Source organism: Bombyx mori, chromosome W, assembly GCF_030269925.1.
Source record: "Bombyx mori chromosome W, ASM3026992v2".
In the NCBI taxonomy this organism is placed as follows: Eukaryota; Metazoa; Arthropoda; class Insecta; order Lepidoptera; family Bombycidae; genus Bombyx; species Bombyx mori.
In genome coordinates, this window is record NC_085135.1 from 3,515,320 (window position 1) to 3,659,498 (window position 144,179).

At 44.7% G+C, this 144,179-nt stretch overlaps 3 protein-coding genes across 3 annotated transcripts; all 3 read left to right on the forward strand.

Moving 5' to 3' along the window:
* The first annotated feature begins 37,960 nt into the window (after nt 1-37,960).
* On the forward strand, nt 37,961-93,604 carry LOC134201661 (uncharacterized). The gene is made up of 4 exons (XM_062676904.1): nt 37,961-39,397; nt 39,535-39,754; nt 39,842-39,948; nt 91,813-93,604. The coding sequence occupies exons 1-4, from the start codon at nt 37,961-37,963 to the stop codon at nt 93,592-93,594; spliced, it is 3,546 nt and encodes a 1,181-aa protein (XP_062532888.1). The 3' UTR covers nt 93,595-93,604.
* A 15,979-nt stretch (nt 93,605-109,583) lies between these two features.
* On the forward strand, nt 109,584-111,594 carry LOC134201662 (uncharacterized). The gene is made up of 2 exons (XM_062676905.1): nt 109,584-110,826; nt 111,086-111,594. The coding sequence occupies exons 1-2, from the start codon at nt 109,584-109,586 to the stop codon at nt 111,592-111,594; spliced, it is 1,752 nt and encodes a 583-aa protein (XP_062532889.1).
* A 1,099-nt stretch (nt 111,595-112,693) lies between these two features.
* Nucleotides 112,694-116,534, forward strand: LOC134201663 (uncharacterized). The gene is made up of 3 exons (XM_062676906.1): nt 112,694-113,720; nt 114,460-115,652; nt 116,454-116,534. Exons 1-3 carry the CDS (start codon nt 112,694-112,696, stop codon nt 116,532-116,534), a joined length of 2,301 nt encoding a protein of 766 aa, XP_062532890.1.
* Nucleotides 116,535-144,179: the final 27,645 nt, after the last annotated feature.

Sequence of the window (144,179 nt, forward strand, 5' to 3'; positions counted from 1 at the left end):
GGCTCGACAATAGCCGCGGCGGGAACTGACTCGCCGGCTGCCCTTGTTGCAGCCGGCCTCTCCTTCTTCTTTTTCTTTCCGCCCCTCCTCGTTTTGGTAGAGGAGGGGGCGGATTTACACGCCGGGCCCCCGGCCCGGTGGTCGGCCTTCCTTTTGGCCGCGTCGCACAAGACGCAGTGCGGCGCGGCTGTGGTGCAGGAGGCTGCCTTGTGCCCCGGTTGGCCGCAGCGGAAACACAAGCCGCTGCGGTCCACGGTCGAGGGGCACTTGGCGAGGCCGTGGCCGGTGCCGAAGCACCGAAGACAGCGCCACGGCCTGGCATCCTGCAGCTGCACGTGGGCCATTACCCAGCCCACGCGCAGCCTTCCTGGGCTGTCGGAAGGCCGCCCCTGTGGAGGGGTGGCCAGGAGGGTCGCCGTTGCAATCGGGCAACGCGCCCACGCCGTCCGGGTACCAGAGTAGGTTGCCCGAAGCTTCCCGACTTTGACGTCAGCGAGGGCGCAGTTGCCCTGCGACGCGATGGCCGAGGCGACCTCCTCCTTCGTGGCACACTCGTCGAGGCCCGTAATTTTCACCTCCGCCATTTTTACGGGCCGCGCGATGCGCACCACCTCGGGGTCCGGCAGAATCTCCCTCAGCCGGGCCGCCAATTTTTCGGCCGCGGCGTTGGTGTTCGGGCCGGGGCACTCTATGAGACGGGCCCCGTTGGCCGTCTGCCGGACCTTGATGCCCCCCTCCACGCCGAGGGCGTCCACATTCACGCCGCCGCGCGCCTGGGTCATCACCTCGTGGTAGGTGATGCCCTTTTCTTTGCCGGCCGGCAGCAGCTCCACCGTAGGGGCAGGCTTGGGGCGCGGCGCAACAGGCGCTGCTACCTTTTTGGGCCCTCGCCGCACCACCGTCGTCCAGGCCTCGTCCATGTTGGCCGGGGCCGGGGGCAGCGGGCGGGGCTGGGGGGTTGGTGCCAGTTTGGCAGCGTTGACGCCCCCCTTCTTCTTGGTCCGGCTCCTGCCGGGCCCCGCCTTCGCAGGCTGGGACGGGGCAGGAGCAGACTTCTGCGTCTTATGCTGGCCGGTGACCTGTGCTCCTGAGGGGGCGGGTTTTGATGCCCCCGTATCTTGTTTGGTCCCCGAAGCGGCCGGACGTGCCGCGGGTGTCGCGCCCTTTTTAGGGCCGCTATACGTTTTAGCGGCCACAGTCCTGCGGGGTGCCGGTGTAGGAGCTCCATTTTTCACCTCATGAGCGAGGGGCGGTCTTGCGCGCTCAACGGTCGAACTCCTTGCCTCCTGTATGAGGAACTGCCGCCTCAGCTCCTCGACTTCATTGAGGCCTTCTGCTTCGGGCGGAGGAGGGACAGGGGCCGAGCTGCGTTGCCGCTCGATGAAATCGGCAACCATTGTTCGCAGCTCGGCCATGTCGACGCGGAGCTGACCGTTCTCCGCCCGAAGCAGGCCATTCTCGGCCGATACTTGCTCGAGGCGGGTGTGCAGCAGAGCCACTTCCTGCCGCAAGCCCGCCGTCTCCGTCGTCGTGGTGCGGTCCACGACGTCCTGCAGCCTTTCCTCAAGTGTGGCGGCCGCAGATTTCATGGCCGACACTTCTGAGCCCTTGAGGCCTGCAGTCGACTTGGCCGCGATGGTCTCAACTATTTTTCCAACGATTTTACACGATCGGAGGGGGTCAGAGGGACCCACCAGCGTTAGGGATCGCTGTAGGCGCTCGATCTCTTCCAGTTTTCTATTTTTATTTTTTGCCTCACGGCAGGCGGCCCTGGACTGCGCCGAAGAGGCAGCGTCCAGTCCGCGAGACGACGGCTTGTCAAAGTCAATGGCGGGCGGCGCCGAAGCAGCCGCCGGGCCTTCCGCCAACGCCATGTACTTGGCGCTGGCAGGCTCTCCTTCCGACGAGTCGGACGGCGCGGAGGACGCCGGCTGTCGAGCCGACTTCCGCTTCCGCCGTGTCCGCTGTCGGGTGCTGTCCATAAACAGCGCTGGCGTCTCCCGCCCACTAGACGCGTCGCCCCTCGCGGAGCTCCGCGCCGAGTAGAGCGAGATAAGGCTCTCGCAGCGCTCGAGGCGCACGGTGGGGACCCTGTCCCTTACGCGACCCGTGCTGTCGCCCCCTTCGTCGTGGCAATGTTTGCCCCCCCCAGAAACGGTGGGGCAGCGTGCGGCCGATCGCTTGACCGCACGGAGGGATTCTCCCCCCGCGGAGCGGGAGGTACCCTCCTGGGGTAATAACTTTTCTACATGTGCCATTATTCATTATTTTCCTTTTTTATTAACCAGGGGTCGGTCCCCTGGGGTCTGGTTGGTACCCTTGGGACTGGACTCCCTCCAGCCATTCATCCCATCGCCGGGCACCAGAGCTTAGGATTGGGGCATTTTTTAAAGAGGTTTACGTCCTCGCGGCCCCGTGCCTCGCGGCAGCGGCCCCCGTCCCCCACGCGGTGAGGATTACGGGTTGGCCGGCGGCCCGCCGAGTGCAACGAGCAACACGACAGACCACCGCCCGACGCTCAAACGAGCAACGACGACGAAGCCACGCCGGTATACCGGTACCCCCCTCTGGAGGGCGTGCCCCTGTAGCCGAAGCCGGGGACATGGCGACCAGCGGCCGGAAGATGCGTAAGCAACGCCGGCTCACTTCTCCATCAAAGGGCAGGCCAAAAGTGGCCCACCACCACCCGTGGGTTACGTCCGAAACGGGTCGGACGTGACCCGAAGAAAAAACAAAAAAAGGGGGAAGAAAGGGGACAAGAGAGGGAGCCCGAGCGTCTCCAGGAGGAGCACCCTTCAGCGAGTGAAGGGGGTGGAGAGCCCGCAACTCCCCCTGATGGTTTTGGTCCGCGTCGTCCGATCTCTTTCGCTGCAAAGCCTAACTAGGCTACCCTACCCCTACACCTAACCTACCTACCTAACACCTAGGAATCCTTGCAACGAAAAAGACCGGACGATACCTCTGGGAGTGGGACTGTTCCCAGAGGATCCCGTTATCCGCCACCTACGGACGCGCCCGGTGGAAGTCCAGCAAAACTCCCCCACAGACGGAGCCCCCGGCCACGCAGAGTGCGCGCCGGGGGGCCCGCCCAGGTCCCTCGGGAGGGGGAGGTACCCTCCTGGGGTAATAAACTTTTAACATGTGCCATTTTTCATTTTTCCTTTTTGATTAACCAGGGGTCAGTCCCCTGGGGTCTGGTTGGTACCCTCGGGACTGGACTCCTTCCAGCCATTCATCCCATCGCCGGGCACCAGAGCTTAGGATTGGGGCATTTTTTAAAGAGGTTTACGTCCTCGCGGCCCCGTGCCTCGCGGCAGCGGCCCCCGTCCCCCACACGGTGAGGATTACGGGTTGGCCGGCAGCCCGCCGAGTGCAACGAGCAACACGACAAACCACCGCCCGACGCTCAAAAGAGCAACAACCACGAAGCCACGCCGGTATACCGGTACCCCCCTCTGGAGGGCGTGCCCCTGTAGCCGAAGCCGGGGACATGGCGACCAGCGGCCGGAAGATGCGTAAGCAACGCCGGCTCACTTCTCCATCGAAAGGCAGGCCAAAAGTGGCCCACCATCTCCCATGGGTTACGTCCGAAACGGGTCGGACGTGACCCGAAGAAAAACAAAAAGGGGGAAGAAAGGGGAAAAGAGAGGGAGCCCGAGCGTCTCCAGGAGGAACACCCTTCAGCGAGTGAAGGGCGTGGAGAGCCCGCAACTCCCCCTGCTGGTTTTGGTCCGCGTCATCCGATCTCTTTCGTTGCAAAGCCTAACTAGGCTACCCTACTCCTACACCTAACCTACCTCCCTAACACCTAAGAATCCTTGCAACGAAAAAGATCGGACGATACCCCTGGGAGTGGGACTGTTCCCAGAGGATCCCGTTATCCGCCACCTACGGACGCGCCCGGTGGAAGTCCAGCAAAACTCCCCCACAGACGGAGCCCCCGGCCACGCAGAGTACGCGCCGGGGGGCCCGCCCAGGTCCCTCGGGATGGGTAATTATACCTATGCTTAGTGCGAGTTTTTTTAATTACTCAGTCGATGTTAATGTGATGTTTAATTTGTGTGAGTTTTTATCAGTGCCACCTAGTGGTAAGCTTATGAATCTCATTTTGTGGGAGAGAGAAGGTTTGTTTATGTTGCTGTCTCATGTATCGAATAGCTTTACCGAAGTGAGCCTTTCGATTATTGTATGTGCGAGTGCGAGTTGCAAATTAATGGATTTTGAGAGTATTTCTTCACTTTCAAACAAGTTAAGTAGTCACTAAAAATTTAGCCGTGAAACCAATACAATATCAAGATTTTTTTCTTTCTTTTTAATAATAATGTTGTTTTTTAAGGTTTTATCTATTCTAATGGTTTATACACATATATTTTTTCGGTTAGAAAATTTTATAGACGTCTAGCTAGTTGTAAATACATATTAATTATTTGCTTTTTCATTTAATTCTTATTAAATCATTGTTTTTTTAAAGAGTTGTTTGATGAGAGAGAGAGAGAGAGAGTGAGATAGAGTATTCTTTATTGTACACAAAATGAATAAATATTGCGAAACAATATTAATAAAAAAAAAGAGTACAATTCATGGTCTTATCGCTAAGCGTGATCTCTTCCAGACAACCATTAGATGGGCAAGAATAATTTCGTAATGAATTGCACACTGTGTACCTATCTATTGAAATATATACACACACACAACACACACACACACACATACACACGCACATACACACACACACACACACATATATATATATATATACATATTTACACATACGTACGTACAGATATATATGTATTTATAATTATATAGAAATTTGAATAATGTAATAATAATTTTGCTTCTTTACACATTTATAAATAAGGATGGATGCTCGTAATAATTTTAGTATATTTGGGCCACCTAATGAAGATCATCAACACTATTACCGTAAATACAATCATTTTATAAACGTTCAACGGGTAAATGATTAAACCTATATAAAACATAATTTCTTTAATTAAAAAAAGCTGAAATAATTACCTATTCCAAGATTAATTATGTTAAGTACCTATGTCTAAATATGTAATTACAATTAAATAAATCTATACTAATATTATAAAGAGGAAAGATTTGTTTGTTTGTTTGTTTCGAATAGGCTCCGAAACTACTGGACCGATTTGAAAAATTCTTTTTCCATTAGAAGCCGACATTGTCCCTGATGAACATAGGCTACTTTTTAAAAAAAACAAAAAAAAAAAAAAAAATTATTTTTTTGGTTTCATGTGTGTTTTAATGTTTCCGAAGCGAAGCGAGGGCGGGTCGCTAGTTCTATAATAAACTTCTAATTCTAATACTATTCTATTAAAGTTACTAAAAAATTATGTTTATGCTGGGCAGTTTTCGTGTATTTTAAAGGTTACGCCATTACGGCAAAGTTTGTATACGAAATAGCACCCTTAGAAGGGAAGTGGTATAACTAAAAAAATTAAGATTAGCTTTATATTTCAAAACACTTATGTATTATTATTAAGAACCTACATTTTAAGTAATACGTGAAGCAAAAATGTTGTACCCCTTTTTACGAAAATTGCGCGGACGGAGAAGTATGAAATTTCCCACACTTATAGAGAAGTAGTGCAGATTGCTAATATTTTTTTTAATTGTGCATAAACAATAAAAAAATAAACTAAATCAATAAAAAAGCCTTACACACAATACCATGTATTTGACACACACACACATGCATTTATACTTTTCTTGTTTATTGATTTATCAATCTATGGTCAAATTGAGAATAGATTAATATTTTTTGTCTTTAATATTATTTTTATATAATGTAGCCTTAGCGACATAGAGCAGTGATCATTATAGAAATGATGATAATAGAAAGGTGACAATAGAACTATAATAATGTTCAAACTTAAAATTTAAATAAATTATGGTCTAATTTCGACCACTGGACTACCATTAGTAGATAATAATAAAATCATTGCCTTTCACAGAGATTTAGATTATTACAGACAGCCTACATGGAAACAACAAAAAAACAAAGCAATATTACATCATTTCTGGCAAGCAGCTCAACATTTGCACTTGTATATTATTAATAGGAATTTTATTAAAAATATTGACAATTTATGAGGATTTTGACAAGTACGGATTAGTTATAGATATAGTTACATATTGTAAATTAAATTAGTTTTATAAGTGCAACAAAAAATAATTTAAATAATAAAATGATAAAGCCAAACCTTTTTCCAATGTGACGATTAGAGGGTATCCTATTATTCTTTTCTATATTATTCTATCAGCTTATAAAATTAAACAGTCTCTTTTAGTCTAGAAAAGGACAAAGTACTCTTTCTGCCTTTTTCAAATAAAATGGCATGCCTTAAAGTGTTTAAACCGATAAACTAAAAAAATACAATTATTGTATTACAATATTGAAGTTTACCAAAAAATAAGAATTTTGGGTTGAGCCACTTTAATTCTAAAGGTACAAAATAGTATTGAACACGTGACATTACCCGAATAATTTTGAAAGTAGTTGGTTTCCATTAAAATACTGTTAAAATGCGTTGTATTTCATTTAGACGGTCTAATGCCAAAACATCACGTGCTACCAATATACGAGAAATAATATGATTGCTGCTCTCGGTGAATAAACGCCCTGCGAATCGAGTAGCATATCTCAACTCACACTCACAATTCTTCATTTTTCACCGTATAGAACGTAAACTCGATTTGATTTTGATTTATTCATTTACAATTGAACAACTATGAAAAAAGATGAAAAGACATTTTGGAGGGACCGCGAGGAGCTAAATTGTGTGAATTGTTTTATTTTGTCTATTTAATGTTTCTTGGTTAATGCGTATTTAGTATTTCTTCGTGTATAAGTGTAATTTTGAGATCGTCCTGGCCTAAAGGTTAAGGCGTCCGGTGTATTCGTATCTTGCGATGCACCGGTGTTCTAGTCCCGCCGGCGGGTATCAATTTTTCTAATGAAATACGTACTTATCAAATGTTTACGATTGACGTTCACTGTAAAGGAATAGCATCATGTAATAAAAATCAAACCCGCAAAATTAATTTGCGTAATTACTGGTGGTAGGACGTCTTGTGAGTCCGCACGGGTAGGTATCACCACCCTTTTTTTTTTTTTTTTTAACGCTGGGGAATCCATTTACGGATACCCGGTTCGGGGGGGTAACGAACCGGGTTATGTCGGACTCCGGCGCCTCCTGAGAGGAAGAGGGGGACGAGGAGGGCCAAGGTCCTCCACCTCCCCGAATTCCTCGCAAGAGACTACGCCTTGAAAAAGGCGCGCGAAGCACTTGCCCCGCAGAACGACTACCGACTAAACCCCATCGAGCTCCATCACACCGGCTACACCAGACCTACGGTACCGCAGTGCGCGCCGAAAGCCCGCATTCGCTGGTACCCGTCCTGATGATAAGACGGGATTTCATCTCCGGGAAAATCCCGAAGGACGTCATTTCGGGAGGTATCACCACCCTGCCTATTTTTGCCGTGAAGCAGTAATGCGTTTCGGTTTGAAGGGTGAGACAACCGTTATAACTATACTGAGACCTTAGAACTAATATCACAAGGTGGGAGGCGGCATTTTCGTTGTAGATGTCTATGGGCTCCGGTAACCACTTAAGATTAGGTGGGCCGGGAGCTCGTTCACCCATCTATGCAATAACAAAATAACGTTGGTTTATTAACTGTTTAGTATCTGTGAAAGTGCGAAAATGTAAAAAAAAAATTAAACAAAACCGCTGGACGTAGCTTCTCGAAGTCTTCGAAAAAGTCCACTGAAATAAATCTCAGTAAATAATCAGCATTTTACAGAGATTATATTTTATCCCATATTATCTGATTTCATTCCATGCCAATCGATTAATGCTTCAAATTAATCAAATCCATTTCACTCCATATTATCATTTTTCATAAAAAAAAGATTAGGCTCTATGGCCGGCGTGGTAAGCCGCGTTCCCCCGACCGCTCCGGGGGAAGGTGTAGCGCGGCGCCATCAATGCGGGCTCTTGGCCCGTCGACCGAGGGAACCGGCGGTCGTGTCGCTGGCGGCCGCCGGTCCGGCGTCTGGGGGACGGCGGGATGGATGTAATATGCTCTGCGTAAACCCTGTCCCGCCGTCTCAATAGCTCCGACTGGGTTCCCACCCGGTCCGGGGTAGGGCGCCGGCTGTGAGCGGCAGGAGTTTTTAGTGAGGTTCAACTCCCACGGATCCGGCGATTTTCTCCTGTGGAAAAAAAAAAGGCTCTATGGCATGACACTTTTGCCTCTGTAGTTGGAAATATAGAACTACTAAAGAAATACTCGATCGAAACGTTAAAATCCACTAATTTGTAACACGCACTCGCACAAATGTCATTCGTGGTACTCATTTCGGTAAAATTACTCGGTTACGAGATCACAACGTTAATATGAACTCGCACTCACAAAATAACACCGGGTACGTTTGCCGCTAGGGGCGCTGTTCCAATTGCATACAAATTTGAGCAAACTGGCTCGCTATCGAGAGCGTTACAAAACTCGCACTAAGCACACAGACTGCCCATCGTATTATATATAAGTATATATAGATGTAAATTGCCGCCGAACACGCAGCGAACAGCGTACCTATCCCCAAGTCCTCCTTGCATTATTTCACCCCTGCCCTACGTGACAGGGAGTTTCAGCCCGGGTAGTGGGGTTTGCCCCGAGGCCCGTTCCGTGCCCCCGAAAGGGGGTACAACGACCCTTCTTCTTCTGCAAATTCAGTTCGAGACAGCGAGCCGACGAGTCAAGACCTCTCCGGAAGAAGAGGAGAGAACCGACTAACAAGAAGAGACTCGCTCCTACGCCCTGCGCCGGTCAAGCCACGAGGACCGTGTGAACGCCATACTGAAGCCTTCGTTATTTTCCTCGAACCAATCCCAGCACCCGTTCCGCGACAGCCACTGGGGCAATACTCGAGCCGCCACGTTTCAACACGTAAGAAGTCTAAAAATCACACGTGGTGGCCGAAACCTGAGCGGTGGCCGTCCGGAATATTGGTCCTTCGAGAGCCGGATTCATTTGAGGAAGACCGAAGAAAATTGAAGATAGAAGAAATGGTGCTCACACGGTCCAAGATGAGGTCGTCGCGCCTTGACCGGCCCGGCAATGAAGCTGTCTCGGGCTCAACTTCGCAAGACGCACAGCAACGAGCTGTGTCGGCCGCGCCGCGTTCGGGAGTGACGCAGGGACCGCCACCGATGGCGGCACCCTCCTCCCAAGTGGAAAAGTGTCCGGGAGTGCCGCGGGGCTCACAAGCGATGCCCCCCTCCCGCCAAATATTGCTTACGCAATACTCGCCGGCGTCGCCGAGTGATCAGACCTCCCAGCACCGCGACACCGGCAACAACTTCAGGCGACGCAGCAACGGAGAGCGTCGTATCCGCGAGCCAGAACAAGAAGCAGTCAGCGCTCACGGCCGATTCCATTGTACACGGGTCCCACATCAAGGACGCCGCTGCCAAAATCTCGACGACAGAAGAAGGCTCCACACTCCGCGACGGGATGGCGCCACCAGTACGAGGATCTTCGAGAAAGTCGAGTCAACAGTCACAACGGCTGTCACAACGGTTTTGGTCGATAAACCAAAACCAAAAAACCAAAATGGTATAAGTATAAGTATAAGTATAGACATCGCGTGCCCTGCGAAAACTGTTGATGAAAGAATAAAGTAATCTATACTTCTATACTATATATATATAATATTATAAAGAGGAAAGATTTATTTGTTTGTTTGTTTCGAATAGGCTTCCAAACTACTGAACCGATTGAAAAATTCTTTCACTGTTTAGGAGCTCCAGTATTTCCGAGTGACATAGGCTGTCTTATTTTCTGAAAAAAGTTAGGGATCCTTACTAAAATTCCAATAATGTAACCCAAGGTGTAAAAAAATCACCTAAAATATTCTTTACATCGCATGCCTTGCGAAAACTACTTACGATAGAATAAAGTTATCGATACTTCGATACTATAATAATCACATTCCGATAGAGGCACCCGTCACGTGCGGACGTGCTCATCGACCACTCGATCGCCCGGTCTTTGTTCGCCCGGCTTTTGTTAGCCCGGCCATTGTTCGCGCGGCCTGTGTTCGTGATACATCTGCCGACCAAGTGTTTTTCCTGGAAGCTTTTATTTGTTTTGTTGTAGTTATTTTTGTGTTCGTGGAACATTTGCCGACAAAGTGTTTTCCTGCAAGTATTTATTTGTTTTGTTTCTTTTTGTAATTTCTGTTTTGTTGTGCTTTTTCTTTGTCCTGTAGTAATTGCGCCGCATTGCCACCTGTGTTCAATAGAACCGCTCAGGTCCGAGAAGTTGGGGCCTCGCCGCAAGGCGAGTGTTTTCAAGACCCGGGGCCGCCCCACCTGGGTACTCAGCGATCATGGACGCTGTATTCGCGGAATTCCTCCGACTTCGCCACCCACAGCTCGCCTCAGAGTTTCTGGCCTTCAAGGCCAATCACACTGCGAGCCCTCTCGAGGACTCCGCCGCGCTCGCTGCTCCTGCGTCGCCTGTACCTGCGTGCAAAGCTTCTGCATTGAGCACCGCAGCCTGTGTCGTGCCTGCCACTCCCGTGTCGCCTATACTGGCGAGTAAAGCTGCTGCGTCGTCCGCTGTGACCATCGTTTCAGCTGAGCGATCATCCGCGGCCTCCGTCGCGCCCTCTAAAACACCTACACTTGCTCGTAGGTCGCCTGCACCCGCCTCCTCGTGCTCCGACTCTGACTCGGACATGGAGGTCGACCTCGCCCCCGCCTCATCGACCGATGGATTCACCCTGGTACAGAAGGGTAAGAAGCGTGCCGCGGAGTCCCGAGCTCCCGCGGCCGCTAAAATTAGCAAAGCCGCGACCGCGTCGCGCCCCCGCTCTCAGACTCCCGTTGCGCCCCCAGCCCGTGCCACTCCGTCGCCGCGTCCGGTGGCACAAAATAAAACCCAGACCCCTCCCCCGGTTATCCTTCAGGAGAAGGCAGCTTGGGATCGAGTTTGCCTGGCCCTTAAGGCCAAAAATATAAATTTCACGAATGCCCGTAACCTCGCGAACGGCATTCAAATTGAGGTTCAAACACCCGACGACCATAGGGACCTCTCTTCTTACCTCCGTAAGGAACGTATAAGTTTCCATACTTATACGCTCCAGGAGGAGCGCGAACTCCGCGTTGTAATACGCGGAATCCCTAAAGAGTTAGATGTAGAGCTCGTCAAGGCCGATCTGTTAGAGCAGGGCTTTCCAGTGAATTCTGTGCACCGTATGCACACCGGTCGCGGTAGGGAGCCATATAATATGGTTCTAGTCACCCTCCAGCCTACCCCCGAGGGTAAGAAAATCTTCAACACACAGACCGTCTGTAGGCTCTCCGGTATCGCCGTCGAAGCCCCCCATAAAAACCGCCTAGCTGCGTCCTGTGTCGAACACAGGGTCACCCCGCGAATTACCGTGGTTGCCCCCGAGCCCCTAAAATAAATCGCCGCGTCGCCCGCCAAAACCGCCTCCGAGCTTCCGTCCCAGACATCAAAGCCTCGGCACCCTCTGTGTCGCAGGCTAAGCCAGCGTTCGTTCCGGCGCCGGTGCCCAGTGTCTCGGCCTGGGCGAAACCGCTGCCGTACATGAACACGGCTACAACCCCCTCCTCCGCGATTCGTCCCGCCCCCGCGACTCGTCCCTCTCCCGCGACTTGCCCTCCGACCGCCTCCGACAATCTCGCTTTAGCGATCGACTTCTTTCAGTCGATCAACTTTGAGCGCGTTAACGCTTTGGGCGACGCCATTCGCGCTGCCTCCACCGCACAACACTTTATCGCCGTTGTGCAAGAATACGCCGACGTATACGCGTCATTAAATACGTACGTCCTCCCCTCACTCCGCCGGTAATCAATGGCGTATATAAGTAGAGTAAAGCCCCTATCCGTAACGATAGGATTTTTTAACGCTTACGGTCTCGCAAATCAACGTGATCAGGTTTCTAACTTTTTGCGTGACCATCAAATTGATAGTGCAGGAGACTACTTACGCCCTACTTAAGCCCGCGCGCCGTGACCCTAAAATCGCGAACTATAACATGGTCAGGAACGACAGGCTCTCTACTCGTGGTGGTGGTACCGTCATTTACTATAGAAGAGCCCTGCATTGCGTCCCGCTCGATCCTCCCGCGCTCGCTAATATCGAAGCATCAGTGTGCCGAATCTCACTGACGGGACACGCGCCGATCGTTATCGCGTCCGTTTATCTTCCACCGGATAAGATCGTTCTAAGCAGTGATATCGAGGCGCTGCTCGGCATCGGGAGCTCTGTCATTCTGGCGGGCGACCTAAATTGTAAACACATCAGGTGGAACTCACACACCACAACCCCGAATGGCAGGCGGCTTGACGCGTTAGTCGATGATCTCACCTTCGATATCGTCGCTCCGCTAACCCCGACTCACTACCCGCTAAATATCGCACATCGCCCGGATATACTCCACATAGCGTTATTAAAAAACGTAACTCTGCGCTTACACTCGATCGAAGTAGTTTCAGAGTTAGATTCAGACCACCGTCCCGTCGTTATGAAGCTCGGTCGCGCTCCCGATTCCGTTCCTGTCGCGAGGACTGTGGTGGATTGGCACACACTGGGCATTAGCCTGGCTGAATCTGATCCACCATCGCTCCCGTTTAGCTCGGACTCTACCCCGTCTCCTCAGGATACCGCTGAAGCCATAGACATCTTAACGTCACACGTCACCTCGACATTAGATAGGTCATCGAAACAAGTTGTAGCGGAGGACTTCCTTTACCGCTTCGGGTTGCCCGACGATATTAGGGAGCTCCTTAGAGCTAAGAACGCCTCGATACGCGCCTACGACAGGTATCCTACCGCGGAAAATCGTATTCGAATGCGTGCCCTACAACGCGACGTAAAGTCTCGCATCGCCGAAGTCCGAGATGCCAGATGGTCTGATTTCTTAGAAGGACTCGCAAAAGCGTTCGACAAAGTTTGGCACAACGGTTTGATTTTCAAACTATTCAACATGGGCGTGCCGGATAGTCTCGTGCTCATCATACGGGACTTCTTGTCGAACCGCTCTTTTCGATATCGAGTCGAGGGAACCCGCTCCTCCCCACGATCTCTCACAGCTGGAGTCCCGCAAGGCTGTGTCCTCTCACCCCTCCTATTTAGCTTATTCGTTAACGATATTCCCCGGTCACCGCCGACCCATTTAGCTTTATTCGCCGACGACACGACTGTTTACTATTCCAGTAGAAACAAGTCCCTAATCGCAAAGAAGCTTCAGAGCGCAGCCCTAGCCCTAGGACAGTGGTTCCGAAAATGGCGCATAGACATCAACCCCGCGAAAAGTACTGCGGTGCTATTTCAGAGGGGAAGCTCCACACGGATTTCCTCCCGGATTAGGAGGAGGAATCTCACACCCCCGATTACTCTCTTTAGTCAATCCATACCCTGGGCCAGGAAGGTCAAGTACCTGGGCGTTACCCTGGATGCATCGATGACATTCCGCCCGCATATAAAATCAGTCCGTGACCGTGCCGCGTTTATTCTCGGTAGACTCCCCCCATGATCTGTAAGCGTAGTAAAATGTCCCTTCGGAACAAGGTGACACTTTACAAAACTTGCATAAGGCCCGTCATGACTTACGCGAGTGTGGTGTTCGCTCACGCGGCCCGCACACACATAGACACCCTCCAATCTCTACAATCCCGCTTTTGCAGGTTAGCCGTCGGAGCTCCGTGGTTCGTGAGGAACGTTGACCTACACGACGACCTGGGCCTCGAATCTATCCAGAAATACATGGAGTCAGCGTCGGAACGGTACTTCGATAAGGCTATGCGTCATGATAATCGCCTTATCGTTGCCGCCGCTGACTACTCCCCGAATCCTGATCACGCCGGAGCCAGTCACCGTCGACGCCCTAGACACGTCCTTACGGATCCATCAGATCCAATAACCTTTGCATTAGACGCCTTCAGCTCTAACACTAGGAGCAGGCTTAGGGACCCCGGTAACCGTACTCGTCGAACTCGACAAAGAGTTCGCCGTGCAACCTAACCCATGAATCAGCTCGCTGAGTTTCTCGCCGGATCTTCTCAGCGGGTCGCGATTCCGATCCGGTAGTAGATTCATTCGCGAAGCAGCTGCTCTTGAGCTGTTAGGTCTCCTTCGGAGGCGCTCGGGTAGCTGTTAGCAAATCCCACCCCTCCTGGCTGAGCCTTTGCTCGCCCACCTGTCCTGGTGAAACTGGAAAGGCCTCCGGGCCACCAGTAATTCTTCAATCATAAAAAAAAAAAAAAGAGAGCTTCGACTTCTCTGTGATCTGTAGGGTGCATGAAAAAGGAGTCAGCTGCCGTACGGGAGATTTTTACAGCACTCGCCAATTCGCATTCAGACTTTGACAAATCCTGTAGTATTTTATCTGCCAGTGTTTGTCCAACGGTTGAGAAGTGGGTATTACACATTTCAATGGATTCCGATATATCATGACTACCTTCCAATGACAACAGTTCAGTGTTTTCAGTTTTAGTTGTCTTCATATTGCATATTGTTTTAATAGTTGTCCAAAGTTTTTTCGGATTCTTTTTAGATTTTTCCAACTCGGCTGTTTCATACTCTGCCTTTAGCTTACGCAACAAAGATATGAAAAAATTTCGATATCGAGTAAAAATAAGCTGTAGATTCTCATTATTTGGATTATTTCGAGCTTGCATATGAAGTTTGTCACGATGGCGCATGCACCGCTGACCGGTGACTGGCTCCTGCATGATCAGGATTCGGAGAGTAGTCAGCGGCGGCAACGATAAGGCGATTATCATGACGCATAGCCTTATCGAAGTATCGTTCCGACGCTGACTTCATGTATTTCCGAATTGATTCGAGGCCCAGGTCGTCGTGTAGGTCAACGTTCCTCACGAACCACGGAGCGCCGACAGCTAACCTGCAAAAGCGGGATTGTAGGGATTGGAGGGTGTCTATGTGTGTGCGGGCCGCGTGAGCGAACACCACACTCGCGTAAGTCATGACGGGCCTTATGCAAGTTTTGTAAAGTGTCACCTTGTTCCGAAGGGACATTTTACTCCGCTTACAGATCATGGGGTAGAGTCTACCGAGAATAAACGCGGCACGGTCACGGACTGATTTTATATGCGGGCGGAATGTCATCGATGCATCCAGGGTAACGCCCAGGTACTTGACCTTCCTGGCCCAGGGTATGGGTTGTCTAAAGAGAGTAATCGGGGGTGTGAGATTCCTCCTCCTAATCCGGGAGGAAATCCGTGTGGAGCTTCCCCTCTGAAATAGCACCGCAGTACTTTTCGCTGGGTTGATGTCTATGCGCCATTTTCGGAACCACTGTCCTAGGGCTAGGGCTGCGCTCTGAAGCTTCTTCGCGATTAGGGACTTATTTCTACTAGAATAGTATACAGTCGTGTCGTCGGCGAATAAAGCTAAATGGGTCGGCGGCGACCGGGGAATATCGTTGACGAATAAGCTAAATAGGAGGGGTGAGAGGACAGAGCCTTGCGGGACTCCAGCTGTGAGAGGTCGTGGGGAGGAGCGGGTTCCCTCGACTCGATATCGAAAAGAGCGGTTCGACAAGAAGTCCCGTATGATGAGCACGAGACTATCCGGCACGCCCATGTTGAATAGTTTGAAAATCAAACCATTGTGCCAGACTTTGTCGAACGCTTTTGCGACGTCGAAGAAGAGAGCTCCCGTGTATAACGGTTTTGGTCGATTAAGCCCCACAAGAATGTGCTCCGTGAGGCGGTGCACCTGTTGAACGCATGAATGATTTGTACGGAATCCGAATTGTTCATCGATGAGAATGCCCTTGGATGAGACGAAGTCTCTGAGGCGTTTGTAGAGCAGACGCTCATACAGTTTGCCTAAAGACATGAGGAGGCTAATCGGGCGGTAGCTCGTCGGATGATTTTTTGGTTTACCGGGTTTATGTATGCCGATAACGTCCGCTTCTTTCCACACCGCGGGAAAGATACAGTTCGCCATAGCGGCATTGAAAATAGATGCCAACATCACGATGAGTTGGACGGGTAGAAGTTTAATAACGCGGTTGGATATACCGTCGGAACCGGGAGCCTTGCGAGGACGTAGGTCTTTGATCAAGTCTTTAACTTCCATCGGGGTGACGGGTATTTAAGCTCTTCTTTAATAGCTACGATATTTCTTTTTAGTATAAATCGATCAGGTTTTTTCACTTTATCCCTGCCTAGGTTTATTCCAATCATTGCCATGTAATGGTCAGTAATCGAACTTTTACACACAACACCAGTAATACAAGTATGATTTTTGTCTTTCACATATATGTGGTCAAGGCATGCAGACTCGAGTGGGCTTAGTTATAGCTGATAGAAACCCATTTTCTGCCATGAAGGATACGTATTCAAGAGACTGCGCATTCGGTAAGGTATCTAGTATATTGATATTAAGGTAAGCTATGATTATAAGTTGGTTACCTAAGCCTTGTACGCAATTATCTAATGTGGTAAGAAAATTATCCAAGTTTCTATAAGAGGGTGAACGATAGATGCCCAGAACTACTATGGACTCAGATAGTTGAATCTGTAAGCAATCTGCTTCCTCGATTAGAGGTTCCGACACAGTAACATTCCATGAACATTTGACATAAGTGACTACGCCACCATTTTGATTACTGCATTTAGTGGTATGGTAAGCATTATATCCCGGCAACTGTGGAACAATTGTAGTTTCATTTAACCAACACTCTGTAAGTATTATAATATCGTAATGGATATTTAGTCTAGACAAATGTACAAGAAATTGATCAAAGTTTCTCCTAATGCTTCTAATATTAAAAGTTAACACCCTAAAGTTACGATTTTTCAAAAATAGACTTTTACAATGCTCCGGTTCATCTATGACCTGACAATCGATTTGGATCGAATCCAAGTCTCCGTCAATGTCATCATTTATATCCATGTGTAATAAAAAACATTCCAAATACGCAAAGAAATGTTCACCATTAGCATACAATGCAGCGCCATTAATAGCATTAATTTTATATTTACATCGGAATCATTTAAATGATCATATGTACGGAAAATATTATTCTCAAATATAGTAAGTAAAATCACTGGAAGTAAAACAAATCCCACAAGCAAAGACCATAAAGAACCGTGATCCATATACAATTTTTCTAAGTTATACAGAGTACAAATATATAGTAAACATACGTAATCCAAATTAAACACATATGTATTCAAAGCTCTAGCAAGGCAATCAGTAAAATGAGCTGTACACACACTAATTATACTGTTTATACATAACGAGAAGAAATAGGGAAGGTAGTAAAAAAGAATATGCTCCTTAGTTTGCACTACTGGATTATCACACAGACTGTTATACCTCGATATTGTTACATCCGACAGTAGTTTTCGTGTTAGCAAATAACCGATCCAGATCACTTTGGCTTCGCAGTTGCACTGCTGCATTCCCCTCACGCCGCCTGACATATATAGCGCCACGGTTACACCAACAATAAGCGTACCCTTCTTTCTTCGCTCTATTTCTAGCATCTCGAAATAAGATTCTATTTTCTTTAGTAAGCCTCTCATTGAAATATATATTTTGTGGTGGTCCAGGGGCATCCAAGTCATTACTTTTTATATTCCTACGTGATTTAGATGCTTTTAGTATTTGGTCACGCTTAGATCTACGCAGCAAACGAACAACAATTGGTCGCGGCATCCTATTTTGAAGTTCAGTTAAGCTAGGAGGAACTGCAGAACGGCGAGGCCCCACCCTAGTGATCCAGTCTACATCTTTCTCATCCAGTTCGACACCCAGCTTCTTAGTTGCAAGCTGAAAAGTATGTTGCAAATTCTCTGCTGGAGACTCCGGGATTCCAATCAACTCAATTTCATTTAACAGAATATTTTGAGCCTGTATGTTTATATCACTTTGTATTTGAGATACCGCCGATTTAAGATTCTTGAACTCAAGATCCCGTTTCTCTAGGTACTTCATACGGGTATCGTTGGCCTCAATTTTGGCCATAAGTTCTTCCATACGGTGATGGGAGTAATTTAAGGATTGAGTTACCTCTTCTAGTCTCATACTTATTTTACAAAGTTCCTCTGTCAGTCTTTTTATGTCATCTTTACTGTTCTCTGCAGTGGGCTCCTTCTTACGAGTCGTTATATTTTGGCCGTCATATGTACCTCTTATAGGAGTAAGACTGTTATCACCTCCTTTTTTGTGTGCAGCACAACAATCAGGACACTTCCAAATCTTTTTTCGATCTACAGGAACCAGAGAGATGTCTATACAGAGAGGACAGAAAATTTTCGTACAAGATGAGCTGGTACAACGAATAGAATCAAATTCTTTCGTTACCTTTAGACAACCGGCGCACTTCATTTTTAATTTAATTCGACTGAAAGTGTGTATAGTCAAGCAATTGATCCGTTTCCCTCACAGAGACAAACACGGTATGATTTCTCTCAAGACTGTTCTGCGTTACTAATCTTTGCCAAAGACGTCACAGTTTCGATTTAGTGCATCGTATAATGCACCTTACGCTAATGTAGTTCTTAATACTCGTGTATATTAACGAATATTGCTTGCGCGTAGCGCTTGTACTCGTAGCACACGTAACACTACCTTTTTTTTTTTTTTTTTTTTTTCGGGTAGAGGGCCGAACCTCCTACGAGGTCCCCGCGCAAAAGGGGCGCGCGGGGTATGTGAGACTCAACGATCTGCATGGTGTTGTGAGCAGACCGCGGGCCCAAGGATTTTAGGACCCACCCACTAAACGACTCCCCTGCACTCTTACACCCGACGTCCGATCCCCTCCGAGGTCAGAACCCGGATGAGGTAGGGGGGCTACCGCGGTCAACACTACAACCAGACGGCGCGGCTCACCCCAAGGACGCCCAGCCGACGGAGCCTTCGAGGCGAATCGAAGGCTCTGAAACGTCGGCCGTCTCGGTACGGCAGCCCGTCGGGCCGCCCAGACGGTGCCGCTGGTGTCCCGGAATACCCCGCTGGACCAGAACCAGCCTGCCGGGTCGGGACGCGATACACCGTCGACCGGTCGCTCTAATCACTCCACGGCAGCGCGCTAGAGTGCTGGTAGCGCGCCGCGCGGCCTCACCCCCTCAGGTCGCCCCTTGACCTTCACCGGGGGGAGGCCGCCACCTACAGGGGCCGGGACGTACGGGCGTATTCCCGCCTCCGGCCCCCGGCTCGACGGCGACGGATCGGTGCGGAAAGGGAAGAGCTCTCCCTCTCTCGCTCCGCCGCCTCCTTCTGCGAGATGGTGGACTCGCAGAAGTCGAGCATTGCCTTCCAGGACGCGTCGCTGCCGAGCATCGTAGCCACGACGCGCGGCAGCGAGAGGTCCTCTCCTATGACCGCGACGAGGGCGGCGCGCTGCTCGTCAAATCCAGAGCAACGCGCCAGCGTGTGTTCCGCTGTGTCATCCTCGTCGCGGTCCGCGCAGTGGTGGCACTGCGCCGTCGGTTCCCTTCCGGCTATTTTGAAAAGGTACCGGCCAAAACAACCATGGCCGGTCAACATTTGCGTCAGCCGGAAGGTGAGGCATCCGCGGTCGCGGCCCACCCAGTCCGCGAGAACCGGGCGGACCGCCTCGACGGTACGGAGGCCGGCCGACGGGTCCGCCAAGCGGCGAGACCACGCCTCCAGCACGGACCGCCGAGATTGGAGCCTCCGCGCTCGAACTACTCCTTCGCCGGGGCGCCCTTCCCCCCTAGAGCGAAGATCGCTACGCCACCTGTAATCGGCAGCGAGCGCCTCCGCCTCCAGGTCCCAGGGTGGCGCCCCGGCGAGCAAGCACGCCGCCTCGAAAGAGACGGTGCGGTATCCTCGGATCGCCCTGACCGCGATCGCGCGCTGCGGACGTCGCAGCGCCGCGACGTTCTCGCGGGTCAGGGCGTGGCACCATACGGGCGCGCCGTATAGTGCCATCGACCGCACCACCCCCATGTAGAGGCGGCGCGCCACCTGATCGGGACCCCCGACGTTTGGAAGCAGCCGGCTCAAAGAGCCGGCCGTCGCCATCAGTCGAGGGCCCAACTTCTCAAAGTGAGCGCGGAAGTTCCACCGACCGTCCAGTTCGAGGCCGAGGTACCGAAGACCGGTCACCCCGACCCCGACGCGGACGCCTCCGATCACGAGGTGGGCACCCAGAGGCGGCGCTCGTCCCGGCCCGTGAAAGAGCAGGGCCTGGGTTTTGTCGAGCGCCACCTCGAGCCCCAACCGTCGGATCCTGGTGACGACGTGTGCCACGCCTGCGCACGCCAGACGGGCAGACTCCCGGTAGTCCCTCCCCGGAGCTACGACCAACGTGTCGTCAGCGTAACAAATTACGCTGAGCCCGGGGAGGGGTCCCCGAATGACGCCCCGCAGGACCCAGTCGTAGCCGATGTTCCACAGCAGGGGGCCCAGGACGGACCCCTGCGGAACACCGCGCTCGACGGGGAAGCGGTACATCGCCCCACCGTGTCCGATGCACTGGATCGACCTGCCCTCGAGGTAGGAGCCGATCAGTCGGCGGAGGTATGCGGGGACGCCGTGATACTCCAGCGCCCCCGCGATCACCGACCAGGGCAGGGTGTTGAAGTCGTTCCTTACATCTAAGGATAACGCCATCGCCACCCCGCCCCGGGATACGGCTTCATCGGAGAGGGCCCGCACGCGCAGAATTGCGTCGATAGTCGAGCGGCCCTCTCTGAAGCCGTACTGCTCCGCCGAAAGATCGGGACCCGTCTCGGTCAGGTGCCGGACGATGCGGGCCGCGACGATCCTCTCGAGCATCTTGCCCGCTTCGTCCAGCAACACGATGGGGCGATATCCCGCAGGTGAGTCCGCGGGGCGCCCGTCCTTCCGCAGAAGGACCAGTCTGCCCGTCTTCCATTTCGACGGGAACCGTCCCGACTCGAGGCACGCTTCGAAAAGCCCCCCGAGCCGGTCCCCTAGGGCCTCGAAGGCCAAGCTCCAGACCCGGCCGTGAACGCCGTCAGGGCCGGGGGCCGCGTCCTTCGCTCTCATTCTGGACACGGCCGCATGGATCTCCGCCCCCGTGATAGGGGGAGGGGGCTCCTCGGCTGCGGGAACGCTGGGGCGACGCGGAGGCGTGCCCCACGTGGCGTCCATCTGGGGGGGCTCAAAGTCCCCCCCCGCCGCCGGCGGGAAAAGCGCGGAGACTATATCCCGCAGCTGCCGAGGCTGGAGCCGCTCGGTCACCGGGAGCGCCCACGGCTGCAGTTTCCTGCGAACCATCTTGTATGGGCGCCCCCAGGGATCTTCGTCGAGCGACTCCAGGAGAGTCTTCATGTTCTGCTTCTTGGCCTCGCCGATGGCCAGCTGCAGCGCCGTCTGCTTTTGACGACAGTCAGCGTGCAGCTGGGCCGCCGTCTCCGCGAACGCAGCGTCGCGACGACGGCGGCGGCGGTGGCGTGCGCTCCGGCGGCGCGCCCTCACGCACTCCTCGCGGAGTCTTGCGATCTCGGGCGACCACCAGAACGCACCCCCACGTGGTGCTCGGGGGCCGACCCGGGGCATGGCGGCATCACAAATGTTTGCCATGGTGCCCCGGAACCAGTCGACCTCCGCATCCACGTCCGCGAGCCGCGCGGGTTTTGGCGCCCACGCAGCAACAGCGGCCGCCTCCATCAGCAACTCCTTGTTCATCCGTTTCAAGGCCCACCTGGGGAACGAACGGGGCGCACCTTGCGGGAGCTCCTCCTCGCCGCGGGCGCCCGCGGCTGACGACGATGACAAGGAGGAGGCGGAGAGCTCGAATCGGACGTATCTGTGGTCCGAGAGCGTCTCTGCCCCCTCTAGTACGCGCCAGCCGCGGGTGCGGCGCACGGCGGACGGGGACGCGAACGTCATGTCCACGTGAGATTCCCCGTTCCACCGCACGCAAGTCGCGACCGTGCCTCTGTTTAGGAGACAGAGGCCGGTCGCGATCGCCCACTCCGAAAGGGCCTCGCCTCGCGCATCCGTGCGGGGGGAACCCCAAGCCGTGCACTTGGCATTGAAGTCCCCCGCGACGATGACAGGGCGGGACCCGAGGCGGTGTAAAAGCGCCTCGAGCCCGCCCAGAAACCGCTCGAACTCGGCGAGGCTCCTGTTCGGAGAAAAGTACGCCCCGATCACGACGGTCCCGTCGATCCTAGCCGCGACGTACCCGGGTCCCCTGGCCACCATATCCAAGGGGGGTAACGCCGCGGACTGTCTTAGTACGATGGCCACGGAGCCGTCGACGTCCCCGATCCAGCAGTCCTGGTCGGTGGGGACGAAGTAAGGCTCCGCGGCGACAGCGACGTCGATTGACCACTCCGCCATGGTGTGGACGAGGAGATCCTGTGCCCTGGCGGAGTGGTTCAAATTACATTGGAGGAAGCGATGGACGCAACCCATTACGGGGCTACGTCCATCGCTCCCTCGTCTGTCCCGCCCTGCGGCTCGTCTGGTGCCGCGGCGGGAACTGACTCGCCGGCTGCCCTTGTTGCAGCCGGCTTCTTTTTCTTTCCGCCCCTCCTCGTTTTTGTAGAGGAGGGGGCGGACTTGCACGCCGGGCCCCCGGCCCGGTGGTCGGCCTTCCTTTTAGCCGCGTCGCACAAGACGCAGTGCGGCGCGGCTGCGGTGCAGGAGGCTGCCTTGTGCCCCGGTTGGCCGCAGCGGAAGCACAGGTTGCTGCGGTCCACTGTCGAGGGGCACTTGGCGAGGCCGTGGCCGGTGCCGAAGCACCGAAGACAGCGCCACGGCCTGCTCTCCTGCAGTTGCACGTGGGCCACAACCCAGCCCACGCGCAGCCATCCTGGGCTATCTGAAGGCCGACCCTGTGGAGGGGTGGCCAGGAGGTTCGCCGTTGCGATGGGGCAACGCGCCCACGCCGTCCGGGTACCGGAGTAGGTTGCCCGGAGCTCCCCGACTTTGACGTCGGCGAGGGCGCAGTTGCCCTGCGACGCGATGGCCGCGGCGACCTCCTCCTTCGTGGCGCACTCGTCGAGGCCCGTGATTTTGACTTCTCCCATCTTCACGGGCCGCGCGATGCGCACCACCTCGGGGTCCGGCAGGATCTCCCTCAGCCGGGCCGCCAATTTTTCGGCCGCGGCGTTTGTGTTGGGGCCGGGGCACTCTATAAGACGAGCCCCGTTGGCCGTCTGCCGGACCTTGATGCCCCCCTCCACGCCGAGGGCGTCCACATTCACGCCGCCGCGCGCCTGGGTCATCACCTCGTGGTAGGTGATGCCCTTTTCTTTGCCGGCCGGCAGCAGCTCCACTACCACTGCAGCCGACCGCGGGGCGCGCGGCCTCCTTCGTCCAGGTCGGCCCCTCGGCTCCGCTCGACCCTCTTGGCGGGGAGCGGTGGCCGCAGGGGCGGGCTTGGGGCGCGGCGCGGCAGGCGCCGCTACCTTTTTTGGCCCTCGCCGCACCACCGTCGTCCAGGCCTCGTCCATGTTGGCCGGGGCCGGGGGCAGCGGGCGGGGCTGGGGGGTCGGTGCCGGTTTGGCGGCGTTGACGCCCCCCTTCTTCTTATTTCGGCTCCTGCCGGGCCCTGCCTTCGCAGGTTGGGGCGGGGCAGGAGCGGACGCCGGTTTTTTCGTGGGGGCTGGTTTTGAAGCCCTTGTAGCCGCAGACGTAGAAACAGTCAAGGCGGGAATCTGCACGGATGTTGCTGTCTTCTTAGGGCCGCTGTATGTTTTTGTAGCGGCCCTGCGGGGTGCTGGCACAGGCACACTTCCCTTCACCTCGTGAGCGAGGGGCGGTCTCGCACGCTCCACCTTGGAGCTGCGTGCATCCAAGATTAAGAGCCGCCGCCTCAGCTCTTCGGCCTCATCGCCAGGTTCTGCTGCTTCGGGCAGAGGAAGGACAGGGGCCGAGCTGCGTTGCCGCTCAACGAGGTCGGCAACCATCGTTCGCAACTCGGCCATGTCGACGCGGAGCTGTCCGTTCTCCGCCCGAAGTTGGCCATTCTCTTCGGCCAGTTGCTCGAGGCGGACGTGCTGCAGGGCCACTTCCTGCCGCAAGCCCGCCGTCTCCGTGGTTGTGGTGCGGTCCACGACGTCCTGCAGTCTCTCTTCCAGGGTCGCCGCTCCGGATTTTAGGGCCCGCACATAATCGCCTTTAAGTCCTTTAGCCGATTTTTTGGCTATAGTGGCAACCATCTCCTTGACAATATTGCACGCTCGGAGGGGGTCAGAGGGACCCACCTCCGTTAGGGAGCGCTCCAGTCGCTCGACCTCTCCCACCTCTGTCCCGTTTTGTGCCTTTCGGCAGGCGGCTCTGGACTGCGCCAAGGAGGCAGCGTCCAGTCCGCGGGAAGAGATTGTGTCGCAATCGGTGGCGGGCGGCGCCGCAGCAGCCGCCGGCCCTTCCGCCAACGCCATATATTTGGCGCTGGCGGGCTCACCCTCCGAGGAGTCGGACGGAGGAACAGATGCCGGCTGACGAGCCGACTTCCTCTTCCGCCGAGTCCGCTTTTGCACGCTGTCTGCGAACAGCACTGGCGTCTCCCGCCCACTAGACGCGTCGCCCCTCGCGGAGCTCCGTGCCGAGTACAGCGAGATTAAGCTTTCGCAGCGCTCTAGGACCACGGTTGGGACTCTGTCCCTTACGCGACCCGTGTTGTCGCCCACTACGTCTTGGCATTGTTTGCCCCCCCCAGAAACGGTGGGGCAGCGTGCGGCCGATTGCTCGACCGCACGGAGGGATTCTCCCCCCGCGGAGCGGGAGGTACCCTCCTGGGGTAATAAATCTTTAACAGGTGCCATATTTCATTTTGTCCTTTTTTATTAACCAGGGGTCGGTCCCCTGGGGTCAGGTTGGTACCCTTGGGACTGGACTCCCTCCAGCCATTCATCCCATCGCCGGGCACCAGAGCTTAGGATTGGGGCATTTTTTAAAGAGGTTTACGTCCTCGCGGCCCCGTGCCTCGCGGCAGCGGCCCCCGTCCCCCACGCGGTGAGGATTACGGGTTGGCCGGCAGCCCGCCGAGTGCAACGAGCAACACGACAGACCACCGCCCGACGCTCAAACGAGCAACGACGACGAAGCCACGCCGGTATACCGGTACCCCCCTCTGGAGGGCGTGCCCCTGTAGCCGAAGCCGGGGACATGGCGACCAGCGGCCGGAAGATGCGTAAGCAACGCCGGCTCACTTCTCCATCAAAGGGCAGGCCAAAAGTGGCCCACCACCACCCGTGGGTTACGTCCGAAACGGGTCGGACGTGACCCGAAGAAAAAAGAAAAAGGGGGAAGAAAGGGGAAAAGAGAGGGAGCCCGAGCGTCTCCAGGAGGAACACCCTTCAGCGAGTGAAGGGCGTGGAGAGCCCGCAACTCCCCCTGCTGGTTTTGGTCCGCGTCATCCGATCTCTTTCGTTGCAAAGCCTAACTAGGCTACCCTACTCCTACACCTAGCCTACCTAACTAACACCTAGAAATCCTTGCAACGAAAAAGACCGGACGATACCCCTGGGAGTGGGACTGTTCCCAGAGGATCCCGTTATCCGCCACCTACGGACGCGCCCGGTGGAAGTCCAGCAAAACTCCCCCACAGACGGAGCCCCCGGCCACGCAGAGTGCGCGCCGGGGGGCCCGCCCAGGTCCCTCGGGAACGTAACACTACCTTTTTTTTTGTTTTTTTTTTTTTTTTCGGGTAGAGGGCCGAACCTCCTACGAGGTCCCCGCGCAAAGGGGCGCGCGGGGTATGTGAGACTCAACGATCTGCATGGTGTTGTGAGCAGACCGCGGGCCCAAGGATTTTAGGACCCACCCACTAAACGACTCCCCTGCACTCTTACACCCGACGTCCGATCCCCTCCGAGGTCAGAACCCGGATGAGGTAGGGGGGCTACCGCGGTCAACACTACAACCAGACGGCGCGGCTCACCCCAAGGACGCCCAGCCGACGGAGCCTTCGAGGCGAATCGAAGGCTCTGAAACGTCGGCCGTCTCGGTACGGCAGCCCGTCGGGCCGCCCAGACGGTGCCGCTGGTGTCCCGGAATACCCCGCTGGACCAGAACCAGCCTGCCGGGTCGGGACGCGATACACCGTCGACCGGTCGCTCTATTCACTCCACGGCAGCGCGCTAGAGTGCTGGTAGCGCGCCGCGCGGCCTCACGCCCTCAGGTCGCCCCTTGACCTTCACCGGGGGGAGGCCGCCACCTACAGGGGCCGGGACGTACGGGCGTATTCCCGCCTCCGGCCCCCGGCTCGACGGCGACGGATCGGTGCGGAAAGGGAAGAGCTCTCCCTCTCTCGCTCCGCCGCCTCCTTCTGCGATATGGTGGACTCGCAGAAGTCGAGCATCGCCTTCCAGGACGCGTCGCTGCCGAGCATCGTAGCCACGACGCGCGGCAGCGAGAAGTCCTCTCCAATGACCGCGACGAGGGCGGCGCGTTGCTCGTCGAATCCAGAGCAACGCGCCAGCGTGTGTTCCGCTGTATCTTCCTCGTCGCGGTCCGCGCAGTGGTGGCACTGCGCCGTCGGTTCCCTTCCGGCTATCTTGTGCAAGTACCGGCCGAAACAACCATGGCCGGTAAGCATCTGCGTTAGCCGGAAGGTGAGGCATCCGCGGTCGCGGCCCACCCAGTCCGCGAGAACCGGGCGGACCGCCTCGACGGTTCGGAGACCGGCCGACGGGTCCGCCAAGCGGCGAGACCACGCCTCCAGCACGGACCGCCGAGAGTGGAGCCTCCGCGCTCGAACTACACCTTCGCTGGGGCGCCCTTCCCCCCTAGAGCGGAGGTCGCTACGCCACCGGTAATCGGCAGCGAGCGCCTCCGCCTCCAGGTCCCAGGGTGGCGCCCCGGCGAGCAAGCACGCCGCCTCGAAGGAGACGGTGCGGTATCCTCGGATCGCCCTGACCGCGATCGCGCGCTGCGGACGTCGCAGCGCGGCGACGTTCTGGCGGGTCAGGGCGTGGCACCATACGGGCGCACCGTATAGTGCCATCGACCGCACCACCCCCATGTAGAGGCGGCCCGCCACCTGATCGGGACCCCCGACGTTTGGAAGCCATCAGTCGAGGGCCCAACTTCGCAAAGTGAGCGCGGAAGTTCCACCGACCGTCCAGTTCAAGGCCGAGGTACCGAAGACCGGTCACCCCGACCCCGACGCGGACGCCTCCGATCACGAGGTGGGCACCCAGAGGCGGCGCTCGTCCCGGCCCGTGAAAGAGCAGGGCCTGGGTTTTGTCGAGCGCCACCTCGAGCCCCAACCGTCGGATCCTGGTGACGACGTGTGCCACGCCTGCGCACGCCAGACGGGCAGACTCCCGGTAGTCCCTCCCCGGAGCTACGACCAACGTGTCGTCAGCGTAACAAATTACGCTGAGCCCGGGGAGGGGTCCCCGAATGACGCCCCGCAGGACCCAGTCGTAGCCGATGTTCCACAGCAGGGGGCCCAGGACGGACCCCTGCGGAACACCGCGCTCGACGGGGAAGCGGTACATCGCCCCACCGTGTCCGATGCACTGGATCGACCTGCCCTCGAGGTAGGAGCCGATCAGTCGGCGGAGGTATGCGGGGACGCCGTGATACTCCAGCGCCCCCGCGATCACCGACCAGGGCAGGGTGTTGAAGGCGTTCCTTACATCTAAGGATAACGCCATCGCCACCCCGCCCCGGGATACGGCTTCATCGGAGAGGGCCCGCACGCGCAGAATTGCGTCGATAGTCGAGCGGCCCTCTCTGAAGCCGTACTGCTCCGCCGAAAGATCGGGACCCGTCTCGGTCAGGTGCCGGACGATGCGGGCCGCGACGATCCTCTCGAGCATCTTGCCCGCTTCGTCCAGCAACACGATGGGGCGATATCCCGCAGGTGAGTCCGCGGGGCGCCCGTCCTTCCGCAGAAGGACCAGTCTGCCCGTCTTCCATTTCGACGGGAACCGTCCCGACTCGAGGCACGCTTCGAAAAGCCCCCCGAGCCGGTCCCCTAGGGCCTCGAAGGCCAAGCTCCAGACCCGGCCGTGAACGCCGTCAGGGCCGGGGGCCGCGTCCTTCGCTCTCATTCTGGACACGGCCGCATGGATCTCCGCCCCCGTGATAGGGGGAGGGGGCTCCTCGGCAGCGGGAACGCTGGGGCGACGCGGAGGCGTGCCCCACGTGGCGTCCATCTGGGGGGGCTCAAAGTCCCCCCCCGCTGCCGGCGGGAAAAGCGCTGAAACTATTTCCCGCAGCTGCCGAGGCTGGAGCCGCTCGGTCACCGGGAGCGCCCACGGCTGCAGTTTCCTGCGAACCATCTTGTATGGGCGCCCCCAGGGATCTTCATCGAGCGACTCCAGGAGAGTCTTCATGCTCTGCTTCTTGGCCTCGCCGATGGCCAGCTGCAGCGCCGTCTGCTTTTGACGACAGTCAGCGTGCAGCTGGGCCGCCGTCTCCGCGAACGCAGTGTCGCGACGACGGCGGCGGCGGTGGCGTGCGCTCCGGCGGCGCGCCCTCACGCACTCCTCTCGGAGTCTTGCGATCTCGGGCGACCACCAGAACGCACCCCCACGTGGTGCTCGGGGGCCGACCCGGGGCATGGCGGCATCGCAAATGTTTGCCATGGTGCCCCGGAACCAGTCGACCTCCGCATCCACGTCCGCGAGCCGCGCGGGTTTTGGCGCCCACGCAGCAACAGCGGCCGCCTCCATCAGCAACTCCTTGTTCATCCGTTTCAAGGCCCACCTGGGGAACGAACGGGGCGCACCTTGCGGGAGCTCCTCCTCGCCGCGGGCGCCCGCGGCTGACGACGACGACAAGGAGGAGGCAGAGAGCTCAAATCGGACGTATCTGTGGTCCGAGAGCGTCTCCGCCCCCTCCAGTACGCGCCAGCCGCGGGTGCGGCGCACGGCGGACGGGGACGCGAACGTCACGTCCACGTGAGATTGCCCGTTCCACCGCACGCAAGTCGCGACCGTGCCTCTGTTTAGGAGACAGAGGCCGGTCGCGATCGCCCACTCCGAAAGGGCCTCGCCTCGCGAATCCGTGCGGGGGGAGCCCCAAGCCGTACACTTGGCATTGAGGTCCCCCGCGACGATGACTGGGCGGGACCCGAGGCGGTGTAGAAGCGCCTCGAGCCCGCCCAGAAACCGTTCGAATTCAGCGAGGCTCCTGTTCGGAGAAAAGTACGCCCCGATCACGACGGTCCCGTCGATCCTAGCCGCGACGTACCCGGGTCCCCTGGCCACCATATCCAAGGGGGGTAACGCCGCGGACTGTCTTAGTACGATGGCCACGGAGCCGTCGACGTCCCCCATCCAGCAGTCCTGGTCGGTGGGGACGAAGTACGGCTCCGCGGCGACAGCGACATCGATTGACCACTCCGCCATGGTGTGGACGAGGAGATCCTGTGCCCTGGCGGAGTGGTTCAAATTGCACTGGAGGAAGCGGTGGACGCAACCCATTACGAGGCTACGTCCATCGCTCCCTCGTCTGTCCCGCCCTGCGGCTCGACAATAGCCGCGGCGGGAACTGACTCGCCGGCTGCCCTTGTTGCAGCCGGCCTCTCCTTCTTCTTTTTCTTTCCGCCCCTCCTCGTTTTGGTAGAGGAGGGGGCGGATTTACACGCCGGGCCCCCGGCCCGGTGGTCGGCCTTCCTTTTGGCCGCGTCGCACAAGACGCAGTGCGGCGCGGCTGTGGTGCAGGAGGCTGCCTTGTGCCCCGGTTGGCCGCAGCGGAAACACAAGCCGCTGCGGTCCACGGTCGAGGGGCACTTGGCGAGGCCGTGGCCGGTGCCGAAGCACCGAAGACAGCGCCACGGCCTGGCATCCTGCAGCTGCACGTGGGCCACTACCCAGCCCACGCGCAGCCTTCCTGGGCTGTCGGAAGGCCGCCCCTGTGGAGGGGTGGCCAGGAGGGTCGCCGTTGCAATCGGGCAACGCGTCCACGCCGTCCGGGTACCAGAGTAGGTTGCCCGAAGCTCCCCGACTTTGACGTCAGCGAGGGCGCAGTTGCCCTGCGACGCGATGGCCGAGGCGACCTCCTCCTTCGTGGCACACTCGTCGAGGCCCGTAATTTTCACCTCCGCCATTTTTACGGGCCGCGCGATGCGCACCACCTCGGGGTCCGGCAGAATCTCCCTCAGCCGGGCCGCCAATTTTTCGGCCGCGGCGTTGGTGTTCGGGCCGGGGCACTCTATGAGACGGGCCCCGTTGGCCGTCTGCCGGACCTTGATGCCCCCCTCCACGCCGAGGGCGTCCACATTCACGCCGCCGCGCGCCTGGGTCATCACCTCGTGGTAGGTGATGCCCTTTTCTTTGCCGGCCGGCAGCAGCTCCACTACCACTGCAGCCGACCGCGGGGCGCGCGGCCTCCTTCTTCCAGTTCGGCCCCTCGGCTCCGCTCGACCCTCTTGGCGGGGAGCGGCGGCCGTAGGGGCAGGCTTGGGGCGCGGCGCAACAGGCGCTGCTACCTTTTTGGGCCCTCGCCGCACCACCGTCGTCCAGGCCTCGTCCATGTTGGCCGGGGCCGGGGGCAGCGGGCGGGGCTGGGGGGTTGGTGCCAGTTTGGCAGCGTTGACGCCCCCCTTCTTCTTGGTCCGGCTCCTGCCGGGCCCCGCCTTCGCAGGCTGGGACGGGGCAGGAGCAGACTTCTGCGTCTTATGCTGGCCGGTGACCTGTGCTCCTGAGGGGGCGGGTTTTGATGCCCCCGTATCTTGTTTGGTCCCCGAAGCGGCCGGACGTGCCGCGGGTGTCGCGCCCTTTTTAGGGCCGCTATACGTTTTAGCGGCCACAGTCCTGCGGGGTGCCGGTGTAGGAGCTCCATTTTTCACCTCATGAGCGAGGGGCGGTCTTGCGCGCTCAACGGTCGAACTCCTTGCCTCCTGTATGAGGAACTGCCGCCTCAGCTCCTCGACTTCATTGAGGCCTTCTGCTTCGGGCGGAGGAGGGACAGGGGCCGAGCTGCGTTGCCGCTCGATGAAATCGGCAACCATTGTTCGCAGCTCGGCCATGTCGACGCGGAGCTGACCGTTCTCCGCCCGAAGCAGGCCATTCTCGGCCGATACTTGCTCGAGGCGGGTGTGCAGCAGAGCCACTTCCTGCCGCAAGCCCGCCGTCTCCGTCGTCGTGGTGCGGTCCACGACGTCCTGCAGCCTTTCCTCAAGTGTGGCGGCCGCAGATTTCATGGCCGACACTTCTGAGCCCTTGAGGCCTGCAGTCGACTTGGCCGCGATGGTCTCAACTATTTTTCCAACGATTTTACACGATCGGAGGGGGTCAGAGGGACCCACCAGCGTTAGGGATCGCTGTAGGCGCTCGATCTCTTCCAGTTTTCTATTTTTATTTTTTGCCTCACGGCAGGCGGCCCTGGACTGCGCCGAAGAGGCAGCGTCCAGTCCGCGAGACGACGGCTTGTCAAAGTCAATGGCGGGCGGCGCCGAAGCAGCCGCCGGGCCTTCCGCCAACGCCATGTACTTGGCGCTGGCAGGCTCTCCTTCCGACGAGTCGGACGGCGCGGAGGACGCCGGCTGTCGAGCCGACTTCCGCTTCCGCCGTGTCCGCTGTCGGGTGCTGTCCATAAACAGCGCTGGCGTCTCCCGCCCACTAGACGCGTCGCCCCTCGCGGAGCTCCGCGCCGAGTAGAGCGAGATAAGGCTCTCGCAGCGCTCGAGGCGCACGGTGGGGACCCTGTCCCTTACGCGACCCGTGCTGTCGCCCCCTTCGTCGTGGCAATGTTTGCCCCCCCCAGAAACGGTGGGGCAGCGTGCGGCCGATCGCTCGACCGCACGGAGGGATTCTCCCCCCGCGGAGCGGGAGGTACCCTCCTGGGGTAATAACTTTTCTACATGTGCCATTATTCATTATTTTCCTTTTTTATTAACCAGGGGTCGGTCCCCTGGGGTCTGGTTGGTACCCTTGGGACTGGACTCCCTCCAGCCATTCATCCCATCGCCGGGCACCAGAGCTTAGGATTGGGGCATTTTTTAAAGAGGTTTACGTCCTCGCGGCCCCGTGCCTCGCGGCAGCGGCCCCCGTCCCCCACGCGGTGAGGATTACGGGTTGGCCGGCGGCCCGCCGAGTGCAACGAGCAACACGACAGACCACCGCCCGACGCTCAAACGAGCAACGACGACGAAGCCACGCCGGTATACCGGTACCCCCCTCTGGAGGGCGTGCCCCTGTAGCCGAAGCCGGGGACATGGCGACCAGCGGCCGGAAGATGCGTAAGCAACGCCGGCTCACTTCTCCATCAAAGGGCAGGCCAAAAGTGGCCCACCACCACCCGTGGGTTACGTCCGAAACGGGTCGGACGTGACCCGAAGAAAAAACAAAAAAAGGGGGAAGAAAGGGGACAAGAGAGGGAGCCCGAGCGTCTCCAGGAGGAGCACCCTTCAGCGAGTGAAGGGGGTGGAGAGCCCGCAACTCCCCCTGCTGGTTTTGGTCCGCGTCGTCCGATCTCTTTCGCTGCAAAGCCTAACTAGGCTACCCTACCCCTACACCTAACCTACCTACCTAACACCTAGGAATCCTTGCAACGAAAAAGACCGGACGATACCTCTGGGAGTGGGACTGTTCCCAGAGGATCCCGTTATCCGCCACCTACGGACGCGCCCGGTGGAAGTCCAGCAAAACTCCCCCACAGACGGAGCCCCCGGCCACGCAGAGTGCGCGCCGGGGGGCCCGCCCAGGTCCCTCGGGAACGTAACACTACCTTTTTTTTTTTTTTTTTTTTTTCGGGTAGAGGGCCGAACCTCCTACGAGGTCCCCGCGCAAAAGGGTATGTGAGACTCAACGATCTGCATGGTGTTGTGAGCAGACCGCGGGCCCAAGGATTTTAGGACCCACCCACTAAACGACTCCCCTGCACTCTTACACCCGACGTCCGATCCCCTCCGAGGTCAGAACCCGGATGAGGTAGGGGGGCTACCGCGGTCAACACTACAACCAGACGGCGCGGCTCACCCCAAGGACGCCCAGCCGACGGAGCCTTCGAGGCGAATCGAAGGCTCTGAAACGTCGGCCGTCTCGGTACGGCAGCCCGTCGGGCCGCCCAGACGGTGCCGCTGGTGTCCCGGAATACCCCGCTGGACCAGAACCAGCCTGCCGGGTCGGGACGCGATACACCGTCGACCGGTCGCTCTATTCACTCCACGGCAGCGCGCTAGAGTGCTGGTAGCGCGCCGCGCGGCCTCACCCCCTCAGGTCGCCCCTTGACCTTCACCGGGGGGAGGCCGCCACCTACAGGGGCCGGGACGTACGGGCGTATTCCCGCCTCCGGCCCCCGGCTCGACGGCGACGGATCGGTGCGGAAAGGGAAGAGCTCTCCCTCTCTCGCTCCGCCGCCTCCTTCTGCGAGATGGTGGACTCGCAGAAGTCGAGCATCGCCTTCCAGGACGCGTCGCTGCCGAGCATCGTAGCCACGACGCGCGGCAGCGAGAGGTCCTCTCCAATGACCGCGACGAGGGCGGCGCGTTGCTCGTCAAATCCAGAGCAACGCGCCAGCGTGTGTTCCGCTGTGTCTTCCTCGTCGCGGTCCGCGCAGTGGTGGCACTGCGCCGTCGGTTCCCTTCCGGCTATCTTATGCAAGTACCGGCCGAAACATCCGTGGCCGGTAAGCATTTGCGTCAGCCGGAAGGTGAGGCATTCGCGGTCGCGGCCCACCCAGTCCGCGAGAACCGGGCGGACCGCCTCGACGGTACGGAGGCCGGCCGACGGGTCCGCCAAGCGGCGAGACCACGCCTCCAGCACGGACCGCCGAGATTGGAGCCTCCGCGCTCGAACTACTCCTTCGCCGGGGCGCCCTTCCCCCCTAGAGCGGAGGTCGCTACGCCACCTGTAATAACGTAACACTACCTACAACGACTTTTTTTTAAAAAAAAAAAAAAAAAACACATGAAATTAGTTCGTTAATACACCTATTTTTGCACAGTTGGACTGTAAAAATATAAAAGCACTGAATATTCGCGAAAAACTAAAACACTGCAATACTTTAAATGTAAAAATATACTGTATATATGGCCAAAAATTTAATTTATTGCGGAGCGGTTTTAACAAAGTGTTTACTGTCAGAATGAGGCGTCAAAGATTTATCAGGATCTTCGTTTTTTCTTTTGAGGGTAAAGCCACATAATGTGCGAAATAGATGATTTTTGGTGGTAATAACGACAGAGTTCAATTCCCGACGGATTCTTTCATCACACTGCGACAGTATTGATATAGCAAATCCAGTGGCTATTTTCTGGCATATTAGCGTCGGGAATCTTCTTTATAAGTTGCCATAGCCGGATACTGGCTTCAGCTGGTCCCTCTTTGCTTTCCATTTCAAATTTAATAACCAGGTCAAGTACTCTTGCATCATTAGGGAATTTTGTCAGCATCTCCTTAATAGTAGGCCAGGATATCTTACCAGGCTGTACTTTTGTGAGGCAAGTAGCAGCTCGAGCCTTAAGCGAATGTGTGAGAGTCAAAATTAAATCTACACCATCCAATTTCTTCTGTTCGATGATCATTTCGCTCAGCGTACACCAATTTACAACATCAGCCTCCGGTTCATCCGGGTCAAAATTGACCAATCTGGTTGGTGAGCTCTGGCTAGGTCGATGAACTGACATACTTTCAGTGATTCTTTGTAACATGGCTTCCATCCCAGATGAAAATAATGACATTTATTCAAACATTATATTGTTGGCCGAATTATTTGATGACTGCAGTGGAGGTGAGTCCGACACTTCTGATATAAGCTTGGTGGGTAGACATTATTTTGTTGAACACCAAGTAAAACGAAGTCACCTTTGGTTTCTGATTTAATCAGCAATATGTTATCTTAACAATTCACTTTAACACTTGTCCAACCTTAACCAGTACGTACAACATTTACTGAATCACACAACGTAACAAGGATATAGTAAGTGCACCGGGCAAACGCAGTCGAACCAATGTCCATTGCGAGGCACGTACCGCCTTTTTATACTGGCCGGCGTAGCTGGCTTATTTATGAGTCACTTCTGTTGCACCTGTTGTTTACGAGTGGAACGACACGGCCGGCGCACCTGGCTTGTGTGAGTCACTCCTATTGCACGTGCTATATAACAGAAATATCGTTAACGCCGTCATATTCTTTACATCGCATGCCTTCCGAAAACTATTTACGAAAGAATAAAGTAATCGATACTTCAATACTAATAATAATAATAATAATAATATTATAAAGAGGGAAGATTTGTTTGTTTGTTTGTTTTGAATAGGCTTCCAAACTACTGAACCTATTTGAAAAATTCTTTCACTGTTTAGGAGCCACAGTATTTCCGAGTGACATAGGCTATAATATTTTTTGAAAAAAGTTAGGGACCTGTACTAAAACTTCAATAATGTAACCCAAGGTGTAAATAAATCACCTAAAATATTATTTACTAGCGACCCGCCCTCGCTTCGCTTCGGAAACATTAAAACAAACATGAAACCAAAAAAATAAAACAAAAAAAAATAAAAAAAAAGTAGCCTATGTTCATCAGGGACAATGTCGGCTTCTAATGGAAAAAGAATTTTTCAAATCGGTCCAGTAGTTTCGGAGCCTATTCGAAACAAACAAATCTTTCCTCTTTATAATATTAGTATAGAAGTATAGATTACTTTATTCTATCATCAATAGTTTTCGCAGGGCACGCGATTTAAAGAATATATTAGGTGAATTTTTTACACCTTGGGTTACATTATTGGAATTTTAGTAAGGATCCCTAATTTAAAAAATAATAATATAGCCTATGTCACTCGGAAATACTGTAGCTCCTAAACAGTGAAAGAATTTTTCAAATCGGTTCAGGAGTTTGGAAGCTTATTCGAAACAAACAAACAAACAAATATTTCCTCTTTATAATATTAGTATAGATTACTTTATTCTATCATCAACAGTTTTCGCAGCGCACGCGATATAAAGAATATTTTAGGTGATTTATTTACACCTTGGGTTACATTATTGAAGTTTTAGTAAGGATCCCTAACTTTTTTCAAAAAATATTATACCCTATGTTACTCGGAAATACTGTAGCTTCTAAACAGTGAAAGAATTTTTCAAATCGGTTCAGGAGTTTGGAAGCTTATTCGAAACAAACAAACAAACAAATATTTCTTCTTTATAATATTAGTATATATTACTTTATTCTATCATCAACAGTTTTCGCAGCGCACGCGATATAAAGAATATTTTAGGTGATTTATTTACACCTTTGGTTACATTATTGAAGTTTTAGTAAGGACCCCTAACTTTTTTCAAAAAATATTATACCCTATGTTACTCGGAAATACTGTAGCTTCTAAACAGTGAAAGAATTTTTCAAATCGGTTCAGTAGTTTAGAAGCCTATTCGAAACAAACAAACAAACAAATTTTTCCTCTTTATAATATTATTATATATATAAGTATAGATTACTTTATTCTATCATTAACAGTTTTCGCAGCGCACGCGATATAAAGAATATATTAGGTGAATTTTTTACACCTTGGGTTACATTACTGGAGTTTTAGTAAGGATCCCTAACTTTTTTCAAAAAATATTATACCCTATGTTACTCGGAAATACTGTAGCTTCTAAACAGTGAAAGAATTTTTCAAATCGGTTCAGTAGTTTAGAAGCCTATTCGAAACAAACAAACAAACAAACAAATTTTTCCTCTTTATAATATTATTATATATATAAGTATAGATTACTTTATTCTATCATCAACAGTTTTCGCAGCGCACGCGATATCTATACTAATATTATAAAGAGGAAAGATTTGTTTGTTTGTTTGTTTCGAATAGGCTCCGAAACTACTGGACCGATTTGAAAAATTCTTTTTCCATTAGAAGCCGACATTGTCCCTGATGAACATAGGCTACTTTTTTAATTTTTTTTTATTTTTTTTTTTTTGTTTCATGTGTGTTTTAATGTTTCCGAAGCGAAGCGAGGGCGGGTCGCTAGTAAAGAATATTTTAGGTGATTTATTTACACCTTGGGTTACATTATTGAAGTTTTAGTAAGGATCCCTAACTTTTTTCAAAAAATATTATACCCTATGTTACTCGGAAATACTGTAGCTTCTAAACAGTGAAAGAATTTTTCAAATCGGTTCAGTAGTTTAGAAGCCTATTCGAAACAAACAAACAAACAAATCTTTCCTCTTTATAATATTAGTATAGACATCGCATGCCTTCCCCACCGAATGCAGTTCCGCCTTGTCGTGGCGGTGGGGCTTAAGCGTGCGTCCCTAAAATCGCGTGCAGAGGAATCTGTGTGGGACGCCGCGACAAAGAGAACTGCACCCAGCTCTCCTCGGCCGCCTCTGCATTCTGCGGGGGCTACCTTAAGAGAGAGCGAGGGACCCTCTCCACGCCCTTTGCACTGGCAAAGGGTGCCATTCTGGGGATGAGGGATTGGCTCTCGGGAGCCTGATGAGCCAGCGGCACTTTTGTGTCTTCCGGCTGCGGGTTGCCATGTCCCCGGCTTCGGCTACAGGGGAAAGCCTTCCAGATATGGGAGGTACCGGTTCGCCGGCGTGGCTCCGCACCGCGTTGTGGGCGATGGACAGGCTTCGGCCACCGTCGGCCAAACCGTAAACCCCAGTCATGGGGAACGGGGGCTTCTGCCTTTACTGGTCGAAGCCGCGAGGATGCAAACCTCTTCAAAAATGCCCCAATCCCAAGCTCGACACCCGGCGATGGGATGTATGGCTGGAGGGTTTCCAGTCCCGAGGGTGTCGTAGATCCCAGGGGACCAAACCCCTGGTTAATAAAAAAGGAATTCATAGACATGATGGACAATTGTGCAAAGTTAGTACCCCAGGAGGGTACCGCCCGCGAGTCGGGCGGAGAATCCCTCCGTGCTTCCACCTCAGTGGAAGCACGCTGCCCCACGTATTCTGGGGGGGGGCAACAATTGTCAGGATGAAGGAGGCTGTGCGACGGGCAGCGGAATTCCTGTCGAACCGAGGTGCTCTCCGATCGCCGGCTCGATGCGCTCTGCGCTCGCCAGCGACTCGGGTGCAATCAACCCCACCAGACCATCGGTGGGGAAAAAGAGGGGGCGAAGAAAAACCCCATTGCCAACTTCCAATGACGGCAGCGCGTCATCCTCCGGTACTGAGGTGCCGGAAAAGACGATGGCCATCGAGGAGGTGACTCCGGTGGTTTCGGGGTCTGCTGCTGCGTCGGAAGACGCGATGCCTGCTCCCCAGTGGGCACCAGTAAGGAGGAGGGGCGCGGTGTCAGCGGCGACGTCGGTGGAGTCGATGTCGACGTCGGCTGCGTCCCTGGCTAGCGGGGACGAGACGTTCCGGGACCTCGACCTTGCGCTTGTTAATTTGGGTAAGCTGCTGTCGACTGTGGCTGCTAAGGGCGCCGAGCCAGGCAGCAGTTACCGGAAAAGGCTCCGGGAGGCAGCCGCTATGGTTAAAACGAGGCTGATCCCCACCATGTCCAAGCTCCATGACTTGGTAGCGAGCCGAGAGGTGGAGAGCAAAGGTCACGTCTCTCAGTTTGACTCCAGAGAGAGTCGCATCCCGGGAGACACCCTGGCCTTGCGGGGAGCGACTCCCCTGTTGCCGAGGCCCGCGCTGGCACGCGCTGGGCCCCCCGCGGGGGCGATGGATACTACTGTGCACTTGCGGTCCGCGATGAGTGTGGTGGCACCCATGCCAGAGCCCATCTCCGAGGCCCCTGTTCCGCTGGCGCCTACTCCTGCGATCCCTCGCCCTCCACGAAGGGTTGAGCTAAGGCCTGCGCCACCTCCGCGGATATCGGCCGCCCCTGCATCTGCACGTAGAGGAAAGATAAACCCTACGCCAGCGCGGGCTGAGGACATCCGTTCGCCACTGGCGAGGATGGTGGATGAGTGGCCAACGCTACCGCGGCCCAGGCCTGCAGAGCCGCCTCTTTCGCCCTCGCGTGCTGCGGGGTCACAGAGGCCATACAACATGGCTGCTGGGACGGAAGAAGTAGACAACTCCCTCCCAAGCAGAGAGGAAATGGTGGCCTGCATTTCGCGGGCGGTGGCGGTTGAGGTTAGCAAGCACTTTGCCAGCCTCGAGAAGATACTCCGCTCCTCCATTGGCTCCGGGGACTGTGTCCCGGCGCCAACAAACGCCGCCGTCCCGCGGGGCCAGGCCGCCCGGCCGACCTCCACCCCCACCTCATCCACAAGGTTGGCACGACGTGGAGGCCGCAATCAAAATAACAGGGGTACGGGTGCCCAGAATCCTGCCCTGAAATCCCAGCCCCGTCCCCTTCCTCCTCCCCCGTCAAGCATGGACGAGGGCTGGACGGAAGTGGTGAAGCGGGGCAAGAAAGGTAGGCAAAAGACAGAGGCTCTGACAGCTCCCAGAGGGGCTCGAGCGCTGACCGCTGCAGCCCGAAGTCCAAAGCGCTGGTGGCCGTGGCTGCTCCTCGCGAGGGTCGAGCACCGGCCACCAACAAGAAGCAGAACGCCAAGAAAAAGAAGACGCGCGCAGCGCGGTCGGCTGCCGTCGTAGTGACGTTGCTGCCAGCCGCCGCCGAAAAGGGCCACACCTATAATGAGGTGATGGCCTAGGCGCGCGCGGCCGTCAACTTAGCGGAAATCGGGGCAGAGGAAGGTCTCTGCTTCTGGCATACCGCCAATGGAGCGAAGCTGCTGGAGTGTCCCGGTGCGGATAGTTCTGGTGTCGCAGACAGACTAGTGGCGACGCTCCGCGTGGCGCTGCCGGAGAATGAGGTGCGCGTGCACAGGCCGGTGAGGATGGTCGAGATCAGGATCACCGGCCTGGACGACTGTGCCACCAAGGAGGAGGTGGCAGCTGCGATAGCCGCCCAAGGTGGATGTGCCTTCGAGAGCGTGACCGTGGGCGAACTTCGCTCAGGGTACTCCGGAGCTAGGTCAGCGTGGGCGCGCTGCCCTGTGGAGGCAGCCACTTCCTTGGCCACTCCTCCGCCGGGAAGGTCAATGGGGGATCCGAGGAGACAGCGCGTGGGCTGGATAGCGGCCCACGTGCGTCTCCAAGAACCACGTGCCTGGCGATGCTTCCGGTGCTTTAGCAGCGGGCACGGCCTCGCTAGGTGCACCAGCTTAGTTGACTGCAGCGGTCTATGTTTCCGCTGCGGCCAACCGGGTCATAAAGCGGCGTCCTGCACGGCCGCCCCGCACTGCGCTCTGTGCGCTGCGGCCGGGCGTAGGGCAAACCACCGGGCGGGAGGCAAGGCTTGCTTCCCGTCCAGTGTTAATACTGAACGCAACCGGCGCCGAAAATCAAGGCGCCGGCAGAAGAGAAGGTTGGTCAGAGGAGCACTGGCCAATGTTGCAATCCCCACTGCGGCGCCGGTGCCGGAGGGTGGGGGCAGCAGTGAAGAGGAGGGGGCGATGGATGTGGTTCAACAGTAATGGACCGCACCTATCGCTTCCTCCAAGGAAACCTGAACCACTCCGCCAGAGCTCAGGACATGCTGTCTCAGAGCATGGCGGAGTGGTCCATAGACGTGGCTGTGGTCGCCGAGCCGTACTTCGTTCCCCCGGCAAATGATTGCTGGTTCGGGGACGATGGCGGCCTGGCGGCCATAGTCATAAGAAGAGACGCGACGATCCCCCCCTTGGCGATGGTGACCAAGGGCCAAGGGTTCGTCGCGGTGCAGCTGGAAGGGACCGTCGTGATCGGGGCGTACTTCTCTCCGAATAGGCCTACTGTCGAGTTCGGGCATTTCCTGGGCGGGATCGGGGCGATTGCTCGCCGCCTCGGTCCTCGTCCAGTGATTCTAGCGGGGGACCTCAACGCGAAGTCTGTCGCATGGGGCTCCCCCCGCTCGGACGCTCGTGGTAGGCTGTTGGAGAGGTGGGCGAACGTGACCGGCCTCTATTTGTTGAATAGAGAGAGGGTCGGTTGCGACGTGCGTGCGGTGGCAGGGCGAGTCTATTGTGGACGTTACGTTCGCAAGCCCGGCCATCGCACGCCGTATCCGCGACTGGAGAGTTATGGAGGGGGCGGAGACACTGTCAGATCACCGATATATTCGGTTTGATCTCTCCGCCCGCTCCGCAGTCGCGGACGTCCACGGGGACCACCCCCGTGGTGCGTCCCGGTCATTCCCCAAGTGGGCACTGAAGCGCCTGAATAAGGAGCTCCTGATGGAAGCCTCTACGGTGGCGGCGTGGGCGCCCATGCGTCCACACCCAGTTGAGGTCGAGGACGAAGCGGGGTGGTTCCGGGACACGATGCGTCGCATCTGTGACGTGTCGATGCCCCGGATTAGCCCTCGACCTCCCAATCGCCAAGTGTACTGGTGGTCGCCCGAAATCGCGCAACTCCGCGTGGAGTGCATTCGGGCGAGGCGCCAGTGCGTGATGCATCGCCGCCGTCGCCTGCCGCGGCGCAACGATCCGGTGGCGTTCGCGGTGGTAGAGGCCCAGCTGTACGGCGCATTTCGCGTCGCACAGAGGGCGTTGCAGCTGGCCATCAGAAGAGCCAAGGACCAACACATGGAGAGTCTCCTGGAGACGCTGGATGAGGATCCGTGGGGGCGACCCTATCACATGGTGCGCAATAAAATGCGCCCATGGGCCCCCCCAATCACGGAGCGTCTCCAGCCTCAGCAGCTGCGGGACATCGTCTCGGCGCTGTTCCCGCAGGAGCAGGGGGGATTTCTCGCTCCCGCTATGGGCGCGCCGCCGGAATACGACGGCGAAGCCCCTGCTGAGGTGCCCCATATAACAGGGGCGGAGCTCCGTGTGGCAGTACGCAAAATGTGCGCAAAGGACACTGCACCTGGCCCGGACGGCGTCCATGGCCGGGTTTGGGCCTTGGCTCTTGGTGCCCTAGGGGACCGACTCTTGAGGCTTTATAACTCCTGCCTCGAGTCGGGACGGTTTCCTTCATCGTGGAGGACGAGCAGACTTGTGCTGTTGAGAAAGGAGGGGCGCCCGGCGGATACTGCCGCCGGGTACCGTCCCATCGTGTTGTTGGATGAGGTGGGCAAACTGCTGGAACGCATTCTGGCAGCCCGCATCATCCAGCATCTGATCGGGGTGGGACCCGATCTGTCGGTGGAGCAGTATGGCTTCCGAGAGGGCCGCTCAACGGTGGACGCGATCCTTCGCGTGCGGGCCCTCTCGGAGGAAGCCGTCTGTGGGGGTGGGGTGGCCTTGGCGGTGTCGCTCGACTTCGCCAATGCGTTTCACACCCTGCCCTGGTCCGTGATAGGGGGGGCGCTGGAAAGACACGGAGTGCCCCTCTACCTTCGCCGGCTGGTCGGCTCCTACTTGGAGGACAGATCGGTCACGTGTACCGGACACGGTGGGGTCGTACATCGTTTCCCGGTCGTGCGCGGTGTTCCACAGGGGTCGGTACTCGGCCCTCTTTTGTGGAATATCGGGTATGACTGGGTGCTGAGGGGTGCCCTCCTCCCGGGCCTAACCGTAATATGTTACGCAGACGACACGCTGGTCGTGGCCCGGGGAGGGAGCTTTGCTGAGTCTGCTCGTCTTGCCACCGCTGGGGTAGCGCATGTCGTCGGCAAAATCAGGAGATTGGGCCTCGACGTGGCGCTCAGTAAATCCGAGGCCATGTGGTTCCACAGGCCCCGGAGAGTGCCACCTGTCGATGCCCATATCGTGGTTGGAGGCGTCCGGATCGGGGTCGGGGTGCAGTTAAAGTACCTCGGCATCATTCTGGACAGTCGTTGGACCTTCCGTGCTCACTTTCAGCACCTGGTCCCTCGTTTGTTGGGGGTGGCCGGCGCGTTAAGCCGGCTTCTTCCCAACATCGGGGGGCCTGACCAGGTGACGCGCCGTCTCTATACGGGGGTGGTGCGGTCAATGGCTTTATACGGGGCACCCGTGTGGGGCCAGTCCCTGGCCGTGGGGGTAGCGAAGCTGCTGCAACGGCCGCAACGCACCATCGCGGTCAGGGTCATCCGTGGTTATCGCACCATCTCTTTTGAGGCGGCGTGTGTACTGGCTGGGACGCCGCCTTGGGTCCTGGAGGCGGAGGCGCTCGCCGCTGACTATCAGTGGCGGGCTAACCTTCGTGCCCGGGGCGTGGCGCGTCCCAGCCCCAGTGTGGTCAGAGCGCGGAGGGCCCAATCTCGGCGGTCCGTGCTGGAGTCATGGTCCAGGCGGCTGGCCGATCCTTCGGCTGGTCGTAGGACCGTCGAGGCGATTCGCCCGATTCTTGTGGATTGGGTGAATCGTGACAGAGGACGCCTCACTTTCCGGCTCACGCAGGTGGTCACTGGGCATGGTTGCTTCGGTGAGTTCCTGCACCGGATCGGAGCCGAGCCGACGGCAGAGTGTTACCATTGTGGTTGCGACTTGGACACGGCGGAGCACACGCTCGTTGCCTGCCCCGCATGGGCGCCGTGTCCTTGTCGCAAAAATAGGAAACGACTTGTCGTTGCCGAGTGTTGTGGCATCGATGCTCGGCAACGACGAGTCGTGGAAGGCGACGCTCGACTTCTGCGAGTGCACCATCTCGCAGAAGGAGGCGGCGGGGCGCGTGAGAGACGCACAAGCCCGCCGCCGTCGAGCGGGGGCCAGGGAGGCGGATCTCGCCCTAGCCCTGGCCCTCTAAGTGTTTCGGGTCCCCCTCATATGTCGGTCTGGGGCCCGGCGAAGGGGGCCTAAGAAGACGACGTGCAAGCTGCTCTGCACGCGTTTTACGCAAGATCATCCGGGTGATGGAAGGCCGGCTATCCTCGACCCACGCTGGTTCTGACCCAGCGGGGTATTTCGTAGGATAACCTATTCAAACCGGCGCCATCTAGGCGGGCTTCGGACAGCCTGCCGACCGAGAGGGCTGGTGGTCGTGGCGCCGACGATCGCTGGCCCGGCGTCCCGAGGGGGAGGGTGATGGGAGAGATGTGCTCCGCACTAAACGCTTCACTCTCCTCCCCTTGCCTTTTCATGAGTTTCGTCTCATGCGAGGGTTGGACGTTGGTTGTTGAGCGACAGGAGGTTTTAGTCGGTTCGACTCCGACATGCCCCACCCTCCATCCCCAGTGGAGGGTGGGAGTCCGGCGATTTCCTCCGAAAAAAAAAAAAAAAAAACAAAAAACATCGCATGCCTTGCGAAAACTATTTACGATAGAATGAAGTAATCTATACTTCTATACTAATATTATAAAGAGGAAAGATTTGTTTGTTTGTTTGTTTTGAATAGGCTTCCAAACTACTGAACCGATTTGAAAAATTCTTTCACTGTTTAGGACCTACAGTATTTCCGAGTGACATAGGCTATCTTATTTTTTGAAAAAAGTTAGGGATCCCTACTAAAACTCCAATAATGTAACCCAAGGTGTAAGAAAATCACCTAAAATATTCTTTATATCGCGTGCGCTGCGAAAACTGTTGATGATAGAATAAAGTAATCTATACTAATATTATAAAGAGGAAAGATTTGTTTGTTTGTTTTTGTTAAAACTATTTACGATAGAATAAAGTTATCGATCCTTCGATACTATACTAATCATTCCGATAGAAGCACCCGACACGTGCGGACGTGCTCATCGACCACTCGATCGCCCGGTCTTTGTTCGCCCGGCTTTTGCTAGCCCGGCCATTGTTCGCGCGGCCTGTGTTCGTGGTACATCTGCCGACAAAGTGTTTTCCTGGAAGTATTTATTTGTTTTGTTTCTTTTTGTTATTTCTGTTTTGTTGTGTTTTTTTCTTTGTCCTGTAGTAATCACGCCGCATCGCCACCTGTGTTCAATAGAACCGCTCAGGTCCGAGAAGTTGGGGCCTCGCCGCAAGGCGAGTGTTTTCAAGACCCGGGGCCGCCCCACCTGGGCACTCAGCGATCATGGACGCTGTATTCGCGGAATTCCTCCGACTTCGCCACCCACAGCTTGCCTCAGAGTTTCTGGCCTTCAAAGCCAATCACACTGCGAGCCCTCTCGAGGACTCCGCCGCGCTCGCTGCTCCTGCGTCGCCTGTACCTGCGTGCAAAGCTTCTGCATCGAGCACCGCAGCCTCCGTCGTGCCTGCCGCTCCCGTATCGCCTATACTGGCGAGTAAAGCTGCTGCGTCGTCCGCCGTGACCACCGTTTCAGCTGAGCGATCATCCGCGGCCTCCGTCGCGCCCTCTAAAACACCTACACTTGCTCGTAGGTCGCCTGCGCCCGCCTCCTCGTGCTCCGACTCTGACTCGGACATGGAGGTCGACCTCGCTCCCGCCTCATCGACGGATGGATTCATCCTGGTACAGAAGGGTAAGGAGCGTGCCGCGGAGTCCCGAGCTCCCGCGGCCGCTAAAATTAGCAAAGCCGCGAAAGCGTCGCGCCCTCGCCCTCAGACTCCCGTTGCGCCCCCAGCCCGTGCCACTCCGTCGCCGCGTCCGGTGGCACAAAATAAAACCCAGACCCCTCCCCCGGTTATCCTTCAGGAGAAGGCAGCTTGGGATCGAGTTTGCCTGGTCCTTAAGGCCAAAAATATCAATTTCACGAATGCTCGTAACCTCGCGAACGGCATTCAAATTAAGGTTCAAACACCCGACGATCATAGGGCCCTCTCTTCTTACCTCCGTAAGGAGCGTATAAGTTTCCATACGTATACGCTCCAGGAGGAGCGCGAACTCCGCGTTGTAATACGCGGAATCCCTAAAGAGTTAGATGTAGAGCTCGTCAAGGCCGATCTGTTAGAACAGGGCTTACCAGTGAATTCTGTGCACCGTATGCACACCGGTCGCAGTAGGGAGCCATATAATATGGTTCTAGTCGCCCTCCAGCCTACCCCAGAGGGCAAGAAAATCTTCGACACACAGACCGTCTGTAGGCTCTCCGGTATCGCCGTCGAAGCCCCCCATAAAAAAGGCACTCCTAGCCAGTGCCATAACTGTCAACTGTACGGACACTCTTCCCGTAACTGTCACGCGGGCCCCCGATGTGTTAAGTGCTTGGGCGATCACGCCACGGCCCTCTGCGCTCGCGACCAAAAAAACGCGACGGAACCGCCTAGCTGCGTCCTGTGTCGAACACAGGGTCACCCCGCGAATTACCGTGGTTGCCCCCGAGCCCCTAAAATAAATCGCGGCGTCGCCCGCCAAAACCGCCTCCGAGCTTCCCGCCCAGACATCAAAGCCTCGGCACCCTCTGTGTCGCAGGCTAAGCCAGCGTTCGTTCCGGCGCCGGTGCCCAGTGTCTCGGCCTCGGCGAAACCGCTGCCGTACACGAACACGGCAACAACTCTCTCCTCCGCGATTCGTCCCGTCCCCGCGACTCGTCCCGCCCCCGCGACTCGTCCCTCACCCGCGACTTGCCCTCCGACCGCGTCCGACAATCTCGCTTTAGCGATCGACTTCTTTCAGTCGATCAACTTTGAGCGCGTTAACGCTTTGGGCGACGCCATTCGCGCTGCCTCCACTGCTCAACACTTTATCGCCGTTGTGCAGGAATACGCCGACGTATACGTCATACGTATCATTAAATACGTACGTCCTCCCCTCACTCCGCCGGTAATCAATGGCGTATATTAGTAGAATAAAGCCCCTAACCGTAACGATAGGATTTTTTAACGCTTACGGTCTCGCAAATCAACGTGATCAGGTTTCTGACTTGACCATCAAATTGATATATTTTTAGTGCAGGAGACCCTACTTAAGCCCGCGCGCCGTGACCCTAAAATCGCAAACTATAACATGGTCAGGAACGACAGGCTCTCTGCTCGTGGTGGTGGTACCGTCATTTACTATAGAAGAGCCCTGCATTGCGTCCCGCTCGATCCTCCTGCGCTCGCTAATATCGAAGCATCAGTGTGCCGAATCTCACTGACGGGACACGCGCCGATCGTTATCGCGTCCGTTTATCTTCCACCGGATAAGATCGTTCTAAGCAGTGATATCGAGGCACTGCTCGGCATGGGCAGCTCTGTCATCCTAGCAGGCGACCTAAATTGTAAACACATCAGATGGAACTCTCATACCACAACCCCGAATGGCAGGCGGCTCGACGCGTTAGTCGATGATCTCGCCTTCGATATCGTGGCTCCGCTAACCCCGACTCACTACCCGCTAAATATCGCGCATCGCCCGGATATACTCGACATAGCGTTATTAAAAAACGTAACTCTGCGCTTACACTCGATCGAAGTACTTTCAGAGTTAGATTCAGACCACCGTCCCGTCGTTATGAAGCTCGGTCGCGCTCCCGATTCCGTTCCCGTCACCAGGACTGTGGTGGATTGGCACACGCTGGGCATCAGCCTGGCTGAATCTGATCTACCATCGCTCCCGTTTAGCCCGGACTCTACCCCGTCTCCTCAGGATACCACTGAAGCCATAGACATCGTAACCTTACACATCACCTCGACATTAGATAGGTCGTCGAAACAAGTTGTAGCGGAGGACTTTCTTCACCGCTTCAATTTGCCCGACGATATTAGGGAACTCCTTAGAGCTAAGAACGCGGCGATTCGCGCATACGACAGGTATCCTACCGCGGAAAATCGTATTCGAATGCGTGCCCTACAACGCGACGCAAAGTCTCGCATCGCCGAAGTCCGAGATGCCAGATGGTCTGATTTCTTAGAAGGACTCGCGCCCTCGCAACGGTCTTACTACCGCTTAGCTCGTACTCTGAAATCGGACACGGTAGTAACTATGCCCCCCTCGTAGACCCCTCAGGCCGACTCACGGCGTTCGATGATGACGAAAAAGCAGAGCTGCTGGCTGATACATTGCAAACCCAATGCACACCCAGCACTCAATCCGTGGACCCTGTTCATGTAGAATTAGTAGACAGTGAGGTAGAACGCAGAGCCTCCTTGCCACCCTCGGATGCGTTACCACCCGATACCCCGATGGAAGTTAAAGACTTGATCAAAGACCTACGTCCTCGCAAGGCTCCCGGTTCCGACGGTATATCCAACCGCGTTATTAAACTTCTACCCGTCCTCGTGATGTTGGCATCTATTTTCAATGCCGCTATGGCAAACTGTATCTTTCCCGCGGTGTGGAAAGAAGCGGACGTTATCGGCATACATAAACCCGGTAAAACAATAAATCATCCGACGAGCTATCGCCCGATTAGCCTCCTCATGTCTCTAGGCCAACTGTATGAGCGTCTGCTTTACAAACGCTTCAGAGACTTCGTCTCATCCAAGGGCATTCTCATCGATGAACAATTCGGGTTCCGTGCAAATCACTCATGCGTACAACAGGTGCACCGCCTCACGGAGCACATTCTCGTAGGACTTAACCGACCAAAGCCGATCTACACGGGAGCCCTCTTCTTCGATGCCGTAAAAGCGTTCGACAAAGTCTGGCACAACGGTTAGATTTTCAAACTATTCAACATGGGCGTACCGGACAGTCTCGTGCTCATCATACGGGACTTCCTGTCTAACCGCTCTTTTCGATATCGAGTAGAGGGAACCCGCTCCTCCCCGCGACCACTCACGGCTGGAGTCCCGCAAGGCTCCGTTCTCTCTCCGCTTCTATTTAGTTTATTTATTAACGATATTCCCCGGTCGCCGCCGACCCAGCTAGCCTTATTTGCTGACGACACAACCGTTTACTACTCAAGTAGAAAAAAGTCCCTAATCGCGAGTAAGCTCCAGAGCGCAGCGTTAACCCTCGGACAGTGGTTCAGAAAATATCGCATAGACATCAACCCAGCGAAAAGCTTAGCAGTGTTATTTCAAAGGGGAAACTCACCGCTTATTTCCTCCCACATTAGGAGGAGAAATATCACCCCCCCCGATCACCCTCTTCGGCCAACCTATACCCTGGGCCAGGAAGCTCAAGTACCTGGGTGTCACCCTGGATGCATCCATGACATTCCGCCCGCATATAAAAACAGTCCGCGACCGTGCCGCATTTAGTCTCGGGAGACTCTTTCCCATGATCTGTAAGCGGAGTAAAATGTCCCTTCGGAACAAGGTGACACTTTACAAAACTTGCATAAGGCCCGTCATGACTTATGCGAGTGTGGTATTCGCTCACGCGGCCCGCACACACATAAGACACCCTCCAATCCGTACAATCCCGCTTTTGCAGGTTAGCCGTTGGAGCTCCGTGGTTCGTGAGGAACGTTGACCTACACGACGACCTGGGCCTCGAATCAGTCCAGAAATACATGAAGTCAGCGTCGGAACGGTACTTCGATAAAGCTATGCGTCATGATAATCGCCTTATCGTTGCCGCCGTTGACTACTCCCTGAATCCTGATCATGCAGGAGCCAGTCACCGTCGACGCCCTAGACACGTCCTTACGGATCCATCAGATCCAATAACCTTTGCATTAGACATCTTCAGCGCTAACACCAGGAGTAGGGTTAGGAACCCCGGTAACCGTACTCGTCGAAATCGACAAAGAGGTCGACGTGCAACCTAACCCATGCATCAGCCCGCTGAGTTTCTCGCCGGATCTTCTCAGTGGGCGGAGGCGCTCGGACAGTTGTTAGCAAATCCCACCCCTCCTGGCTGAGCCTTTGCTCGCCCACATGTCCTGGTGAAACTGGAAAGGCCTCCGGGCCACCAGTAATCTATCAATCATAAAAAAAAAAAAAACCATCGCATGCCTTGCGAAAACTATTTACGATAGAATAAAGTAATCTATACTTCTATACTAATATTATAAAGAGGAAAGATTTGTTTGTTTGTTTGTTTCGAATAGGCTTCTAAACTACTGAACCGATTTGAAAAATTCTTTGACTGTTTAGAAGCTACAGTATTTCCGAGTAACATAGGGTATAATATTTTTTGAAAAAAGTTAGGGATCCTTACTAAAACTTCAATAATGTAACCCAAGGTGTAAATAAATCACCTAAAATATTCTTTACTAGCGACCCGCCCTCGCTTCGCTTCGGAAACATCAAAACACACATGAAACAAACAAAAAAAAAATTAAAAAAGTAGCCTATGTTCATCAGGGACAATGTCGGCTTCTAATGGAAAAAGAATTTTTCAAATCGGTCCAGTAGTTTCGGAGCCTATTCGAAACAAACAAACAAACAAATCTTTCCTCTTTATAATATTAGTATAGATAAAGATATCGCGTGCGCTGCGAAAACTGTTGATGATAGAATAAAGTAATCTATACTAATATTATAAAGAGGAAAGATTTGTTTATTTGTTTGTTTTGAATAGGCTTCCAAACTACTGAACCGTTTTGAAAAATTGTTCACTGTTTAGGAGCTACAGTATTTCCGACTGACATAGGCTATAATATTTTTTAAAAAAAAGTTAGGGATCCTTACTAAAACTCCAGTAATGTAACCCAAGGTGTAAAAAAATCACCTAAAATATTCTTTACATCGCGTGCCCTGCGAAAACAATTGATGATAGAATAAAGTAATCTATACTTAATATTATAAAGAGGAAATATTTGTTGGTTTGTTTGTTTCGAAAAGGCTTCCAAACTACTGAACCGATTTGAAAAATTCTTTCACAGTTTAGAAGCTACAGTATTTCCGAGTAACATAGGGTATAATATTTTTTGAAAAAAGTTAGGGATCCTTACTAAAACTCCAATAATGTAACCCAAGGTGTAAAAAATTCACCTAATATATTCTTTATATCGCGTGCGCTGCGAAAACTGTTAATGATAGAATAAAGTAATCTATACTTATATATATAATAATATTATAAAGAGGAAAAATTTGTTTGTTTGTTTGTTTCGAATAGGCTTCTAAACTACTGAACCGATTTGAAAAATTCTTTCACTGTTTAGAAGCTACAGTATTTCCGAGTAACATAGGGTATAATATTTTTTGAAAAAAGTTAGGGATCCTTACTAAAACTTCAATAATGTAACCAAAGGTGTAAATAAATCACCTAAAATATTCTTTATATCGCGTGCGCTGCGAAAACTGTTGATGATAGAATAAAGTAATATATACTAATATTATAAAGAGGAAATATTTGTTTGTTTGTTTGTTTCGAATAAGCTTCCAAACTCCTGAACCGATTTGAAAAATTCTTTCACTATTTAGAAGCTACAGTATTTCCGAGTAACATAGGGTATAATATTTTTTGAAAAAAGTTAGGGATCCTTACTAAAACTTCAATAATGTAACCCAAGGTGTAAATAAATCACCTAAAATATTCTTTATATCGCGTGCGCTGCGAAAACTGTTGATGATAGAATAAAGTAATCTATTCTAATATTATAAAGAGGAAATATTTGTTTGTTTGTTTGTTTCGAATAAGCTTACAAACTCCTGAACTGATTTGAAAAATTCTTTCACTGTTTAGGAGCTACAGTATTTCCGAGTGACATAGGCTATATTTTTTTTTTTTAAATTAGGGATCCTTACTAAAATTCCAATAATGTAACCCAAGGTGTAAAAAATTCACCTAATATATTCTTTAAATCGCGTGCCCTGCGAAAACTATTGATGATAGAATAAAGTAATCTATACTTCTATACTAATATTATAAAGAGGAAAGATTTGTTTGTTTGTTTGTTTTGAATAGGCTTCCAAACTACTGAACCGATTTGAAAAATCCTTTCACTCTTTAGGAGCTACAGTATTTCCGAGTAACATAGGGTATAATATTTTTTAAAAAAAGTTAGGGATCCTTACTAAAACTCCAATAATGTAACCCAAAGTGTAAAAAAATCACCTAAAATATTATTTACATCGCGTGCCCTGCGAAAACTATTGATGAAAGAATAAAGTAATCTATACTCCTGTACTAATATTATAAAGAGGAAAGATTTGTTTGTTTGTTTGTTTGTTTTGAATAGGCTTCCAAACTACTGAACCGATTTGAAAAATTCTTTCACTCTTTAGGAGCTACAGTATTTCCGAGTGACATAGGCTATATTATTTGTTTTTAAATTAGGGATCCTTACTAAAACTCCAATAATGTAACCCAAGGTGTAAAAAATTCACCTAATATATTCTTTACATCACGTGCCCTGCGAAAACTATTGATGATAGAATAAAGTAATCTATACTTAATACTATAAAGAGGAAATATTTGTTGGTTTGTTTGTTTTGAATAGGCTTCCAAACTACTGAACCGATTTGAAAAATTCTTTCACTCTTTAGGAGCCACAGTATTTCCGAGTGACATAGGCTCTAAAATTTTTTTGAAAAAAGTTAGGGATCCTTACTAAAACTCCAATAATGTAACCCAAGGTGTTAGAAAATCACCTAAAATATTCTTTACATCGCATGCCTTGCAAAAACTATTTACGATAGAATAAAGTAATCTATACTTCTATACTAATATTATAAAGAGGAAAGATTTGTTTGTTTGTTTGTTTCGAATAGGCTTCTAAACTACTGAACCGATTTGAAAAATTCTTTCACTTTATAGAAGCTACAGTATTTCCGAGTAACATAGGGTATAATATTTTTTGAAAAAAGTTAGGGATCCTTACTAAAACTCCAATAATGTAACCCAAGGTGTAAAAAATTCACCTAATATATTCTTTACATCACGTGCCCTGCGAAAACTATTGATGATAGAATAAAGTAATCTATACTTAATACTGTAAAGAGGAAATATTTGTTTGTTTGTTTGTTTTGAATAGGCTTCCAAACTACTGAACCGATTTGAAAAATTCTTTCACTCTTTAGGAGCCACAGTATTTCCGAGTGACATAGGCTCTAAAATTTTTTTGAAAAAAGTTAGGGATCCTTACTAAAACTCCAATAATGTAACCCAAGGTGTAAGAAAATCACCTAAAATATTCTTTACATCGCATGCCTTGCAAAAACTATTTACGATAGAATAAAGTAATCTATACTTCTATACTAATATTATAAAGAGGAAAGATTTGTTTGTTTGTTTGTTTCGAATAGGCTTCTAAACTACTGAACCGATTTGAAAAATTCTTTCACTGTATAGAAGCTACAGTATTTCCGAGTAACATAGGGTATAATATTTTTTGAAAAAAGTTAGGGATCCTTACTAAAACTTCAATAATGTAACCCAAGGTGTAAATAAATCACCTAAAATATTCTTTATATCGCGTGCTCTGCGAAAACTGTTAATGAAAGAATAAAGTAATCTATACTTCTGTACTAATATTATAAAGAGGAAAGATTTGTTTGTTTGTTTGTTTGTTTTGAATAGGCTTCCAAACTACTGAACCGATTTGAAAAATTCTTTCACTCTTTAGGAGCTACAGTATTTCCGAGTGACATAGGCTATATTATTTGTTTTTAAATTAGGGATCCTTACTAAAACTCCAATAATGTAACCCAAGGTGTAAAAAATTCACCTAATATATTCTTTACATCACGTGCCCTGCGAAAACTATTGATGATAGAATAAAGTAATCTATACTTAATACTATAAAGAGGAAATATTTGTTGGTTTGTTTGTTTTGAATAGGCTTCCAAACTACTGAACCGATTTGAAAAATTCTTTCACTCTTTAGGAGCCACAGTATTTCCGAGTGACATAGGCTCTAAAATTTTTTTAAAAAAAGTTAGGGATCCTTACTAAAACTCCAGTAATGTAACCCAAGGTGTAAAAAATTCACCTAATATATTCTTTACATCACGTGCCCTGCGAAAACTATTGATGATAGAATAAAGTAATCTATTCTAATATTATAAACAGGAAATATTTGTTTGTTTGTTTGTTTCGAATAAGCTTACAAACTCCTGAACTGATTTGAAAAATTCTTTCACTGTTTAGGAGCTACAGTATTTCCGAGTGACATAGGCTATATTTTTTTTTTTTAAATTAGGGATCCTTACTAAAATTCCAATAATGTAACCCAAGGTGTAAAAAATTCACCTAATATATTCTTTAAATCGCGTGCCCTGCGAAAACTATTGATGATAGAATAAAGTAATCTATACTTCTATACTAATATTATAAAGAGGAAAGATTTGTTTGTTTGTTTGTTTTGAATAGGCTTCCAAACTACTGAACCGATTTGAAAAATCCTTTCACTCTTTAGGAGCTACAGTATTTCCGAGTAACATAGGGTATAATATTTTTTAAAAAAAGTTAGGGATCCTTACTAAAACTCCAATAATGTAACCCAAAGTGTAAAAAAATCACCTAAAATATTCTTTACATCGCGTGCCCTGCGAAAACTATTGATGAAAGAATAAAGTAATCTATACTTCTGTACTAATATTATAAAGAGGAAAGATTTGTTTGTTTGTTTGTTTGTTTTGAATAGGCTTCCAAACTACTGAACCGATTTGAAAAATTCTTTCACTCTTTAGGAGCTACAGTATTTCCGAGTGACATAGGCTATATTATTTGTTTTTAAATTAGGGATCCTTACTAAAACTCCAATAATGTAACCCAAGGTGTAAAAAATTCACCTAATATATTCTTTACATCACGTGCCCTGCGAAAACTATTGATGATAGAATAAAGTAATCTATACTTAATACTATAAAGAGGAAATATTTGTTGGTTTGTTTGTTTTGAATAGGCTTCCAAACTACTGAACCGATTTGAAAAATTCTTTCACTCTTTAGGAGCCACAGTATTTCCGAGTGACATAGGCTCTAAAATTTTTTTGAAAAAAGTTAGGGATCCTTACTAAAACTCCAATAATGTAACCCAAGGTGTTAGAAAATCACCTAAAATATTCTTTACATCGCATGCCTTGCAAAAACTATTTACGATAGAATAAAGTAATCTATACTTCTATACTAATATTATAAAGAGGAAAGATTTGTTTGTTTGTTTGTTTCGAATAGGCTTCTAAACTACTGAACCGATTTGAAAAATTCTTTCACTTTATAGAAGCTACAGTATTTCCGAGTAACATAGGGTATAATATTTTTTGAAAAAAGTTAGGGATCCTTACTAAAACTCCAATAATGTAACCCAAGGTGTAAAAAATTCACCTAATATATTCTTTACATCACGTGCCCTGCGAAAACTATTGATGATAGAATAAACTAATCTATACTTAATACTGTAAAGAGGAAATATTTGTTTGTTTGTTTGTTTTGAATAGGCTTCCAAACTACTGAACCGATTTGAAAAATTCTTTCACTCTTTAGGAGCCACAGTATTTCCGAGTGACATAGGCTCTAAAATTTTTTTGAAAAAAGTTAGGGATCCTTACTAAAACTCCAATAATGTAACCCAAGGTGTAAGAAAATCACCTAAAATATTCTTTACATCGCATGCCTTGCAAAAACTATTTACGATAGAATAAAGTAATCTATACTTCTATACTAATATTATAAAGAGGAAAGATTTGTTTGTTTGTTTGTTTCGAATAGGCTTCTAAACTACTGAACCGATTTGAAAAATTCTTTCACTGTATAGAAGCTACAGTATTTCCGAGTAACATAGGGTATAATATTTTTTGAAAAAAGTTAGGGATCCTTACTAAAACTTCAATAATGTAACCCAAGGTGTAAATAAATCACCTAAAATATTCTTTATATCGCGTGCTCTGCGAAAACTGTTAATGATAGAATAAAGTAATCTATACTTATAATATTATAAAGAGGAAAAATTTGTTTGTTTGTTTGTTTCGAATAGGCTTCTAAACTACTGAACCGATTTGAAAAATTCTTTCACTGTATAGAAGCTACAGTATTTCCGAGTAACATAGGGTATAATATTTTTTGAAAAAAGTTAGGAATCCTTACTAAAACTTCAATAATGTAACCCAAGGTGTAAATAAATCACCTAAAATATTCTTTATATCGCGTGCGCTGCGAAAACTGTTGATGATAGAATAAAGTAATCTATACTAATATTATAAAGAGGAAAGATTTGTTTGTTTGTTTGTTTCGAATAGGCTTCCAAACTACTGAACCGATTTGAAAAATTCTTTAACTGCTTAGGAGCTACAATTGCGCATTAGAAAAAATGTGAAACTGTCTAAATTCTGATGATGGATAAAATTCCAAACATCAGTGAGCCTCGTAATTTCATGTTATTCATGATTGCTGAATTAACGATAAGCGTACTTTCTTAGTTGTTCAGTCTTCAATATAAAATATCAGAGACACATTTATGACTTGTAGACGTAGTCTAGAAGATTATTGGTTTGAAGTTTCCTAAATTGCACATCAAATTAGCAAACGCAACATTCAAGTTATTGCAAGAATTCGACTACACTGAATGACTTTATGAATTGACAAAAAGAGGTAACAATGAAAGAAAATCAGCACAAAACGAAAATACGTTTTTTTTAATGCTTATTGTAAGAGTGACAACGTATGTAAGTATCTACTACCCTGCACGCAGTAAAATAGTTTAATAACATGTTTATCAATTGATTTTCTTGTCTCTATGACCAAGAACTAATAAAGTTTAGCAACAGTGCATCTTTGTATCACCATCATTTGGTTTATACAATCAATCCAGTGATTACGTAAGATCCGAGAATTATAAACGAAGTAGAAATTGCAAATAGGTGAGATAAGATCGACCGTGCATTTCTATGATGAAGTTATTAGAAATCGATGCATATCGACTGGTTATCTCAAAAACGTATGTATCAGGAAAGTTCTGTGGCATTTATCGCTTGGATCAGAAAGTGAGATCGAATTTAAGTGAGTCAGACTAGGAAACAGTTTTCCACAGCCAAAAACGAAACAACGTCGAAGCCGATAATAAACAAAATTGCGCATTAGAAAAAATGTGAAACTGTCTAAATTCTGATGATGGATAATATTCCAAACATCAGTAAGCCTCGTAAATTCATGTTATTCATGATTGATGAATTAACGATAAGCGTACTTTCTTAGTTGTTCAGTCTTCAATCAAAAATATGAGAGACACATTTATGACTTGTAGACGTAGTCTAGAAGAATATTGGTTTGAAGTTCCCTAAATTGCACATCAAATTAGCAAACGCAACATTAAAGCTATTGCAAGAATTTGACTACACTGAATGACTTTATGAATTGACAAAAAGAGGTAACAATGAAAGAAAATCAGCACAAAACGAAAATACGTTTTTTTTTAATGCTTATTGTAAGAATGACAATGTATGTAAGTATCTACTACCCTGTACGCAGTAAAATAGTTTAATAACATGTTTATCAATTGATTTCCTTGTCTCTATGATCAAGAACTAATAAAGTTTAGCAACAATGCATCTTTGTATCAGCATCATTTAGTCTATACAATAGATCTGGTGATTTCGTGCGATCCGAGAATTATAAACGAAGTGGAACTTGCAAAGAGGTGAGATAAGATCGACCGTGTATTTCTATAATCAAGTTATTAGAAATCGATGCATATCGACTGGTTATCTCAAAAACGTATGTATCAGGAAAGTTCTGTGGCATTTACCGCTTGGATCAGAAAGTGAGATCGAATTTAAGTGAGCCAGACTAGGAAACAGTTTTCCACAGCCAAAAACGAAACAACGTCGAAGCCGATAATAAACAAAATTGCGCATTAGAAAAAATGTGAAACTGTCTAAATTCTGATGATGGATAAAATTCCATGCATCAGTAAGCCTCGTAAATTCATGTTATTCATGATTGATGAATTAACGATAAGCGTACTTTCTTAGTTGTTCAGTCTTCAATCAAAAATATGAGAGACACATTTATGACTTGTAGACGTAGTCTAGAAGAATATTGGTTTGAAGTTCCCTAAATTGCACATCAAATTAGCAAACGCAACATTAAAGCTATTGCAAGAATTTGACTACACTGAATGACTTTATGAATTGACAAAAAGAGGTAACAATGAAAGAAAATCAGCACAAAACGAAAATACGTTTTTTTTAATGCTTATTGTAAGAATGACAACGTATGTAAGTATCTACTACCCTGCACGCAGTAAAATAGTTTGATAACATGTTTATCAATTGATTTCCTTGTCTCTTTGACCGCGAACTAATAAAGTTTAGCAACAATGCATCTTTGTATCAGCATCATTTGGTTTATACAATCGGTCCAGTGATTTCGTGCAATCCGAGAATTATAAACGAAGTAGAAGTTGCAAATAGGTGAGATAAGATCGCCCGTGCATTTCTATGATCAAGTTATTGAAAATCGATGCATATCGACTAGTTATCTCAAAAACGTGTGTATTAGAAAAGTTCGGTGGCATCAGAAAGTGAGATCGAATTTAAGTGAGTCAGACTAGGAAACAGTTTTCCACAGCCAAAAACGAAACAACGTCGAAGCCGATAATAAACAAAATTGCGCATTAGAAAAAATGTGAAACTGTCTAAATTCTGATGATGGATAAAATTCCAAACATCAGTAAGCCTCGTAAATTCATGTTACTCATGATTGATGAATTAACGATAAGCGTACTTTCTTAGTTGTTCAGTCTTCAATCAAAAATATGAGAGACACATTTATGACTTGTAGACGTAGTCTAGAAGAATATTGGTTTGAAGTTCCCTAAATTGCACATCAAATTAGCAAACGCAACATTAAAGCTATTGCAAGAATTTGACTACACTGAATGACTTTATGAATTGACAAAAAGAGGTAACAATGAAAGAAAATCAGCACAAAACGAAAATACGTTTTTTTTAATGCTTATTGTAAGAATGACAACGTATGTAAGTATCTACTACCCTGCACGCAGTAAAATAGTTTAATAACATGTTTATCAATTGATTTCCTTGTCTCTATGACCGCGAACTAATAAAGTTTAGCAACAATACATCTTTGTATCAGCATAATTTGGTTTATACAATCGATCTAGTGATTTCGTGCGATCCGAGAATTATAAACGAAGTAGAAGTTGCAAACAGGTGAGATAAGATCGCCCGTGCATTTCTATGATCAAGTTATTGAAAATCGATGCATATCGACTGGTTATCTCAAAAACGTGTGTATTAGAAAAGTTCGGTGGCATCAGAAAGTGAGATCGAATTTAAGTGAGTCCGACTAGGAAACAGTTTTCCACAGCCAAAAACGAAACAACGTCGAAGCCGATAATAAACAAAATTGCGCATTAGAAAAAATGTGAAACTGTCTAAATTCTGATGATGGATAAAATTCCAAACATCAGTAAGCCTCGTAAATTCATGTTATTCATGATTGATGAATTAACGATAAGCGTACTTTCTTAGTTGTTCAGTCTTCAATCAAAAATATGAGAGACACATTTATGACTTGTAGACGTAGTCTAGAAGAATATTGGTTTGAAGTTCCCTAAATTGCACATCAAATTAGCAAACGCAACATTAAAGCTATTGCAAGAATTTGACTACACTGAATGACTTTATGAATTGACAAAAAGAGGTAACAATGAAAGAAAATCAGCACAAAACGAAAATACGTTTTTTTTAATGCATATTGTAAGAATGACAACGTATGTAAGTATCTACTACCCTGCACGCAGTAAAATAGTTTAATAACATGTTTATCAATTGATTTCCTTGTCTCTATGACCGCGAACTAATAAAGTTTAGCAACAATACATCTTTGTAACAGCATAATTTGGTTTATACAATCGATCTAGTGATTTCGTGCGATCCGAGAATTATAAACGAAGTAGAAGTTGCAAACAGGTGAGATAAGATCGCCCGTGCATTTCTATGATCAAGTTATTGAAAATCGATGCATATCGACTGGTTATCTCAAAAACGTGTGTATTAGAAAAGTTCGGTGGCATCAGAAAGTGAGATCGAATTTAAGTGAGTCCGACTAGGAAACAGTTTTCCACAGCCAAAAACGAAACAACGTCGAAGCCGATAATAAACAAAATTGCGCATTAGAAAAAATGTGAAACTGTCTAAATTCTGATGATGGATAAAATTCCAAACATCAGTAAGCCTCGTAAATTCATGTTATTCATGATTGATGAATTAACGATAAGCGTACTTTCTTAGTTGTTCAGTCTTCAATCAAAAATATGAGAGACACATTTATGACTTGTAGACGTAGTCTAGAAGAATATTGGTTTGAAGTTCCCGAAATTGCACATCAAATTAGCAAACGCAACATTAAAGCTATTGCAAGAATTTGACTACACTGAATGACTTTATGAATTGACAAAAAGAGGTAACAATGAAAGAAAATCAGCACAAAACGAAAATACGTTTTTTTTAATGCTTATTGTAAGAATGACAACGTATGTAAGTATCTACTACCCTGCACGCAGTAAAATAGTTTGATAACATGTTTATCAATTGATTTCCTTGTCTCTTTGACCGCGAACTAATAAAGTTTAGCAACAATGCATCTTTGTATCAGCATCATTTGGTTTATACAATCGGTCCAGTGATTTCGTGCGATCCGAGAATTATAAACGAAGTAGAAGTTGCAAATAGGTGAGATAAGATCGCCCGTGCATTTCTATGATCAAGTTATTGAAAATCGATGCATATCGACTGGTTATCTCAAAAACGTGTGTATTAGAAAAGTTCGGTGGCATCAGAAAGTGAGATCGAATTTAAGTGGGTCAGACTAGGAAACAGTTTTCCACAGCCAAAAACGAAACAACGTCGAAGCCGATAATAAACAAAATTGCGCATTAGAAAAAATGTGAAACTGTCTAAATTCTGATGATGGATAAAATTCCATGCATCAGTAAGCCTCGTAAATTCATGTTATTCATGATTGATGAATTAACGATAAGCGTACTTTCTTAGTTGTTCAGTCTTCAATCAAAAATATGAGAGACACATTTATGACTTGTAGACGTAGTCTAGAAGAATATTGGTTTGAAGTTCCCTAAATTGCACATCAAATTAGCAAACGCAACATTAAAGCTATTGCAAGAATTTGACTACACTGAATGACTTTATGAATTGACAAAAAGAGGTAACAATGAAAGAAAATCAGCACAAAACGAAAATACGTTTTTTTTTAATGCTTATTGTAAGAATGACAATGTATGTAAGTATCTACTACCCTGTACGCAGTAAAATAGTTTAATAACATGTTTATCAATTGATTTCCTTGTCTCTATGATCAAGAACTAATAAAGTTTAGCAACAATGCATCTTTGTATCAGCATCATTTAGTCTATACAATAGATCTGGTGATTTCGTGCGATCCGAGAATTATAAACGAAGTGGAACTTGCAAAGAGGTGAGATAAGATCGACCGTGTATTTCTATGATCAAGTTATTAGAAATCGATGCATATCGACTGGTTATCTCAAAAACGTATGTATCAGGAAAGTTCTGTGGCATTTACCGCTTGGATCAGAAAGTGAGATCGAATTTAAGTGAGTCAGACTAGGAAACAGTTTTCCACAGCCAAAAACGAAACAACGTCGAAGCCGATAATAAACAAAATTGCGCATTAGAAAAAATGTGAAACTGTCTAAATTCTGATGATGGATAAAATTCCAAACATCAGTAAGCCTCGTAAATTCATGTTACTCATGATTGATGAATTAACGATAAGCGTACTTTCTTAGTTGTTCAGTCTTCAATCAAAAATATGAGAGACACATTTATGACTTGTAGACGTAGTCTAGAAGAATATTGGTTTGAAGTTCCCTAAATTGCACATCAAATTAGCAAACGCAACATTAAAGCTATTGCAAGAATTTGACTACACTGAATGACTTTATGAATTGACAAAAAGAGGTAACAATGAAAGAAAATCAGCACAAAACGAAAATACGTTTTTTTTAATGCTTATTGTAAGAATGACAACGTATGTAAGTATCTACTACCCTGCACGCAGTAAAATAGTTTAATAACATGTTTATCAATTGATTTCCTTGTCTCTATGATCAAGAACTAATAAAGTTTAGCAACAATGCATCTTTGTATCAGCATCATTTGGTTTATACAATCGGTCCAGTGATTTCGTGCGATCCGAGAATTATAAACGAAGTAGAAGTTGCAAATAGGTGAGATAAGATCGCCCGTGCATTTCTATGATCAAGTTATTGAAAATCGATGCATATCGACTGGTTATTTCAAAAACGTGTGTATTAGAAAAGTTCGGTGGCATCAGAAAGTGAGATCGAATTTAAGTGAGTCAGACTAGGAAACAGTTTTCCACAGCCAAAAACGAAACAACGTCGAAGCCGATAATAAACGAAATTGCGCATTAGAAAAAATGTGAAACTGTCTAAATTCTGATGATGGATAAAATTCCAAACATCAGTAAGCCTCGTAAATTCATGTTACTCATGATTGATGAATTAACGATAAGCGTACTTTCTTAGTTGTTCAGTCTTCAATCAAAAATATGAGAGACACATTTATGACTTGTAGACGTAGTCTAGAAGAATATTGGTTTGAAGTTCCCTAAATTGCACATCAAATTAGCAAACGCAACATTAAAGCTATTGCAAGAATTTGACTACACTGAATGACTTTATGAATTGACAAAAAGAGGTAACAATGAAAGAAAATCAGCACAAAACGAAAATACGTTTTTTTTTAATGCTTATTGTAAGAATGACAATGTATGTAAGTATCTACTACCCTGTACGCAGTAAAATAGTTTAATAACATGTTTATCAATTGATTTCCTTGTCTCTATGATCAAGAACTAATAAAGTTTAGCAACAATGCATCTTTGTATCAGCATCATTTAGTCTATACAATAGATCTGGTGATTTCGTGCGATCCGAGAATTATAAACGAAGTGGAACTTGCAAAGAGGTGAGATAAGATCGACCGTGTATTTCTATAATCAAGTTATTAGAAATCGATGCATATCGACTGGTTATCTCAAAAACGTATGTATCAGGAAAGTTCTGTGGCATTTACCGCTTGGATCAGAAAGTGAGATCGAATTTAAGTGAGCCAGACTAGGAAACAGTTTTCCACAGCCAAAAACGAAACAACGTCGAAGCCGATAATAAACAAAATTGCGCATTAGAAAAAATGTGAAACTGTCTAAATTCTGATGATGGATAAAATTCCATGCATCAGTAAGCCTCGTAAATTCATGTTATTCATGATTGATGAATTAACGATAAGCGTACTTTCTTAGTTGTTCAGTCTTCAATCAAAAATATGAGAGACACATTTATGACTTGTAGACGTAGTCTAGAAGAATATTGGTTTGAAGTTCCCTAAATTGCACATCAAATTAGCAAACGCAACATTAAAGCTATTGCAAGAATTTGACTACACTGAATGACTTTATGAATTGACAAAAAGAGGTAACAATGAAAGAAAATCAGCACAAAACGAAAATACGTTTTTTTTAATGCATATTGTAAGAATGACAACGTATGTAAGTATCTACTACCCTGCACGCAGTAAAATAGTTTAATAACATGTTTATCAATTGATTTCCTTGTCTCTATGACCGCGAACTAATAAAGTTTAGCAACAATACATCTTTGTAACAGCATAATTTGGTTTATACAATCGATCTAGTGATTTCGTGCGATCCGAGAATTATAAACGAAGTAGAAGTTGCAAACAGGTGAGATAAGATCGCCCGTGCATTTCTATGATCAAGTTATTGAAAATCGATGCATATCGACTGGTTATCTCAAAAACGTGTGTATTAGAAAAGTTCGGTGGCATCAGAAAGTGAGATCGAATTTAAGTGAGTCCGACTAGGAAACAGTTTTCCACAGCCAAAAACGAAACAACGTCGAAGCCGATAATAAACAAAATTGCGCATTAGAAAAAATGTGAAACTGTCTAAATTCTGATGATGGATAAAATTCCATGCATCAGTAAGCCTCGTAAATTCATGTTATTCATGATTGATGAATTAACGATAAGCGTACTTTCTTAGTTGTTCAGTCTTCAATCAAAAATATGAGAGACACATTTATGACTTGTAGACGTAGTCTAGAAGAATATTGGTTTGAAGTTCCCTAAATTGCACATCAAATTAGCAAACGCAACATTAAAGCTATTGCAAGAATTTGACTACACTGAATGACTTTATGAATTGACAAAAAGAGGTAACAATGAAAGAAAATCAGCACAAAACGAAAATACGTTTTTTTTAATGCTTATTGTAAGAGTGACAACGTATGTAAGTATCTACTACCCTGCACGCAGTAAAATAGTTTAATAACATGTTTATCAATTGATTTTCTTGTCTCTATGACCAAGAACTAATAAAGTTTAGCAACAGTGCATCTTTGTATCACCATCATTTGGTTTATACAATCAATCCAGTGATTACGTAAGATCCGAGAATTATAAACGAAGTAGAAATTGCAAATAGGTGAGATAAGATCGACCGTGCATTTCTATGATGAAGTTATTAGAAATCGATGCATATCGACTGGTTATCTCAAAAACGTATGTATCAGGAAAGTTCTGTGGCATTTATCGCTTGGATCAGAAAGTGAGATCGAATTTAAGTGAGTCAGACTAGGAAACAGTTTTCCACAGCCAAAAACGAAACAACGTCGAAGCCGATAATAAACAAAATTGCGCATTAGAAAAAATGTGAAACTGTCTAAATTCTGATGATGGATAATATTCCAAACATCAGTAAGCCTCGTAAATTCATGTTATTCATGATTGATGAATTAACGATAAGCGTACTTTCTTAGTTGTTCAGTCTTCAATCAAAAATATGAGAGACACATTTATGACTTGTAGACGTAGTCTAGAAGAATATTGGTTTGAAGTTCCCTAAATTGCACATCAAATTAGCAAACGCAACATTAAAGCTATTGCAAGAATTTGACTACACTGAATGACTTTATGAATTGACAAAAAGAGGTAACAATGTAAGAAAATCAGCACAAAACGAAAATACCTTTTTTTTAATGCTTATTGTAAGAATGACAACGTATGTAAGTATCTACTACCCTGCACGCAGTAAAATAGTTTAATAACATGTTTATCAATTGATTTCCTTGTCTCTTTGACCGCGAACTAATAAAGTTTAGCAACAATACATCTTTGTATCAGCATCATTTAGTTTATACAATCGGTCCAGTGATTTCGTGCGATCAGAGAATTATAAACGAAGTAGAAATTGCAAATAGGTGAGATAAGATCGACCGTGCATTTCTATGATCAAGTTATTGAAAATCGATGCATATCGACTGGTTATCTCAAAAACGTGTGTATTAGAAAAGTTCGGTGGCATCAGAAAGTGAGATCGAATTTAAGTGAGTCAGACTAGAAAACAGTTTTCCACAGCCAAAAACGAAACAACGTCGAAGCCGATAAAAATGTGAAACTGTCTAAATTCTGATGATGGATAAAATTCCAAACATCAGTAAGCCTCGTAAATTCATGTTATTCATGATTGATGAATTAACGATAAGCGTACTTTCTTAGTTGTTCAGTCTTCAATCAAAAATATGAGAGACACATTTATGACTTGTAGACGTAGTCTAGAAGAATATTGGTTTGAAGTTCCCTAAATTGCACATCAAATTAGCAAACGCAACATTAAAGCTATTGCAAGAATTTGACTACACTGAATGACTTTATGAATTGACAAAAAGAGGTAACAATGTAAGAAAATCAGCACAAAACGAAAATACCTTTTTTTTAATGCTTATTGTAAGAATGACAACGTATGTAAGTATCTACTACCCTGCACGCAGTAAAATAGTTTAATAACATGTTTATCAATTGATTTCCTTGTCTCTTTGACCGCGAACTAATAAAGTTTAGCAACAATACATCTTTGTATCAGCATCATTTAGTTTATACAATCGGTCCAGTGATTTCGTGCGATCAGAGAATTATAAACGAAGTAGAAATTGCAAATAGGTGAGATAAGATCGACCGTGCATTTCTATGATCAAGTTATTGAAAATCGATGCATATCGACTGGTTATCTCAAAAACGTGTGAATTAGAAAAGTTCGGTGGCATCAGAAAGTGAGATCGAATTTAAGTGAGTCAGACTAGAAAACAGTTTTCCACAGCCAAAAACGAAACAACGTCGAAGCCGATAATAAACAAAATTGCGTATTAGAAAAAATGTGAAACTGTCTAAATTCTGATGATGGATAAAATTCCAAACATCAGTAAGCCTCGTAAATTCTTGTTATTCATGATTGATGATTTAACGATAAGCGTACTTTCTTAGTTGTTCAGTCTTCAATCAAAAATATGAGAGACACATTTATGACTTGTAGACGTAGTCTAGAAGAATATTGGTTTGAAGTTCCCTAAATTGCACATCAAATTAGCAAACGCAACATTAAAGCTATTGCAAGAATTTGACTACACTGAATGACTTTATGAATTGACAAAAAGAGGTAACAATGAAAGAAAATCAGCACAAAACGAAAATACGTTTTTTTTTAATGCTTATTGTAAGAATGACAATGTATGTAAGTATCTACTACCCTGTACGCAGTAAAATAGTTTAATAACATGTTTATCAATTGATTTCCTTGTCTCTATGATCAAGAACTAATAAAGTTTAGCAACAATGCATCTTTGTATCAGCATCATTTAGTCTATACAATAGATCTGGTGATTTCGTGCGATCCGAGAATTATAAACGAAGTGGAACTTGCAAAGAGGTGAGATAAGATCGACCGTGTATTTCTATGATCAAGTTATTAGAAATCGATGCATATCGACTGGTTATCTCAAAAACGTATGTATCAGGAAAGTTCTGTGGCATTTACCGCTTGGATCAGAAAGTGAGATCGAATTTAAGTGAGCCAGACTAGGAAACAGTTTTCCACAGCCAAAAACGAAACAACGTCGAAGCCGATAATAAACAAAATTGCGCATTAGAAAAAATGTGAAACTGTCTAAATTCTGATGATGGATAAAATTCCATGCATCAGTAAGCCTCGTAAATTCATGTTATTCATGATTGATGAGTTAACGATAAGCGTACTTTCTTAGTTGTTCAGTCTTCAATCAAAAATATGAGAGACACATTTATGACTTGTAGACGTAGTCTAGAAGAATATTGGTTTGAAGTTCCCTAAATTGCACATCAAATTAGCAAACGCAACATTAAAGCTATTGCAAGAATTTGACTACACTGAATGACTTTATGAATTGACAAAAAGAGGTAACAATGAAAGAAAATCAGCACAAAACGAAAATACGTTTTTTTTAATGCTTATTGTAAGAATGACAACGTATGTAAGTATCTACTACCCTGCACGCAGTAAAATAGTTTGATAACATGTTTATCAATTGATTTCCTTGTCTCTTTGACCGCGAACTAATAAAGTTTAGCAACAATGCATCTTTGTATCAGCATCATTTGGTTTATACAATCGGTCCAGTGATTTCGTGCGATCCGAGAATTATAAACGAAGTAGAAGTTGCAAATAGGTGAGATAAGATCGCCCGTGCATTTCTATGATCAAGTTATTGAAAATCGATGCATATCGACTGGTTATCTCAAAAACGTGTGTATTAGAAAAGTTCGGTGGCATCAGAAAGTGAGATCGAATTTAAGTGAGTCAGACTAGGAAACAGTTTTCCACAGCCAAAAACGAAACAACGTCGAAGCCGATAATAAACAAAATTGCGCATTAGAAAAAATGTGAAACTGTCTAAATTCTGATGATGGATAAAATTCCAAACATCAGTAAGCCTCGTAAATTCATGTTACTCATGATTGATGAATTAACGATAAGCGTACTTTCTTAGTTGTTCAGTCTTCAATCAAAAATATGAGAGACACATTTATGACTTGTAGACGTAGTAGAAGAATATTGGTTTGAAGTTCCCTAAATTGCACATCAAATTAGCAAACGCAACATTAAAGCTATTGCAAGAATTTGACTACACTGAATGACTTTATGAATTGACAAAAAGAGGTAACAATGAAAGAAAATCAGCACAAAACGAAAATACGTTTTTTTTAATGCTTATTGTAAGAATGACAACGTATGTAAGTATCTACTACCCTGCACGCAGTAAAATAGTTTAATAACATGTTTATCAATTGATTTCCTTGTCTCTATGACCGCGAACTAATAAAGTTTAGCAACAATACATCTTTGTATCAGCATAATTTGGTTTATACAATCGATCTAGTGATTTCGTGCGATCCGAGAATTATAAACGAAGTAGAAGTTGCAAACAGGTGAGATAAGATCGCCCGTGCATTTCTATGATCAAGTTATTGAAAATCGATGCATATCGACTGGTTATCTCAAAAACGTGTGTATTAGAAAAGTTCGGTGGCATCAGAAAGTGAGATCGAATTTAAGTGAGTCCGACTAGGAAACAGTTTTCCACAGCCAAAAACGAAACAACGTCGAAGCCGATAATAAACAAAATTGCGCATTAGAAAAAATGTGAAACTGTCTAAATTCTGATGATGGATAAAATTCCAAACATCAGTAAGCCTCGTAAATTCATGTTATTCATGATTGATGAATTAACGATAAGCGTACTTTCTTAGTTGTTCAGTCTTCAATCAAAAATATCAGAGACACATTTATGACTTGTAGACGTAGTCTAGAAGAATATTGGTTTGAAGTTCCCTAAATTGCACATCAAATTAGCAAACGCAACATTAAAGCTATTGCAAGAATTTGACTACACTGAATGACTTTATGAATTGACAAAAAGAGGTAACAATGAAAGAAAATCAGCACAAAACGAAAATACGTTTTTTTTAATGCATATTGTAAGAATGACAACGTATGTAAGTATCTACTACCCTGCACGCAGTAAAATAGTTTAATAACATGTTTATCAATTGATTTCCTTGTCTCTATGACCGCGAACTAATAAAGTTTAGCAACAATACATCTTTGTATCAGCATAATTTGGTTTATACAATCGATCTAGTGATTTCGTGCGATCCGAGAATTATAAACGAAGTAGAAGTTGCAAATAGGTGAGATAAGATCGACCGTGCATTTCTATGATCAAGTTATTGAAAATCGATGCATATCGACTGGTTATCTCAAAAACGTGTGTATTAGAAAAGTTCGGTGGCATCAGAAAGTGAGATCGAATTTAAGTGAGTCAGACTAGAAAACAGTTTTCCACAGCCAAAAACGAAACAACGTCGAAGCCGATAAAAATGTGAAACTGTCTAAATTCTGATGATGGATAAAATTCCAAACATCAGTAAGCCTCGTAAATTCATGTTATTCATGATTGATGAATTAACGATAAGCGTACTTTCTTAGTTGTTCAGTCTTCAATCAAAAATATGAGAGACACATTTATGACTTGTAGACGTAGTCTAGAAGAATATTGGTTTGAAGTTCCCTAAATTGCACATCAAATTAGCAAACGCAACATTAAAGCTATTGCAAGAATTTGACTACACTGAATGACTTTATGAATTGACAAAAAGAGGTAACAATGTAAGAAAATCAGCACAAAACGAAAATACCTTTTTTTTAATGCTTATTGTAAGAATGACAACGTATGTAAGTATCTACTACCCTGCACGCAGTAAAATAGTTTAATAACATGTTTATCAATTGATTTCCTTGTCTCTTTGACCGCGAACTAATAAAGTTTAGCAACAATACATCTTTGTATCAGCATCATTTAGTTTATACAATCGGTCCAGTGATTTCGTGCGATCAGAGAATTATAAACGAAGTAGAAATTGCAAATAGGTGAGATAAGATCGACCGTGCATTTCTATGATCAAGTTATTGAAAATCGATGCATATCGACTGGTTATCTCAAAAACGTGTGAATTAGAAAAGTTCGGTGGCATCAGAAAGTGAGATCGAATTTAAGTGAGTCAGACTAGAAAACAGTTTTCCACAGCCAAAAACGAAACAACGTCGAAGCCGATAATAAACAAAATTGCGTATTAGAAAAAATGTGAAACTGTCTAAATTCTGATGATGGATAAAATTCCAAACATCAGTAAGCCTCGTAAATTCTTGTTATTCATGATTGATGATTTAACGATAAGCGTACTTTCTTAGTTGTTCAGTCTTCAATCAAAAATATGAGAGACACATTTATGACTTGTAGACGTAGTCTAGAAGAATATTGGTTTGAAGTTCCCGAAATTGCACATCAAATTAGCAAACGCAACATTAAAGCTATTGCAAGAATTTGACTACACTGAATGACTTTATGAATTGACAAAAAGAGGTAACAATGAAAGAAAATCAGCACAAAACGAAAATACGTTTTTTTTAATGCTTATTGTAAGAATGACAACGTATGTAAGTATCTACTACCCTGCACGCAGTAAAATAGTTTGATAACATGTTTATCAATTGATTTCCTTGTCTCTTTGACCGCGAACTAATAAAGTTTAGCAACAATGCATCTTTGTATCAGCATCATTTGGTTTATACAATCGGTCCAGTGATTTCGTGCGATCCGAGAATTATAAACGAAGTAGAAGTTGCAAATAGGTGAGATAAGATCGCCCGTGCATTTCTATGATCAAGTTATTGAAAATCGATGCATATCGACTGGTTATCTCAAAAACGTGTGTATTAGAAAAGTTCGGTGGCATCAGAAAGTGAGATCGAATTTAAGTGGGTCAGACTAGGAAACAGTTTTCCACAGCCAAAAACGAAACAACGTCGAAGCCGATAATAAACAAAATTGCGCATTAGAAAAAATGTGAAACTGTCTAAATTCTGATGATGGATAAAATTCCATGCATCAGTAAGCCTCGTAAATTCATGTTATTCATGATTGATGAATTAACGATAAGCGTACTTTCTTAGTTGTTCAGTCTTCAATCAAAAATATGAGAGACACATTTATGACTTGTAGACGTAGTCTAGAAGAATATTGGTTTGAAGTTCCCTAAATTGTACATCAAATTAGCAAACGCAACATTAAAGCTATTGCAAGAATTTGACTACACTGAATGACTTTATGAATTGACAAAAAGAGGTAACAATGAAAGAAAATCAGCACAAAACGAAAATACGTTTTTTTTTAATGCTTATTGTAAGAATGACAATGTATGTAAGTATCTACTACCCTGTACGCAGTAAAATAGTTTAATAACATGTTTATCAATTGATTTCCTTGTCTCTATGATCAAGAACTAATAAAGTTTAGCAACAATGCATCTTTGTATCAGCATCATTTAGTCTATACAATAGATCTGGTGATTTCGTGCGATCCGAGAATTATAAACGAAGTGGAACTTGCAAAGAGGTGAGATAAGATCGACCGTGTATTTCTATGATCAAGTTATTAGAAATCGATGCATATCGACTGGTTATCTCAAAAACGTATGTATCAGGAAAGTTCTGTGGCATTTACCGCTTGGATCAGAAAGTGAGATCGAATTTAAGTGAGTCAGACTAGGAAACAGTTTTCCACAGCCAAAAACGAAACAACGTCGAAGCCGATAATAAACAAAATTGCGCATTAGAAAAAATGTGAAACTGTCTAAATTCTGATGATGGATAAAATTCCAAACATCAGTAAGCCTCGTAAATTCATGTTACTCATGATTGATGAATTAACGATAAGCGTACTTTCTTAGTTGTTCAGTCTTCAATCAAAAATATGAGAGACACATTTATGACTTGTAGACGTAGTCTAGAAGAATATTGGTTTGAAGTTCCCTAAATTGCACATCAAATTAGCAAACGCAACATTAAAGCTATTGCAAGAATTTGACTACACTGAATGACTTTATGAATTGACAAAAAGAGGTAACAATGAAAGAAAATCAGCACAAAACGAAAATACGTTTTTTTTAATGCTTATTGTAAGAATGACAACGTATGTAAGTATCTACTACCCTGCACGCAGTAAAATAGTTTAATAACATGTTTATCAATTGATTTCCTTGTCTCTATGATCAAGAACTAATAAAGTTTAGCAACAATGCATCTTTGTATCAGCATCATTTGGTTTATACAATCGGTCCAGTGATTTCGTGCGATCCGAGAATTATAAACGAAGTAGAAGTTGCAAATAGGTGAGATAAGATCGCCCGTGCATTTCTATGATCAAGTTATTGAAAATCGATGCATATCGACTGGTTATTTCAAAAACGTGTGTATTAGAAAAGTTCGGTGGCATCAGAAAGTGAGATCGAATTTAAGTGAGTCAGACTAGGAAACAGTTTTCCACAGCCAAAAACGAAACAACGTCGAAGCCGATAATAAACGAAATTGCGCATTAGAAAAAATGTGAAACTGTCTAAATTCTGATGATGGATAAAATTCCAAACATCAGTAAGCCTCGTAAATTCATGTTACTCATGATTGATGAATTAACGATAAGCGTACTTTCTTAGTTGTTCAGTCTTCAATCAAAAATATGAGAGACACATTTATGACTTGTAGACGTAGTCTAGAAGAATATTGGTTTGAAGTTCCCTAAATTGCACATCAAATTAGCAAACGCAACATTAAAGCTATTGCAAGAATTTGACTACACTGAATGACTTTATGAATTGACAAAAAGAGGTAACAATGAAAGAAAATCAGCACAAAACGAAAATACGTTTTTTTTTAATGCTTATTGTAAGAATGACAATGTATGTAAGTATCTACTACCCTGTACGCAGTAAAATAGTTTAATAACATGTTTATCAATTGATTTCCTTGTCTCTATGACCGCGAACTAATAAAGTTTAGCAACAATACATCTTTGTAACAGCATAATTTGGTTTATACAATCGATCTAGTGATTTCGTGCGATCCGAGAATTATAAACGAAGTAGAAGTTGCAAACAGGTGAGATAAGATCGCCCGTGCATTTCTATGATCAAGTTATTGAAAATCGATGCATATCGACTGGTTATCTCAAAAACGTGTGTATTAGAAAAGTTCGGTGGCATCAGAAAGTGAGATCGAATTTAAGTGAGTCCGACTAGGAAACAGTTTTCCACAGCCAAAAACGAAACAACGTCGAAGCCGATAATAAACAAAATTGCGCATTAGAAAAAATGTGAAACTGTCTAAATTCTGATGATGGATAAAATTCCAAACATCAGTAAGCCTCGTAAATTCATGTTATTCATGATTGATGAATTAACGATAAGCGTACTTTCTTAGTTGTTCAGTCTTCAATCAAAAATATGAGAGACACATTTATGACTTGTAGACGTAGTCTAGAAGAATATTGGTTTGAAGTTCCCGAAATTGCACATCAAATTAGCAAACGCAACATTAAAGCTATTGCAAGAATTTGACTACACTGAATGACTTTATGAATTGACAAAAAGAGGTAACAATGAAAGAAAATCAGCACAAAACGAAAATACGTTTTTTTTAATGCTTATTGTAAGAATGACAACGTATGTAAGTATCTACTACCCTGCACGCAGTAAAATAGTTTGATAACATGTTTATCAATTGATTTCCTTGTCTCTTTGACCGCGAACTAATAAAGTTTAGCAACAATGCATCTTTGTATCAGCATCATTTGGTTTATACAATCGGTCCAGTGATTTCGTGCGATCCGAGAATTATAAACGAAGTAGAAGTTGCAAATAGGTGAGATAAGATCGCCCGTGCATTTCTATGATCAAGTTATTGAAAATCGATGCATATCGACTGGTTATCTCAAAAACGTGTGTATTCGAAAAGTTCGGTGGCATCAGAAAGTGAGATCGAATTTAAGTGGGTCAGACTAGGAAACAGTTTTCCACAGCCAAAAACGAAACAACGTCGAAGCCGATAATAAACAAAATTGCGCATTAGAAAAAATGTGAAACTGTCTAAATTCTGATGATGGATAAAATTCCATGCATCAGTAAGCCTCGTAAATTCATGTTATTCATGATTGATGAATTAACGATAAGCGTACTTTCTTAGTTGTTCAGTCTTCAATCAAAAATATGAGAGACACATTTATGACTTGTAGACGTAGTCTAGAAGAATATTGGTTTGAAGTTCCCTAAATTGCACATCAAATTAGCAAACGCAACATTAAAGCTATTGCAAGAATTTGACTACACTGAATGACTTTATGAATTGACAAAAAGAGGTAACAATGAAAGAAAATCAGCACAAAACGAAAATACGTTTTTTTTTAATGCTTATTGTAAGAATGACAATGTATGTAAGTATCTACTACCCTGTACGCAGTAAAATAGTTTAATAACATGTTTATCAATTGATTTCCTTGTCTCTATGATCAAGAACTAATAAAGTTTAGCAACAATGCATCTTTGTATCAGCATCATTTAGTCTATACAATAGATCTGGTGATTTCGTGCGATCCGAGAATTATAAACGAAGTGGAACTTGCAAAGAGGTGAGATAAGATCGACCGTGTATTCCTATGATCAAGTTATTAGAAATCGATGCATATCGACTGGTTATCTCAAAAACGTATGTATCAGGAAAGTTCTGTGGCATTTACCGCTTGGATCAGAAAGTGAGATCGAATTTAAGTGAGTCAGACTAGGAAACAGTTTTCCACAGCCAAAAACGAAACAACGTCGAAGCCGATAATAAACAAAATTGCGCATTAGAAAAAATGTGAAACTGTCTAAATTCTGATGATGGATAAAATTCCAAACATCAGTAAGCCTCGTAAATTCATGTTACTCATGATTGATGAATTAACGATAAGCGTACTTTCTTAGTTGTTCAGTCTTCAATCAAAAATATGAGAGACACATTTATGACTTGTAGACGTAGTCTAGAAGAATATTGGTTTGAAGTTCCCTAAATTGCACATCAAATTAGCAAACGCAACATTAAAGCTATTGCAAGAATTTGACTACACTGAATGACTTTATGAATTGACAAAAAGAGGTAACAATGAAAGAAAATCAGCACAAAACGAAAATACGTTTTTTTTAATGCTTATTGTAAGAATGACAACGTATGTAAGTATCTACTACCCTGCACGCAGTAAAATAGTTTAATAACATGTTTATCAATTGATTTCCTTGTCTCTATGATCAAGAACTAATAAAGTTTAGCAACAATGCATCTTTGTATCAGCATCATTTGGTTTATACAATCGGTCCAGTGATTTCGTGCGATCCGAGAATTATAAACGAAGTAGAAGTTGCAAATAGGTGAGATAAGATCGCCCGTGCATTTCTATGATCAAGTTATTGAAAATCGATGCATATCGACTGGTTATTTCAAAAACGTGTGTATTAGAAAAGTTCGGTGGCATCAGAAAGTGAGATCGAATTTAAGTGAGTCAGACTAGGAAACAGTTTTCCACAGCCAAAAACGAAACAACGTCGAAGCCGATAATAAACGAAATTGCGCATTAGAAAAAATGTGAAACTGTCTAAATTCTGATGATGGATAAAATTCCAAACATCAGTAAGCCTCGTAAATTCATGTTACTCATGATTGATGAATTAACGATAAGCGTACTTTCTTAGTTGTTCAGTCTTCAATCAAAAATATGAGAGACACATTTATGACTTGTAGACGTAGTCTAGAAGAATATTGGTTTGAAGTTCCCTAAATTGCACATCAAATTAGCAAACGCAACATTAAAGCTATTGCAAGAATTTGACTACACTGAATGACTTTATGAATTGACAAAAAGAGGTAACAATGAAAGAAAATCAGCACAAAACGAAAATACGTTTTTTTTAATGCTTATTGTAAGAATGACGACGTATGTAAGTATCTACTACCCTGCACGCAGTAAAATAGTTTAATAACATGTTTATCAATTGATTTCCTTGTCTCTTTGACCGCGAACTAATAAAGTTTAGCAACAATGCATCTTTGTATCAGCATCATTTGGTTTATACAATCGGTCCAGTGATTTCGTGCGATCCGAGAATTATAAACGAAGTAGAAGTTGCAAATAGGTGAGATAAGATCGCCCGTGCATTTCTATGATCAAGTTATTGAAAATCGATGCATATCGACTGGTTATCTCAAAAACGTGTGTATTAGAAAAGTTCGGTGGCATCAGAAAGTGAGATCGAATTTAAGTGAGTCAGACTAGGAAACAGTTTTCCACAGCCAAAAACGAAACAACGTCGAAGCCGATAATAAACGAAATTGCGCATTAGAAAAAATGTGAAACTGTCTAAATTCTGATGATGGATAAAATTCCAAACATCAGTAAGCCTCGTAAATTCATGTTACTCATGATTGATGAATTAACGATAAGCGTACTTTCTTAGTTGTTCAGTCTTCAATCAAAAATATGAGAGACACATTTATGACTTGTAGACGTAGTCTAGAAGAATATTGGTTTGAAGTTCCCTAAATTGCACATCAAATTAGCAAACGCAACATTAAAGCTATTGCAAGAATTTGACTACACTGAATGACTTTATGAATTGACAAAAAGAGGTAACAATGAAAGAAAATCAGCACAAAACGAAAATACGTTTTTTTTAATGCTTATTGTAAGAATGACAATGTATGTAAGTATCTACTACCCTGTACGCAGTAAAATAGTTTAATAACATGTTTATCAATTGATTTCCTTGTCTCTATGACCGCGAACTAATAAAGTTTAGCAACAATACATCTTTGTATCAGCATAATTTGGTTTATACAATCGATCTAGTGATTTCGTGCGATCCGAGAATTATAAACGAAGTAGAAGTTGCAAATAGGTGAGATAAGATCGCCCGTGCATTTCTATGATCAAGTTATTGAAAATCGATGCATATCGACTGGTTATCTCAAAAACGTGTGTATTAGAAAAGTTCGGTGGCATCAGAAAGTGAGATCGAATTTAAGTGAGTCAGACTAGGAAACAGTTTTCCACAGCCAAAAACGAAACAACGTCGAAGCCGATAATAAACAAAATTGCGCATTAGAAAAAATGTGAAACTGTCTAAATTCTGATGATGGATAAAATTCCAAACATCAGTAAGCCTCGTAAATTCATGTTACTCATGATTGATGAATTAACGATAAGCGTACTTTCTTAGTTGTTCAGTCTTCAATCAAAAATATGAGAGACACATTTATGACTTGTAGACGTAGTCTAGAAGAATATTGGTTTGAAGTTCCCTAAATTGCACATCAAATTAGCAAACGCAACATTAAAGCTATTGCAAGAATTTGACTACACTGAATGACTTTATGAATTGACAAAAAGAGGTAACAATGAAAGAAAATCAGCACAAAACGAAAATACGTTTTTTTTAATGCTTATTGTAAGAATGACAACGTATGTAAGTATCTACTACCCTGCACGCAGTAAAATAGTTTAATAACATGTTTATCAATTGATTTCCTTGTCTCTATGATCAAGAACTAATAAAGTTTAGCAACAATGCATCTTTGTATCAGCATCATTTGGTTTATACAATCGGTCCAGTGATTTCGTGCGATCCGAGAATTATAAACGAAGTAGAAGTTGCAAATAGGTGAGATAAGATCGCCCGTGCATTTCTATGATCAAGTTATTGAAAATCGATGCATATCGACTGGTTATTTCAAAAACGTGTGTATTAGAAAAGTTCGGTGGCATCAGAAAGTGAGATCGAATTTAAGTGAGTCAGACTAGGAAACAGTTTTCCACAGCCAAAAACGAAACAACGTCGAAGCCGATAATAAACGAAATTGCGCATTAGAAAAAATGTGAAACTGTCTAAATTCTGATGATGGATAAAATTCCAAACATCAATAAGCCTCGTAAATTCATGTTACTCATGATTGATGAATTAACGATAAGCGTACTTTCTTAGTTGTTCAGTCTTCAATCAAAAATATGAGAGACACATTTATGACTTGTAGACGTAGTCTAGAAGAATATTGGTTTGAAGTTCCCTAAATTGCACATCAAATTAGCAAACGCAACATTAAAGCTATTGCAAGAATTTGACTACACTGAATGACTTTATGAATTGACAAAAAGAGGTAACAATGAAAGAAAATCAGCACAAAACGAAAATACGTTTTTTTTAATGCTTATTGTAAGAATGACAACGTATGTAAGTATCTACTACCCTGCACGCAGTAAAATAGTTTGATAACATGTTTATCAATTGATTTCCTTGTCTCTTTGACCGCGAACTAATAAAGTTTAGCAACAATGCATCTTTGTATCAGCATCATTTGGTTTATACAATCGGTCCAGTGATTTCGTGCGATCCGAGAATTATAAACGAAGTAGAAGTTGCAAATAGGTGAGATAAGATCGCCCGTGCATTTCTATGATCAAGTTATTGAAAATCGATGCATATCGACTGGTTATCTCAAAAACGTGTGTATTAGAAAAGTTCGGTGGCATCAGAAAGTGAGATCGAATTTAAGTGAGTCAGACTAGGAAACAGTTTTCCACAGCCAAAAACGAAACAACGTCGAAGCCGATAATAAACAAAATTGCGCATTAGAAAAAATGTGAAACTGTCTAAATTCTGATGATGGATAAAATTCCAAACATCAGTAAGCCTCGTAAATTCATGTTACTCATGATTGATGAATTAACGATAAGCGTACTTTCTTAGTTGTTCAGTCTTCAATCAAAAATATGAGAGACACATTTATGACTTGTAGACGTAGTAGAAGAATATTGGTTTGAAGTTCCCTAAATTGCACATCAAATTAGCAAACGCAACATTAAAGCTATTGCAAGAATTTGACTACACTGAATGACTTTATGAATTGACAAAAAGAGGTAACAATGAAAGAAAATCAGCACAAAACGAAAATACGTTTTTTTTAATGCTTATTGTAAGAATGACAACGTATGTAAGTATCTACTACCCTGCACGCAGTAAAATAGTTTAATAACATGTTTATCAATTGATTTCCTTGTCTCTATGACCGCGAACTAATAAAGTTTAGCAACAATACATCTTTGTATCAGCATAATTTGGTTTATACAATCGATCTAGTGATTTCGTGCGATCCGAGAATTATAAACGAAGTAGAAGTTGCAAACAGGTGAGATAAGATCGCCCGTGCATTTCTATGATCAAGTTATTGAAAATCGATGCATATCGACTGGTTATCTCAAAAACGTGTGTATTAGAAAAGTTCGGTGGCATCAGAAAGTGAGATCGAATTTAAGTGAGTCCGACTAGGAAACAGTTTTCCACAGCCAAAAACGAAACAACGTCGAAGCCGATAATAAACAAAATTGCGCATTAGAAAAAATGTGAAACTGTCTAAATTCTGATGATGGATAAAATTCCAAACATCAGTAAGCCTCGTAAATTCATGTTATTCATGATTGATGAATTAACGATAAGCGTACTTTCTTAGTTGTTCAGTCTTCAATCAAAAATATGAGAGACACATTTATGACTTGTAGACGTAGTCTAGAAGAATATTGGTTTGAAGTTCCCTAAATTGCACATCAAATTAGCAAACGCAACATTAAAGCTATTGCAAGAATTTGACTACACTGAATGACTTTATGAATTGACAAAAAGAGGTAACAATGAAAGAAAATCAGCACAAAACGAAAATACGTTTTTTTTAATGCATATTGTAAGAATGACAACGTATGTAAGTATCTACTACCCTGCACGCAGTAAAATAGTTTAATAACATGTTTATCAATTGATTTCCTTGTCTCTATGACCGCGAACTAATAAAGTTTAGCAACAATACATCTTTGTAACAGCATAATTTGGTTTATACAATCGATCTAGTGATTTCGTGCGATCCGAGAATTATAAACGAAGTAGAAGTTGCAAACAGGTGAGATAAGATCGCCCGTGCATTTCTATGATCAAGTTATTGAAAATCGATGCATATCGACTGGTTATCTCAAAAACGTGTGTATTAGAAAAGTTCGGTGGCATCAGAAAGTGAGATCGAATTTAAGTGAGTCCGACTAGGAAACAGTTTTCCACAGCCAAAAACGAAACAACGTCGAAGCCGATAATAAACAAAATTGCGCATTAGAAAAAATGTGAAACTGTCTAAATTCTGATGATGGATAAAATTCCAAACATCAGTAAGCCTCGTAAATTCATGTTATTCATGATTGATGAATTAACGATAAGCGTACTTTCTTAGTTGTTCAGTCTTCAATCAAAAATATGAGAGACACATTTATGACTTGTAGACGTAGTCTAGAAGAATATTGGTTTGAAGTTCCCGAAATTGCACATCAAATTAGCAAACGCAACATTAAAGCTATTGCAAGAATTTGACTACACTGAATGACTTTATGAATTGACAAAAAGAGGTAACAATGAAAGAAAATCAGCACAAAACGAAAATACGTTTTTTTTAATGCTTATTGTAAGAATGACAACGTATGTAAGTATCTACTACCCTGCACGCAGTAAAATAGTTTGATAACATGTTTATCAATTGATTTCCTTGTCTCTTTGACCGCGAACTAATAAAGTTTAGCAACAATGCATCTTTGTATCAGCATCATTTGGTTTATACAATCGGTCCAGTGATTTCGTGCGATCCGAGAATTATAAACGAAGTAGAAGTTGCAAATAGGTGAGATAAGATCGCCCGTGCATTTCTATGATCAAGTTATTGAAAATCGATGCATATCGACTGGTTATCTCAAAAACGTGTGTATTAGAAAAGTTCGGTGGCATCAGAAAGTGAGATCGAATTTAAGTGGGTCAGACTAGGAAACAGTTTTCCACAGCCAAAAACGAAACAACGTCGAAGCCGATAATAAACAAAATTGCGCATTAGAAAAAATGTGAAACTGTCTAAATTCTGATGATGGATAAAATTCCATGCATCAGTAAGCCTCGTAAATTCATGTTATTCATGATTGATGAATTAACGATAAGCGTACTTTCTTAGTTGTTCAGTCTTCAATCAAAAATATGAGAGACACATTTATGACTTGTAGACGTAGTCTAGAAGAATATTGGTTTGAAGTTCCCTAAATTGCACATCAAATTAGCAAACGCAACATTAAAGCTATTGCAAGAATTTGACTACACTGAATGACTTTATGAATTGACAAAAAGAGGTAACAATGAAAGAAAATCAGCACAAAACGAAAATACGTTTTTTTTTAATGCTTATTGTAAGAATGACAATGTATGTAAGTATCTACTACCCTGTACGCAGTAAAATAGTTTAATAACATGTTTATCAATTGATTTCCTTGTCTCTATGATCAAGAACTAATAAAGTTTAGCAACAATGCATCTTTGTATCAGCATCATTTAGTCTATACAATAGATCTGGTGATTTCGTGCGATCCGAGAATTATAAACGAAGTGGAACTTGCAAAGAGGTGAGATAAGATCGACCGTGTATTTCTATGATCAAGTTATTAGAAATCGATGCATATCGACTGGTTATCTCAAAAACGTATGTATCAGGAAAGTTCTGTGGCATTTACCGCTTGGATCAGAAAGTGAGATCGAATTTAAGTGAGTCAGACTAGGAAACAGTTTTCCACAGCCAAAAACGAAACAACGTCGAAGCCGATAATAAACAAAATTGCGCATTAGAAAAAATGTGAAACTGTCTAAATTCTGATGATGGATAAAATTCCAAACATCAGTAAGCCTCGTAAATTCATGTTACTCATGATTGATGAATTAACGATAAGCGTACTTTCTTAGTTGTTCAGTCTTCAATCAAAAATATGAGAGACACATTTATGACTTGTAGACGTAGTCTAGAAGAATATTGGTTTGAAGTTCCCTAAATTGCACATCAAATTAGCAAACGCAACATTAAAGCTATTGCAAGAATTTGACTACACTGAATGACTTTATGAATTGACAAAAAGAGGTAACAATGAAAGAAAATCAGCACAAAACGAAAATACGTTTTTTTTAATGCTTATTGTAAGAATGACAACGTATGTAAGTATCTACTACCCTGCACGCAGTAAAATAGTTTAATAACATGTTTATCAATTGATTTCCTTGTCTCTATGATCAAGAACTAATAAAGTTTAGCAACAATGCATCTTTGTATCAGCATCATTTGGTTTATACAATCGGTCCAGTGATTTCGTGCGATCCGAGAATTATAAACGAAGTAGAAGTTGCAAATAGGTGAGATAAGATCGCCCGTGCATTTCTATGATCAAGTTATTGAAAATCGATGCATATCGACTGGTTATTTCAAAAACGTGTGTATTAGAAAAGTTCGGTGGCATCAGAAAGTGAGATCGAATTTAAGTGAGTCAGACTAGGAAACAGTTTTCCACAGCCAAAAACGAAACAACGTCGAAGCCGATAATAAACGAAATTGCGCATTAGAAAAAATGTGAAACTGTCTAAATTCTGATGATGGATAAAATTCCAAACATCAGTAAGCCTCGTAAATTCATGTTACTCATGATTGATGAATTAACGATAAGCGTACTTTCTTAGTTGTTCAGTCTTCAATCAAAAATATGAGAGACACATTTATGACTTGTAGACGTAGTCTAGAAGAATATTGGTTTGAAGTTCCCTAAATTGCACATCAAATTAGCAAACGCAACATTAAAGCTATTGCAAGAATTTGACTACACTGAATGACTTTATGAATTGACAAAAAGAGGTAACAATGAAAGAAAATCAGCACAAAACGAAAATACGTTTTTTTTTAATGCTTATTGTAAGAATGACAATGTATGTAAGTATCTACTACCCTGTACGCAGTAAAATAGTTTAATAACATGTTTATCAATTGATTTCCTTGTCTCTATGATCAAGAACTAATAAAGTTTAGCAACAATGCATCTTTGTATCAGCATCATTTAGTCTATACAATAGATCTGGTGATTTCGTGCGATCCGAGAATTATAAACGAAGTGGAACTTGCAAAGAGGTGAGATAAGATCGACCGTGTATTTCTATAATCAAGTTATTAGAAATCGATGCATATCGACTGGTTATCTCAAAAACGTATGTATCAGGAAAGTTCTGTGGCATTTACCGCTTGGATCAGAAAGTGAGATCGAATTTAAGTGAGCCAGACTAGGAAACAGTTTTCCACAGCCAAAAACGAAACAACGTCGAAGCCGATAATAAACAAAATTGCGCATTAGAAAAAATGTGAAACTGTCTAAATTCTGATGATGGATAAAATTCCATGCATCAGTAAGCCTCGTAAATTCATGTTATTCATGATTGATGAATTAACGATAAGCGTACTTTCTTAGTTGTTCAGTCTTCAATCAAAAATATGAGAGACACATTTATGACTTGTAGACGTAGTCTAGAAGAATATTGGTTTGAAGTTCCCTAAATTGCACATCAAATTAGCAAACGCAACATTAAAGCTATTGCAAGAATTTGACTACACTGAATGACTTTATGAATTGACAAAAAGAGGTAACAATGAAAGAAAATCAGCACAAAACGAAAATACGTTTTTTTTAATGCATATTGTAAGAATGACAACGTATGTAAGTATCTACTACCCTGCACGCAGTAAAATAGTTTAATAACATGTTTATCAATTGATTTCCTTGTCTCTATGACCGCGAACTAATAAAGTTTAGCAACAATACATCTTTGTAACAGCATAATTTGGTTTATACAATCGATCTAGTGATTTCGTGCGATCCGAGAATTATAAACGAAGTAGAAGTTGCAAACAGGTGAGATAAGATCGCCCGTGCATTTCTATGATCAAGTTATTGAAAATCGATGCATATCGACTGGTTATCTCAAAAACGTGTGTATTAGAAAAGTTCGGTGGCATCAGAAAGTGAGATCGAATTTAAGTGAGTCCGACTAGGAAACAGTTTTCCACAGCCAAAAACGAAACAACGTCGAAGCCGATAATAAACAAAATTGCGCATTAGAAAAAATGTGAAACTGTCTAAATTCTGATGATGGATAAAATTCCATGCATCAGTAAGCCTCGTAAATTCATGTTATTCATGATTGATGAATTAACGATAAGCGTACTTTCTTAGTTGTTCAGTCTTCAATCAAAAATATGAGAGACACATTTATGACTTGTAGACGTAGTCTAGAAGAATATTGGTTTGAAGTTCCCTAAATTGCACATCAAATTAGCAAACGCAACATTAAAGCTATTGCAAGAATTTGACTACACTGAATGACTTTATGAATTGACAAAAAGAGGTAACAATGAAAGAAAATCAGCACAAAACGAAAATACGTTTTTTTTAATGCTTATTGTAAGAGTGACAACGTATGTAAGTATCTACTACCCTGCACGCAGTAAAATAGTTTAATAACATGTTTATCAATTGATTTTCTTGTCTCTATGACCAAGAACTAATAAAGTTTAGCAACAGTGCATCTTTGTATCACCATCATTTGGTTTATACAATCAATCCAGTGATTACGTAAGATCCGAGAATTATAAACGAAGTAGAAATTGCAAATAGGTGAGATAAGATCGACCGTGCATTTCTATGATGAAGTTATTAGAAATCGATGCATATCGACTGGTTATCTCAAAAACGTATGTATCAGGAAAGTTCTGTGGCATTTATCGCTTGGATCAGAAAGTGAGATCGAATTTAAGTGAGTCAGACTAGGAAACAGTTTTCCACAGCCAAAAACGAAACAACGTCGAAGCCGATAATAAACAAAATTGCGCATTAGAAAAAATGTGAAACTGTCTAAATTCTGATGATGGATAATATTCCAAACATCAGTAAGCCTCGTAAATTCATGTTATTCATGATTGATGAATTAACGATAAGCGTACTTTCTTAGTTGTTCAGTCTTCAATCAAAAATATGAGAGACACATTTATGACTTGTAGACGTAGTCTAGAAGAATATTGGTTTGAAGTTCCCTAAATTGCACATCAAATTAGCAAACGCAACATTAAAGCTATTGCAAGAATTTGACTACACTGAATGACTTTATGAATTGACAAAAAGAGGTAACAATGTAAGAAAATCAGCACAAAACGAAAATACCTTTTTTTTAATGCTTATTGTAAGAATGACAACGTATGTAAGTATCTACTACCCTGCACGCAGTAAAATAGTTTAATAACATGTTTATCAATTGATTTCCTTGTCTCTTTGACCGCGAACTAATAAAGTTTAGCAACAATACATCTTTGTATCAGCATCATTTAGTTTATACAATCGGTCCAGTGATTTCGTGCGATCAGAGAATTATAAACGAAGTAGAAATTGCAAATAGGTGAGATAAGATCGACCGTGCATTTCTATGATCAAGTTATTGAAAATCGATGCATATCGACTGGTTATCTCAAAAACGTGTGTATTAGAAAAGTTCGGTGGCATCAGAAAGTGAGATCGAATTTAAGTGAGTCAGACTAGAAAACAGTTTTCCACAGCCAAAAACGAAACAACGTCGAAGCCGATAAAAATGTGAAACTGTCTAAATTCTGATGATGGATAAAATTCCAAACATCAGTAAGCCTCGTAAAATCATGTTATTCATGATTGATGAATTAACGATAAGCGTACTTTCTTAGTTGTTCAGTCTTCAATCAAAAATATGAGAGACACATTTATGACTTGTAGACGTAGTCTAGAAGAATATTGGTTTGAAGTTCCCTAAATTGCACATCAAATTAGCAAACGCAACATTAAAGCTATTGCAAGAATTTGACTACACTGAATGACTTTATGAATTGACAAAAAGAGGTAACAATGTAAGAAAATCAGCACAAAACGAAAATACCTTTTTTTTAATGCTTATTGTAAGAATGACAACGTATGTAAGTATCTACTACCCTGCACGCAGTAAAATAGTTTAATAACATGTTTATCAATTGATTTCCTTGTCTCTTTGACCGCGAACTAATAAAGTTTAGCAACAATACATCTTTGTATCAGCATCATTTAGTTTATACAATCGGTCCAGTGATTTCGTGCGATCAGAGAATTATAAACGAAGTAGAAATTGCAAATAGGTGAGATAAGATCGACCGTGCATTTCTATGATCAAGTTATTGAAAATCGATGCATATCGACTGGTTATCTCAAAAACGTGTGAATTAGAAAAGTTCGGTGGCATCAGAAAGTGAGATCGAATTTAAGTGAGTCAGACTAGAAAACAGTTTTCCACAGCCAAAAACGAAACAACGTCGAAGCCGATAATAAACAAAATTGCGTATTAGAAAAAATGTGAAACTGTCTAAATTCTGATGATGGATAAAATTCCAAACATCAGTAAGCCTCGTAAATTCTTGTTATTCATGATTGATGATTTAACGATAAGCGTACTTTCTTAGTTGTTCAGTCTTCAATCAAAAATATGAGAGACACATTTATGACTTGTAGACGTAGTCTAGAAGAATATTGGTTTGAAGTTCCCTAAATTGCACATCAAATTAGCAAACGCAACATTAAAGCTATTGCAAGAATTTGACTACACTGAATGACTTTATGAATTGACAAAAAGAGGTAACAATGAAAGAAAATCAGCACAAAACGAAAATACGTTTTTTTTTAATGCTTATTGTAAGAATGACAATGTATGTAAGTATCTACTACCCTGTACGCAGTAAAATAGTTTAATAACATGTTTATCAATTGATTTCCTTGTCTCTATGATCAAGAACTAATAAAGTTTAGCAACAATGCATCTTTGTATCAGCATCATTTAGTCTATACAATAGATCTGGTGATTTCGTGCGATCCGAGAATTATAAACGAAGTGGAACTTGCAAAGAGGTGAGATAAGATCGACCGTGTATTTCTATAATCAAGTTATTAGAAATCGATGCATATCGACTGGTTATCTCAAAAACGTATGTATCAGGAAAGTTCTGTGGCATTTACCGCTTGGATCAGAAAGTGAGATCGAATTTAAGTGAGCCAGACTAGGAAACAGTTTTCCACAGCCAAAAACGAAACAACGTCGAAGCCGATAATAAACAAAATTGCGCATTAGAAAAAATGTGAAACTGTCTAAATTCTGATGATGGATAAAATTCCATGCATCAGTAAGCCTCGTAAATTCATGTTATTCATGATTGATGAGTTAACGATAAGCGTACTTTCTTAGTTGTTCAGTCTTCAATCAAAAATATGAGAGACACATTTATGACTTGTAGACGTAGTCTAGAAGAATATTGGTTTGAAGTTCCCTAAATTGCACATCAAATTAGCAAACGCAACATTAAAGCTATTGCAAGAATTTGACTACACTGAATGACTTTATGAATTGACAAAAAGAGGTAACAATGAAAGAAAATCAGCACAAAACGAAAATACGTTTTTTTTAATGCTTATTGTAAGAATGACAACGTATGTAAGTATCTACTACCCTGCACGCAGTAAAATAGTTTGATAACATGTTTATCAATTGATTTCCTTGTCTCTTTGACCGCGAACTAATAAAGTTTAGCAACAATGCATCTTTGTATCAGCATCATTTGGTTTATACAATCGGTCCAGTGATTTCGTGCGATCCGAGAATTATAAACGAAGTAGAAGTTGCAAATAGGTGAGATAAGATCGCCCGTGCATTTCTATGATCAAGTTATTGAAAATCGATGCATATCGACTGGTTATCTCAAAAACGTGTGTATTAGAAAAGTTCGGTGGCATCAGAAAGTGAGATCGAATTTAAGTGAGTCAGACTAGGAAACAGTTTTCCACAGCCAAAAACGAAACAACGTCGAAGCCGATAATAAACAAAATTGCGCATTAGAAAAAATGTGAAACTGTCTAAATTCTGATGATGGATAAAATTCCAAACATCAGTAAGCCTCGTAAATTCATGTTACTCATGATTGATGAATTAACGATAAGCGTACTTTCTTAGTTGTTCAGTCTTCAATCAAAAATATGAGAGACACATTTATGACTTGTAGACGTAGTAGAAGAATATTGGTTTGAAGTTCCCTAAATTGCACATCAAATTAGCAAACGCAACATTAAAGCTATTGCAAGAATTTGACTACACTGAATGACTTTATGAATTGACAAAAAGAGGTAACAATGAAAGAAAATCAGCACAAAACGAAAATACGTTTTTTTTAATGCTTATTGTAAGAATGACAACGTATGTAAGTATCTACTACCCTGCACGCAGTAAAATAGTTTAATAACATGTTTATCAATTGATTTCCTTGTCTCTATGACCGCGAACTAATAAAGTTTAGCAACAATACATCTTTGTATCAGCATAATTTGGTTTATACAATCGATCTAGTGATTTCGTGCGATCCGAGAATTATAAACGAAGTAGAAGTTGCAAACAGGTGAGATAAGATCGCCCGTGCATTTCTATGATCAAGTTATTGAAAATCGATGCATATCGACTGGTTATCTCAAAAACGTGTGTATTAGAAAAGTTCGGTGGCATCAGAAAGTGAGATCGAATTTAAGTGAGTCCGACTAGGAAACAGTTTTCCACAGCCAAAAACGAAACAACGTCGAAGCCGATAATAAACAAAATTGCGCATTAGAAAAAATGTGAAACTGTCTAAATTCTGATGATGGATAAAATTCCAAACATCAGTAAGCCTCGTAAATTCATGTTATTCATGATTGATGAATTAACGATAAGCGTACTTTCTTAGTTGTTCAGTCTTCAATCAAAAATATGAGAGACACATTTATGACTTGTAGACGTAGTCTAGAAGAATATTGGTTTGAAGTTCCCTAAATTGCACATCAAATTAGCAAACGCAACATTAAAGCTATTGCAAGAATTTGACTACACTGAATGACTTTATGAATTGACAAAAAGAGGTAACAATGAAAGAAAATCAGCACAAAACGAAAATACGTTTTTTTTAATGCATATTGTAAGAATGACAACGTATGTAAGTATCTACTACCCTGCACGCAGTAAAATAGTTTAATAACATGTTTATCAATTGATTTCCTTGTCTCTATGACCGCGAACTAATAAAGTTTAGCAACAATACATCTTTGTATCAGCATAATTTGGTTTATACAATCGATCTAGTGATTTCGTGCGATCCGAGAATTATAAACGAAGTAGAAGTTGCAAACAGGTGAGATAAGATCGCCCGTGCATTTCTATGATCAAGTTATTGAAAATCGATGCATATCGACTGGTTATCTCAAAAACGTGTGTATTAGAAAAGTTCGGTGGCATCAGAAAGTGAGATCGAATTTAAGTGAGTCCGACTAGGAAACAGTTTTCCACAGCCAAAAACGAAACAACGTCGAAGCCGATAATAAACAAAATTGCGCATTAGAAAAAATGTGAAACTGTCTAAATTCTGATGATGGATAAAATTCCAAACATCAGTAAGCCTCGTAAATTCATGTTATTCATGATTGATGAATTAACGATAAGCGTACTTTCTTAGTTGTTCAGTCTTCAATCAAAAATATGAGAGACACATTTATGACTTGTAGACGTAGTCTAGAAGAATATTGGTTTGAAGTTCCCTAAATTGCACATCAAATTAGCAAACGCAACATTAAAGCTATTGCAAGAATTTGACTACACTGAATGACTTTATGAATTGACAAAAAGAGGTAACAATGAAAGAAAATCAGCACAAAACGAAAATACGTTTTTTTTAATGCATATTGTAAGAATGACAACGTATGTAAGTATCTACTACCCTGCACGCAGTAAAATAGTTTAATAACATGTTTATCAATTGATTTCCTTGTCTCTATGACCGCGAACTAATAAAGTTTAGCAACAATACATCTTTGTAACAGCATAATTTGGTTTATACAATCGATCTAGTGATTTCGTGCGATCCGAGAATTATAAACGAAGTAGAAGTTGCAAACAGGTGAGATAAGATCGCCCGTGCATTTCTATGATCAAGTTATTGAAAATCGATGCATATCGACTGGTTATCTCAAAAACGTGTGTATTAGAAAAGTTCGGTGGCATCAGAAAGTGAGATCGAATTTAAGTGAGTCCGACTAGGAAACAGTTTTCCACAGCCAAAAACGAAACAACGTCGAAGCCGATAATAAACAAAATTGCGCATTAGAAAAAATGTGAAACTGTCTAAATTCTGATGATGGATAAAATTCCAAACATCAGTAAGCCTCGTAAATTCATGTTATTCATGATTGATGAATTAACGATAAGCGTACTTTCTTAGTTGTTCAGTCTTCAATCAAAAATATGAGAGACACATTTATGACTTGTAGACGTAGTCTAGAAGAATATTGGTTTGAAGTTCCCGAAATTGCACATCAAATTAGCAAACGCAACATTAAAGCTATTGCAAGAATTTGACTACACTGAATGACTTTATGAATTGACAAAAAGAGGTAACAATGAAAGAAAATCAGCACAAAACGAAAATACGTTTTTTTTAATGCTTATTGTAAGAATGACAACGTATGTAAGTATCTACTACCCTGCACGCAGTAAAATAGTTTGATAACATGTTTATCAATTGATTTCCTTGTCTCTTTGACCGCGAACTAATAAAGTTTAGCAACAATGCATCTTTGTATCAGCATAATTTGGTTTATACAATCGATCTAGTGATTTCGTGCGATCCGAGAATTATAAACGAAGTAGAAGTTGCAAATAGGTGAGATAAGATCGACCGTGCATTTCTATGATCAAGTTATTGAAAATCGATGCATATCGACTGGTTATCTCAAAAACGTGTGTATTAGAAAAGTTCGGTGGCATCAGAAAGTGAGATCGAATTTAAGTGAGTCAGACTAGGAAACAGTTTTCCACAGCCAAAAACGAAACAACGTCGAAGCCGATAATAAACAAAAATGCGCATTAGAAAAAATGTGAAACTGTCTAAATTCTAATGATGGATAAAATTCCAAACATCAGTAAGCCTCGAAAATTCATGTTATTCATGATTGATGAATTAACGATAAGCGTACTTTCTTAGTTGTTCAGTCTTCAATCAAAAATATGAGAGACACATTTATGACTTGTAGACGTAGTCTAGAAGAATATTGGTTTGAAGTTCCCTAAATTGCACATCAAATTAGCAAACGCAACATTAAAGCTATTGCAAGAATTTGACTACACTGAATGACTTTATGAATTGACAAAAAGAGGTAACAATGAAAGAAAATCAGCACAAAACGAAAATACGTTTTTTTTAATGCTTATTGTAAGAATGACAACGTATGTAAGTATCTACTACCCTGCACGCAGTAAAATAGTTTAATAACATGTTTATCAATTGATTTCCTTGTCTCTATGACTGCGAACTAATAAAGTTTAGCAACAATACATCTTTGTATCAGCATAATTTGGTTTATACAATCGATCTAGTGATTTCGTGCGATCCGAGAATTATAAACGAAGTAGAAGTTGCAAATAGGTGAGATAAGATCGACCGTGCATTTCTATGATCAAGTTATTGAAAATCGATGCATATCGACTGGTTATCTCAAAAACGTGTGTATTAGAAAAGTTCGGTGGCATCAGAAAGTGAGATCGAATTTAAGTGAGTCAGACTAGGAAACAGTTTTCCACAGCCAAAAACGAAACAACGTCGAAGCCGATAATAAACAAAAATGCGCATTAGAAAAAATGTGAAACTGTCTAAATTCTAATGATGGATAAAATTCCAAACATCAGTAAGCCTCGTAAATTCATGTTATTCATGATTGATGAATTAACGATAAGCGTACTTTCTTAGTTGTTCAGTCTTCAATCAAAAATATGAGAGACACATTTATGACTTGTAGACGTAGTCTAGAAGAATATTGGTTTGAAGTTCCCTAAATTGCACATCAAATTAGCAAACGCAACATTAAAGCTATTGCAAGAATTTGACTACACTGAATGACTTTATGAATTGACAAAAAGAGGTAACAATGAAAGAAAATCAGCACAAAACGAAAATACGTTTTTTTAAATGCTTATTGTAAGAATGACAACGTATGTAAGTATCTACTACCCTGCACGCAGTAAAATAGTTTAATAACATGTTTATCAATTGATTTCCTTGTCTCTATGACCGCGAACTAATAAAGTTTAGCAACAATACATCTTTGTATCAGCATAATTTGGTTTATACAATCGATCTAGTGATTTCGTGCGATCCGAGAATTATAAACGAAGTAGAAGTTGCAAATAGGTGAGATAAGATCGACCGTGCATTTCTATGATCAAGTTATTGAAAATCGATGCATATCGACTGGTTATCTCAAAAACGTGTGTATTAGAAAAGTTCGGTGGCATCAGAAAGTGAGATCGAATTTAAGTGAGTCAGACTAGGAAACAGTTTTCCACAGCCAAAAACGAAACAACGTCGAAGCCGATAATAAACAAAATTGCGCATTAGAAAAAATGTGAAACTGTCTAAATTCTGATGATGGATAAAATTCCAAACATCAGTGAGCCTCGTAAATTCATGTTATTCATGATTGCTGAATGAACGATAAACGTACTTTCTTAGTTGTTCAGTCTTCAATAAAAAATATGAGAGACACATTTATGACTTGTAGAGGTAGTCTAGAAGAATATTGGTTTGAAGTTCCCTAAATTTGATCTACGCCGTTTTAATACTGAGCGTATTAAAGAGGCTATAGAACGAAACAAAGGCTCCAAGGTGTTCGCGAGAGATTTGTCTCTTGGGAAAAGCCAGTTGACAAGACTGAAGATCGATGATGGCAGGATCATTTCGTCCAAGCCTGAGCTTTTGAGAGAGGTCGAGAAGTTCTATGGACAGCTATACACATCTACTCGACAACCCGTGGAATATCTAGCAAAGGATCCAAGAGCTAGATTAGTCCGACACTATACCGAAGATATCCCCGACATCAGCCTGTGCGAGATTAGAATGGCTCTCAAGCAACTTAAGGACAACAAGGCACCGGGCGAGGATGGAATTACCGTCGAACTTCTGAAGGCGGGTGGAAAACCAGTCCTTCGGGCCCTACAAAATTTATTTAATTCCGTCATTCTCGATGGGAATGTGCCCCTGGCATGGACCAGAAGTGTGGTGGTACTGTTCTTCAAAAAGGGTGACAATACTCGTTTGAAGAATTATAGACCCATCTCACTTCTGAGTCATGTCTATAAGTTGTTCTCGAGAGTTATTACGAACCGTCTCGCGCGCAGGTTTGATGACTTCCAGCCACCCGAACAAGCCGGTTTCCGAAAAGGCTATAGTACCGTAGACCACATTCATACGTTGCGGCAGATTGTACAAAAGACCGAGGAATATAACCTGCCGCTTTGCTTAGCATTTGTGGACTACGAGAAAGCCTTTGATTCGATTGAAACCTGGGCCGTGTTACAGTCTCTCCAACGGTGCCAAATTGATTATCGGTATATCGAAGTGTTGAGGTGTTTGTATGAAAACGCTACTATGTCAGTCCGAGTACAGGACCGGGCTTCAGAACCTATCCTTCTGCAGCGGGGCGTGAGGCAAGGAGATGTTATTTCTCCGAAACTATTTACCGCTGCGCTGGAAGATATTTTCAAAGTTCTGGACTGGAAAGGACTAGGCATCAACATAAACGGCGAGTACATAACTCACCTTCGGTTCGCCGATGATATTGTGATTATGGCCGAGACCATGGAGGACCTCAGTACAATGCTCAAAGACCTCAGTAGGGCTTCTATCCGAGTGGGTCTAAATATGAACAAAGAAAAAACAAAAATTATGTTGAATGCTCATGTAGCGCCCACTCCAGTAAAGATCGGAGGCTCTACGCTCGAAGTTGTTGACGAGTATATTTACCTGGGACAAACTGTCCAGCTAGGTAAGTCCAACTTCGAAAAAGAGGTCAACCGTCGAATCCAGCTCGGATGGGCAGCGTTCGGAAAGCTACGTAAAATCTTCTCATCACAAATACCACAGTGTCTCAAGACGAAAGTCTTTGACCAGTGTGTGTTGCCAGTGATGACATATGGCACTGAGACGTGGTCGCTCACAATGGGCCTTATGAGAAGGCTCAAGGTCACCCAAAGAGCAATGGAGAGGGCTATGCTCGGAGTTTCCCTGCGAGACCAAATCAGAAATGAGGAGATTCGCAGGAAAACCATGGTAACCGACATAGCCCAAAGGATTGCGACACTGAAGTGGCAGTGGGCAGGACACATTGCTCGCGGAACAGATGGCCGTTGGGGCCAGAAGGTTCTTGAGTGGCGACCGCGTACTGGGAGACGTAGCGTGGGTAGGCCTCCCACAAGGTGGGCCGACGACCTATTAAGGTTCGCGGGGATCCGCTGGATGCAGGCAGCGCAGGACCGGTCTTTGTGGCGAGGCTTGGGGGAGGCCTATGTCCAGCAGTGGACGTCCATGGGCTGATAGATAGATAGATAGAAGGCATTAGTATATACATTTATTAAATAAATAGATATAACGAATAAACCGAGCCGATCATAGTGAAAATGATCTCGACGAGAGCCGTATTTTACACGAGATCTCTGTAGGGTAACATTCCGAGGTAGTTAAGCGACCCTGCGACGTTTTCAGGTACCTGCCGACCTGCCGACCTACCGACCGACCCTCGACCGACCCTCGACCGACTACCTGCCAACCGCCAGCCGCCGACCCTCCGAACGAAGATCACCAAAAAACGCACGAGTAAAGACATCTGCGCCTCGAAGAATTTATTGAAATATTAAAGATTTATTGAAGACTTGAAGACCATTGAAAAGATCGTCGGTTATTGAATTCGGTTGTATTGACAGATCGGTCGGCTCGGTTTACGTTAATTAGTAAAGTTTTGTTTTAATTTCGAGTGAGCTTGTACGATATCGTACGCCTTAGGACCCTACATTGACTGCTTCAGATCGACACGAATAATCGCCACGAGACGGGCATCCGGCGTCTTATAGGATTTCAAGAAATCTTATAAGATTCATAAACCCGTCCAACCTGGGTTGGCGTCACTCGCCTTATCGACACGGGTGACGTGCTGCGTACCCAACATGCGTATTAGAAAAAATGTGAAACTGTCTAAATTCTGATGATGGATAAAATTCCAAACATCAGTAAGCCTCGTAAATTCATGTTATTCATGATTGATGAATTAACGATAAGCGTACTTTCTTAGTTGTTCAGTCTTCAATCAAAAATATGAGAGACACATTTATGACTTGTAGACGTAGTCTAGAAGAATATTGGTTTGAAGTTCCCTAAATTGCACATCAAATTAGCAAACGCAACATTAAAGCTATTGCAAGAATTTGACTACACTGAATGACTTTATGAATTGACAAAAAGAGGTAACAATGAAAGAAAATCAGCACAAAACGAAAATACGTTTTTTTTAATGCTTATTGTAAGAATGACAACGTATGTAAGTATCTACTACCCTGCACGCAGTAAAATAGTTTAATAACATGTTTATCAATTGATTTCCTTGTCTCTATGACTGCGAACTAATAAAGTTTAGCAACAATACATCTTTGTATCAGTTGGTTTATACAATCGATCTAGTGATTTCGTGCGATCCGAGAATTATAAACGAAGTAGAAGTTGCAAATAGGTGAGATAAGATCGACCGTGCATTTCTATGATCAAGTTATTGAAAATCGATGCATATCGACTGGTTATCTCAAAAACGTGTGTATTAGAAAAGTTCGGTGGCATCAGAAAGTGAGATCGAATTTAAGTGAGTCAGACTAGGAAACAGTTTTCCACAGCCAAAAACGAAACAACGTCGAAGCCGATAATAAACAAAATTGCGCATTAGAAAAAATGTGAAACTGTCTAAATTCTGATGATGGATAAAATTCCAAACATCAGCGAGCCTCGTAAATTCATGTTATTCATGATTGCTGAATGAACGATAAACGTACTTTCTTAGTTGTTCAGTCTTCAATAAAAAATATGAGAGACACATTTATGACTTGTAGACGTAGTCTAGAAGAATATTGGTTTGAAGTTCCCTAAATTGCACATCAAATTAGCAAACGCAACATTAAAGCTATTGCAATAATTTGACTACACTGAATGACTTTATGAATTGACAAAAAGAGGTAACAATGAAAGAAAATCAGCACAAAACGAAAATACGTTTTTTTTAATGCTTATTGTAAGAATGACAACGTATGTAAGTATCTACTACCCTGCACGCAGTAAAATAGTTTAATAACATGTTTATCAATTGATTTCCTTGTCTCTATGACCGCGAACTAATAAAGTTTAGCAACAATACATCTTTGTATCAGCATAATTTGGTTTATACAATCGATCTAGTGATTTCGTGCGATCCGAGAATTATAAACGAAGTAGAAGTTGCAAATAGGTGAGATAAGATCGACCGTGCATTTCTATGATCAAGTTATTGAAAATCGATGCATATCGACTGGTTATCTCAAAAACGTGTGTATTAGAAAAGTTCGGTGGCATCAGAAAGTGAGATCGAATTTAAGTGAGTCAGACTAGGAAACAGTTTTCCACAGCCAAAAACGAAACAACGTCGAAGCCGATAATAAACAAAATTGCGTATTAGAAAAAATGTGAAACTGTCTAAATTCTAATGATGGATAAAATTCCAAACATCAGTAAGCCTCGAAAATTCATGTTATTCATGATTGATGAATTAACGATAAGCGTACTTTCTTAGTTGTTCAGTCTTCAATCAAAAATATGAGAGACACATTTATGACTTGTAGACGTAGTCTAGAAGAATATTGGTTTGAAGTTCCCTAAATTGCACATCAAATTAGCAAACGCAACATTAAAGCTATTGCAAGAATTTGACTACACTGAATGACTTTATGAATTGACAAAAAGAGGTAACAATGAAAGAAAATCAGCACAAAACGAAAATACGTTTTTTTTAATGCTTATTGTAAGAATGACAACGTATGTAAGTATCTACTACCCTGCACGCAGTAAAATAGTTTAATAACATGTTTATCAATTGATTTCCTTGTCTCTATGACTGCGAACTAATAAAGTTTAGCAACAATACATCTTTGTATCAGCATAATTTGGTTTATACAATCGATCTAGTGATTTCGTGCGATCCGAGAATTATAAACGAAGTAGAAGTTGCAAATAGGTGAGATAAGATCGACCGTGCATTTCTATGATCAAGTTATTGAAAATCGATGCATATCGACTGGTTATCTCAAAAACGTGTGTATTAGAAAAGTTCGGTGGCATCAGAAAGTGAGATCGAATTTAAGTGAGTCAGACTAGGAAACAGTTTTCCACAGCCAAAAACGAAACAACGTCGAAGCCGATAATAAACAAAATTGCGTATTAGAAAAAATGTGAAACTGTCTAAATTCTGATGATGGATAAAATTCCAAACATCAGTAAGCCTCGTAAATTCATGTTATTCATGATTGATGAATTAACGGTAAGCGTACTTTCTTAGTTGTTCAGTCTTCAATCAAAAATATGAGAGACACATTTATGACTTGTAGACTAGTCTAGAAGAATATTGGTTTGAAGTTCCCTAAATTGCACATCAAATTAGCAAACGCAACATTAAAGCTATTGCAAGAATTTGACTACACTGAATGACTTTATGAATTGACAAAAAGAGGTAACAATGAAAGAAAATCAGCACAAAACGAAAATACGTTTTTTTTAATGCTTATTGTAAGAATGACAACGTATGTAAGTATCTACTACCCTGCACGCAGTAAAATAGTTTAATAACATGTTTATCAATTGATTTCCTTGTCTCTATGACTGCGAACTAATAAAGTTTAGCAACAATGCATCTTTGTATCAGCATAATTTGGTTTATACAATCGATCTAGTGATTTCGTGCGATCCGAGAATTATAAACGAAGTAGAAGTTGCAAATAGGTGAGATAAGATCGACCGTGCATTTCTATGATCAAGTTATTGAAAATCGATGCATATCGACTGGTTATCTCAAAAACGTGTGTATTAGAAAAGTTCGGTGGCATCAGAAAGTGAGATCGAATTTAAGTGAGTCAGACTAGGAAACAGTTTTCCACAGCCAAAAACGAAACAACGTCGAAGCCGATAATAAACAAAATTGCGCATTAGAAAAAATGTGAAACTGTCTAAATTCTGATGATGGATAAAATTCCAAACATCAGCGAGCCTCGTAAATTCATGTTATTCATGATTGCTGAATGAACGATAAACGTACTTTCTTAGTTGTTCAGTCTTCAATAAAAAATATGAGAGACACATTTATGACTTGTAGACGTAGTCTAGAAGAATATTGGTTTGAAGTTCCCTAAATTGCACATCAAATTAGCAAACGCAACATTAAAGCTATTGCAATAATTTGACTACACTGAATGACTTTATGAATTGACAAAAAGAGGTAACAATGAAAGAAAATCAGCACAAAACGAAAATACGTTTTTTTTAATGCTTATTGTAAGAATGACAACGTATGTAAGTATCTACTACCCTGCACGCAGTAAAATAGTTTAATAACATGTTTATCAATTGATTTCCTTGTCTCTATGACCGCGAACTAATAAAGTTTAGCAACAATACATCTTTGTATCAGCATAATTTGGTTTATACAATCGATCTAGTGATTTCGTGCGATCCGAGAATTATAAACGAAGTAGAAGTTGCAAATAGGTGAGATAAGATCGACCGTGCATTTCTATGATCAAGTTATTGAAAATCGATGCATATCGACTGGTTATCTCAAAAACGTGTGTATTAGAAAAGTTCGGTGGCATCAGAAAGTGAGATCGAATTTAAGTGAGTCAGACTAGGAAACAGTTTTCCACAGCCAAAAACGAAACAACGTCGAAGCCGATAATAAACAAAATTGCGTATTAGAAAAAATGTGAAACTGTCTAAATTCTAATGATGGATAAAATTCCAAACATCAGTAAGCCTCGAAAATTCATGTTATTCATGATTGATGAATTAACGATAAGCGTACTTTCTTAGTTGTTCAGTCTTCAATCAAAAATATGAGAGACACATTTATGACTTGTAGACGTAGTCTAGAAGAATATTGGTTTGAAGTTCCCTAAATTGCACATCAAATTAGCAAACGCAACATTAAAGCTATTGCAAGAATTTGACTACACTGAATGACTTTATGAATTGACAAAAAGAGGTAACAATGAAAGAAAATCAGCACAAAACGAAAATACGTTTTTTTTAATGCTTATTGTAAGAATGACAACGTATGTAAGTATCTACTACCCTGCACGCAGTAAAATAGTTTAATAACATGTTTATCAATTGATTTCCTTGTCTCTATGACTGCGAACTAATAAAGTTTAGCAACAATACATCTTTGTATCAGCATAATTTGGTTTATACAATCGATCTAGTGATTTCGTGCGATCCGAGAATTATAAACGAAGTAGAAGTTGCAAATAGGTGAGATAAGATCGACCGTGCATTTCTATGATCAAGTTATTGAAAATCGATGCATATCGACTGGTTATCTCAAAAACGTGTGTATTAGAAAAGTTCGGTGGCATCAGAAAGTGAGATCGAATTTAAGTGAGTCAGACTAGGAAACAGTTTTCCACAGCCAAAAACGAAACAACGTCGAAGCCGATAATAAACAAAATTGCGTATTAGAAAAAATGTGAAACTGTCTAAATTCTGATGATGGATAAAATTCCAAACATCAGTAAGCCTCGTAAATTCATGTTATTCATGATTGATGAATTAACGGTAAGCGTACTTTCTTAGTTGTTCAGTCTTCAATCAAAAATATGAGAGACACATTTATGACTTGTAGACTAGTCTAGAAGAATATTGGTTTGAAGTTCCCTAAATTGCACATCAAATTAGCAAACGCAACATTAAAGCTATTGCAAGAATTTGACTACACTGAATGACTTTATGAATTGACAAAAAGAGGTAACAATGAAAGAAAATCAGCACAAAACGAAAATACGTTTTTTTTAATGCTTATTGTAAGAATGACAACGTATGTAAGTATCTACTACCCTGCACGCAGTAAAATAGTTTAATAACATGTTTATCAATTGATTTCCTTGTCTCTATGACTGCGAACTAATAAAGTTTAGCAACAATGCATCTTTGTATCAGCATAATTTGGTTTATACAATCGATCTAGTGATTTCGTGCGATCCGAGAATTATAAACGAAGTAGAAGTTGCAAATAGGTGAGATAAGATCGACCGTGCATTTCTATGATCAAGTTATTGAAAATCGATGCATATCGACTGGTTATCTCAAAAACGTGTGTATTAGAAAAGTTCGGTGGCATCAGAAAGTGAGATCGAATTTAAGTGAGTCAGACTAGGAAACAGTTTTCCACAGCCAAAAACGAAACAACGTCGAAGCCGATAATAAACAAAAATGCGCATTAGAAAAAATGTGAAACTGTCTAAATTCTAATGATGGATAAAATTCCAAACATCAGTAAGCCTCGAAAATTCATGTTATTCATGATTGATGAATTAACGATAAGCGTACTTTCTTAGTTGTTCAGTCTTCAATCAAAAATATGAGAGACACATTTATGACTTGTAGACGTAGTCTAGAAGAATATTGGTTTGAAGTTCCCTAAATTGCACATCAAATTAGCAAACGCAACATTAAAGCTATTGCAAGAATTTGACTACACTGAATGACTTTATGAATTGACAAAAAGAGGTAACAATGAAAGAAAATCAGCACAAAACGAAAATACGTTTTTTTTAATGCTTATTGTAAGAATGACAACGTATGTAAGTATCTACTACCCTGCACGCAGTAAAATAGTTTAATAACATGTTTATCAATTGATTTCCTTGTCTCTATGACTGCGAACTAATAAAGTTTAGCAACAATACATCTTTGTATCAGCATAATTTGGTTTATACAATCGATCTAGTGATTTCGTGCGATCCGAGAATTATAAACGAAGTAGAAGTTGCAAATAGGTGAGATAAGATCGACCGTGCATTTCTATGATCAAGTTATTGAAAATCGATGCATATCGACTGGTTATCTCAAAAACGTGTGTATTAGAAAAGTTCGGTGGCATCAGAAAGTGAGATCGAATTTAAGTGAGTCAGACTAGGAAACAGTTTTCCACAGCCAAAAACGAAACAACGTCGAAGCCGATAATAAACAAAAATGCGCATTAGAAAAAATGTGAAACTGTCTAAATTCTAATGATGGATAAAATTCCAAACATCAGTAAGCCTCGTAAATTCATGTTATTCATGATTGATGAATTAACGATAAGCGTACTTTCTTAGTTGTTCAGTCTTCAATCAAAAATATGAGAGACACATTTATGACTTGTAGACGTAGTCTAGAAGAATATTGGTTTGAAGTTCCCTAAATTGCACATCAAATTAGCAAACGCAACATTAAAGCTATTGCAAGAATTTGACTACACTGAATGACTTTATGAATTGACAAAAAGAGGTAACAATGAAAGAAAATCAGCACAAAACGAAAATACGTTTTTTTAAATGCTTATTGTAAGAATGACAACGTATGTAAGTATCTACTACCCTGCACGCAGTAAAATAGTTTAATAACATGTTTATCAATTGATTTCCTTGTCTCTATGACCGCGAACTAATAAAGTTTAGCAACAATACATCTTTGTATCAGCATAATTTGGTTTATACAATCGATCTAGTGATTTCGTGCGATCCGAGAATTATAAACGAAGTAGAAGTTGCAAATAGGTGAGATAAGATCGACCGTGCATTTCTATGATCAAGTTATTGAAAATCGATGCATATCGACTGGTTATCTCAAAAACGTGTGTATTAGAAAAGTTCGGTGGCATCAGAAAGTGAGATCGAATTTAAGTGAGTCAGACTAGGAAACAGTTTTCCACAGCCAAAAACGAAACAACGTCGAAGCCGATAATAAACAAAATTGCGCATTAGAAAAAATGTGAAACTGTCTAAATTCTGATGATGGATAAAATTCCAAACATCAGTGAGCCTCGTAAATTCATGTTATTCATGATTGCTGAATGAACGATAAACGTACTTTCTTAGTTGTTCAGTCTTCAATAAAAAATATGAGAGACACATTTATGACTTGTAGAGGTAGTCTAGAAGAATATTGGTTTGAAGTTCCCTAAATTTGATCTACGCCGTTTTAATACTGAGCGTATTAAAGAGGCTATAGAACGAAACAAAGGCTCCAAGGTGTTCGCGAGAGATTTGTCTCTTGGGAAAAGCCAGTTGACAAGACTGAAGATCGATGATGGCAGGATCATTTCGTCCAAGCCTGAGCTTTTGAGAGAGGTCGAGAAGTTCTATGGACAGCTATACACATCTACTCGACAACCCGTGGAATATCTAGCAAAGGATCCAAGAGCTAGATTAGTCCGACACTATACCGAAGATATCCCCGACATCAGCCTGTGCGAGATTAGAATGGCTCTCAAGCAACTTAAGGACAACAAGGCACCGGGCGAGGATGGAATTACCGTCGAACTTCTGAAGGCGGGTGGAAAACCAGTCCTTCGGGCCCTACAAAATTTATTTAATTCCGTCATTCTCGATGGGAATGTGCCCCTGGCATGGACCAGAAGTGTGGTGGTACTGTTCTTCAAAAAGGGTGACAATACTCGTTTGAAGAATTATAGACCCATCTCACTTCTGAGTCATGTCTATAAGTTGTTCTCGAGAGTTATTACGAACCGTCTCGCGCGCAGGTTTGATGACTTCCAGCCACCCGAACAAGCCGGTTTCCGAAAAGGCTATAGTACCGTAGACCACATTCATACGTTGCGGCAGATTGTACAAAAGACCGAGGAATATAACCTGCCGCTTTGCTTAGCATTTGTGGACTACGAGAAAGCCTTTGATTCGATTGAAACCTGGGCCGTGTTACAGTCTCTCCAACGGTGCCAAATTGATTATCGGTATATCGAAGTGTTGAGGTGTTTGTATGAAAACGCTACTATGTCAGTCCGAGTACAGGACCGGGCTTCAGAACCTATCCTTCTGCAGCGGGGCGTGAGGCAAGGAGATGTTATTTCTCCGAAACTATTTACCGCTGCGCTGGAAGATATTTTCAAAGTTCTGGACTGGAAAGGACTAGGCATCAACATAAACGGCGAGTACATAACTCACCTTCGGTTCGCCGATGATATTGTGATTATGGCCGAGACCATGGAGGACCTCAGTACAATGCTCAAAGACCTCAGTAGGGCTTCTATCCGAGTGGGTCTAAATATGAACAAAGAAAAAACAAAAATTATGTTGAATGCTCATGTAGCGCCCACTCCAGTAAAGATCGGAGGCTCTACGCTCGAAGTTGTTGACGAGTATATTTACCTGGGACAAACTGTCCAGCTAGGTAAGTCCAACTTCGAAAAAGAGGTCAACCGTCGAATCCAGCTCGGATGGGCAGCGTTCGGAAAGCTACGTAAAATCTTCTCATCACAAATACCACAGTGTCTCAAGACGAAAGTCTTTGACCAGTGTGTGTTGCCAGTGATGACATATGGCACTGAGACGTGGTCGCTCACAATGGGCCTTATGAGAAGGCTCAAGGTCACCCAAAGAGCAATGGAGAGGGCTATGCTCGGAGTTTCCCTGCGAGACCAAATCAGAAATGAGGAGATTCGCAGGAAAACCATGGTAACCGACATAGCCCAAAGGATTGCGACACTGAAGTGGCAGTGGGCAGGACACATTGCTCGCGGAACAGATGGCCGTTGGGGCCAGAAGGTTCTTGAGTGGCGACCGCGTACTGGGAGACGTAGCGTGGGTAGGCCTCCCACAAGGTGGGCCGACGACCTATTAAGGTTCGCGGGGATCCGCTGGATGCAGGCAGCGCAGGACCGGTCTTTGTGGCGAGGCTTGGGGGAGGCCTATGTCCAGCAGTGGACGTCCATGGGCTGATAGATAGATAGATAGAAGGCATTAGTATATACATTTATTAAATAAATAGATATAACGAATAAACCGAGCCGATCATAGTGAAAATGATCTCGACGAGAGCCGTATTTTACACGAGATCTCTGTAGGGTAACATTCCGAGGTAGTTAAGCGACCCTGCGACGTTTTCAGGTACCTGCCGACCTGCCGACCTACCGACCGACCCTCGACCGACCCTCGACCGACTACCTGCCAACCGCCAGCCGCCGACCCTCCGAACGAAGATCACCAAAAAACGCACGAGTAAAGACATCTGCGCCTCGAAGAATTTATTGAAATATTAAAGATTTATTGAAGACTTGAAGACCATTGAAAAGATCGTCGGTTATTGAATTCGGTTGTATTGACAGATCGGTCGGCTCGGTTTACGTTAATTAGTAAAGTTTTGTTTTAATTTCGAGTGAGCTTGTACGATATCGTACGCCTTAGGACCCTACATTGACTGCTTCAGATCGACACGAATAATCGCCACGAGACGGGCATCCGGCGTCTTATAGGATTTCAAGAAATCTTATAAGATTCATAAACCCGTCCAACCTGGGTTGGCGTCACTCGCCTTATCGACACGGGTGACGTGCTGCGTACCCAACATGCGTATTAGAAAAAATGTGAAACTGTCTAAATTCTGATGATGGATAAAATTCCAAACATCAGTAAGCCTCGTAAATTCATGTTATTCATGATTGATGAATTAACGATAAGCGTACTTTCTTAGTTGTTCAGTCTTCAATCAAAAATATGAGAGACACATTTATGACTTGTAGACGTAGTCTAGAAGAATATTGGTTTGAAGTTCCCTAAATTGCACATCAAATTAGCAAACGCAACATTAAAGCTATTGCAAGAATTTGACTACACTGAATGACTTTATGAATTGACAAAAAGAGGTAACAATGAAAGAAAATCAGCACAAAACGAAAATACGTTTTTTTTAATGCTTATTGTAAGAATGACAACGTATGTAAGTATCTACTACCCTGCACGCAGTAAAATAGTTTAATAACATGTTTATCAATTGATTTCCTTGTCTCTATGACTGCGAACTAATAAAGTTTAGCAACAATACATCTTTGTATCAGTATAATTTGGTTTATACAATCGATCTAGTGATTTCGTGCGATCCGAGAATTATAAACGAAGTAGAAGTTGCAAATAGGTGAGATAAGATCGACCGTGCATTTCTATGATCAAGTTATTGAAAATCGATGCATATCGACTGGTTATCTCAAAAACGTGTGTATTAGAAAAGTTCGGTGGCATCAGAAAGTGAGATCGAATTTAAGTGAGTCAGGCTAGGAAACAGTTTTCCACAGCCAAAAACGAAACAACGTCGAAGCCGATAATAAACAAAATTGCGCATTAGAAAAAATGTGAAACTGTCTAAATACTGATGATGGATAAAATTCCAAACATCAGTGAGCCTCGTAAATTCATGTTATTCATGATTGCTGAATGAACGATAAACGTACTTTCTTAGTTGTTCAGTCTTCAATAAAAAATATGAGAGACACATTTATGACTTGTAGACGTAGTCTAGAAGAATATTGGTTTGAAGTTCCCTAAATTGCACATCAAATTAGGAAACGCAACATTAAAGCTATTGCAAGAATTTGACTACACTGAATGACTTTATGAATTGACAAAAAGAGGTAACAATGAAAGAAAATCAGCACAAAACGAAAATACGTTTTTTTTAATGCTTATTGTAAGAATGACAACGTATGTAAGTATCTACTACCCTGCACGCAGTTAAATAGTTTAATAACATGTTTATCAATTGATTTCCTTGTCTCTTTGACCGCGAACTAATAAAGTTTAGCAACAATGCATCTTTGTATCAGCATCATTTGGTTTATACAATCGATCCAGTGATTACGTAAGATCCGAGAATTATAAACGAAGTAGAAATTGCAAATTTATTTATTTATTTATTTTATTAGGCTCACAACACACATCACTAGCTAAAGATACATAAAAAACACAAATAAAAAGAAACAAAATCTGGCTTGCAACATAAGATATGTGCGCACGACAAAACAAGACATATAGTGCTGAATTTGTATAACAATGTTCCTTACAATTATAACAAAACAACACAATAACAAAAACTAATCTAACGAATAATGTAAGGGAAAAAAAATTATTTACAATATAATACATTAAACAATTACATTAACCTACCTATTAATAAAGTGGAGGATGCCCTTGAACATTTTTCTAAACGTAACTAACCTACAAGTAAAAATATCTAACTCAGGTGACGACCTTGCCAGTTCGTTATAGGTACGACACATTCGGGTAATGGGATTATAGTAAGATATATTGTTTTTGTAAATTAGCAATGCAAACAAATTGTTTTGGTTGACCCTCCGAGCACTAAATTTAATGTTTAGTGAAATCTGAGATAACAGTTCAGGCGAATCCAACAGAGAGTGAATTATCTTATATAAGTATATCAGATCAGTGCATGTACGTCGATCTTCTAGTGACTGCATGTTATAGTTTAATAGTCTTTGCTCGTATTTAAGTTCAGAGCGGCCTGGTTGTATACGATAACTTAATAATCTTAAACACTTCATTTGCACACGCTCAATAGTGTTATAGGTGAGATAATAGGTAAGATAAGATCGACCGTGCATTTCTATGATCAAGTTATTGAAAATCGATGCATATCGACTGGTTATCTCAAAAACGTATGTATCAGGAAAGTTCTGTGGCATTTATCGCTTGGATCAGAAAGTGAGATCGAATTTAAGTGAGTCAGACTAGGAAACAGTTTTCCACAGCCAAAAACGAAACAACGTCGAAGCCGATAATAAACAAAATTGCGCATTAGAAAAAATGTGAAACTGTCTAAATTCTGATGATGGATAAAATTCCAAACATCAGCGAGCCTCGTAAATTCATGTTATTCATGATTGCTGAATGAACGATAAACGTACTTTCTTAGTTGTTCAGTCTTCAATAAAAAATATGAGAGACACATTTATGACTTGTAGACGTAGTCTAGAAGAATATTGGTTTGAAGTTCCCTAAATTGCACATCAAATTAGGAAACGCAACATTAAAGCTATTGCAAGAATTTGACTACACTGAATGACTTTATGAATTGACAAAAAGAGGTAACAATGAAAGAAAATCAGCACAAAACGAAAATACGTTTTTTTTAATGCTTATTGTAAGAATGACAACGTATGTAAGTATCTACTACCCTGCACGCAGTAAAATAGTTTAATAACATGTTTATCAATTGATTTCCTTGTCTCTATGACCGCGAACTAATAAAGTTTAGCAACAATACATCTTTGTATCAGCATAATTTGGTTTATACAATCGATCTAGTGATTTCGTGCGATCCGAGAATTATAAACGAAGTAGAAGTTGCAAATAGGTGAGATAAGATCGACCGTGCATTTCTATGATCAAGTTATTGAAAATCGATGCATATCGACTGGTTATCTCAAAAACGTGTGTATTAGAAAAGTTCGGTGGCATCAGAAAGTGAGATCGAATTTAAGTGAGTCAGACTAGAAAACAGTTTTCCACAGCCAAAAACGAAACAACGTCGAAGCCGATAAAAATGTGAAACTGTCTAAATTCTGATGATGGATAAAATTCCAAACATCAGTAAGCCTCGTAAATTCATGTTATTCACGATTGATGAATTAACGATAAGCGTACTTTCTTAGTTGTTCAGTCTTCAATCAAAAATATGAGAGACACATTTATGACTTGTAGACGTAGTCTAGAAGAATATTGGTTTGAAGTTCTCTAAATTGCACATCAAATTAGCAAACGCAACATTAAAGCTATTGCAAGAATTTGACTACACTGAATGACTTTATGAATTGACAAAAAGAGGTAACAATGAAAGAAAATCAGCACAATACGAAAATACGTTTTTTTTAATGCTTATTGTAAGAATGACAATGTATGTAAGTATCTACTACCCTGCACGCAGTAAAATAGTTTAATAACATGTTTATCAATTGATTTCCTTGTCTCTATGACCGCGAACTAATAAAGTTTAGCAACAATACATATTTGTATCAGCATAATTTGTTTTATACAATCGATCTAGTGATTTCGTGCGATCCGAGAATTATAAACGAAGTAGAAGTTGCAAATAGGTGAGATAAGATCGACCGTGCATTTCTATGATCAAGTTATTGAAAATCGATGCATATCGACTGGTTATCTCAAAAACGTGTGTATTAGAAAAGTTCGGTGGCATCAGAAAGTGAGATCGAATTTAAGTGAGTCAGACTAGGAAACAGTTTTCCACAGCCAAAAACGAAACAACGTCGAAGCCGATAAAAATGTGAAACTGTCTAAATTCTGATGATGGATAAAATTCCAAACATCAGTAAGCCTCGTAAATTCATGTTATTCATGATTGATGAATTAACGATAACCGTACTTTCTTAGTTGTTCAGTCTTCAATCAAAAATATGAGAGACACATTTATGACTTGTAGACGTAGTCTAGAAGAATATTGGTTTGAAGTTCCCTAAATTGCACATCAAATAAGCAAACGCAACATTCAAGTTATCGCAAGAATTCGACTACACTGAATGACTTTATGAATTGACAAAAAGAGGTAACAATGAAAGAAAATCAGCACAAAACGAAAATACGTTTTTTTTAATGCTTATTGTAAGAATGACAACGTATGTAAGTATCTACTACCCTGCACGCAGTAAAATAGTTTAATAACATGTTTATCAATTGATTTCCTTGTCTCTATGACCACGAACTAATAAAGTTTAGCAACAATGCATCTTTGTATCAGCATAATTTGGTTTATACAATAGATCTAGTGATTTCGTGCGATCCGAGAATTATAAACGAAGTAGAAGTTGCAAATAGGTGAGATAAGATCGACCGTGCATTTCTATGATCAAGTTATTGAAAATCGATGCATATCGACTGGTTATCTCAAAAACGTATGTATTTGAAAAGTTCGGTGGCATCAGAAAGTGAGATCGAATTTAAGTGAGTCCGACTAGGAAACAGTTTTCCACAGCCAAAAACGAAACAACGTCGAAGCCGATAATAAACAAAAATGCGCATTAGAAAAAATGTAAAACTGTCTAAATTCTGATGATGGATAAAATTCCAAACATCAGTAAGCCTCGTAAATTCATGTTATTCATGATTGATGAATTAACGATAAGCGTACTTTCTTAGTTGTTCAGTCTTCAATCAAAAATATGTGAGACACATTTATGACTTGTAGACGTAGTCTAGAAGAATATTGGTTTGAAGTTCCCTAAATTGCACATCAAATTAGCAAACGCAACATTAAAGCTATTGCAAGAATTTGACTATACTGAATTACTTTATGAATTAACAAAAAGAGGTAACAATGAAAGAAAATCAGCACAAAACGAAAATACGTTTTTTTTTAATGCTTATTGTAAGAATGACAATGTATGTAAGTATCTACTACCCTGCACGCAGTAAAATAGTTTAATAACATGTTTATCAATTGATTTCCTTGTCTGTATGACCGCGAACTATTAAAGTTTAGCAACAATGCATCTTTGTATCAGCATCATTTAGTCTATACAATCGATCTAGTGATTTCGTGCGATCCGAGAATTATAAACGAAGTAGAAGTTGCAAATAGGTGAGATAAGATCGACCGTGCATTTCTATGATCAAGTTATTGAAAATCGATGCATATCGACTGGTTATCTCAAAAACGTGTGTATTAGAAAAGTTCGGTGGCATGAGAAAGTGAGATCGAATTTAAGTGAGTCAGACTAGAAAACAGTTTTCCACAGCCAAAAACGAAACAACACATTCAAGTCTTTAAATTGCGCCCGATGTAATTTATCGGTAAGTGTTTGATTATACATAATATGTTTGTTCTGTAATGTGTCATGAACTTCTTTTGTATAATTCATGCTTTATAGGGTTCTAATAGTCCCGTAATTCGTGACTTTATATGTTGGAATACGCTCCGTGGTACGTAACGTCCCGGAATTGTCTCAAGATCTGAGTACTATACTGACTGACGCGAGGGAACTGGTATAACATCAATCCAGGATCCTATCTTCCGAATCTCCGTATTCTACACAAAAAGTGACGTATAAATTTGTAATATATTGTTTCATCGCAGAACTTGTAATTACCCTCCATTAATTTTATAACCCTTAAATGGGGTAGCAGTAGAGAGGTCTAGCCTGATGTAAGCTAGACTTTGTCCGATACCTGCACACAGGCGGTCTCGGGGGTGTGAGTACACACCGTGGTCGTTCTTGCGCTGCGAGTTTGGGGCGACAGCGTGGGTTCGGCAGCACCCGAGGTGACAAAGCAGCCCTGTTTAGGGAGGCACTGCTTTCCCCCGCTCAGCCGGGGAGGGGGCTAGAAAAGGTGCCCTAAAAATTGCTCGTCCCATTTGATAAGTGGTAGTAACCGCGGCTGCCACTGCATCAGTCAAATCGTGGTCGACGTTGCAAAAGCAATATTATAAAAACATCTATCATGACATTTGGGGCGTGGAGGAACGTGAGAACGCTTCTTGATCGAGATGGCAACGCCTACCCTGAACGCAAGACCGCCATAGTAGCTCGGGAACTTCATCGCTACCACGTAGATGTGGCTGCTCTCAGCGAAACACATCTTGCCGATGAAGGAGAGCTGGTGGAAGTAGGTGCTGGTTATATTTTCTTCTGGAAAGGTACCGCTGCCTCTGAAACGCGACATTCAGGTGTAGGATTTGCCATCAAGAATCACTTAGTAAAGCGATTAGAGGAGTACCCTGTACATATCTCGGACCGCATTACCACACTGCGAGTTCACCTGGATAAAGACAATTACCTTAATGTCATCAGTGTATATGCTCCAACGCTTGACAAGTCTGATGACATTAAGGACAAATTCTATGGGGAAGTGACTCTTTGCCTTGACAGCATAAACGCCAGAGAGCAGGTACTATTGCTGGGCGACTTCAATGCCAGGGTCGGTCGGGACTATGAGGCTTGGCCTGGAATTCTGGGTAGACACGGAGTCGGCAACATTAACAGCAATGGTCAGTTGCTGCTCAGTCTTTGTGCTCAATACGGTCTAGCAATTACGAACACTATGTTTAGACTTGCCGCTAAGTACAAGACAACATGGATGCACCCAAGATCCAAGCACTGGCATTTGATCGACTATGCTATCGTAAGGCAAAGAGATTTCAGCCAAGTGCAGATCACCCGTGTTATGCGTGGTGCACACTGCTGGTCTGACCACCGACTTATTGTCACTAAGCTACGACTCCGCTTCCGCCGCCCGCGTAGATCTCCTATGAAAAAGCTTGCGTCTTTGGACATAGACAAGCTAAGAGATCCTGAGGTGAGGAAGAACTATGCTGAAGTTTTGTCTAAGAAGCTGTTGCCAGTTAATGAGACAGGTGATGTTGATGCTGACTGGGGAGCTTTATCATCTCATATCATGGATACCGCTTCAATTGCACTGGGTAGGAAATGCCGTCGTAATGAAGACTGGTTTGATGGAAATGATGAAGTTTTGCGGGCGGCACTCGACAAACACCGTGATCTCTTGCGACAGCACAGAAGGCGTAAAGGAAGCGTTGCGGCGGTCAAAGCTAGTGACTTCGAATTGCGCAAGCTATCTCGACAAATAAAAGACAAGTGGTTGCAGGACAAAGCTATTCATATGCAATGGCTCACTGACACAAACCAGCTCGGTGAGTTCTATAGCGAGGTGCGCAAGCTGATGGGTACATGCATGCAAAGGTTCCTTTAAGGGCTCTAGATAGTAGGCACCTCTTAACATGCAAGGAGGATGTACTAAGGCGCTGGGCAGAGCACTTCAATGCCCTGCTGAATGTGGATCGATCAGCAGATCTGCAAAGCATCGCTTTAATGCCTCAACTCCCTCTTGCCCTTGAGCTGGACGAGCCCCTATTGCGTGACGAGGTCGTTACTGCCATCAGACAGAAAAAAATAAAAGGGCAGCTGGCGCTGACCTTTTGCCAGGAGAGCTGATCAAGTACGGTGGAGAGGATTTGCACACGTTGGTTTGGGAACTGTTTGTTCGTATGTGGGAGGAAGAGCGCGTTCCGGATAGCTTTAAAGTATCGCGCATAACTGCTCTCTATAAGAACAGGGGCGACCGATCTGACTGCGACTCCTACCGCGGTATTTCGCTCCTATCGGCCCCGGGAAAGGTCTTTGCTAGGGTACTCTTAAACCGCCTAAAGGACTTATCTGAAAAGATCCTGCCCGAAACTCAGTTTGACTTCCGATCGGATCGAGGCACATGCGAAGCGATCTTCTCTGTGCGTCAACTACAAGAAAAGAGCAGAGAACAGGGTCGTCAGCTGTACCTCTGTTTTGTTGACCTGGAGAAGGCTTTTGACAGCGTGCCTCGCGAAGCCTTGTGGCTGGTGTTACGGAAACTCGGATGCACGGAAAATTTTGTGGCGCTTCTTAGACTCCTGCATGACGACATGCAATGCTGCGTCACTGTAGATGGTGAACAGTAAATATACTACAATTTAATATACGTATGTATAAAATAATAAAATACATACATACACATAATTACACACACTATAATATACATGTAAAGCAATAATATATAAATACACATGAAAATACACAATTTAGTATTATAATTAAGAATGGCTAAAATAATAATAATAATAATAATTGAAAAATAAAATAAATTAGTTTGGAGATGATTCTTCCAGTTTTTTGTGGATGTATTCGCGAACTTTGAGTTTAAAAGTAAAGCGATTGCTGGTCATCCTGATTTTTTTGGGAAGCGAATTCCATAATATTATGGACTGTACAATAAAAGAAGAATGTAAAAAATCTGAGCGATGGAGAGGACATTGTAAGAGACGATTATGTGAGGAACGTAGACTTCTCTCATGGCTTGCGTTCAAGTTTCTAAAATGCGATTTTAAGTAAGAGGGTGAGGAGGCAGAGTCCTAAAGAGAAAATTAGGCAGGCGCTCTTTCCTCTCTACGCTGACGGATCGGTAACCATTTCCGACGAGTTCGATGCGCGGACACATGATCATATTTTCTAATATTAAAAACGAATCGAATGCAATTATTGAGAAGGCGGTCTAGTTTGTTGAGAAGATCTGCATTCAGGTCATAGTAGCACCCATCACCGTAGTCGACCATAGGGAAAATTAAAGTCTGCACTAGCATGGCCTTTACATTCGATGGTAGCATATTTTTTTGCCGATAGAGAGATCGCAAGGACCTGATGACTTTTTGACTAATGGATGTTATTTGCCATATATAAACTCCGCCATTGCCGGTCCCAAGCCCGGATGCAAAAGGAGGAGGGTTAGTCCAGAGAGTATTGACCGTAAAACCAATGTGAGCTAACACGCGCAGTAAGGCTACCAGGAGCCGTGAACCATTTGTTCAGAAAGTCTGGCTCTATGGGCACGGACACAATGATGGCAGCCCCATCACCGTGATCGGGACTCTGTGGGCTAAACACCTGCAAGTTCTTAAATTTAAATAGTTTATGAAACCCAAAGCAAGTAATAACCGGAACCCTTTAACAACGACTTTTGGCGCGAAATTACGGACACGAATTGGGTGTTGGAATGTAAGGACCATGACTCGACTTGAACGGCTACCCCAAGTGGCTAAAGTCATGAAGGAATACAACATTCACATTCTTGGATTGAGTGAGACGAGATGGAACGGTTTTGGAGAAACGCAATGTGATTTTGGATACTCGTTATTGTACAGTGGTAAGGAAGAGGATGCGACCCGAGAGTATGGCGTGGGTTTGCTGCTAAGCCGCAGCGCTAAAAGTAGCTTACTCTCTTGGAAGCCAGTCTCGGAACGAATAATATGCGCCAGATTTTCGACACGAGTACGGAAGGTGACGGTGATACAATGCTACGCTCCCACTAACTCTGCTTCGACCGATGTAAAGTCACAATTCTACGAACAGCTGGGGCATACACTCAAAGGCATCAAGAAACAAGATATCGTGATTCTCATGGGCGACATAAATGCGAAGATGGGAAATGACAATGTAGACCGCGAATATTACATGGGACAATATGGGGCAACCGGAACTATTAACGAAAACGGAGAACTTTTCGGTGATCATGGTCTAGTTATTGGAGGTACCCTATTTAAGCATAAGGAATGTCATAAAGTTACTTGGATATCACCGGACGGAAAGACAAAGAACCAAATCGATCACGTAGCTATCAGTAAGACATGGCGCTCTTCTCTTCTTGATGTGCGAAATAAGCGTGGCGCAGACATTGACAGTGATCACCATCTGGTGGTAGCGGAAGTTCGTCTTAAAATAGCAGTTCCCCACAGAAAGCCAGATAAAGCAGCTAGAAAATTTAATATCCGAAAACTGGAAGATAGCAATTGCCGAGAGAAGTTCGGCTTATCTCTCAAAAATAGTTTCGAGCTGCTTAAGGAAATAGAGGATGAGCAGATGGACGAGACGTGGGACCGCATACGTGGTGCTTATAATAAAGCTGCTAAGGAAGTATTGGGGTATACCAATACAAAGCAAGAACCTTGGATGTCAGCAGAGCTTTGGGCAGCCATTGAGAAGAGGCAACTTTTGAACACTCCGATTTTAGGCTCCCCTTCAGATGCTATGTTGCGTCGGGAATACTCATCCATGCGAAGTCGTCGTGGCCTAAGGGATAAGACGTCCGGTGCATTCGTGTTGAGCGATGCGCCGGTGTTCGAATCTCAGGCGGGTACCAATTTTTCTAATGAAATATGTACTCGGCAAATGTTCACGATTGACTTCCACGGTGAAGGAATAACATCGTGTAATAAAATTGAAACCCGCAAAATTATAATTTGCGTAATTACTGGTGGTAGGACCTCTTGTGAGTCCGCACGGGTAGGTACCACCGCCCTGCCTATTTCTGCCGTGAAGCAGTAATGCGTTTCGGTTTGAAGGGTGGGGTAGCCGTTGTAACTATACTGAGACCTTACAACTTATATCTCAAGGTGGGTGGCGCATTTACGTTGTAGATGTCTATGGGCTCCAGTAACCACTTAACAACAGGTGGGCTGTGAGCTCGTCCACCCATCTAAGCAATAAAAAAAAAAAAAAAAAAAAAATGCGATTAGTAATTAGAAAGCTGGCTAGGAGAGATCAGCGAAATGCAATCGATGAGCTAGCAGACCGAGCAAAATTGGCAGCCAAGAGGTAAGATATGAAAGAGCTTTACGATGTCACCAAGCGGATAATAAACAAAAAACATCATCCACGGAAAAAACCACTGAAAGACTACTCGGGTCAGCTACTATGTACCATGGAAGAGCACCTCGTGCGATGGACGGAACACTTTACTAAGTTGCTGTCCAAATGTCAGTCCCAACCCACAGACGGAATATCAGTACCCGACTTGCCTTTGGATATACCTATTGCACCGCCCACCTTTAATGAAATAGTAAAGGCAATTAAACAGCTGAAACCAGGTAAGGCCCCCGGTATTGACAATATCAATGCCGAAATGCTGAAGGCTGATGCACCGAGATCTGCAAGCTTGCTATATCCGCTCATCGTAAGGATTTGGGAGACTGAGCAAATACCGTCTCAATGGAAGCAGAGACTACTCGTGAAAGTTCCGAAGAAGGGCGATTTGTCTTCTTGTGACAACTGGAGTGGCATTACACTTCTTCCTTGCGCAGCAAAGGTCTTGGCTAGATTACTTCTAAACCGGATGTCCAAAAAGATCACTGGAACTCTTCGGGAGGAGCAAGCAGGTTTCTTACCGGGCCGATCATGCACAGACCATACAAACACTCTTCGCATCCTCATAGAACAAAGTGTTGAATGGCAGACTGAAATGATTCTTACGTTTGTAGACTTTGAGAAAGCGTTTGACACTGTACAGTGGAGCAAAATGTGGGCCTGCTTAAAACAAAGAGGTATACCAAATAAAATCATTGGTATAATCCAGGCCTTATACAGAGGTAGTACATGTAGAGTCGTGCATGACCAAGTCCTGGGAGCCCCTATTGAGATGACAGCGGGTGTTAAGCAGGGCTGTCTCCTGTCTCCGTTACTATTCATTATGTTACTGGATGACATAATGCGGGAAGTGGTGACGACACCTCGGGGCATTGAATGGAGCGAAAATATCTTGGAAGACCTTCACTATGCAGATGACATAGTGTTGATGACGCCGACTTTGGATCAAATGCAAGCAAAACTTGAAGACCTCCGTATATCTGCGGAGAAAAGAGGCTTGCGTATCAATACCAACAAAACTGTCGACATGCGAGTAATGTCAAAAAACACTACTCCCCTAAAGCTCCAAGACTGTGTGTTGAAGTCAGCACAGAAGTTTACATATCTGGGGAGTTCCATATCAAATCAGGGTGGTTCGGACGAAGATATAGAGATACGAATTAGGAAAGCCAGGGGTGCTTTCGCGCAGTTGAAACCAGTCTGGGAGTCAAGTGTCATGACTCGTCGGATCAAGCTGACCCTGTTCGACTCCATTGTCAAGAGTGTTCTCCTGTTCGGATGTGAGACCTGGAGAGTGACCAAGACACTCACGAACCGACTGCAGGTATTTGTAAATAAGTGCTTGAGGTCGATACTCTGCATATTCTGGCCAGTCACTATCTCTAATAAAGACCTTTGGACTAAATGCGACCAAAATCCCATCACGCAAGACATTGCTCATCGGAAATGGCGTTGGATAGGACACACTCTACGGTGCAGCGGAGTCAACGCAGCATCAATCGCGTTTGAGTGGCAACCGCTTGGCAGGAGAAGACCTGGTCGCCCTTTACACACTTGGCGACGCACCGTAGAGAGTGAGATGAGGACTGCCAACGTGACCTGGAGTGATGTCAAAGAGCAAGCGCAAGACAGAGTAAAGGGGAGACAACTTGTGAGGGCCCTATGTACCAGCGGGGTACCCTAGGACTACAATACATACAAGTGTAGTGTCAATGTGTAATTCAAGATTTTTGACGTCTTGGCTAAAGGGGATGATTATATCATTGAAAACAACAATTACTGATTTTACTCATATTTCGATGGCTATCAACAATTATCGCTTGGCATTTGGTAGGATTCACCGCCAGACCAAACCTATCGGACCAATTTTTGATTGATTTTAAATCATGGTTTAATTTGGTAATAGTGTCCGATACGTGATCAACATCGGTTTGTGCATTCAGTTGTAGATCATCGGCGTAAAGATGAAATGCACACCGTAGCTCAGGGGTGAGAAAATTTATAAAAATTGAAAACAAGAGAGCAGAGAGGACACCGCCTTGTGGGACCCCAGATTCAAGATTACACCAGTTTGATGAGAATTAGTCATTACGAACAGATTGCTGACGCCCCTTAACCCATCCAGGAAGAGAACCAATCCAACGCCCCTTTTGAGACGTTGAGATGGGAGAGGATGGAAAGAAGGATATCGGACAAACGGTGTTAAACGCGTTTGAGAAATCAACCAAAACTAGTATAGTGATTTTGGATTATTCCAAACCCACCCTGATATCACTTGTCACTTTCAGAAGCGCGGAAATGATACTGTGGCCTGGTCTAAGCCCAGATTGAAAAGGGCTAGTGAGGGAATTATTAAATATATATCGAGAAAGCTGCTTGTAGGCTCACACACACATGCTTAATAACGTACGTGGCGTGTTACCTGGCTACGTAATGCAAGGTGTCATCTTCACCATTCCATGCTTGTGGAAAAAATATATTGGGACGACAGTCCAGTTGTAACGGTCATACAGCGAACACAGTTCCACTTAGATAGCTATAATAAAACTGTATGTACCTATTGTATTTTCCGTAAATATATAAGTTGTGAGTTAGTAACCTCATCCTAAGCTGGTGACCCTGACTGAAGACTCAAGAATTCGTGAGTGTCAACTTCGTGCATAAGTTAGAATGAGTACACCGACTTCCCACGCTCCACCGATGCCGCCATCAGAAGTCATGGCGATGTCCCTATCATCCCGCATCCCTGAATTTTGGACAGACCAACCTCGCGCTTGGTTCATCAGGGTAGAAGCCATACTAGCACCTCAGAAGATGGGGGATGAAAGCAAGTTCGACTTAGTCGTCTCAAAACTACCAAAAGAAGTAATCATACAGATCACAGACTTCATAAGCAAGCCACCGGATGCCAACAAATTTCAAGCGCTGAAAGGTAAACCTCCTAACACTATACGAGGACTCCAAAGCGAGGCAAATAGAAAAACTGATAGGAGAGATGGAGTTGGGAGACCAAAAACCCTCTCAGCTACTACACTGCATGCGAGACCTGGCCCGAGACAAGATTCCGGACGACACGTTAAGTGTTATGGCAAGGACACCTTCCATCGACTGTTCGAGCCGTGCTGACAGTAACAGAGACCAAAGACTTCGACAACCTGGCGATGATTGCAGACAATGTTGCGGATGTCACACGCGCCAGCCACGTTTCAACAATAGTTCAGAAATCACCATCACGAGCGGAGAGAACGCAGGCACCCAGCAAGACCAGTATAGCAAGCATAACGGCCAAACTAGCGAAAATCAATGCTAGACTGAGCAACATTGAGCGTTCCCGATCAAGGATAAGTGCAAACCATTTTCGGCAGCTCTCCCGCTCCAAGTCTGGAGTACGGGCCAAGAGCCCGTACTCCAGTCGCCAGACTCCGCACGTAGATGCGTTTCACCCTGCGCGTGGAAACAAAGAGAAGACAAGATGGACAACCGGAAGCAGAGCGACGGCCAGATGAGCAACACTAACTACTCGAAGTCGGAAAACTAGACAGCGGGATGCAGCCTTCGGCGGAGGCCTGCACCGTCATCCCATGCAGCCGCTTATCAGTAATGGACTTCGATTCCGGACTTCGATTTTTGGTGAATACAGGTGCGAACGTATATATAAGATATATATATACGTTCGTATATATAAGATATATAAGACCTTAATAAGACCTACCGTCTTGTATGGATCAGCTTGTTGGACCACTAAAGTGGCGGATGAAAGGCGATTGCATGCAGCAGAGATGCGAATGTTGCGATGTATGTGTGGAGTAACGAGAATTGATAGAATACGGAATGAATATGTTAGAGGAAGTCTGAAAGTGGCACCTGTGACAGAGAAGCTGAGGAGTGCGCGTTTAGGATGGTATGGACATGTGATGAGACGAAATGAAAATGAGGTTGGTAAGAGAGTGTTAACTATGAATGTGGAAGGATATAGAGGAAGAGGTAGACCTAAGAAGAAATGGATCGATTGTGTGAAAGACGATGTGGGTAAGAGGGGAGTGAGCGAAGAAATGGCATATGATAGAAGAGTATGGAAGGAGAAAACATGTTACGCCGACCCCAGGTGACTGGGAGAAGGGCAGGATAATGATGACAGGTGCGAACGTATCAGTTTTACGGGTAACACACAAGCTATTTAGAAATTTAAAACCCTCAAACTATAAGTTATCTGCAGCTAATGGTACTGAAATTTCAACTTATGGTGTAACTGTACTTACTTTAGTACTGAACTTTAAACTTCGTAGACCGTACCGTTAGGATTTTATTGTAGCAGACATCAAACAACCGATTTCGGGTGCCGATTTTTTGACGCATCATAAAATATTAGTCGACATGCATAGACGTAAGCTTATAGATCAAGTTACCGAGTTGAACATATTAGCACTGTGGCGACTCACGTACCCGCCACTACTTGGGCAACCGCCTTACAATATGACAAAATCGCTGTCGCCTATGAATTCAGGCAATCATCTATTATTGTTGTTCAACACTTCGGAATCTTAAGAAACTGCGGGCAGTACTTATCGATATTTGTTGTGCTACCCATCGTTCGTGTCAGTGCCTTTACTACTCCTATATGTTATTTCTTTATCGTACCACTCCTATCATAGTTTGTTTGTGAATATTACTATCTTCAATAAACTATTCAAATACTCACTGTGTAAACCATCCTTCGTGTCAGCGCCTACCTAATACAGTTAGAAGCAGAACTACTACAACTGCATCTACAAGCACCAATTGTAAATATTAAGCAGTCTTCAGTGAGTTCCATTATTGAGAACCACCCTTATTATGATATATTGTGTATGTATCCTAATATCACGAAACCACCGTCCTTCAGGGAAACTCCGTCGCATAATGTTTTTCATTATATAGAAACAACTGGCCCACCCGTCTGCGCTCGTGCCAGACCCTTACCACCTGATGGGTATATAAAAGTTAAAGAGGGATTTAGGATTATGCAGGAGTTAAGGATCTGCAGGCTTTCTAAGAGCGCATGGGCTAGCCCCTTGCACGTGGTCACGAAGAAAAACTGCGAGTTGCGTCCATGTGGCGATTATCGGCAGATAAACACAGTAACTAAACCAGACCGATATTTTTTTTTTTTCGGACCAGGGGCCGAACCTCCTAAGAGGTCCCCGCGCCTAGGGGGCGCGCGGGGTACGTGAGACTCAACGATCTGCAGGTGTTGAGAGCAGATCGCGGGCCCAAGAATTTTAGGGCTCACCCACTAAACGACTCCCCTGCATTCTTACACCCGACGTTCGATCTCCGTCCGGGGTCAGAACCCGTTCAGAGTAGGGGGGTTCCCGCGGTCAACACTACAACCAGACACGCGGCGCCACCCCGAGGACGCCCGACCGACGGGTCGTCGAGGCGATAGTCGACGACCAACGACGTCGGTCTCCGCGGTACGGCGGCGCTACCAGGCCGCCCGGGCGGTGCCGCTGGTGTTCCGGGATACCCCGTTGGGCCAGAACCAGCCTGCCGGGTCGGAACGCGATACACCGCCGACCGGGTTGCTCTTCAACAGTATGTTCGGCGACGACAGCGACGACGAAAATGCGGACCGCATCGCAGTCCGCAGCCGCCGACGCGCCGTCCCGTCCTCCTCCGACCCCCGGCCCGACGGCGGCGGCACGGCGCCGAGAGGGAAGAAGAGCTCTCCCTCTCCCGTTCCGCCGCCTCCTTCTGCGAGATGGTGGACTCGCAAAGTCGAGCATCGCCTGCCAGGACTCGTCGCTGCCGAGCATCGTAGCTACGACGGTCGGAAGCGACAAGTCCGGTCCTATTTTTGCAACGAGGACGCGGCGCTGCTCCGCGAAAGCGGGGCAGTACGCGAGCGTGTGCTCCGCCGTGTCCTCGTTTCAGCCACTGCAGTGGTGGCACTTCGGCGTCGGCTCCCTCCGGGCGACGAGGTGCAGGTAGCGACCGAAACAGCCGTGTCCCGTGAGCACCTGCGTCGCTCGGAAGGTGAGACGTCCTCGGTCGCGATTCACCCAGTCCGAGAGGACCGGGCGGATCGCCTCGACGGTCCGTCGCCCGTAGGCGGGATCCGCCAGGCGGCGAGACCACGCCTCGAGCACGGCACGCCGAGATTGAAGCTTCTGCGCTCCAACTTCCGCCGCGCCAGGACGCGGCTCCCCCCTGGAGCGGAGATCGCATCGCCACGCGTAATCCGCAGCGAGCGCTTCCGCTTCCAGGTCCCAGGGAGGCGTCCCAGCTAGCACGCACGCCGCCTCGAACGAGACGGTGCGATATCCACGAACCGCCCTGACCGCAATCGCGCGCTGCGGACGTCGCAACGCCGCAACGTTGTCGCGGGTCAGGGCGTGGCACCACACGGGAGCCCCGTACAGTGCCATCGACCGCACCACCCCCGTGTAGAGGCGGCGTACCACCACGTCAAGCCCCCCAACCTTCGGCAACAGCCGACTCAGCGAGCCGGCGGCCGCCATCAATCGGGGACCTAATCTCTCAAAGTGAGCGCGGAAGCTCCAACGACCGTCCAGTACGAGACCGAGGTACCGTAACCCGGTCGCCTCGATCTCGACGCGAACGCCTCCGATCACAAGGTGGGCCCCCTGAGGCGGCGCTCTCCGGGCCCCGTGAAACAACAGGGCCTGGGATTTATCGAGTGCCACCTCCAGACCCAGCCTTCGGATCCTGCCGATGACGAAGGCCACCCCCGCGCAAGAAAGACGAGCAGACTCGCGCAAATCCTCCCCCCGGGCCACGACTTAAGTGTCGTCCGCGTAGCAAACTATACTCAGACCCGGGAGAGGAGCGCTAAGGGCGCCCCGCAGAACCCAGTCATAGCCGATGTTCCACAAGACAGGGCCAAGGACCGACCCCTGTGGAACACCGCGCTCGACGGGGAAGCGGAGCACCGTCCCACCGTGCCCAGTGCACACGACCGATCTATCCTCGAGGTAGGACCCGATCAGCCGACGGAGATACGCAGGGACGCCGTGATACTCCAGCGCCCTTGCGATTACCGACCAGGGCAAGGTGTTGAACGCGTTGGCGATGTCAAGGGACACCGCCAGTGCAACCCCGCCCCGGCCGACAGCCTCATCAGAGGGCACGCACGCGCATCACCGCGTCGATGGTCGAGCGGCCCTCCCTGAATTCGAACTGCTCCGCTGACAGATCGGGACCCACCCCCGTCAGATGTTGGACGATGCGGGCGGCCACCACCCGCTCGAGCAGTTTTCCCGCCTCGTCCAGCAACACGATGGGACGGTACCCCGCAGGTGAGTCCGCAGGGCGTCCCTCCTTCCTCAGCAGAACAAGTCTGCCCGTCTTCCACTGCTTCGGAAACCGTCCCGACTCGAGGCAGGCTTCAAAGAGCCGCACGAGCCGGTCCCCAAGGGCACCGAAGGCCAAATCCCAGACCCGGCCGTGAACACCGTCAGGGCCGGGGGCCGCGTCCTTCCTCCGCATCCTCCACACGGCCGCACGAATCTCTTCCTCCGAGATGCTCGGAGGTACTACCTCAGCAGGGGCATCACCGCTCACGCTACCGCGTGGTGGCGCGCCCGTGGAAGGGGGCTCAAAGCCCCTCTCCATCCGCGGAAATAGCCCGGAGACAATCTCCCGCAGCTGCTGAGGCTGGAGACGCTCCGTCACCGGGAGCGCCCACGGCCGCAATTTCTTGCGGACTGTTTGGTACGGGCGCCCCCAAGAATCTTGGTCAAGCGTCTCCAGAAGCGTCTTCATGCTCTGAGACTTGGCCTCGCCGATGGCCCGCCGCAGTGCCTCCTGCTTCTGGAATGCATATGGAAATAAGGTGACTGAAGTTAGCCTCTAAAAAAAATTTTTTTTCCATTTTCTACTTATTTTCTATTAATTCCTTTGTTCGTCATTTGTTCTTGATTGCTCGCTGTTAATAATTGTTTGTTCTGCATTTATTTATTTAAAAAAATTTATTAAATATATACCTACAAGTTAGCCCCCCGATTGCAATTTTTAATATTTTTTCGTCCTTAATAACTCGTAAATATTCATTTTCGATTGTTCTTATATAAAATACGTTTGTTCTCTTTCGAAATTACTCATTTTTTGTTTAATTAACTATTTGTATTAGTTGAATAAATGTATACAAAATATGTGTACTGCGCATGCGTCAACTTTAATGCCTAAACTTTCTACGCGGTTTTAATCGTGAAAAAAAAAATTATACACCCTGAAGGATCAATTAATTGCTATACAGTTTAATTAAAAAAATGAAAAATAAATAAATGAAATAATGTGCATTCGTTTAAAGTTAGACCAAATACATTTTTTCCATCTTCCTACCTATCGTTATGAAGGTATAAAAAAGATAGGTTAAGAGTTCACATAGGTAATATAAACAAATAAGTAAATATTTTCATTATTTCTCTTTCCTGAGATAATGTAGATGTACATTATTATAACTTTTTTACACAGTCGAAATTATATTCCTAACATTACAGTCGGACTGGGTAACTTTATTTTTCATTAGAACAATGGCACTCAATTTCATAATTGAATTATATTTTTTTTTAAGTTTCTAAACGTATTCAATCCAACTAAGTCGGGTAAGATATTTTGTTTTTCAATAAGTTTCTGAACGCAATCTCAGTTGTCATTCTCAGCTTAAGCTGTATATATTTTTATTGGCGCCTGGACTTTTTAGTAAAACAAGTGTATGTGAAAGCGTTGTTTTAAAGTTGTCTGTTTTATATGAGAAACCGCATTTTGGAATGTAAGTTTGCATTTAATTGACATTTAGTGAATACTCTGCTGTGTGAAACAAAAAACAGAACTTTTCACCCAATATTAAACTCAAAAATCGTTTTATTAAAATCATGTAAGTTTTCGCGGGAAGTCAGGGTAACTTCGACTACAAGCTAAAGTTACCCTATGGTTAAATTTAGTGTTATGGTCAGGGGGCGACCTAAGGGGGTTGAGGCTGCGCCGCACGCTACCGTCACTCTAGCGCGCTGGCACCAGGAGGACGGGGCGGCGCGTCGGCGGCTGCGGACTGCGATGCGGTCAGCATTTTCGTCGTCGCTGTCGTCGCCGAACATACTGTTGAAGAGCAACCCGGTCGGCGGTGTATCGCGTTCCGACCCGGCAGGCTGGTTCTGGCCCAGCGGGGTATCCCGGAACACCAGCGGCACCGCCCGGGCGGCCTGATAGGGCCGCCGTACCGCGGAGACCGACGTCGTTGGTCTTCGACTATCGCCTCGACGATCCGTCGGTCGGGCGTCCTCGGGGTGGCGCCGCGTGTCTGGTTGTAGTGTTGACCGCGGGAACCCCCCTACTCTGACCGGGTTCTGACCCCGGACGGAGATCGGATGTCGGGTGTAAGAGTGCAGGGGAGTCGTTTGGTGGGTGGGTCCAAAATCCTGGGGCCCGCGATCTGCTCTCAACATCTGCAGATCGTTGAGTCTCACATACCCCGCGCGCCCCCTAGGCGCGGGGACCTCGTAGGAGGTTCGGCCCCCGGCCCGAAAAAAAAAAAAAAAGGTTAAATTTAGTGTTGCTAAGAAATATTTAATTCATGTTTTAATTGTAAAATTTCTTTTTAGGTGGATAGCATGGCTAGAAGGAAGGTTTGTTCTCCTCCAGGTACCCGTAAGTATGGCACGAAGTCTCGGTAAGCCAAAGAAGGTTGAGAAAAAGCTTTGAATGATATAAAAAAAATCATTTGCCTGTTGTTGTTGGCAAGATTGTTTCTGTGGAAGCTGTGGAGAAATATTATCAAGAAAGGAAAATGATTGCCAAATCTAAGGCCAATAAGCGAACATCGAATTCTATTACGGATAGTATTCCTGGGCCTGTTAAGAAGAGAGGGCGACCAGCTGGAGCAAAAAATAAAGCAGTTAAGAAAGTAGTTACATCTATCGTGGATCACCCAACATCACCTTCTTCCACTATGCCTGGCTCTTCTTCCCCTATACCTACAGCTGGTCCTTCAGGGATGTGTATGGCGACGTCAAAAGATGTGAATCATGACGACAGTATACTTGAATTTCTTGATCTATCCTCCGATAGTGTTTTGATGGATCCCATACCAATATCATCATCGTTGTGGAATGCTGGCGTCGTTCAATATCAACAGATAAATTCTCCATCGCCAATTGAAGTCGTTGAAATATATAGTTGCAATATAGAAGATATTGAAGGAAATTATCAAAACCATTACGGAGTCTTAGAAAGGGTGGACTTAAACGAGAAAAAAGATGCAAATATAGGATCTGTGTCTACTGACGCTAGTAAAGTTAGTTGGGGAAAAGAAAACAGAAAACAGCATTATTGTGTCGTTTTATTTAAAAGTCGTCGTGGCCTAAAGGATAAAACGTCCGGTGCATTCGTATGTAGCGATGCACCGGTGTTCGAATCCCGCAGGCGGGTACCAATTTTTCTAATGAAATACGTACTCAACAAATGTTCACGATTGACTTCCACGGTGAAGGAATAACATCGTGTAATAAAAATCAAACCCGCAAAATTATAATTTGCGTAATTACTGGTGGTAGGACCTCGTGAGTCCGCACGGGTAGGTACCACCGCCCCGCTTATTTCTGCCGTGAAGCAGTAATGCGTTTCGGTTTGAAAGGTGGGGCAGCCGTTGTGACTATACTGAGACCTTAGAACTTATATCTCAAGGTGTGTGGCGCATTTACGTTGTAGATGTTTATGGGCTCCAGTAACCACTTAACACCAGGTGGGCTGTGAGCTCGTCCACACATCTAAGCAATAAAAAAAAAATAAAAAAAATCATTAGCAGGGAAGGAGATACTACCCGAGGGACCTGGGCGGGCCCCCCGGCGCGCACTCTGCGTGGCCGGGGCTCCGTCTGTGGGGGAGTTTTGCTGGACTTCCACCGGGCGCGTCCGTAGGTGGCGGATAACGGGATCCTCTGGGAACAGTCCCACTCCCAGTGGTATCGTCCGATCTTTTTCGTTGCAAGGATTCTTAGGTGTTAGGGAGGTAGGTTAGGTGTAAGACGCCCTGACCCGCAAGAACGTCGCGGCGCTGCGACGTCCGCAGCGCGCGATCGCGGTCAGGGCGATCCGAGGATACCGCACCGTCTCCTTCGAGGCGGCGTGCTTGCTCGCCGGGGCGCCACCCTGGGACCTGGAGGCGGAGGCGCTCGCTGCCGATTACCGGTGGCGTAGCGACCTTCGCTCTAGGGGGGAAGGGCGCCCCGGCGAAGGAGTAGTTCGAGCGCGGAGGCTCCAATCTCGGCGGTCCGTGCTGGAGGCGTGGTCTCGCCGCTTGGCGGACCCGTCGGCCGGCCTCCGTACCGTCGAGGCGGTCCGCCCGGTTCTCGCGGACTGGGTGGGCCGCGACCGCGGATGCCTCACCTTCCGGCTGACGCAAATGCTTACCGGCCACGGATGTTTCGGCCGGTACTTGCATAAGATAGCCGGAAGGGAACCGACGGCGCAGTGCCACCACTGCGCGGACCGCGACGAGGAAGACACAGCGGAACACACGCTGGCGCGTTGCTCTGGATTCGACGAGCAACGCGCCGCCCTCGTCGCGGTCATTGGAGAGGACCTCTCGCTGCCGCGCGTCGTGGCTACGATGCTCGGCAGCGACGCGTCCTGGAAGGCGATGCTCGACTTCTGCGAGTCCACCATCTCGCAGAAGGAGGCGGCGGAGCGAGAGAGGGAGAGCTCTTCCCTTTCCGCACCGATCCGTCGCCGTCGAGCCGGGGGCCGGAGGCGGGAATACGCCCGTACGTCCCGGCCCCTGTAGGTGGCGGCCTCCCCCCGGTGAAGGTCAAGGGGCGACCTGAGGGGGTGAGGCCGCGCGGCGCGCTACCAGCACTCTAGCGCGCTGCCGTGGAGTGAATAGAGCGACCGGTCGACGGTGTATCGCGTCCCGACCCGGCAGGCTGGTTCTGGTCCAGCGGGGTATTCCGGGACACCAGCGGCACCGTCTGGGCGGCCCGACGGGCTGCCGTACCGAGACGGCCGACGTTTCAGAGCCTTCGATTCGCCTCGAAGGCTCCGTCGGCTGGGCGTCCTTGGGGTGAGCCGCGCCGTCTGGTTGTAGTGTTGACCGCGGTAGCCCCCCTACCTCATCCGGGTTCTGACCTCGGAGGGGATCGGACGTCGGGTGTAAGAGTGCAGAGGAGTCGTTTAGTGGGTGGGCTCTAAAATCCTTGGGCCCGCGGTCTGCTCACAACACCATGCAGATCGTTGAGTCTCACATACCCCGCGCGCCCCTTTTGCGCGGGGACCTCGTAGGAGGTTCGGCCCTCTACCCGAAAAAAAAAAAAAAAAGGCCTTGCAACGAAAGAGATCGGATGACGCGGACCAAAACCAGCAGGGGGAGTTGCGGGCTCTCCACGCCCTTCACTCGCTGAAGGGTGTTCCTCCTGGAGACGCTCGGGCTCCCTCTCTTTTCCCCTTTCTTCCCCCTTTTTTGTTTTTCTTCGGGTCACGTCCGACCCGTTTCGGACGTAACCCATGGGAGATGGTGGGCCACTTTTGGCCTGCCTTTCGATGGAGAAGTGAGCCGGCGTTGCTTACGCATCTTCCGGCCGCTGGTCGCCATGTCCCCAGCTTCGGCTACAGGGGCACGCCCTCCAGAGGGGGGTACCGGTATACCGGCGTGGCTTCGTCGTTGTTGCTCTTTTGAGCGTCGGGCGGTGGTCTGCCGTGTTGCTCGCTGCACTCGGCGGGCCGCCGGCCAACCCGTAATCCCCACCGCGTGGGGGACGGGGGCCGCTGCCGCGAGGCACGGGGCCGCGAGGACGTAAACCTCTTTAAAAATGCCCCAATCCTAAGCTCTGGTGCCCGGCGATGGGATGAATGGCTGGAGGGAGTCCAGTCCCGAGGGTACCAACCAGACCCCAGGGGACCGACCCCTGGTTAATCAAAAAGGAAACAAAACATGAAATGGCATCTGTTAAAAAGTTATTACCCCAGGAGGGTACCTCCCGCTCCGCGGGGGGAGAATCCCTCCGTGCGGCCGAGCGATCGGCCGCACGCTGCCCCACCGTTTCTGGGGGGGGCAAACACTGCCAAGATGAAGGGGGCGACAACACGGGTCGCGTAAGGGACAGAGTCCCAACCGTGCTTTTGGAGAGGTGTGACAGCCTGTTCTCGCTGCACTCGGCGCGAAGCTCCGCGAGGGGCGACGCGTCCAGTGGGCGGGAGACACCGGCGCTGTTCACCGACACTCGACAGCGGACTCGGCGGAAGCGGAAGTCGGCTCGACAGCCGGCGTCCTCCGCTCCGTCCGACTCGTCGGAGGGAGAGCCTGCCAGCGCCAAGTACATGGCGTTGGCGGAAGGGCCGGCGGCTGCTGCGGCGCCGCCCGCCACAGATTGTGACGCAGTCTCTTCTCGCGGACTGGCTGCTGCCTCCTCGGCGCAGTCCAGGACCGCCTGCCGTGCGGCAAGAGGAAAAGGGGAAACCGGAGAGGTCGCGCGTTTAGAGCGCTGCCTGGCCGGGGTGGGTCCCTCTGACCCCTTCCGAGCATTCGAGGTGGTTGGGAAATTGGTTTCCGCAGTCGTGGCAACATCCGGCGGTGGACTCAAGGGTGACTGCGTGCGGGCCTTAAAATCCGGAGCGGCCACCCTAGAAGAACGTCTGAGGGAAGTGGTAGACCGCACCACAACGACGGAGACGGCGGGCTTGCGGCAGGAAGTGGCCCTGCAGCACGCCCGCCTCGAGCAACTCTCGAACGAGAATGGCAAACTTCGGGCGGAGAATGGGCAGCTGCGAGTGGACATGGCCGAGTTGAGGACCATGGTTGCCGACCTCATCGAGCGGCAACGCAGCTCGGCCCCTGCCCCTCCTCCGCCCGAAGCGGAAGGCCTCAGTGAGGTGGACGAGTTGAGGCGGCAGCTCCTCATACAGGAGGCGCGCAGCTCCAAGGTGGAGCGCGCGAGACCGCCCCTCGCTCACGAGGCTAATGGAATTACGCCTGTGCCGGCACCCCGCAGGAGTGTGCAGCCCGCTGTAAAAGCATACAGCGGGAAGAAGAAGGCTACACCCGCGCGAGCTCCCGCTGCGGCTGCACCTAAACCCGCGGCTGCAGGGGCGCCGGCACCCACGGCCCCTGCATCAAAACCGGTGTCCGCTCCTGCCCCGTCCCAGCCTGCGAAGGCGGGGCCTGGCAGGAGCCGAAACAAAAAGAAGGGGCGGACCAACGCCGCCAAACCGGCACCGACCCCCCAGCCCCGCCCACTGCCCCCAGCCCCGGCCAACATGGACGAGGCCTGGACGACGGTGGTGCGGCGAGTTCCCAAAAAGGTTGCGGCGCCTGTCGCGCCGCGCCCCAAGCCCGCCCCCACGGCCGCCGCTCCCCGTCAAGAGGGTCGAGCGGAGCCTAGGGGCCGAACTGGACGAAGGAGGCCGAACTGGACGAAGGAGGCCGCGCGCCCCGCGGTCGGCTGCAGTAGTCGTGGAGCTGCTGCCGGCCGCCAAAGAACGGGGCATCACGTACCACGACGTGATGACTCAGGCGCGCGGCGGCGTAAATGTGGACGCCCTCGGCGTGGAGGGTGGCCTGAAGGTCCGGCAGACGGCCAACGGGGCCCGCCTGGTAGAATGCCCCGGCGCGAATTCCAGCGCCGCGGCAGAAAAACTGGCGGTCCGTCTGCGGGAAATCTTGCCGGACCCCGAGGTGGTGCGCATCGCGCGGCCCGTAAAAATAGCGGAGGTGAAGATTACGGGCCTCGACGAGTGCGCCACGAAGGAGGAGGTCGCCGCGGCCATCGTGTCGCAGGGCAACTGCGCCCTCGCCGACGTCAAAGTCGGGGAGCTCCGGGCGACGTACTCCGGAACCCGGACGGCGTGGGCGCGTTGCCCGGTAGCAACGGCGAACCTCCTGGCCACCCCTCCACAGGGTCGGCCTTCGGACAGCCCAGGATGGCTGCGCGTGGGCTGGGTAGTGGCCCACGTGCAACTGCAGGAGAGCAGGCCGTGGCGTTGTCTTCGGTGCTTCGGCACCGGCCACGGCCTCGCCAAGTGCCCCTCGACAGTGGACCGCAGCGACCTGTGCTTCCGCTGCGGCCAACCGGGGCACAAGGCAGCCTCCTGCACCGCAGCCGCGCCGCACTGTGTCTTGTGCGACGTGGCTAAAAGGAAGGCCGACCACCGGGCCGGGGGCCCGGCGTGCAAGTCCGCCCTCTCCTCTACAAAGACGAGGAGGGGCGGAAAGAAAAAGAAGCCGGCTGCAAAAAGGGCAGCCGGTGAGTCAGCTCCCGCCGCGGCACGAGAAGAGCCGCAGGGCGGGACAGACGAGGGAGCGATGGACGTAGCCCCGTAATGGGTTGCGTCCATCGCTTCCTCCAATGTAATTTGAACCACTCCGCCAGGGCACAGGATCTCCTCGTCCACACCATGGCGGAGTGGTCAATCGATGTTGCTGTCGCCGCGGAGCCGTATTTCGTCCCCACCGACCAGGACTGCTGGATCGGGGACGTCGACGGCTCCGTGGCCATTATATTACGACAGTCCGCGGCGTTACCCCCCTTGGATATGGTGGCCAGGGGACCCGGGTACGTCGCGGCTAGGATCGACGGGACCGTCGTGATCGGGGCGTACTTTTCTCCGAACAGGAGCCTCGCCGAGTTCGAGCGGTTTCTGGGCGGGCTCGAGGCGCTTTTACACCGCCTCGGGTCCCACCCTGTCATCGTCGCGGGGGACCTCAATGCCAAGTGTATGGCTTGGGGTTCCCCCCGCACGGATTCGCGAGGCGGGGCCCTTTCGGAGTGGGCGATCGCGACCGGCCTCTGTCTCCTAAACAGAGGCACGGTCGCGACTTGCGTGCGGTGGAACGGGGAATCTCACGTGGACGTGACGTTCGCGTCCCCGTCCGCCGTGCGCCGCACCCGCGGCTGGCGCGTACTCGAGGGGGCGGAGACGCTCTCGGACCACAGATACGTCCGATTCGAGCTCTCCGCCTCCTCCTTGTCGTCGTCGTTAGCCGTGGGCGCCCGCGGCGAGGAGGAGCTCCCGCAAGGTGCGCCCCGTTCGTTCCCCAGGTGGGCCTTGAAACGGATGAACAAGGAGTTGCTGATGGAGGCGGCCGCTGTTGCTGCGTGGGCGCCAAAACCCGCGCGGCTCGCGGACGTGGATGCGGAGGTCGACTGGTTCCGGGGCACCATGGCAAACATTTGCGATGCCGCCATGCCCCGGGTCGGTCCCCGAGCACCACGTGGGGGTGCGTTCTGGTGGTCACCCGAGATCGCAAGACTCCGCGAGGAGTGCGTGAGGGCGCGCCGCCGGAGCGCACGCCACCGCCGCCGCCGTCGTCGCGACGCTGCGTTCGCGGAGACGGCGGCCCAGCTGCACGCTGACTGTCGTCAAAAGCAGACGGCGCTGCAGCTGGCCATCGGCGAGGCCAAGAAGCAGAGCATGAAGACTCTCCTGGAGTCGCTCGACGAAGATCCCTGGGGGCGCCCATACAAGATGGTTCGCAGGAAACTGCAGCCGTGGGCGCTCCCCGTGACCGAGCGGCTCCAGCCTCGGCAGCTGCGGGAAATTGTTGCGGCACTCTTCCCGCCGGCAGCAGGGGGGGACTTTGAGCCCCCCCAGATGGACGCCACGTGGGGCACGCCACCGCGTCGCCCCAGCGTTCCCGCTGCCGAGGAGCCCCCTCCCCCTATCACGGGGGCGGAGATACATGCGGCCGTGTCCAAAATGAGAGCGAAGGACGCGGCCCCCGGCCCTGACGGCGTTCACGGCCGGGTCTGGAGCTTGGCCTTCGAGGCCCTAGGGGACCGGCTCGGGGGGCTTTTCGAAGCGTGCCTCGAGTCGGGACGGTTCCCGTCGAAATGGAAGATGGGCAGACTGGTCCTTCTGCGGAAGGACGGGCGCCCCGCGGACTCACCTGCGGGCTATCGCCCCATCGTGTTGCTGGACGAAGCGGGCAAGATGCTCGAGAGGATCGTCGCGGCCCGCATCGTCCGGCACCTGACCGAGACGGGTCTCGATCTTTCGGCGGAACAATACGGCTTCAGAGAGGGCCGCTCGACGATAGACGCAATTCTGCGCGTGCGTGCCCTCTCCGACGAAGCCGTATCCCGGGGCGGGGTGGCGATGGCGTTATCCTTAGATGTAAGGAACGCCTTCAACACCCTGCCCTGGTCGGTGATCGCGGGGGCGCTGGAGTATCACGGCGTCCCCGCATACCTCCGTCGACTGATCGGCTCCTACCTCGAGGGCAGGTCGATCCAGTGCATCGGACACGGTGGGGCGATGTACCGCTTCCCCGTCGAGCGCGGTGTTCCGCAGGGGTCTGTCCTGGGCCCCCTGCTGTGGAACATCGGCTACGACTGGGTCCTGCGGGGCGTCGTACGGGGTCCCCTCCCCGGGCTGAGCGTAATTTGTTACGCCGACGACACGTTGGTCGTGGCTCCGGGGAGGGACTACCGGGAGTCTGCCCGTCTGGCGTGCGCAGGCGTGGCACACGTCGTCACAAGGATCCGACGGCTGGGACTCGAGGTGGCGCTCGACAAAACCCAGGCCCTGTTGTTTCACGGGCCGGGACGGGCGCCGCCTCTGGGTGCCCACCTCGTGATCGGAGGCGTCCGCGTCGGGGACGGGGTGACCGGTCTTCGGTACCTCGGCCTTGAACTGGATGGTCGGTGGAACTTCCGCGCTCACTTTGCGAAGTTGGGCCCTCGACTGATGGCGACGGCCGGCTCTTTGAGCCGGCTGCTTCCAAACGTCGGGGGTCCCGATCAGGTGGCGCGCCGCCTCTACATGGGGGTGGTGCGGTCGATGGCACTATACGGGGCTCCCGTATGGTGCCACGCCCTGACCCGCAAGAACGCCGTCAGGGCCGGGGGCCGCGCGTTGCTCTGGATTCGACGAGCAACGCGCCGCCCTCGTCGCGGTCATAGGGAGAGGACCTCCTGGAAGGCGATGCTCGACTTCTGCGAGTCCACCATCTCGCAGAAGGAGGCGGCGGAGCGAGAGAGGGAGAGCTCTTCCCTTTCCGCACCGATCCGTCGCCGTCGAGCCGGGGGCCGGAGGCGGGAATACGCCCGTACGTCCCGGCCCCTGTAGGTAGCGGCCTCCCCCCGGTGAAGGTCAAGGGGCGACCTGAGGGGGTGAGGCCGCGCGGCGCGCTACCAGCACTCTAGCGCGCTGCCGTGGAGTGAATAGAGCGACCGGTCGACGGTGTATCGCGTCCCGACCCGGCAGGCTGGTTCTGGTCCAGCGGGGTATTCCGGGACACCAGCGGCACCGTCTGGGCGGCCCGACGGGCTGCCGTACCGAGACGGGTGACGTTTCAGAGCCTTCGATTCGCCTCGAAGGCTCCGTCGGCTGGGCGTCCTTGGGGTGAGCCGCGCCGTCTGGTTGTAGTGTTGACCGGGGTAGCCCCCTACCTCATCCGGGTTCTAACCTCGGAGGGGATCGGACGTCGGGTGTAAGAGTGCAGGGGAGTCGTTTAGTGGGTGGGCCCTAAAATCCTTGGGCCCGCGGTCTGCTCACAACACCATGCAGATCGTTGAGTCTCACATACCCCGCGCGCCCCTTTTGCGCGGGGACCTCGTAGGAGGTTCGGCCCTCTACCCGAAAAAAAAAAAAAAAAAAAAGGGAAGGAGATACTGCAAAAATATCGATCATGCAAAGTCACAAGATGGATGGAAGTGGCCGCTAAAGCGGGACCTCATCGCTTGCCAACAGAAGAACATAGTCAGCTTCCTAGATGACCAGAAAATTATCAAACTAAAGGACTATTGCTTGGTAGATGATCCGTTACTCTTCATGGAATGGGGTGACTAAACTCATGTATTTTTAGCATTATGTTTTTAAAGATCTCATTATTATTTTTTGCTATCAATAGTTTATTATTATGTTTAATGTTTCTAATTAATAATACCTAATATAAGTGAACAACAACCAAAAAAAATTTAGTAAAGTCGTAACATGGATTTTTTTATCAACTTACCTGGCAACTCAAAAATAAAGAAGATTGAGCGCTCGTTTCTTGGCGGGCTTTTCAATTGTGTAGGCGCAAAAAGTTTTTCTTTTGAAAAAAACTTTCATATTTTATGATTCACTTTGTATGTAAATATTTGTTGTAAATAAAAACGTGTGTGAAGTGTACATAATATAAGTGTAGTGTAAAACCACCAAAATGTCTGAGGGGGAAGGAGACCCCCGGACGAAGACTCTGGTGGTTCTAGTTCTGTGGAGAGAAGGAAAAACCCCAGGAAGAAGGCGAAAGACAATAGTGACTTATCTGGCGATTTGGAACTCTATAAGCCTTACGCGAAACCAGACTATAAGAGAGTGTTTTCTGAACTTTCTTCTGTAGGTGAGTATGTGGTATTCATAGAGAGTACAAAAGATGATAAGTTCGGTAACCGAAACCCAATCGCCATGACAAACTTGTTCAAGACTGAGGTCAAAGGTGTGGCAAATATTAAGAGAATCAACGAAAATAAAGTTGGCATTACCTTTTCTCAAGCTATTAACGCTAACAATTTCCTAAAAATAATGGCTCTCGAAGCATGATATGAAAGCTTTTATTCCAGCAAGTTCTGTGGAGACTATTGGTGTAATAAAATTTGTTCCAACAAGTATTTCCAACGAGGAGTTGTTTAGGAAACTGTCATCCAGATATGAAATTGTGAAGGTGAGATTTATGAAAAAAGAAAACGGTCAGCTGAAGCCCCTTGGGTCTGTAAGCGTTACCTTTCTTTCAAAAGCCATTCCCGAGCATATATTTTTGAACATTTATAGATTCAAAGTTACTGAATATGTGTCACCCCTACTACAATGCTACAAATGTTTTAAATTTAACCATCAGGCTAAAATATGCAGGGGCACCCAAAAATGCTCCATATGCAGTTTGACACATCACTTTTTTTTTTTATTGCTTAGATGGGTGGACGAGCTCACAGCCCACCTGATATTAAGTGGTTACTGGAGCCCATAGACATCTACAACGTAAATGCGCCACCCACCTTGAGTATAAGTATAAGTTCTAAGGTCTCAGTATAGTTACAACGGCTGCCCCACCCTTCAAACCGAAACGCATTACTGCTTCACGGCAGAAATAGGCGGGGCGGTGGTACCTACTCGTGCGGACTCACAAGAGGTCCTACCACCAGTAATTACGCAAATTATAATTTTGCGGGTTTGATTTTTATTACACGATGTTATTCCTTCACCGTGGAAGTCAATCGTGAACAATTGTTGAGTACGTATTTCATTAGAAAAATTGGAACCCGCCTGCGGGATTCGAACATCGGTGCATCGCTAGGTCCGAATGCACCGGACGTCTTATCCTTTAGGCCACAACGACTTCACTTTTCTGAATGTCCTAAAGACACCCCACCGAAGTGTGCAAATTGCGAGGGACCACATCTTGCAATTTCTAAAGATTGTCCAGCTAAAAAATTAAAACTTCAACAAAGACAAGACCGGATAAACAGAGTAAACAAAAACAAATCCTGTGCTTCTACAGTCAATACTAAGCCAAAAGACTTTCCAAATTTACCAACCAACCACACAGATTTACAAACCGCGTCAGCAAACCATAGTAAACAAGACTCATGAGAAACCAATGTCCCCACCCAAACCTCAGACTCCTCCTGTTATTCCACTGAAAGAAAACAATATTATTACAAATGAAAAACTAATTGAAAACATTATTAATAGTGATTACGTCCTAAAGGGTTTGGTTGGAGCATTAGTAACTCTAGGTAATTCAAATATTCCAATTAATAACGAGGCCATCAAAAATATTTTAATTAATAGTTTCAAACAGGACAAGTTTCTTTATTAGAATCTAACAATTTAATGTTGAAGGATTGTTAAACAAAAAACCCCTTTCAATAGATTTTTTAGTTAATAATAATATAGATATCTGTTTATTATGAAATGAAAGGTGGTTAAAAGAGACATACACCATATTATGATTTTCTTCAAACAGTTTGCATAATTTTAAAAACTGATTTGGGTAATATTTCTATTTTATGTGCTTATGCCCCTCCAAATAATGAGTGTAGACACTTTAGAGGGAGAAGACTTAGAGAAATCATTAATGACACTCCAAGACCTATGATATTTGCTGGCGATTTAAATGCTCATAATATTGCTTTTGGTTGTTTTTCTAATACTACTCGAGGCAAAGACATTCTAGAAATTTTAGATCCACAGGATTTATGTATTATGAACACAGGTTCCCTAACCACTGTAGGCAGACCTAATTGTAATAAATCTGCCATTGACATTACTTGCGTTAGTCCAGTATTAGCTCCATTATGTATATGGAAAGTTCACGATGACCCTATGGGTAGCTACCACTATCCCACAGTGACTGATATTTACACTTCTGTCGAGAAGTATGCTATAGGTGAACCTTTAACCAAATATTTATATAAAAAGACAGACTGGAAAAAATATTATACAGAGTCTGAACAAATTTTTGAAAACTTTTCCTTAATAGATTAGAATAGACCCATTAACTAAGTATAATAAATTTTGCGATAATTTAAAATTTTTGAAAGATATGTGCATACCTGTAGTTAATAGAACAATTTCTCAAATTATTCCAAAACCTGTTCCCTGGTGGGATGAACAATGTAAAGAAGCTGTTTATAATAGCAAGCTAGCTCTAAATTTGTATAGGCAAGATTCAACACTATATAATTATATTGAGTACAAAAAAGCTGATTCTAAAAAGAAAAAGTTAATATTAGAAAAAAAAAAAGAATGGGTGGAGAAATCTTTGTCACTCCTTCAATAGATACACGCCAGTTGGTATTATATGGAATTTTATCTGTAGATTTAAACGTATTACATCTCAAAGTCGTTCTAAAAATGATGAATGGATTCCTTCTTTCTTAGATAAGTTTGCACCACTAATGCCTCCTGAAAAAGAAATAGATTTGAATCAACTAAATTATTATTTTAATCAAACTGGAACAGATAATGCTCAATTTCTATGCAATCCTTTTACATGGCAGGAGCTTCAATTAGCTCTCAAATCTAGAAAAGACTCTACATCTGGACTTGACGATTTTCCTTATGTGTTTATTCACAATCTGCATCCTTCAGCTAAACAAATTCTTTTGAATATTTATAACTTATTATGGGATAGACAAATTATATCTGATTCATGGAAGACCCAATGTGTCATTCCTATACTTAAGCCTGATAAACCAAGCACTGACTGTAATTCTTATAGACCTATATCTCTATCATCTTGCATTGGAAAATTGTTTGAATTTATGTTAAAAACGAGATTAAACTATTATGTAGAACACAATGATTTTTTACCTCAACAACAGTTTGGTTTCCGAAAAGGATGTAGTGCAGTAGAGAGTTTTACTAGCTTCATTGCAGACATCAGGAATTCCTTTTTCAGTCATTCAGCTACAGTTGGTGCTTTCCTTGATGTTCAAGGAGCATTTGACAATGTAACTCCATCAATTTTAATCCAAGTACTTAGTGAAATCAAAATTCCAGGTAAAATCTGTAAATGGGTATTTAATTTTCTATATGAAAGATCAATGTATGTAAGATATAATAACAACCTATTTGGTCCCAGGTATGTTTTTAAGGGCACAATGCAAGGTGCTACCATCTCACCTTTGTTGTATAATATTTATACCAGTCAAATTTCTAAATATTTATCTATGTCAAATATAAAGTTTCTTCAATTTGCTGATGATCTTTTAATATATACAATCAATAAGGATGTTAATATTGCTGTTCATAACTTGAATATAGCTTTGTCAAATTTATATAACCTTTATAAATTGAAACTCAATCTGGATATCATCTCCAGTAAAAGTGGTGCTATGGTATTTACAAAAAAAGATTTTAAATGTACTTAATAGCTCAGTTATGTACAATAATTGCCCTCTCCCTTGGGTTGATAAACATAAATTTTTAGGTGTGTGGCTTGATCCAAGACTAAAATTTGAAGATCATATTAAATATATAATCAAAAATGCTTCAAAGGGTCTCAATATCTTAAGATCACTGTCTGGTATCCATTGGGGTTCTGATCCTCAAACCCTTTCTATGCTCTACAAAAGTACTGTTTGTAGTCATTTCAATTATAGTGCATTAGCCTATATGAACACAAATGTAACTCTTTTGAGAAAACTAGACGTAATACGAAATAAAGCACTTCGAATCATTTCAGGAGCTATGTGTTCAACACCAGTCATAGCAATGGAAACTGAAACATGTATTCAACCTTTACTTTTGCGACGTCTAGAAATTGCTAAATGGTTCTGTTTAAAAATATTAACAGCTGAAAATAAATTGATTTTGAATAGCATAGCTCCAGGTCAGGCTCTACAGAGAGCAGGCGAAAGTAATATAAAAACCGATCAACTTTTTGTTGGGTATTTACCAGATCTATTAATAATTACTGCACAAACAAATAGACTAACTGTAAATATGTATAAGTCTTTGATATGGCCTATATATTCTATACCATATGAAGTCATTAATAATGACATACTAATTTGTTCTCAAAAAACAGACTCACAGATAGAACTATTACAATATTTAGAAAATACAAATTTTTATACTTTATATACAGATGGTAGTAAAACTGACAATAGTGTAACATCTGCCTCAATTAAAATTAACTAAATGTTTTAAGATAAACAATAACTACAGTATCTTTACAGCTGAATGCTATGCTATTTATCAGGCTCTGTTACATTTTGAGTTGTTAAACATAAATAACCTATTGATTTTGACTGATTCTATGAGTACAACTAGCGACCCGCCCTCGCTTCGCTTCGGAAACATTAAAACACACATGAAACCAAAAAATAAAGATAAAAAATATAATAAGATAAAAAATAATAATAAATAAAAAAAGTAGCCTATGTTCATCAGGGACAATGTCGGCTTCTAATGGAAAAATAATTTTTCAAATCGGTCCAGTAGTTTCGGAGCCTATTCGAAACAAACAAACAAACAAATCTTTCCTCTTTATAATATTAGTATAGATAAATGCTCTAGAAAATAAATCTAGTAAATTTAACTTAAGCTATATTGTGTATAACATTAAGGAATTAATCTATAAATTGTATTGTAAACAAAGATTGGTAACGTTCAAATGGGTACCTTCACATTTCGGAATTACGGGCAATGAAGAAGCTGACCGGGCTGCCACTGGAAATCCTGACATTGATCACTCCGCACTCCTCAAAGTTCCATATACAGATTTCCATGCTGAATTCTCCGTCTCTCACTGAAGCAACTTTGGTTGGAATACTGGAAAAAAGCAACTGAATTTAAGGCTAAATGGTATACCGGTATACAAAAGACGCCGCCCACCAAACTTTGGTATGCCAAAACCACCTAAGCTCCCGCAAGCAGATAACTGTAATTAACAGATTAAGATTTGGACATTGCTATGTGCCCACTCATTTGAAAAGATTGCGTATAGTTGAAGATGATAAATGCCCATATTGTGGGAATGAAAGTGCTGACATTGAACATATGTCCGGTTACCGTTCTCGTCGAACCCGACGAAGGGCTCGACGAGTAAATTAACTCTCAGACACAGCCCACTGAGTTTCTCGCCGGATCTTCTCAGTGGGTCGCGTTTCCGATCCGGTGGTAGATTCTGCGAAACACGGCTCTTGCCTCTTGCTAGGGTTCGTACTTCGTATTAGCATTCAAAGAGTAGGTATATATTGTATATAATCACTTATAATTTAGCATCGTCGTCAGTAGTAGTAGTGTTTTTCTCGAAGAGAAAGGCAATGGAACTAAGCCATACAGTCAATTCTTAAGTTTAATATTTTCATATATAATTTTATGTTTCAAGGCAAAAAAGCCAATTCTTTAGTATTCTTCATTTATAAATATTTTTCAAATCCGTGTAAATGTCTATTCAGATAAAAAAAAAAATTCCAATTTGTTTCGGTTGAAAGTTGTCGCAATCGTGTTTCTTGGAAAATCTGACTTTAAAGTCAAATTTGTGCTCTCCATTAAAAGACGTCTCCGAAAGTAGAGTTAATGTATTCATATACTGCTCTAAAACTTGCAGGGCACTTAAGCAATTCTTGAAGAGAAGGCGGGATGCTATCCTTATAAACCTCTTGCAGTTTATCGATAAATAGGATGCGATGCATATTAAAAGCTGGACATGTGAAAAAAATATGATGTAAAGTTTGTTCTTCATTTAGGGAGCATTTATTACAATTTGGTGACGAAGTTATTTTCATTCGGTAAAGGTGAGCGTTAAATTTGCAATGACCAAATCTCAGTCTACAAATCTGTGTGTAGAACTTCCTGTTACACAAATATTTGCTCCTAGCGAACCAGGGTTTAATACCGATTTCATTATTTATTTCAGCATACTGTTTTCGAGCCAATCTTTATTAATTTGTTGACGAATATCAGGAATTAGGTCGTGCCATGGAATTGAAATATTTTTAATCTGGCCACCCAAGTTATTTATTGATTTTGCAAAATTAACAACTTTTTCATTGCCCACCACTCTACAATGTGCTGGAGTCCATGTGAATTCAACAGTGATATTTTGGTTACGCAAATCCGTCCAAAGTTTTTTAATATGATAGATGACATGGTTTATTCTATTGCTAAAGCAATTATTTTGAAGGTTGGAAAGAACTGACATACTGTCACTGACGATAAGCCACTTATTCTGTTTTCTGGCACATATGTCTTCTTTTATATATTTCAAGGCATGCAATATAGCAAGTGCTTCTGCTGTGAAAATGCTGGATGAAGGTGGTAAACCAAATCCATATCCAACCTTAATATTGTTGTGATAATAGGCTAGTGATACTCCTTGATCTGATTTTGAGGCGTCAGTATAAATACAGTGAAAATCGGGCCATTCGGTTGTGTGTTGATCAAAGTCTTCTTTAGATTTAAGGTCATTATTTATAGATATACGCATAGCACAGAATTTACTCTCAAATGTATCTTCATAACAAGCCCATTTATCAACTGCTTTGTAAATGTTATATTGCTCAACAAACGCCATAAAATTCGAGAAGTGAAGAAGAATGAAAGGGTATTTTGGGGAATTAATGGAAGAAGGAATAGTTTGGGAATGCTGAAGTTTTCGCAGTAGTGCATGATGTGAAATAGCGAAGAGCTTAAGAAGAAATTTAAATTTTAAAAATTTGAATCTTAGATGTAATGGTGGGACGCTACATTCTACTTGCCTAGATATTATTGGTGTGGTTTTCATGGCACCAGTTATTAACTGTTGTTTTGGATAATTGCAAGCTTTTTAATAAGAATGGAATTTGATGCGTAACAAAAATAGCTGTACTCAAAATGAGATCGGACTATAGATTTGTACAACATAAGTAAAATTTTAAGGTCAGCACCCCATGATGTCCTTGCAAGAGGCTTAAGAATATTGAAAGCTTTAGAAGCTCTGTCTGACAAGTCATAAACATGCTTATTCCAAGATAAATTCTTGGTAAATATTACACCAAGAAATTTAAATTCATCTACCATAGGGATTAAGTTATCATTATAATATAAATTAGCACATAAATTTCTAGATCTACTAAAAACCACTACTTTCGATTTACTCAAACTTATATCCAATTTTAAGTAATTAAAGTAAACTTTTAATTTTTTTAAAGCTGTGTTTAATTTGTTTTCTGCTATTTCCATGTTAGATTCTGAGCAGTACACAGCTAAATCTTCAGCATATTGTAAGTTTGTGACTTCTGGACCAAGAACAATATTTAATTTATGAATATACAGAATAAACAATAATGGACTAAGTATTCCACCTTGACAAACTCCCAAATAAGAGGGTTTTGGACCATAAATTATTATTAAATTTAACATATACTTGTCGGCCATGTAAAAAATAAAAAATCCAAGCAATTATTTTAACAGGTATGCCAAGAGTCAATAGCTCTCTAGTGAGAACTTTATGGTCAACATTATTAAATGCTCCAACAACATCAAGAAAAACACAGACAAGGAATCTGTTATATGCAAATGCACTATGAATATCTAAGTAAAGATTATTCATACTTTCAGCAGCAGAAAAACCTCTACGGAAACCAAATTGATTTGAAGGTAATAATTTATTTGATTCTATATAGAACTCTAATCTTTGTTTTAACATTTGCTCAAAAAGTTTACCAAAACAAGATGTCAGAGCTATAGGTCGGTATGAATTGTGATTTGTGTTATCTTTGCCTGGTTTTAATATTGGTACAAGGCAATCAGTTTTCCACTCCGGTGGGATCAGAGATGCATTCCAAAGTAGGTTTAATATGAGAATTAACATTTTTTTCACGTCAACTGAGAGATTCTTTAGCATTTTGTATGAAATATTATCCAAACCAAAGGCCGTATCGCGTCTAGAGTTGAGAGCACTATGTAGTTCTAGTAAAGTAAAACTTTTAGTAAGAAATTCATTGTGTGTATGTGTGTTTGATACATGGATATTGAAATTGACCTGTGACTGGGGGTTTGATGAAAATTTATTTAAAAAATCTTGTATCCAACTGCTATTTGTAGAGCTTTTAATATTATTGTTGTGATAGGTTTTGTTAAATTTTCTTATTGTTTTCCAGATGGTCGATAATGGCGTTTGTCTATTGAGTAACTCACAAAAAGCTGTCCAAGAAGCTTCTCTTTCTTTATTAAGTGTAAGTTTTTTAAGTGCTTGTTGTTTTTTAAATGAGATATAGTTTTCCATAGAAGGATCTGATTTGAATTGCAAATAAACCTTGCGACACTGTTCTATGGCAGCAGTACAGGTCTGATTCCACCAAGGTGGACATAGCCTTTTTTTGTGATTTGTGTTGTGTGATAAGGTTATGTTTTTTGGTTTCATGTTATAGTAACCGGCAAACATCTTGAGCAAATGACCTTGACTGCGCAGAACCGAATTTTAGATCACTGGTGGTGAGGGTGAGGCGCGACGGCAGGGGAAATCGTATCGAGCGCTTTATTGGTAGATCAGTCGAACCTTGCGTCCCGCACCGCGCCCTCATTCCGCTTGCTCCCAAAAGTACGCTTGCGTACAGTGGAAAGTTATTATATTATTAAAGTCTATCGTTATTAATCGTTAAGTTATTTGTTATAATTATTTGTGGACTTTGTTGCCATTGCTATTTGTTGAGTGTTTGTTGATTGTTTATAAAACATACACTATGCCGCGACAAACCGGTGTAGTATTCAAAAGAAAGGGTAGAAAAATTGTGTACGACGTATATTGCTTCATTATAAAACAGGGGAAGAATGATATGGAAAAATTAAAACAGACTTCGGAAGTAACAAAACCATCAGTGAGGACTGTAAGGTGCATTATTAAGGAAGCTAAAGGCTCTGGCTTGCTCGCCGTGTTTCGGACTCCGGGTAAGAAAAGATCAGGGAAGAAGAAAGTTACCGGAATGGATAGTTTCGTTCAATCTGTAATAAAAAGATGTAATCATAATAACTACATAACAAGCAGCGAAACTCCGTACCGTAGAAAGGCTTCGGAAATTTTAAAGAAGAAATAAATTTTAATGGCTCGGAATGAAGCTTACGACGTATTATGAAAGAGCTAGGCTTTAGATGGAAAAAAAGAACAGAAAATAATCGGAAGCTGATAATTGAAAAAAGTAACATTTGATTACTACGAATCGAATATCTTCAAAAAATAATTAATTATAGACAAAAAAGAAGACCGAATCGACCGAGTTGTAAACTACACCGATGAGCCCTATGTCGACTAATCACGATGATAGCGACTCGGGTGATGAAAACAGTGATGATGATGATGGTCAAGATTATGATAACGAAAAAAAATATACAAATACCAGCTACGCTTCAACTGAACCAAGACCTGGCAACAGCTCTAGTTTTGACTTAATAGAAGGAATATCTATTTTACCCCAAGATTAAATTATTACAATTATTAACCTACATTTTTTGTTGATGTTCTAATAAATATATAAAAAAATACATATGTTGATTTTAATAATTTAATAGCATTATGACGCAGAGTAAATAATGTTTTTGCACGTGAGTGTACCATGCGCAAACTTACCCCCACTACGTCAACAAATCGCACGTTTAATAAAAAAAAGATTGAACTCAAAATTAATGAGTTATGAGATTTTCTAATAAAACGCGTATTAATAGCGTAAACATTAGGGAGAATTCGACAGCGAGACCGTTACAACAAAAGTGAGCGAGATGCACGATCGCTTTTCTCATTTCAATCAACGAATTTTAATAAGTTAGATCTAATAAAGTGACATGATTTAGTGATGCTTCGGCAGGGATTAAATAATGTAGTGCTGTGTTTGGTGTAAACTAAAATAATTTGGTTTTTTATTAAAAGGTAACTATGAAACAATATATTATTTAATAATAAATAGCTTTACTTTTGTAATAGATCGTTTTTTTGGAAAACATACTTAATGATAATTTGAAACATTTGAATTTCATTCTGTGTTGTTTTAAAAAGTTTAAAATCTTATCGAGTTAACGCCTAATACTTCAGTTTTGTTTTAAAACTTACGCCGTACTTACCGGAGTAATTCACTAAGTATCGCTTTATAATTAAAAATATAGCAAACTACCAAATGTTACTACGCTTTACTTCTTTTTATTATTAAGCACAGATAGAAAATTTATGAAATATTAAATATTGATTCTTTTTTCCAGTAAATTGCATGTTAAAAATAAGTATTAACGCTTTTATAGTTTTTGAAAATGGCGTCATTTTCGAGATCGAGGAGAATCCTGAGTTTAATTCCACAAGCAAAAGCTGTATGTGAAAATGAAAATGCACAATGCATCAAACTGAAAGGTTATGATGAGGTAAGTAAATAAAATAAATATTGTGGGACATATTATTATTATTA

What these genes read in the sequence shown, in the direction of transcription:
- LOC134201661 (XM_062676904.1), top strand. Translation starts at nt 37,961, where the DNA reads ATGCGCTCTGCGCTCGCCAGCGACTCGGGTGCAATCAACCCCACCAGA. An exon ending in GATCACCGGCCTGGACGACT is followed by an intron (nt 39,755 to 39,841) that starts GTGCCACCAAGG and finishes AACTTCGCTCAG; the next exon opens with GGTACTCCGGAGCTAGGTCA. An exon ending in GGGATCCGAGGAGACAGCGC is followed by an intron (nt 39,949 to 91,812) that starts GTGGGCTGGATA and finishes ATTGGTTTGAAG; the next exon opens with TTCCCTAAATTTGATCTACG.
- LOC134201662 (XM_062676905.1), top strand. Translation starts at nt 109,584, where the DNA reads ATGACATTTGGGGCGTGGAGGAACGTGAGAACGCTTCTTGATCGAGAT. An exon ending in CGAGGTGCGCAAGCTGATGG is followed by an intron (nt 110,827 to 111,085) that starts GTACATGCATGC and finishes ACCTTTTGCCAG; the next exon opens with GAGAGCTGATCAAGTACGGT.
- LOC134201663 (XM_062676906.1), top strand. Translation starts at nt 112,694, where the DNA reads ATGACTCGACTTGAACGGCTACCCCAAGTGGCTAAAGTCATGAAGGAA. An exon ending in CCCTTCAGATGCTATGTTGC is followed by an intron (nt 113,721 to 114,459) that starts GTCGGGAATACT and finishes CCCAACCCACAG; the next exon opens with ACGGAATATCAGTACCCGAC. An exon ending in CACTCACGAACCGACTGCAG is followed by an intron (nt 115,653 to 116,453) that starts GTATTTGTAAAT and finishes TAACCCATCCAG; the next exon opens with GAAGAGAACCAATCCAACGC.